This window comes from Callithrix jacchus, chromosome 10 (assembly GCF_049354715.1).
Source record: "Callithrix jacchus isolate 240 chromosome 10, calJac240_pri, whole genome shotgun sequence".
NCBI lineage: Eukaryota > Metazoa > Chordata > Mammalia > Primates > Cebidae > Callithrix > Callithrix jacchus.
The window spans coordinates 19,308,639-19,449,961 of NC_133511.1; the positions used below are offsets into that span (position 1 = coordinate 19,308,639).

At 52.7% G+C, this 141,323-nt stretch overlaps 1 protein-coding gene, 2 long non-coding RNA genes and 1 other non-coding gene across 6 annotated transcripts; 3 read left to right on the forward strand and 1 right to left on the reverse strand.

The window, feature by feature from the left end:
- The first annotated feature begins 2,019 nt into the window (after positions 1 to 2,019).
- Positions 2,020 to 2,125, forward strand: LOC118145926 (U6 spliceosomal RNA). Its single transcript, XR_004731410.1, has one exon. It is a non-coding gene; the product is annotated as a U6 spliceosomal RNA (small nuclear RNA).
- Positions 2,126 to 6,702: 4,577 nt separating this feature from the next.
- NECTIN1 (nectin cell adhesion molecule 1) lies at positions 6,703 to 73,693 on the reverse strand. Of its 3 annotated transcripts, none has more exons than XM_035264870.3 (6): positions 73,011 to 73,693; positions 24,041 to 24,391; positions 23,195 to 23,497; positions 22,743 to 22,860; positions 20,803 to 20,954; positions 6,703 to 10,964 (listed from the first exon to the last, which is right to left on the reverse strand). In XM_035264870.3, the coding sequence occupies exons 1-6, from the start codon at positions 73,087 to 73,089 to the stop codon at positions 10,417 to 10,419; spliced, it is 1,551 nt and encodes a 516-aa protein (XP_035120761.1). In that variant the 5' UTR covers positions 73,090 to 73,693; the 3' UTR covers positions 6,703 to 10,416. The 3 variants fall into 3 exon arrangements, with proteins under 3 accessions (XP_035120761.1, XP_078195312.1, XP_078195313.1); XM_078339186.1 differs by lacking the exon at positions 73,011 to 73,693 and adding an exon at positions 72,283 to 72,950; XM_078339187.1 differs by lacking the exon at positions 6,703 to 10,964 and adding an exon at positions 16,351 to 20,344 and having other exon boundaries at positions 73,011 to 73,463.
- On the forward strand, positions 46,532 to 50,102 carry LOC128929086 (uncharacterized). The gene is made up of 4 exons (XR_008475004.2): positions 46,532 to 46,638; positions 48,806 to 48,980; positions 49,253 to 49,302; positions 49,582 to 50,102. It is a non-coding gene; the product is annotated as an uncharacterized LOC128929086 (long non-coding RNA).
- LOC128929087 (uncharacterized) lies at positions 54,434 to 69,191 on the forward strand. The gene is made up of 3 exons (XR_008475005.2): positions 54,434 to 54,546; positions 62,830 to 62,973; positions 63,712 to 69,191. It is a non-coding gene; the product is annotated as an uncharacterized LOC128929087 (long non-coding RNA).
- Positions 73,694 to 141,323: the final 67,630 nt, after the last annotated feature.

Consider the following 141,323-nt stretch of genomic DNA (forward strand, 5'->3'; position numbering starts at 1 on the left):
GGATTAACCAAGGTCAGTTTGACTCTAAAGACCTCTTTCCTTGCACCAGGTTTTCCATAAATGTCTGCTGTGGACTAAACTGATGGAATCAGTCTCCAAAAGGAATGGCAGGGGCTGAAATGCTGACCCTCATCACCAAGATAAAACATTGCAGAGGTGCATGAAAATTACATTTGGGGGTAAATAGGCAGCACAAGTGCAGGGTGAAGAAGACCTGCTTAGAGGTAGCACACGTGAAAATAACTCAAAGGTTTACTTGCCCATCCAAATCATCCATCCATCCAACCATCCATCCATCCATCCATCCATCCATCCATCCCCCTTCCTACCCCCAAGAAGTTTAACCACCAGGATTGAGCCCCTGTGTGTCCCATGCCAACCTTCTGAGGTCAGATGGGTTGGCTGTGCCCACTGTGGACACACAGACAATGCCTCACCTCTCCATTCTGAGGGCCAGCAGTATTTAATCCCTGGCCCTCAGAATGAGAGGAAGATGGCAGAGTGTGTGTGTGTGTGTGTGTGTGTGTGTGTGTGTGTGTGTTCCCTTAGGAACACCTGGAATAACAGGGACTTTTTAAAAAATAGACTTAAATTTGTTTATTTTTAAAACATTTATGTATGTATGTATGTATGTATGTATGTATTGAGATGGAGTCTCACTCTGTCACCCAGGCTGGAGTGCAATGACATGACCTCGGCTCACTGCAACCTCCACCTTCCGGGTTCAAGTGATTCTCCTGCCTCAGTCTCTTGAGTAGCTGGGACTACAGGTGGCCACCACTGTGCCTGGCTAATTTTTTATATTTTTAGTAGAGACGGGGTTTCACTATGTTGGCCAGGCTGGTCTCGCATTCCTGACCTCAGGTGATTTACCAGCCTCAGCCTCCCAAAGTGCTGGTATTACAGGCGTGAGCCACCACACCTGGCTAACAGACTTTGTTTAAAGAGCAGTTTTAGGCTCACAACAAGATTGAGTGGAAGGTACAGACAGTCTATGGGAAATTGACTCCCTACCTCTACGTAGGTACGACCTCTCCCACTATAAAAAATCCCATACCAAAAATAAAGGAAAAAAATCCTACACCACAGGGGTCCATTTGTGGTAGTTGGTGAACCCACACTGACACACTGTGACCGGTCCATAGGTAACTGGGGTTGTTTGATGTTGGTGCGAGGGCTTGCTTCAAGCTGGCCGTTGTGATCATGCTTTCCCACAGCTGCTGATCAATGGAGTCAAGACTTGAACCCAGGTTTGCCTGACTATGCAGCACAGGCTCCTAACTGCTGTGTTGCCAAGTGGCCTGATGACGATAGCATAGGGTTAAATATCTGAAAAAGTGGTTTGGTGAGGAGTAGCCATCTTCCAATATTTGAAGGACTCTCCCAGGAAGGCCAGATGGAGTTATTCTGTGTAGCTTCCCAGGGAAGTGCCTAGATCAGTGGGTGAAGCGTAGGGGAGGGAATTTTTGTCTGCATAGAAGGGTAGCCCTGTGACACCAGGGCTTACCTTGAGAGGTAACAAATTGGCCAGCACCAGAGGCTGGGCACATTTGGAGGAAACCCCTCTACCCTGGGGAAGGTTGGGCTGCACCACCTGAAAGTCTCTTAATGTTATTTATTTATTTTAAGACATAAGATCTCACTTTGTCACCCATCCTGGGGTGCAATGGTACAATTAGAACTCACTACAGCCTCCAACTCCTGGGCTCAAGTGATCCTCCCACCTCAGCCTTCCAAGTAGCTCAGACTACAGATGTGTCCCACACCTGGCTAATTTTTAAATTTTTTGTAGTGGAAGTCTTGCTATGTCGCTCAGGCTAGTTTCAAACTCCCAGCCTCAAGTAGTCCTCCCCTCTCAGGTTTCCAAAGTTTGGGATTACAGGCAGGAGCCACCACACCCAGCTGAAAGGTCTCTTTTGACTCTCACTTCGATCAGTTCAATTTGGTTCAGCCTCTACTGAGCACCCACTCTGTGCTAGCTCTGGGCTGGAGGCCGGGGATGAGTAAGACATGATCCTGGTGCTTACTTCGGCAGCACATGTACTAAAATTGGAAAGATACAGAGATGAATAGCATGGTCCTGTGCAAAGATGACATGCAAATTTGTGAGGCATCACATTAAAAAAGAAAAAGACAAGATCCCAGCCCTCAAGGAGCTGCCAGCCTAGGTTGGAAGGCAGCTTGTGCGGTTGTGTTACTTGCTGTCCCTCTTTGCCTTGGATGCCATGGGGGCTCTCAGGGATGAGGGTCCCAGGAGTGTTGTAAAAATGAAAAGGAGCTGGCTACCGAGGGGAGGGTGGGCGTAAGCAGGAGGTCAGGTTGGGGGACCCTGGCCAGCTGGTCTCTGGGTCAGTCACCCCTAAGGAGGTTTTTACTCACTGTGGAATGGAAGAGGCCTTTGCTAGGGACCTTAGGGTCCATCCTCAGGCAGAGAGTGGAGGGCTCAAAGAGCACAGGCCCTGCCACCCTCCCCTTCCACCTCTCTCAGAGAGTCCTCTCTCATCTGCCTAACAGGGATACAGGGGAACTGTCACCTTCCTTCATGAAGCACATTCACTTCTCCTAGGTTAACAGCATCATGGAGCAAGAAGCTCCATTCAGAGAGGGCCTATGGGACTTCCTGCCTGGGCTCTTTCATAATCCCTCTTCCCCTTTCGGCAGGTGCCCAGGGTCCAAGGGTCCATAGGTGGTCTAAACCCCAAAAACCTGTTTCATGAGGATTATGGGTGTGGCTCCATTCTGCCCCCTACTTGCCTCAGGTGGTGACCTCCATTGCAGTCACTTTCATCCAGGATCCCAAGTCCCACAGGTGATGATGATGATGAACATGAAGATGATGGATGACAGCTAATGATGACAGCAATGAATAGCATTAATTGGCACTCAGACCCTATGTGTGTTAACTCATGAAATCACCCAACTTCCCACCCCTTCAGTTTCATTTTCCTATCTCAAGACCCACCTCTTCCTCACAACTGACACCTGAGGTGGCCTCTGCCTCCATGCTGGCTGTCCATTTGAATCTCCTGGGTAGCATATTAAAAATATGTCTGTTACCAGGCACAGTGGTTCACGCCTGTAATCCCGGCAGTTGGGAGGATTGCTTGCGGCCAGGAGTTCAAGATCAGCCTGAGTAACATAGGGAGACCCCTGTCTCTACAAAATAATGATAATAAACAATAAAACTAGTCGGGAGTGGTGGCAGGTGTCTGTAGCCTACTTGGGAGTCTGAGGCAAGAGGAATGCTTGAGCCCAGGAGGTCGAGGCTGCAGTGAGCTGTGACTATGCCACTGCAGGTGACAAAGCAAGAACTCATCTCAAAAAAAAAAAAAAAAAAAAAAAAGCCCATCCAGGCCCCAACCCCCAGTCCTCAGAGGCTCTGACCCTATTGATATGGGATGTGACCTGATTTTTAAAAATCCCCAGATGATTCTGGGGTGTAGCCTGGGTTAAGCTCTCTGCGCTCAATGGGGCCTGTGATGTATGTTGATGATGCCCTGTGGATGGGTCTCAAGCCAAGCAGCCAGGCTCGTGCCTTTCTCTGTGGAGCTCAGGATGAGCTTGGATACAAAATTGCCAGCTTAAATGAGGCCCCAGCTCCTGGAGTGTGTGTGTGCTGTGGGAAGCATGGTTAGTAGAGGGGAGGCTGGGGTGAGGACATTGCCTGCAGTGCCTCATCTGGGAGTTGTTCTGGGGATGAGGAGTGGAACCACAGTCCCCATAGAGAAGGACTTGGCCTGGCTCTGCCATCAAGCCTGTAAACCAGAAGAGAAAATAGGGTCTGGGGTCCAAGAAGCCAGCACCTGGGTAGAGCCTAAGCGCTGCACTCCAGAGCGTCTCAAGGATGTGCGGGTAGAGCCTCCAGCTGTGGGCGCTGGTATAGAGGTGGCTCCAGAAGCAGGTCTAGCTGGCATTCCCCTCAAGCGTTCAGAGGACTTTCCTCCTCCAACTTTCCTACCCTTAAAAATGTCCTTCCCATTGGACATTGAAGAACACTGGACATGGAAGGACATTCTTCAATTCAGACCATGTCAGATAACACCTTTTCCAGGAAGTCTTCCCTGATGCGCCCCATCTGACTCTGACAACTCCACTTAACACCAAATGTGGCTCCTGCAAACTCAGTTTGTATCCCCCTGGGGTTCTTGTTGCTTTGTGAGGGAACAGAGCTTGCACCAGATCTAGCCTCCTCCCAGGAGTCAGGCTGGTGCCACCCTTTCCCTGGGTTCCTCCCCTCCTGCTGCTCTTAGGATGTGGCCGTGCCCTTAAGCATGTTGGCACATGCTTTCGATGGTCTGGTTGGGCCAAATCTTAGTTTCCTCTCTAGATTTTAGCTCTCCATGTGCAGAATGAGTGTGTTGGAGTAGGATGATCTCTTTTAGAACAACTAACGTAAGATGGCAAATTCTCAAGGCTACCTGAAATACTCTTAACACATCTATCTGGAGAACTCCTACACATCCTTCAAGGCCCAGGTGAAATGTCACTTCAGACCCGCCCAAACAAAATGACCCACTCCCATCCCAGCACTTTCCACACAGCTCTGTAACAGCCTGTGGCCAGTACAGCACTGGCCATTTTGGAATCAGGCATACCCAGGGTTCTGAATTCTTCGTCCGGGATTCTGGGTATGGCTGTCACTGCATTGCAGTCCCAGAGCAGCCAAAATGTGTTGTAAATGAATACACGAATTCCTCAATTTATCAAGTTTATCTCCTTAACCATCTGCAACCACGAGTGGGTAGAACAGGGGAACAGAGAAAGGCCTCCATGGTCTCCAGAGAGGAGCTTCGTTCTGGGCCCACCAGCCAAGATAGGGATATGGTAGGCACATCCGGGGGGACCTTAGACACTCAGACAGCTGCTGCTTCCAGGCCTTTGGCCCTCTGCTCTGCTGAGGGTGGCCCTGGAGGGATGGAGTCAAGGGTGGAAGTTTGGGCAGAAGGAGCCACACACAGCCTAGCAGAAAGTTTTTCCAAGGCCCAACTGGACTGGAAGACTAAGAGTGTGCCCCTGGACTCCCAGCATCCTTGGGCTGGGATGTCTGCTAGGGGACAGCCTGGCACTGAGCCTGGGGAAGCGACTGGGTCTGACTTCTCCAGCCCAAAGCTCCATCCAGAGGGCTTGTGCCTGAGACTAATTGGCTTGCCCTCCCGCTGTTGGAGAAAGTCTTGGCTAATTTGCCAGAACGCTCTAGTTAAATGCCAATTAGGACGTTCTGTCCACTGCTCTCTTCCAATATATTAATAATGTAATTAAGCATTTATTGCCTGCACAAATTAAAACTTAAACGGACAGCCTGGAAAACCGAGGAAGTGACCGCTTAAACAACCAATTTGCATCTCATTCGAATTCCAACATCTAAACACAGCCCCTTCTAGGATGCTGGGTTTGGCCTTCCAGAGGGGGCTCAGCCAGCTGCCAACAGCTGCTGCTTCTCCTGCTGCATGCCAACTTCTGCCCATCCAGCCCCAATCCTGGGTGTGGATGATGTGGCCTTGTCCCCAACGGGCAGGAGGGCTTTCTGCGAAGCACCCATCTTGGCTCTATCCTTCCTACCCCCTCCCTTTCCCAGGGGTCATTGGTGTGGATTTCAGTGAAAGGAGATGCTACCAAGTATGGGAGGTGGAGGGAGGGATGGCTGGGATGGGGCAGTCCCTGAAGCCCCTGCCACTCCCACCCCAGGATCGATTTGTCCTGCATTCCAGCCCAGGAGATGGGAAGCAGATGGTGCTGGTGGGAGAGCGGGGAGGTAACCAAGGAACAAGAAGACGTTCTTTCCAAACAACCAGCCCCCTGGAGAGAATGGGGGTGCGGGAGGGGTGGGTCTCAGGGAAAGCCTGCAGGGGATGGGGATGGGCAGTATCTTCGAAACAGATGAAAGGATAAAGCTCTCAGTTCTTCTCCATCCCCAGGGACCTGTCTAACGCAGCAGGTGTGATACTGCTGGTTTTCTTCTCCAAACAGCCGGAGGAGGGGATTTGGGAGGAAGGAACAGGACAGCAGGAGTGGGCAACAGGGGAACTGGAGTCTGGGGCAGGAGGTGCCCGTATCCCCAGGAGGGCTCCAGCTGGTACAGGGCTCACCTTCTCTGCTGTGTGCACCCCCAGCCCTCTCTATTCTTTTTCTTTTTTGAGACCGAGTCTAGTTCTGTAGCCCAGGCTGGAGTGCAGTGGTGCAATCTCGGCTCACTGGAACCTCTGCCTCCCAGGTTCTAGTTCAAACAATTCTCCTGTCTCAGCCTCCTGAGTAGCTGAGATTACAGGCACATGCCACCAAACCCAGCTAATTTTTGTATTTTTAGTAGAGACAGGGTTTCATCATGTTGGCCAGGCTGATCTTGAACTCCTGACCTCGTAATCCGCCAGCCTTGGCCTCCCAAAGTGCTGGGATTACAGGCATGAGCCACCACACCAGGTCAGGCCTTACTTTCTTAAAGGCCTCTCTCCTGTGTCTTCGGACGCCCAGCCCTCCCTCTGTGATGCTGCCGCCAAAGTCCATGGTCTTCTCACTTGCCTGGAAGACGTTTCCGGGGCAGCCTGTGAGCATTTTCCCGCAGGGCCCCTGCTTCTCCCGAACCCTGGGGCCTGGGCACGGGGTGGGGGCCCTTCCCCTCACCGTCTCTCTGCACCATCCCCTCCAGCTTCACCCCTTTCCTGCCCCCACTGCCGTGGAGTAGGGCAGTGATGGGACACAAACCAGTTTGTTTTAAACACTTTATTTATAAAAAAGTACATTTTTTTTCCTCAGTACATTTTCAACCCATCATTTTTTTTTAATACAAGTAAAAGGGGGTGATGCAAACACCCCCGGGTCAGAACCAGGAGGATCTGCTGGGCAGTCCCCAGACCAAAGGCGGAAAGGGCGACAAGACGCCGAAGCAAGGTGGCGCATCACGCTCGGAGGGGAGGGTGGCAGCTTCTCCTGGATTCTTTTCATTTATACAAAAAAGGAAAACCAATTTTTTCGATCAAGAATCCCAATCCTCACAGCAGGGGTCAGAAGAGCAGCAGCACCAAGTAGGACGGGGCTCCTCCTGGCCTCACGCATGAGCTGGGCAGAGTCGGCAGCGGCGGCAGAGGCCTGGGCGCCCTCACCACCTGGGCCGCAGCAGAGGGGCCTACCTCCTGGCATCCTCGGCACTGGGCAGTGTGTGAAGCCTCCCTGTGGATGTGGGGACCTGGGGGGCACCTACCTGCCCCTCCCCAGGAGAGGTTTCTGTTGGCAGTCAGGCTTTGGTGGTCTCTATCTGGACCCCCGAGGCCTGGGAGCGCTCCCATCCTTCCAGGAGAGGGGACACCTGTGTCTGCTTGGCTCAGCAGAGCTGCCCACACTCACCTAACACAATTCCCAATTTCTCTGCTCTGAGGATGGCAGAAAAGTTATTGCACCAGTGACTTGGGCACATGGGGGTTGGCTGGCAGAAGCGGCAGGGGCCCTACGAGGCTCTCTTACGGCCTGAGCACTGGGCAGTCGTTTTTCCTTAAGGGCTCTCAGTAGGATCAGAGCATTCCCTCTGCAACATCTGTGCTGAGTGGCTCGCTGGCTGTGCACAGATGTGTGTATATGTGTACACATGCCTGCTCGTGGGTGTGTTGGAGGTATGGTGTATCCACTGAGGGCACATGTGCTGGGCCTGAGGTGGCTGCACTTGCAGGCCTGTGTTCACCTACTCTATGCTGCTGCTTTTCAGACCCTTCTGATAAAGGGACTTGGATGATTCTGTTACGCAATAGAACAATATCAAAATCTGTAAGGAAACAGGGGCATATAGGTGGGGGGTAGCAAGGACAGGGAGGGCAACAAGAGGCAGGATGACCACTGGGGAGGCCTTGGCACAATTAATACCAAGTTGATTTCATTTCCAGCAAAGCAGAAGCTCGGCTCATGCTGGGGGCACAAAGGAGAAGCAAAATGTCCTCATCTCTCTGCTGGGCCAGATCTCCCTTTTGCCAGCTGGCTGTGTCTGTGGGCCCAGCAGCAGTGCCCACCTTCCCACAAACTTGGGGCACAGAAAACTTCACATCCCTAGGCCCAAGTGCTGACCCCTGCCTCATGCCCACCCTCAGCCCAGGCTGGCAGCTGCTCGGTGGGTATGCTGAGGCTGGGCCCCTGGCAAGGCAGGAACCTCTACATGGCCCATGCTACATGGACCCCAAAATTTGTGCTTTGCTTGTGGGGAGGGTGTGGAGGTGTCTTAAAGGGGAACTCAGTGCTTTGGCTGGGCTTGGGGCCTTCAAAGTCCATCACAGAATGGGGACTGGGGGTGGCAGTGCAGGATAAAGGAGATGCAGGAGGAAACGGGGACAGGGAATGCCTCTATCAGGCAGGGCCCCGGGATTGCCTCCTGCCTGGGGAAAAGGGGACCAAGCAGAGGGGCCAGAGTGGTGTAAGGTGGGATGGGGCAGTGATGTAACGTGGAAAAGGTCCCCTGCCCTGGGGGACACTAATACTGCTGGGAGAAGCAGCCCAGCTTCTCCACCTCCCTCTGCCCTGTGGCTGGAAAGACCCCATCATTTCCTCCCCTAACTCCACTCCATCCAATACCCCAAATGTGTGGAGCGGAGAGCCGCACCAGGGCTGGCATGGCTTCAGACTTCTGCTACGTGGCTACTGGGCGGCCTGGGCTGGGGCCGGGGCAGTGAGGGCCAGACAACGATGGCCCATCTGTTGGGCCGAGGGTTGCTGGGGCAGAGATGAAGCTGGCTGGGGGTTCAATAGCAGCACCAGGGAGGGGAGGGGTGGGGTGGGGGGCTCCCTTAGGAAGCTTATGGCAGGGTGGGCCAGTGCCCGTGGGGCACAGAGTGGTCTGCCTCCCTCCTCCCCAACACTTGCCATCCTGCAGAGCCCCTGACATCCTGGGCTGAGTCAACTAGAATCCTGGTGGGCAGGCATGAAAGGCCGAGAAGCCCACCTCGCCATCCCAGGGTCTCTCCCAGGGGCATGCCCATCTAGAGTGCCGAGGGATCTGGGAGCAGATGAACTGAGGCACTTTGAGCTGAAGGACTGAGAGAGGGCTGGGAGGGTCTTCCTCCATTACATACACGGGAAGACCCAGTTGGGGGTGGCTGATAGAAACTCAATGTCCCATTCAAGGAGGGAATCTGCACTCAAAGGGAGGGCTTCTCCCAGGCCCTCCCCTCATCCCCGAATAGCTGGGATAAGGGTGGCTGAGCAGGAGGTGGCCTAGTGGCCCCACCCCCCTCACTTTCTGTGAGGCCAGAGGCTTTGATGGTGCCCTTTGTGTGTGAGGTGTCATCTGGACTCTTCGGTCCCTCAGACTGTGTTTGTGGAGATTCTGCCATGAGGGCTTCCTTCTCCACTGCCCTCCACGTGGACGCTTCTTCACCTCTAACCCCCACTGGTGGTGGCCCCTGGGATCCCAGCTCTGACTAGCTGAGACAGCCAAGTGTTGCTAGACAACGGAGACATTGCAGAAACCTCCATGCTGTCAGAAGCAGGTTGGGGCAGGCCTGAGATCCTAGGGTGGAGGCAACTGAGGCTCAGTCTCAGCTGTCTCTGGAAGCTTCTATAGGCTGCCCCCATTCTCAGCTTAAAGGGGGAATGACGTGGAAATAGATGGGTAGGCCTTGGGCAGTGTCTGGATGGGGCAGGACATGGGGCCCCGGGGAGAGCAGGCAGAAAGGAGCAGTGTGTGCATGTGTCAGCAGAGGCAGAGAGCAGGTGTGGGCTGGAGCCCACCTGGAGCCCCTTATGGAGGGGGCACATTGTGGGTAAAGAGGGGACGAATCAGAGCTAGGCCAACTCCACTCTGTGGGCCAATGAGGAAAAAAAATGTAAAACCACCCTTAGCAGGAAAACACTGCCCAAGGCCCTGCTTAACCAGCAAGAGTCCCTGGGAACTGGGGAGAATTCGCCCCTCCCCCTACTTCTTGGGTGCACCGGTAGAACCGATGAGGTCCAAACTCCCAGCTGCATCAGCTTTCGCTGGCAGGTGTTGGGTTCCCTCTCCCCGGGAGGAGGAGCAGCATCTGGGGGTGTGGGGGGCTTTTCCTCTCAGAGCCCCTTAAGCCCTCCACCCTCAGTGAAGAAACACAAATTCCAGTGTTGGGGGGCGGGGAGGCTGGCTCCCCAAACCCTGGAGGGATGCCCAGGTACACAAGACAAGAACAGGGCTCCCTACACAGAGGGCAGGCGGGTGGGGCCGGTAAAGGGAAGATACGGTCACACTAAAGCCACAGTGGAACACAACACCATGGGGAAGGGCTGAGGAGGAAATCAAACACAAAGCCAGTCCCGGCTGCCTGGGCTCCCCTGGCCCCCCGGAGTTCGGGGCTGGCTGTGGGCAGCTGGGCAGCTCTGTTCAGCTCCTGGAGTGGGAGGTGGGGGGTGGGCAGGGGGCGTGCGGGAGGGGCCGGGGAGGAGCGGGCACAGACAAAGGCTCCGGAAGGGGGGCTACACGTACCACTCCTTCTTGGAAATGAAAGACCCGTCGTTCTGAGAAACCATGTTCTCAGCCAAGTCCAGCTGCTCAGGGTCATACTGGTAGCCCAGAGTCCGGTCTCCGTAGCCGTCCTGACGGGCCTCGGCCTCATCCACGGTGAAGTAGGGCCGCTTGGCGTCCTCATCATATTTGGGGTGGGGGCCGCCCACCTTACGCTCTCCCCCTCCACCGCCCTCCTCCTCCTCCTCCTCCTCATAGCTGCTTCCACCCAGCGGGCCGGCCTTCTTCTCGTCGTCTGAGTCGTCCGGGTACTGCAGGTTCTGTGCCATCGGTGGGTGGTGCTGGGGGATGCCTGCCTTGCTGTAGCCGTTGCCGTACACGTGCTTCTTGGTGCTGTAGTCACCCTTGAAGGTGTGCCGGCGCCGACGCAGGGCAACCACGATCCCGCCGACCACAATCAGCACCAGCAGGACGCTGCCCACCACGCCCCCAATGATGGCCGTGGGCACCGCCCCGGCGCGCCGCCCATGTTCGGGAGGAGACGGGGTGTAGGGGAATTCTGGGTGAGGAAAAGAGATGGAAGGGACAGCGTCAGAGTGTGCTCCTGGGGTGTTGAGGGGGTGGGAGGGAGGCAAGGAAGCAGGGAAAGGAGAGGCCAGGAAGGACAGGATGTCTGCATCCCTGGTTTCAGCAGCGCCAGTTTGAGGCCCGTCAGCACCCCACCCCTCCCGGAGCCCAATCATGCCACAGCATCGGTAGCTGGAGTGACAGACAGGCAGGAGGAGAGGCAGAAGGCAGTACCCACAGCACCAGGGCCGTCCATCCCCACCGTCCTCGGTGCGGTGTTGACCCAGCTCAGCCCCCCTTCATGGTGCAGTGAGATGCGTGTGCCAGCACCAGCTTCAGCACATTGTCCACTTGATGCCATTCCCTGTCGGAACCCTGAGGAGGTATGCCATTCATTCTCATCGGATATCGGAGGTTAAATAACTTGCCTGAGGCCACCTGGCAATGATGCAACGTTGCTTCTCCTGCACATAGAATGTGTGCAAATGTCACCGATCCCCCCTGCCAGACACCTGGTAGTCACTGTGCCTGACACCATCGCCGTGGCTTCCAAGATCCAGAACCAGGAACCACCTAGGTGTTGTGCCCCTGATTTTGTCTGCCTGCAGGGCACAGGGAAGACAGGTTCCCAGGCACTGGCCTGGAGATGCCCCTTGAGTGCCAATCAGCTGCCAAAGTGCCAGAAACCAGGGCTGTGGTTCTTGGCTGTGGTCTGGCCCTTCAGGGCAAGGTGGGGGCCTGGTGGTGCTGCCAGCCTGGGTAACAAGCGTAAGACACCAGCATGGCAGGGCACAGGCATAGGGCAGGGACGGTAGAAATAGGGGTGAAAGTGTGTGCCCGCATGTGTGTGTGGCAATGTTGAGTACATACAAGTGAGCGCGTGCACAGGCACACACTTGCCATCACAGTGAGCCTGACAGTCAGGGAGCACATGCCAGGAGGGCCCACGGGCCTGTGCCGACGTGATGAAGGTGAGTCTGCAAATCTACGCTTCATGGACATAGCCACAACGGGGAGGCAGGAAAGGTGAAAAGAAGAGAAAGGAGGCATGTGGGACAGGAGAGAAGGCTGGGTGGGCGGCTTTCTGTGCCCGCGGAGCCGGGCCGCAGTACTTTTCTCTGGCCAACGCTGCCCCTTCCCTTTCCTTACAGGGCCTGGGAAGGTGGCTGAAGCCGGGGCCACGCTACAGGCCAAAGAAGCCCTAAGGTGAGGCAAAGGGAGACGGTTCCTGGCACCACCACAGGGTGGCACCGGAGACCACAGCTGACCTTGGTCAGAGGCCTGGGCTGCGGGTCTAGGGCAAGCCCAGAAGGCTGACCTCAGCTGCTCAGGCCCTCCTCTCTCCAGGCCCACGTAAAAGGCCAGGAAAGGGCCGGTTTGCGCATATGCTGCTGCCAGCTCACTCTCTGATTCAGTATCTCTCACTCCATGGGAATCATGCTCCTCCCCTGAGCCCGTTCCCTCCTCCCGGGGTGTGTGTGGGGTGCTGTCCCACTCGGCAGGGGCAGGCTGCAGCAGGGTGGAGATTCTAGGAAGAGGAAAGGCCTTCCAGGAGTTCAGGCTGGAAGGGCTGACGAAAACACGGGGCCCAAAGAAGGGGAGGCCACTCACTCTCTCGAGGTCATGAGGCTGAGCTGGGACGGCCCAGAGGCTCCTGCACTCAGGAGCACTGGCGGAGGAGCACTACCATGGAGGACCCTGCTCCCCACCTGCCACCACCGTCTTTGGTGCAGGTCAGCTGGCAGCTGCCCAGTACATATTCATGGGATCTTTGTCCTGACTGCCTGTCTCCGCGGCAGCCTCCCTGGAACCTCAAGCGTCTCCCGGCTCACCAGGTCTTATCTGTTTACTGCCCTCAAAAGCGCCCCACAACTGCTCCCCAAGAGGTGGGAGCAGCCTCCACCAGGGGCACCCCAGAGGCAGCTGGGAGGAACCTAGCCTCCTCTGTACTCAGCCTGCCTGCTGCTCCTTGGTTCTCACCCGGTTCTCACCCAGATCTGAATGAGTTCTCCTGTCTCCACCTGCCTTCCTCTCTTCATCCAACCCTCCAATCAGCAAACATACTGAGCCTCTATCCTGCTAGTAATGGGATACGAGAAACTGACAGCCTCGCTGGGGAAGCAAAGGACACTCAGAGACAGCATGTGAAGATGTCAAGGGAACTGGCAGGCAAGTGCAGGGTGCAGGGGAATGAGATGGTGTGTCTTGGCATTAGAGAAGGCTTCTTGGAGGAGGCAGGACTTGGAGAGGCCAGGAGGATAAGGAAGCATCCTGACAGAGTGGGCTGCTGTTTTTCTGAAACATGTCCCTTGCCTTCCAATACAAGATTCCGTGGTCCCCAGCTTCCTTCTCTGAGTGCTGTCTCTGGCTGTGCTGCTCCTCTCTGCTCCAGCTGTCTCCCTGGATGCTCTGTCTTGGGACCCTCAGCCATGACCCTCTGCTTTCTTTCCTAGTGACAGACTGGTCTCCGTTTCAGGAGTCACCCTTATTCTGCTGACTCTCCAAATTATTTAGGGTACATAGCTCTCGCCCAACTCTGGGACTGTATCTCCACAGCATCTCCCAAACTGTGGCCCATGGAACCTCAAACCATTGGCTCAGAGGGTCAGCAAAAATACAGGGGTGGAAATATTGGCTTAGACAAGCATCAGAGCCCGTCACCTTCTCATGCACACTGTGAACTATTAGAGGGACACGCCAATGCCATGTTTCCCAACATACTGGAGAATGAACCCTGAACCTCCTGCTCCCAAGACAGTCTCATATAACCAGTATTTAGGCAGACACAGTAGAAAAACTGACCTCTAACACATCCTCATCTGGAATTCCCACCATCACTTCAAAACCCATCTGTGCCAACGTGGTTTGCCATCTTCCTTCCAAACCCTCTTCATCTGACAAAACCCCCTGCCTCCACTGCCACCACCATGCAACTGATACCAAGTTTTACTGCTGTGGTCCATTCCTAAATCTCCCACTTTCATTTGGCCTCTGCCTGCCTTGAGTCACCCCACCCACAGTCACCAGGTTAATCTACTGTGTAGACATGACCACTCCCTTTCTGAAAGACCAGCAATGGCTCCCTAACTGCCAGTTGGGCTGTGCAGTCTGGCTTCAAAGCTTTCATCATGTAACCTTATCCTGGGTTTGGTCAACTCACTTTCCCTGCCATTCGTGTCGTCCAAGTTGGTCCTTACTGCAAGCCTTCACTCATGCAGTTCGCCCCACCAGGAATGCCTGTCCTCATGCTCCCTCCCCGCCTGTTGCAATTCTCCAGGCCCTTCTTCAGGAGACCTCTCTTCTCCAGTTTACCCTGGGCTTTTTCTCGTTCGAGTTTCTATGTACTAATGGTCTGCACCTCTTATATTGGTTGCAACAATTGCTAAGGTCATTCCATTAATCACATACCGAGGTAGCATAGTAAAGCCCGTATAAATTGCAAATAAATGCAAATTAGAATTTCCCATGGCTGGCTGTGGCCCTTCTGCCAGTTTTCAAACGGCTGAAGTTCTCTTCTACAGGAATGAGGACAGGGGCTGAGGAAGTGGCAGCCTCACGATCACCTGGGATTGTCTTGTTTCAGGGTGCTGCAGTGGTCTAGGTTCACTATGGTTACTTTGTGCTTTCCTCAACAGCAGGGACAATACAAAATAAAGTTCTCCTATATTTTCCTCAACTACGTTGCATTTTCTGGACCTCTCAAGCCACATCATTGCAGTATGGTAGAGGGTATGGTCTTATCTGTTTCACGAGAATGACTGGTGTCCCAAACTAGTTTGTAAGTTATAATTCAAAATGCAGGCTGGGCGCGGTGGCTCATGCCTGTAATCCCAGCACTTTGGGAGGCCGAGGCAGGCAGATCACCTAAGGTCAGGAGTTCTAGACCAGCCTGACCAAAATGGTGAAACCTTGACTCTACTAAAAATACAAAAATTAACCAGGTGTGGTAGTGGGCGCCTATAATCCTAGCAACTTGGCAGGTTGAGGCAGGGGAATTGCTTGAACTTGGGAGGCAGAGGTTGCAGCGAGCCAAGTTTGTGCCTTTGCACTTCAGCCTGGGCAACAGAGTAAGGCTCTGTCTTAAAAAAAAAAAAAAAAAAAAGCACATTGAACCTGACCTCTTTTTACCATCTCCATCACTACCACCCTGATCCAAAATACCCTCATCTCTCACCTGGATTATTGATTGCAGTAGCTACCTAACTGCTTTCCTGATTCTACCCTTTCCCTCTGTGGACTGTTTTCCACACAGCAGCCAGACAAATCCTGTTAAAGTGTAAGTCACATCTGCTCCGAGCCCTCCAATGACTCTCCCTAGAGGCTTAACACGCTCTGTGTGCCCCACACCCCACCCTACCTCTGAAGTCATCTGCTCCAGCTTTCCTGCAGGCTGGTCCCGCTCCTGGGACACACTGCACGTACTGCTCTGCTCCCTGGAAGCTGCTTCCCAGGGTCCCCAGGTTCACTCCTTCACCTCCTTTGGGACCCAGCTCAAACAGTCCCTTCTCATTAAGACCTCTCCCAACTACCGTATTTAAAACTGCACCTTACAAGCCCACTCTACCTCTGTCGTCCCTGGCAGTTGGGATCCCCTTAACGCTACTCTTGTTTTTTCCCTCCTCAATTTCACCTTCAAAATTACTAGTATACTTTTTTTTTTTTTTTTTTTTTTTTGAGACAGAGTCTCCCTCTGTTACCCAGGCTGGAGTGCAGTGGTGTGATCTCGGCTCACTGCAACCTCCGCCTCCCGGGTTCAAGCGATTCTCCTTCCTCAGCCTCCTGAGTAGCTGGGACTACAGGCTTGTGCCACCATGCCTAGCTAATTTTTTGATTTTTAGTAGAGATAGGACTTCACCATGTTGGCCAGGCTAGTCTTGAACTCCTGACCTCGTGATCTGCCTGCTTGGCCTCCCAAAGTGCTGGGATTACAGGTATGAGCCACTGCGCCCAGCCTACATATTTTTAAAAAATGTATTTTATTTATTATTTTTCCTCCTATGCTAAAACATAAGCTCCACAAGGATAGAGACTTTGTCTGTTTAGCTCATGGATTTATACCAAGCACCTAGATTGCCTGTCACGTGGGCAGCGTTCAAGAGATATTTGTTGAAAGACAGAATGAATTCTATAATGGCAAGATTATGTCTTAGAGATGAGCCTTGCTCTAGGCAGAGCAAGTATGCAGGAGAGACTCAAATAAACCTGCACGGGGCCCACTGGGACCTTGTTTCTCTGGAGTGGGTGACAGGAGGAGTGGTGTGGTGGCTTGGGACCAGATTATACTAGGTTTCTTTCTCCTCCGGGCCTTCTGTTTAATTTTTTTCCCTAAGTCCCCCCGCCCCCCACCCACCACCACCCTTTCTTTTGAGACAGAGTCTTGTGCCATCACCTGGGCTGGAGTGCATTGGTGTGATATCAGTTCACTGCAACCTCTGCCTCCCAGACTCAAGCAATTCTTCTGCCTCAACCTCCTGAGTAGCTGGGGCTACAGGCACACCCTGCCACATCTGTCTAATATTTTATAGAGATGGGGTTTCGCAATGTTGGCCAAGCTGGTCTCAAATTCCTGATCTCAAGTCATCTGTCCACCTCGGCCTCCCAAAGTGCTGGGATTATAGGTGTGAGCCACCACACCTGGCCAACTTTTTTCCCTAAGTCCTAAGGAAGTTTACTGTTTCCTGGGGATCTTTTGGGATCAAATAGAACCCTGGTTATTTTGGCTACTTTAGGGCTGGGCCTGTGTAGCAGCAGCAGAATGGCTGGGATGACCTCCCAGCATCAAAGACTTCCGAGTGAGGGACAGAAGAAAGGAGAAGCATGGGGACCTAACTCATTTGCAAGCAGAAGGGGCTGTCCAGAGTGGAGTGGAGCACCCTCCCTCACCCTCCATTCCCTCCAGCTGTTACACTCAGCCAGTAGCTCCTGTCTCTGTGCCAGCAGCAAAGCTGCAAGGGCCGCAGCTGGGAGGAGAGAGAAGAGCCAGGCCGAGGGGTCATTTGTGTTTGCTGGCGGGGGCCCAGCCACCTCCCTCACATCCTCTTGCAAAGGGAGCAGCCTGGCCCCATTCCTGAAGTTGTCACCTCTCTTCTGGGGTCTCAGGCTGGCCAGGACAGTGGGGAAGAGGGGGCTCTGCATGCCTTTGGGGTCCTGGTTCTCTGAGTGAGGTGGGTGGGCTGGTGTTGGGGGCTTTGGATAGATCTGAGGTGGAGAGAAGTGTTAGGGCTGTAGTCTAGATCTAGGATCTGGAGGTTTGGGGTCAAAGAGAATGTTTAGGCTTGTCTCCAAAACCAATGCCTGGCGCTTCCTCAGGCAGGAAATGCTCTGGCATCAGACTAGGCCTAGAAGCTGTAAGAACTACACCTCCCAGCATGCAGTGTAGCCAGCCACAGGGAGAGTGGGGAGGCCTGGGGTCCACCTCTGGGAAGCCCTTCTGTCCATCTGCAGCTGCAGCAGCTGTGCATCATGTCAGACCATCAGGCAGGGCTGTAGCAAACTGGGGGAGAACCAAATCCTCCCAGAGGCACAGATGCAGCTGCTTTCTCAGACCTCCCGACAGACTGCCATTCGCCGGCTCAGAGAATGGCACACTGCCACGACACAGCCACGGGCTCCCACATGCACACTCAGCATACAGATGTAGCTTGCTCACACTGGTTCACATGTACATGCCCAGAGACACATGTCTATTCCATGGCTGGGCATGCACACTTGCAGGCTCACACCTGCCTCCCTTCCAGGTCACTGGGTTTCAAGGCCCACAAGTCTGGATCTGAAGAACTCCAGGTCTGACAAGCAGACTGTGACACTCACCCACAAGGGATGAGCCTGGGGTTCACTGGGAAGGTGAGTTGGGACAGATGCCCTGCACCCTGGGATGGGAGTGGGGATGGACATCCTACACCCTGGCAGCCTCCCTGCCCTGGTCTTGCGAGTGGTGAGAGGCTGGGTCCCAGCTAGAGAGGCTTGGCCTCTCTCCTCCCGACACTCTCAGGGATAGAGGCTGCCTCATTTGGTTTTTTCAGTCTGGTTGAGGCCGCATCCCGTGCCCCTCCCCACCTTGGCATTATGCCAGAGGGAGGAGGGAGGGAGCTTCGTTTTGTGACCACTGGGCCCACCCCATGAAACTGCTCCTTAGTGTAAGGGCCTCTGAAAGGGCTTCTCCGGTGGGCGCACATGCAGATTCTGCCAGGTTCATCTCCTCGGTGCCCCTATTGCCACAGCCACAGTCTGGGCCTGTTGTTTCCCACTAGGGACTTGCTCATGGTGGCAGCTCCTAACAGGTGTCCCGGTGCCATCCATGCAGCCCCCCTGAATGCTCAGTCTAACCCACACACCTCGCCACAGCGCATTCTGGCTGAGAGCCCTCAGAGACTCCCTGTGAGTCTCTAAACTCCCAACAGAGAGAACACCTCGCTCCTTCCTCCCTGCCCACTCCGCTCCAGCCATTTTCCTTCCCATGCTTCCCCTGCCTGGGCACCCCGCCCTCCAGCCCCGCCTACTCACTCATCTCCCAGCAACCACCCGGTGTTCCCTCCTCGGGAATCCAGGGCCCCAGGAAGCCTGTGCCAAAGTGAGTCTGCGCAGGTGTGCAGTGGCCTGGCACACACGTGTTCTGCACACGCGTGTCTCTCCAGCACACCCTCTGCTGCCCAACTTCTGCCCTGCCCCAGTTGCTCCTCATTTCCCTTTCCAGATGCGCCTAGGGCAAAGTTATTACCCGAACGAATGGCCAGAATGAAAAATTAAATTTCCACTTATTCCTCTCGCTCATGCATTCCCTCTGGGCCAGTGGGGCTTGGAGCAAGGGCATGACTGTGCCCTGCAGAGTGGGCTCCCCAGAGAATGTGGCAGGCACTGGCCGACGTGGGATGGAGAGTGGTGAGGTCAGTTGCTGCTTGGAAATTTCCTGACAGCAGAAGAACAAACAGCTCTGAGAGGGCTCAGGTCACCTCCCTGAGTCCTCTAGAGGAGCTGAGAGACCCTTCCAAGGGAGGTCAGCCACTCAGCTCCTGGACCTATCGATGAATGATTCAGTGAGTGTCACACATCCCTGGCTCCTGCCTAACAGGCTGTCAGCAGGAGCCATGTTGTGTCCCTCTTCCAGCTGGGACCCTGGGCGGCCTGGCCCTCCAGCACCACTCACATGGTGGTAGTCCACCATCAGGGAAGGTACTGTCACACAGGGAGTACTACCTGATTGTAAGAAGCCTGAGACAAGTGTGATTATCTTCATGTTAGAGGTTAGGAGGCTGAGGCTCAACCAGGTGAAGAAGCTGCTCGAGGCCACACAGCCAGGAAGAGTCAGTGTGTGAACACTCAGGCCAGGTCTGCGCTGTCCCCCATGTGACAGTGCCTCCCTGAGGAGTGGACATGCTCCCTATGACCACTCCACATGGAACACAGGATCTGCCCTTCCCACCTCCCCTTGACTCCCCCAGAATCTCAGGGCTGGAGCCTGGGCACCCTTGAGGTTCTTTTTGAGCTCTACTCATACTTTTCCTGCTGGGGAGAAGTGGGGGATGCTGGCCCCTTCCGCCTGCCAACCTGTGGAAACCCCCAGCCCTCAGCGGAGGGCTGGGATGCCTCAGCCTTCCCCAGGCTCCAACCCTGATACTCCTCCTCCTATGACCAGTCTCAGGGCCAAGGGCAGGGATTGCAGACAACAGCAAGTGGCTCTACCCTCCTGGCCCCAGATGAGAGAGGTGACAGAACGGCCCTGAGGACAGGGAGGCACAGACCCTGGACAGGTTTTCCTGGCTCTTTCTGCAGCTGTGCCCTAAATGTACTCACAGATGAGGTCTCTGCTCCCGAGACACTGGCTCAGAGCTCATGAATCCTCATGGCTCGCCTAAGCTTTGTGGCTGGAGCCCAGGAACTGCCAGCCAGTCTTCTGTGTCCCTGAGGTCACCTCCTATACACGTTACTTCCTATACCTCAGTCACAGTGTGACACCACTTCCTCTTCTAGGACACTCTTTCTGTCACTTTGTCGCTCTGCAGCTAGCTCAGGTCCACTGTAAAAGACACTCCCCCCAGGTGAAGTTGTGATGACAGTTTACCTCGGTGTTGACTTGTGTTGACGCTTCCATTACCAATAATGATAATGATGGAGGTCAGGGTGATCACCACAGAGCACTGGCCATTTATTGACACGCTTGTCTGTGCTAGGTACTTGACCTACATCATGTAGAATTCTGACGACAGCCCTTCAAGGCACATCATACTGTCCCCGTTTTACAGATGAGGGCCAGAATCACAGCTGTCTGACATCACCCCGTGTTCCTTTCAGGTGAAGTCTCTCCTCAGAACCTCTTAGCCCTGGTTCTCCCTTTGCCCGGATAGGTAAGTTGACAGAAAGCACCACGGCTTTGGGCTACATCTTTGCTTTCTCTCCAGTCTCCTTGCTTGAGGTAAGCCTGACTTTCCGGCCCATGAAGATATCCTCAACCACAGGTGCAGGGCTTGGAGATGAGCTCCACCTGCAAACCTATCCCCACCAAGCCAGCATCCCGTGGTGTGCTCTGCTGGCAGATCCACGGGCAGGCTCTATTGGCCCGTATAATAGCATCTCTGTCAACAGCACTTCCGTCTTCCCTCCCAGAGCCTCCCTTCTGCCCCTCTCTGACTGGGAGTCACCCTGACTGTCTCATTTACAACCTTAAATGAAAGAAAGAGAAAAGCAAAGCAAAACCAATGGCCAGAGCTCAAGAGAGAACCAGAGAAGCAGGAAAAGGAGATACACTTCTTGTAGTGGCACCAGCCAAAGGTGAGGGATGTAGGTGGCAAAGGAACCCGTGGGTGGGGGAGGCCAGGGAGGATGCAGCTTCCTACCTGTGATATTGACCTCCACCTGGCCTGAGCGTGTGCCGATGGAGTTGGTGGCCTCACAGATGTAGGTCCCCCCCAGGCTATAGTTGATGGGTCCCTTGAAGAAGAGGGTTCTGTTCTGGGCCTCCACACCCTTGGGGAGAGAGCCATTCAGCCTGTGGAAATTGGGAGACATGGTGTAGGGTTATGACTCTCCAGCCTCAAGAAGCTGTTCCTGTGTCACCCACTTGTCTCCAGGCCCCCCAGACCTTCTGCTGAGCTTGTGCGGTTGTGTCTGTCTTGGAAGGAAGAAAATAATCTTTTGCACTTGGCAGTTTTATATTATTCAGCTTTTCATATTTGATCATAATATGGGAATATAGGCAGGCTAGGTAGGTACTGGTCCCACTTAACAGATGAAACCTGAGGTTCAAGGCCTGGGAAACACAGCTGGCAGGCAGCAGCATGGGAACTCCAGCCACATCTGGACTCCTGGTGTAGTGCTCTTTCTACTTCTTACTCACGTCTCCTGGTTGTTGGTCCTTTGTCTCCTGGGCAGCTGGTTAATAACACAGATGCTTGGGTTCTAACTCCAGATCTCCTGGAGCAGAGCCACTGGGGCAAAGGCCTGGGAATCTGTATTTAACAAGCCACTCAGGTAACAAGATAGGAAATATGTTCCATTCCACTACTTTGTGTTTTTGCTAGGAATGTCGCAGGACATTTTCATGTGGGAAGTGATTTGCAAATGTGCCAAGGACAGGACAGGGGATCTTCCTTTCTCCTGATCTCCGAGGCTACAAAGCTATTCTGTTGAACCGAGCAGCTCCTGAGTCCACAGAGCTGAACCTGGCCAGCAGGCTCTGCCCACTCACACCTTCGGAAGCACTTTTTTTTTTTTTTTTTTGACACAGAGTCTTGCTCTGTTGCCCAGCCTGGAGTGCAATGGTGTGATCTCAGCTCACTGCAACCACTGCCTCCCGGGTTCAAGTGATTCTCCTGCCTCAGCCTCCCGAATAGCTGGGATCATAGGCATGCGTCACCACACTTGGCTAATTTTTGTATTTTTAGTAGAGACGGGGTTTCACCAAGTTGGCCAGGCTGATCTTGAACTCCAAAACCTTCCGATTTACCCACCTGGGCCTCCCAAAGTGCTGGGATTACAGGCATGAGCCACTGCGTCTGGCTTCAGAAGCACTTTTTATTCCAGGAAGTGGAGGATCATAGGTAGGGCATACCAGTGCCCTCTGGTTGCCCCGAAAAAGGGGACAGACTTTTTCTGGGCAGCTGTCTCCTGGCCACACATATCAACCTTCTTCTTGGTTCCCCACATCCCTGGCTTTCTGTGTGTTCCATCCAGCTCTTCTCTGGGAAGAGCCTTGGCCTGGGCTATCAGAGCCGGCTGGAGGGGAGACAGGACCCTTCTAGGGGCAGGCGAAGACCATGAGGCCAAGAATGGGATGATGGGCTGCAGGGCGCATGCTCCATGAGCACAGGTGTTCTGGGCTGGCTGCTGTCTCCTCCCCAGGAATCCGGGGGTGCCAGAGAGAAGGAATAGGAACAAAAAAAGAGCTGAGATACTCCAGAACACCAGCTTCCCTGCGGATACCTCAATAAAAATAAATACTGGGGGGTTGGGGTGGGAGTGACTCAGGCTGAATCACCAAAGGAAAATGACAAAACTCTTTATTAGGAAGAGGGAGGGAAGCAGATCATAAGGGAAACCCCCACGGGTAGAAGGGCTTGTCTCACTGACCCTGACACTGTCAGACACGGATATATATGTATATGGTACATATATATGTATGTGTGAGGGGGGGTTCTCTCCTGGCCCCGCTTCTCACTGAGCCCACACCCTAATTTCTTCCCTGCCTAAGGTTCCTGGAGGTGGGGTGGGTGCCCCCCATCACCTGTGGTCCAGCCAGGTGTCTTCCAGGGTGAAGGGCCAGCCCTGCAGCACTTACGTGGTCCAGTGGTACTCAGTGGCCGGGGGGTTAGCGTCAGCTTTGCATGTGAGCTTCACGTCCATCCGCTGCAGGTACCAGTTGCCATCGAACCCCTCAATGGTTACCTCAGGCTCATCTGTGGGACAAGGGATGTTGGAAGAGGGTGAGGCCAGGAGAACGGGACTGAGGGTGAGGGGGCTTCAGTCAGGAAGGGATGGAAGGAGCAGGGCCATGGAAACAGCCAGAAGAGAGGGAAGTGTGGGAGGGAGTGTGGTGATCACAGAGACCCGGAGTGGAAACAGGAGTGAGATGGGAAGGAGGAGAGAAAATGAGCAAAGGGAGGAGATGGGGGACAGCAGAGGGGAGAAAAAAGCACCTGCAGAAAGAGAAAGGGAGGAGGAAGGAGAGGAGGAGGGAGGAAGGATAGTGGCACCCACCCCAGGAGGCCCCTGGCACCCAGCCCTGCTCACACTGCACATTGAGAGTGAGGCTTTCCTTGAAGCGGTCCATGTGGTAGTTGACGATGCAGGCCAAGGACTGCTGGTGGGCTTCCCTGCTCGGCACCAGGCGGTAGCGGCTGATGACCGTCACCGTGCCATTGGGGTTCCGGATCTCCTGGTACTCCGCCTCGCCCTTTAGCCGAGTTTCCCAGGATACCACACTGGGAGGCTTCCCATTGGCTGAGGTGCAGGTAGCAACCAGGACCTTGTCATCCTGCCCCTTCTTGGCTCGAAGCACTGCCTGAGTACCTTCTATCCAGTTGGTGGGTTTGGCTGCGGGGAAGCAGAGACAGCGATGAGACTACCTCCATTGACTTGTCCAAGATGCACCAGCCAAAAGGGTGTGGCACCCATCAGGCCTTGTCTTCAGGTCCCCTTGGCCATCCCTGCCTCACTGCTGTGCTTCACCAAAGCCTGTCCCAGAACCTTTTGCAGGATGTTCTTCATGTCTAATGTACGTCCTCCCTGTCCTACTAGTCATATCCCCCTCATCGAGCTGAGGTCTCCTGGAGTTCCAGCATGTTTCAGGCAAGCAGCACAGGTGGCTCCTTTCCTTACCGTGACAGTTTGATGCTGCTGCCTGCACGGTGCCTCGTGGTGGGCTCCGACCTGAAGAGTGACCTTCCCCACTGTCTAGAGCTAAGCTCCTGCCCTAATCCCTAGTGAACTGTGGGGTGGCCTTAATAGAAGGGACTGGAAGCCCCATGCCTGGCACAATGGGAGCATGTCCACCCAAAGAGGATGTCTGCAGTCACTGAGGTGCGCTGAGGATCACAGGTGCCTGGATGAACAGGGTGGGGGCCAAGGGCAGCTTACCCATCACTGTGAGATTGAGCTGGCTTTCCCGATTGCCCGTAGGGAAGGTGGCAAACTCGCAGATGTAGACACCCTCATCCTCCAGCTCCAGGCGCGAGAGGCGGATGGTGCCATCAGTGAAGGAGGGTCTCAGGAATTCCACGCGCTCTCGGTAGGGAGCCAGCACAGACACGCCCATGGATGGGTTGTAGATGGCCACGTTCTGCTTGGAGCCATTGGTGGCCTTCTGCCATGTGACCTGGGTGATCTTTACGCTGGGCAGCGGGTTGGCAAAGCTGCAGTGTAGAACCACGTCTGTGCCGATGAAGCCATACATGGAGTCGTTCACCTGGACCACCTGGGAGTGGGCGCCTGGCCAGGAGGACGGCAGGAAGTGCTCATGTCAGGCTCAGCCTCCCCCCGCCCACCCAGTTCCCTGTGCTCTGGTCTCCTCTTTTATAGCAGTCACTATTATTTTTATTCTAATTGTAAAAATATTAATTACTTGTTATAAAAACACTTAGGCAACAGTGAAAAATCATGAGAAGAAAATGACAACATCCTATGATCCTGCCGCTCAGGGTAATCTTGAAGGATCTGTCTCCTTTTACTTGATATCTGTGTATATCAAGTCAGAGTCACGCTGTACATATTATCCCATAAGCTGCTTTTCCACTTAGTGATAGATTATAAACATCGCTCTGTGTTAGTAAACATACAACCCTCATTTTTGGTTGCTTTTCAAGCAGAGCCCCAGCCTAGGAGCCATGTACAGGCTGCTTTGCCTTCCTGGGCCTTGGTTCCCTCCTCTGATAAAAGGGGCATAGAATCCAGTCCTCTACTTCACGAGGTTACTGGGGGAACCAAATGGCTTGATGGATGAGAAGGTACATCAGAGGCAGGCGGCTCTGGGTGAGCTTGAAGGCCCGCGGTAGCTGACATCATGGCTACCCCTGGTGTCTTCTCCCTCGCAGCTGAGTCTCCATCCTGGGGTGCACTGGCTGGGCCCTTCTTACTCAGCTAGGCAGAGAGAAGTCAGCACTGCATAGGGCTAGGCCTCTGCTGGCTCTCCATGGCCTTCACAGTCAAGTCTAAATGCCTTCACTTGGCAAGACCTCCTTGCACCTGCCTTTTGTCCACATCTCTCCATCAGCCACACTTTCATACCGTACCAGACTGGGCCCATCCTTGGAACATGCCATATTTCCAGTTTCCTTCCCTCTTCCTCCCATTTATTCAGCCACAATTTGTTGAGTGATGTATTCCAGGATCTACTGTGAGCAACTGGGTCATATCAAGGATTAATTCAGTCCTGGCCTCCACGGAGCACAGAGCCTATCCACCCAACACTCCTAGACTCTTACCCTGGCAGCCACCTCCACCTAGATGGCCCTTCCCCTTCTCCACCTGTGGACAGCCCCCTGAGGCCACCTCTAGCTCGGCTCTTTCCTGCCTTGGAAGGTGGTGGTTTACACATCTGACTTCTCCCCCAGACTGTGAACCTTCCTGAGGGCAGGGTCTGTCCTTTCCATCTCCACATCCCCAGCGCCCAGCATAGTATCTGGCACAAAGTAGATGCTAGTAAATATCTGTTACTAGAGAAATTGCAATGGAAGTCAAGAGAGCAGACGTTTGCAAGAAGGAGGGAGTGACTGGAGGTACCGAATAAGTGAAGAAAGAAATTCCCTCCAGTCTCCGCACGGGTTGTGTTATCCCCTTTAGAATGCCCTTTGTTTGAGCTTCCTTACCCCTGAACTTGGCTCAGCTCCCTCAACGTAAGGCATCTGTCCCCACCACTAGGCTGTAGCCTCCAGCTCTCTCTTGAGTCCGGCCAGCTCCCCACAAGCCGTGTCCCTGCTGTCATTTGTACTTCATGTCCTCGCATCCTTATTTCACTCACTTTACTGAGCATCATCAGTAGCATAAATAACGTCCAGCCCTGTACTGACTCAAGGCAGGGAAGGGCCTAAATGACTCCCCAAGGGAGTCTGGGATCCCAGAGTGGGAATTTGGGGCTGATGCTCACTCACCTTCTTGGCCTGACAGGAACATTTTAGCAGCACAGGCTCCTCTGAGGGACCCAAAACCCATGGTCAGGGCAGTAAGTTGCTCCCCTTTCTTCCCTTTGAGAGGCCACAGGCCAGGTCTCTAGGTCACTACAGTATCCCTGATGCTCAGCATATAGCAGTCACTCAAGAAACGCTTGCTGGATAAGTCTATCTTTGGCTTCACCAAGCCAGGCCCTGCCGTGTTCTGAAAGTTTCTCTGGGGTTTCCCCTTCTCTGCGCCAATTCATATCCACACAGCCCTTCAAGGTCCATCAGGCCGATCCCTACACTTGTCCCTCCAGCCGTCCCATTTGCCGACCTGTCGGGGGCTTCAGAGCTGATGCTCCTTGGACGGAGGTCCCAGGACTGGGAATATGATGGGAGAAGCATCCAGCCACCCAGCCGGGAGTTTGGAGGGCTGGACTCTAGCCTGCCTCTGCCGGGACCATGGCCAGTCACTTCCCCTTTCTGAGCCCGATTTTCCTCCTCTGTAAGGCAGCAGCCTGGCCTCCCCAGTCCCAGTGGTCCTCCTGGCCCTAACTGTCTGATGGCAGTCCAGTGCAGCTGGGGCCCTGCTCCAGAACAGTTCCACGGTGAGGTCAGTAGGCCAGACGGCCTAGCACTCCTGCTGATGGGCTAGGTGGCAAGCAGCTAAGCCCTAGGCCCTCTCCAGCAGGATAAATGGGTGCTCCCCAGCCCTCCCCCAGCCTGCTGGAGGCTGCCCAGTGGCTGAGATAATGTGGGCATAATTGGGAAACTTGCGCCACACAAAGCCAGGAACAGGAAAAGCCAGTTGGGAGGGCTTGGGCCCCAGGTGAGAGTGCAGGGAAGAGGTGTGGGCTCCAGAAGCCATTTTGGGATTGGTGCCAGACTTGATGGACCTGCAAGGGGACATGGCCCTCTGAGCCCCTGCAATCCTGTCTCCTCTCATTCCTCTGAAGGTGTGGAGGCAAGCAGGACCAAGTCCCCAGGGCACAGGCTGACATTCATTGGCTGAGTCTTCAGTGGTGACCTCACCTTCAGAGCTGCGTCAATGCCAGGAGGGAAGACAGCTGATAGTGGCCAGGCATGTGATGGGGAAGGTGCTGCAAGGTGCCCAGGCACCCCAGAGGACCCCTCACATCCTCTATCCCTCACCAGGCAGGGGCTGCCCTCCTCAAACCCATGTCTATGTTGGGGTGGAGGTTACTCTTTTCTGTCCACTGTGGCACTCCCAGAAGCAACCACATGGTGGGGAAGTGAAGAATGTTCCTAGTCTCTCTCTCACTGGGCACCAAGTGGGTGCCACGAGCCCTGGCCCTTTTTGCCCTGGTGATGGGCAGGGTGGGGCAGGGCAGGGAGGATCTCTAAGGAGCAGGTACAGACTCCCTTTAGCATTTGCCTCTTTGCCACAGCTGACTGTTAGCAGGGCCAGGGGAGGTGACCCGGGGGGTGAGCATAAGGGAGCTCTTGGGGTAAGGGGCTTGGGCTCATTGAGGGTGGGGATTGGATCCCAGAGTTCCACAGTTGGGAGGTGCTGGAAGATTGGAAAGACCTAAAAACTCACTTCCCCACTCCACACTTAGGAACTGGGAACCCAAGCCTCTTGTTAGTGGCTGCCTGCCTTGGTCCAAGGACTCAGGATTGGGGAGAATGACCCTCGTTCTCTGGATTGGGAAGTTTTCAGAGGGGAGCAGAGTTCAGGTGACTCTAACAGGCGGGGTTAGAACAGAGGAGCAGGGATCACCACTGGAGAGAGAGAAAGAGCTGGATGGGGGCAAGAATCCAGGAACAGGTGAGCCAGGAAAAGGGACCAGGATTGATTAAAGGCAGCCTGCTCCAGGGACAGGCAGCAGGGCTTAAAGACTGCACAGCCCCTCTCCTTGCCTGTCCAAGCTTCTCCAAACACGGCAGCCGTGGCAACCTGACAACTAAGCTGGCGTCTCCCACCTTCTGAAGGGCTGTTCCATCCCCACCCTTTCAGGCAGCACACTGGGGCTACTAAGAGCCAGGCAGGAGGGGTCTGGATTCCAACTCTGCCATTGATGAGCTGTGCAACCTTGGACAGGTGACTTAACCTCTCCGCAGCTCAGGGTGCACATCTCCAAAATGGGGATTATAAGAGTGAATACCCACCCTATAAAACTGCCATAAGGATTAAGAGAGTCCATGGGAAACAGAAAGCAGCACTTAGGACAAATGAAAGGTTCAACAGATGTTAGCTTCCAACATCATCACCACCAACATCTTTCATCTACGAAGCAATAGGCCTCCCGCCTTGGAACTTCATTCAGCAAACATTTGCTGAGCACCTACTCCATACTGGACACTGTCGGGAGTGCTACTAGGCACCCCTCCTCCAGGACACCCTTGTGACTGTCAGCCCTTCCTATTAAGCTGACAGCTCCATTCAACCCCCAATAACATATAGCATTGGCCTGTACCCCTTTATTTTCTGCTTCCTGGCATATGCATCTAGCCTGTCTACTGTCTCCCAACTGACTGTAAGCCCCTGCAGGAGATGGAAGGAGCCGGCCTGGGCTTGGGTTGAGTTGACCATGTTATGCCTGACCCTGGCGGGGTCCAGGGCTTGGGGAGTTAGTTCCCTGCTGACTTTCTCTGATTCTCTAAGCAGTCAGGGCTGGTCCACAGAACACATCCTCTCTCCTTCCTTGCAGGTTCCCTTTACATGAGAAGCAGAGACTGGCCCAGATGTGGGACCTGGGACCACTAAACTAGTAGCATATTGGAGCTTAATGGATCATGCAATTCATCATTTACAACGACTGGAGGGATTACATCATGTGCCAGGGACACAGAACAGCAGAACCCAACCCAGTGCTTTCCCACCCTGCCACAAAAGCAAACTCTGGCTCAATCTAACTCCCTGAGGCCTCTTTCTGGGTGGTGCCCCTCCTAGAATACAACCTCAGTGCCTCCACTGCCCCTTGTGAGAAATGGCACAAACACCAGCTACAACACTGCATCTGCAGGTCACCTGACTTGGGTGTCAGGTGATGAGTCAGAAACAGGGGCTTTGGGGAGCCCAGGTTTGTCTGTGTGGGTGGGGGTACCTGCAGGAGGCTGTTATGTGCACAGCAATAAGAGCCAGAGAGATGGGGAGTGAAGGGCAGAGGTATCCATAGAACTCGTGCCCTCAGCAGAGGGGCTCTTGCACCCCATGATATCGAAAGAATGAGTGTTTTTTTTCCTGACCTCAAGCACTGCCTATATTCTCCCTGACCATGCTATGAGCCCCAGGATCTGGGAACCACATCCCTGGGGCTTGTGCTCAAGTGCCTCAGTTTCCCCACTAGAGCTCAAGTTGGGCAGTTCAGGCTGCCTGGCTTCCCAGAAGTGCTGAGCCAGCATGGCGGGCCTGAGGCCCGCCCCCTGGGACGTCACAGACCTGCAAACGCCTGAGCTCAGCAACAAAACACAAAGGCTCCTCAGTTGTGGCGGACAAACCTGCTCCCCGAGGCCTGCCTGCTGTGGAGCTCATCTGCAGGCCAGTGCCACAGGTTCCCACGCGGTGGGGTGTGGCACACTCTGCTCCCTACATACCCACTTCCAGCAGTTTCTCTTCCTGCCCTTTTAAACCCAGACCCCTCTCTTCCTAGCCAAGCGGGCTGAAAGTGGGCTCCAGGGTAGGTGAAAGTGGGTACCTAGGTGAGGCAAGGGGGATTCAGGGCTTCCTGGCATGAACCACATTTTCCTCTGTCCTGGCTGTGCCAGCCCACCCCAGCCCCCCTTTCCTGAAAGCCTGCTTGGCGGCCTTCAAGTGACAGAGCAGAGGTGACCGAAGTGGCCTGGAGTAAAGTGGCAGCACATTACAGAGAGAGAGTGGGGCCATGCGCATGTGTGTGAGGCTGGTGCTGGGCTCCCCCATAGGGCCTCTGTGAAATCGATATCCTTCAGGATGCATTTCTAGGGCTTTCCAGGGATGCTCCCCCCCCCCACCCCCTGGAACTGGCAGAAGGGGACAGGATGTCCGGTGAGAAACTGGCTAAGTGGTAAGTGGGACTGACTCACCACTGGGAGGGGCAGGGCCTCCAGCTGAAACCCTGCTGGGTCAGCACAGTGACCTAAAGGGTATAGGCCCCCTCCTCCCAGTGCAGCCACTTCCCTGAATGTCGACTCCCAGGGCTGGCTGGCTCCATACTTTCTGAAGCCAAGGCCAGCTCCACCTGGAAGGGAAGCCGGTACGGAGGAGCGTGGGATCAGGACACCCCCCTGCCACCTATCTGGGGCCCCCTCCTTTCACAAGTTTTGCCAATCAGTGTCACCTAGACCCTAATCATTCTGTCGGCAAAATTCACAAGGGCAGGGCTCTCACTGAGCTTTTCCTGGCTCGTTTCCTCATTAGTCCAGGAGCTTCATGGGTGCCCAGGCTGCCCCCTCCTGCCTCCGGACCCCCCTCTACACTCAGGACGGGGAGGGCTCAGCAAGGAAGTAGAAGCAGACTCAGCAGACCCAGTTCTTGTCCTTGTGCCCCAGCCAACTCTCCCTGGGGCTGGGCATGGTCTGGACTTGAGTCCAGCCTGGCCCTGCCCTGCTGTTAGCCCGGCATCTCTGTGACCCCTGCCTCCTGTAGTGCAGAGATTTTGGCTGGTGGGAGGTAGGTCCTGGGAGCTTCCTTCTAAGGCTAGTGCATGCTGGGACGGCTCCAAGGTGTCCTGGAGCCTTGAAGCCCCCCCACACACTGGCCTCGCCAGCAGTGCTGATAACATCCCATGAGCCCACAGTCAGGGGCTAATTGCTACCATCCAAGTCGGGTGTCTCCACCCCTTCTTTGGGGTCACAGAAACTGCCGATGTTTTCCTTTTGCCTGATGACCCCCCAGCTCCCATGGAGCTGTTTAATGATGGGCTGTGGGGCTGGTGCCTGGCGCCTTGGGCGGGTGAGCACGATGCGTGGGAGAGGAAGGGGTGCTGCAGCCTGGGAAAAGCCCCGAGAAGGAGCCAGTGCAGGAGCCCAGGATCTTCCAGACAGGCCAGGCTGGCCCTGCCCTGCACTCCCAGCAGTGCAGAAGCCCCAGGGTGGTGGCAGTGATGGGGGTGCTCTGGCAAGTCCTGCCCCCCTTCAGCAGGACAGGCTCGGGGACAGAGATGAGTCAGGGAGCTGGATTTTGCTTTTTCCCACCAGGTGGCTGAGGACACCTGAACTCTGTCCTGCAAGCCTGTTTCAAGCCTGTTTCATGCTGGCTTCGCCATCCCCATGGCCCATAATGGGACCAGTCCTGAGCCAGCCTGCAGCCTCTGACTCCACTCTGGCACCCCAGGAACACAGAGCCTCTCTCTCGGCCCTGCCTGCCTCTAGCCTTTAAGGTGTCACTTCTTGGTCCACTCTCCTGTACCTGCCACCTTTGCTCTGCTCACCTGGCTGTTGGGAGAGGCGGGCTCTGGTCCCCACTACGTGGTCACTGTTTTTCTGTATGGCCTTGGGTAGGGTGGGTTCCTCTGCTGTAAAATGGGAGCACTGGCTCTGGTGACCCTGGGGAACTGCACTTTGGACATGACCTGTCCAGCTCTCTCTGACCCAACTCTGCCTTTGCCTTGAATCAACTTCTAGGCACCTGTCTACCAAGTGGCTGCTCTGCCTCTGTATGCTGCCCAACTCTTCCAGGAAGACCTCCCAGGTTAAATGGAATCCCAGGAAAATCCAGGCCACCGAGTGGCAAAGCTGGAGCATACAGGGGTTCTCCTACAGCCGAGTGATCACCAAGGCTCACTGATGCTCCCTCCTGAACAGCTTTGAATTCTTCTTGGTTCTCCAGCCCCTCTGGCCCCAATTCAAACCTCCTAAGGCCCCTCCCACTAGCGCACACGTCACTCCACCTCACCTCCAGCAGAGTCTCCCTTTATTATTTTCTCAATACTCCCAGGCTGAGACTTTGCACTAGACCTTTCCTTTGACCTTAGCACCTGCCATCTCATGCCTCCCTCCATTTTCCCAAGCCCTGCCCCTGGTCCAGGCCAACAGCACCGCTCACCTAGTCTACTACTGCTTCAGGCTAGGTCCAGCCTCCAGCCTCTAGCTCCGCCCTCTAACTCCTTCACTCAGCTGCCAGAGGGAGCTCTGTAAAATGCAAATCACTTACTACTTCAGATCCTCCCATGGCTTCCTGCAGAGCTCAGGATGAAGTTTTTCTGGGCTCTAGACCCTATCTTGGGCATCCCCAACCTCCAGCTACCTCCTCTCCCAACTTTCTCTCTCTTCCGTGCCACACTGAACAATCCTGTCAGTTCAGGTTGCCACCTCTGTTAAAATCGCACCACTCCCCCCGTTACCTGTGCAAGTCCCTCTCGTTCCTTCCTGAATCACCTTAGACTTGACTTTCAAGGGGGAGGCTTCCCAGAGCCCTCCTCTTCCCACCATCAGGGTTGGGTGTTCCTGCACCCCCAGGGACCCAGTATCTGGGTGCGTGCGCCCCGTCACTGCATTTCTCCTACTGAGGGAAAAGGCCAGGACTTCAAGTAATGCAGTGCCTGGCATACGGGAAACACAGGGGGCCCAAGTGGCAGGTGGAAGAGGCTGTGAGCAGCTGGGGCCTAAGCCAGGGTTAGCCATTTCTCAGGTCTGACTGCAGCTTCCTGGACACTGCACATTATCCAAGAGGCAGAAATGGAAAGTGAGGCCTCACACCTGCATGGAGGGAAAGCCGGAAGCCACGTCCCAACAGGGGGAAGGTTGGCCAGATCCCTTGCCCACCTCCAACCCCATATCTTCTGCTTGCTTCCCCGAGACATTGCTCAATTCCTTTCCTCTCTCCTCTGCCCCAGTTCCCAGCACCTAGCCCCTCTTCCATCCTCACACCAGACCATAACGTGACAAATATTTTTCTCACCCAAGCAAACTGCATCCCTGAAGCCCTGGTCTGGAGATCTTAGCCTTGTTTGTGTCTGTACTCCCCAGTTCATCGCCCCTCCCACCACTGCTGGGGCTTCTGCCATCCCAACCTTTCATGGCCTGGCTAAGGCCAAGATTCAGGCAGGTCCCATTGTCTGCCTCCGATGCCAACCCTCTCCACCCCAGCTGTAGCAAACGACACTGTCTCATAGCAGACACGGCAGCCTGGATTTCCCTCAGCAAGTGTGCATTTTTAATGACACATTTTGGGGAGTGTAGGCAGCAGCCTCTTTGGAAGGCTAGTGTGGGGGTGGGAGAAGCGGGGGGCTGCCGAGAAAGCAGAGGAGAATTCCCCAGGCTTCCCCGGAGAATCTTTTAAAAGCTCAGTATTGACATCTGCATTGTCTCAGCCCTGCAGGCTTCGTGCTGATGTTCAACACCTGTTTGGAAGCAGAGGGCTCTGAATCTGCCTCATCCCAGGAGGGGCCTGTGGGGCCACCCCAGCACCCAACCCTCCTGATGCCCTGTCCTGCTATGGGCAGCTGCCTGCTCGGATGGATGTGGGGTGAGTGGAAGGCAGTGGGGGAGGTATACAATACCTTTCTGTAGGGAACGCTCATTCTGATAGGGATGGGGTGAGAGCTCTTAATGACTGTGTAGAAGATCTGACCGAGGAGAGATTAAAAGGAACATGGGGGGTGTAGAAAGTCATCTATGATGCTGACTTTGAATTCAGATAGACCTGGGTTTGTGTCTGCTGCTTTTTTAGCTGGTTGACTTCGAGAAAGGTCCGTTAATCTCTCCATGCCTCAGTTTCCCCATGTAAAAAATGGGGCCAATAATAGTACTATCTCCTAGGGCTGATTTGAGGATCCAATGAGATAGTTCAGTTATGCTCTTGGCATAGTGCTCGGCCCACAGCTACAACTACACAAGCAGTGGTATTATTCACTAGGAGAAAGAACCTACCTAGAAATAAGGTGCGCTGGTTTCCTGATTCCCAACCCAGCTCTAAGCCCACCCTGTGATCCTGATGAGGCTACTCCCCCAGGGCATGAATGGCCTCTGCACTAGTGACATTTTGGAGGGGGACTTGTCCTTTGTGTTGCAGAAGTTTAGCAAGATCCTTGGCCATACCCAAGAGCACCACCTCCACTTGTAATGACAAAATCACCCTAGACATGGCTGCACCTCCCATGGCAGGTAAAATCACACCCAATTAAGACCATTGGACTAGAGGAAGGGAGTGAAGCTCAGGCAGGGATGGTGGAGCTCACGATGGACGAGCAGGGCAGGCCGTGGTAAGCTGGTGCAGAGAGGAGTGGGGAACATAGTTGGGGGACACTCTGGCCGGGAATTGTCCTTACTTGTCCAGGGACAGAGGGTCAAGAGGTGGCTGGGAACAGGGGTGTCCATCTTCCTATCTGGAGTTCTGGGGCTCTGTAGGAGGAGGGGCGGCGAGTTGTGTTTAGGGGAGACAGGTAGAGAGTACAGGGCTCTCCGGGGAGCTGGCGGTCAGAATATGGGTTATGGAGTGGCATCTGTGTCCTCAGAGGATGCAAGAGGGTGGTAAGGCAGTGAGAGGAGGGACACAGGGGTCATGCAGTGGGGTGTTGTGAGCACCTTTAGGCAGGAAGGAGAGGGAGGCTGCCAAGGTAGGGGCTGGGCTGGGTTCCTAAGAGCTGAAACAAGGTCAGGCAGCGTCTTCCTTCGGCTGGTAAACTGCTATCATTTTGGAAGGATTTTCACCTCATTTGGTTCCTGCTTAAGTGAAATCCACAACATGTGTTCTGTGCATTAGTGGAGTGTTTGTGCTTAATTAGTGGCAAATTCTTTCATATTAAAGTCATTAAGTTTTGCCGTTTGCTCTCCTTACCCTGGGCTTGGTTCTCCTGGCTTTTCTTTGAACACAGGAGGGCCTGATTGCAGAGACTGGCAGGTTCCCGCCTCGCAGCCTCAGGAGCACCACACGCATGTGCCCGCACACCTTCCCTGTGGCATTCGGACCCTACAGCACCAGCCCTTGAGCCCGTCCCACCCAGGGCTGGCATCTGGCACTCCCAGCACCTCCATCCATGCCCCAGGCACCTCCTGCTCCTAGGCAAGGCTTTGGAGGCAGAATTCTGTCTGCCCAGAGGCAATCTGCCAGGGGAGGGAGCTGCAAAGTGAGGGACTATTGGTTCAGGCTTTAGGGCATGGGTGGGGTCTTGCTGCTGGAGGGGCAATGAGGAGAAGGCAACCTGACTGCTCCGGAGGTCGGACATGCACATTCCAACCAGGCAGCAAGACTAGGAGCTCAGCGCCCACTGCCGGAGCAGCAGGTGAGGGCTGCTAGAGCGACAGTGGGATGGAGAGCTCTCGACCCCATCCCCTCAAAAGGCCTTGGTCTCACCAATCCCACGGCAGTGACCCCTGAGATGATACTTTGTAGCCACAGCACAGTGGTAAGCTTGAACTCTTGGACAGGGAGTGGGGATCAGTGACCAGGGTCCCAGAGCAATCTCTTCCCTCCACCTGCTTCCGAAGCAGCTTGAGAAGAAGGAGGTATCTGCACAGGCACCAAACCTGCTATTTCATTTCTGGGTAGAACCCACTGGTCTGGACCCAATGAGTGATACTGTGCTCAAATGGCACATAAGGTCTGGCTTAGACATACCATTCCCAGGGAGGCTGGGCCTTCTGGTGAACCCTTCCCTGTACAGATGATACGAGAACTGCAGCAGGCCTTGGCACAAGGTGCTCTGGGCATATTCTGTACCTGGATTTAGGCAGTGCCAGGAAAGGGAGCTGTGATGCTGGAGGAGAGGGTGGGAGCTACTCTCCTCGCAGCCCCTCCTTGGGGCTCACCCTGCAGTGTCTCAGGTGGCACGACCTGGACTGAGACCCTAGCAAACCAGTCTCTCTTTCCATATATCCTGGCTCAGGGCTGAATCCATCCCCCCAGAAAAACCCGTTCCTTGCTTCCTTGCCACCCTATGAGCTCTGCTCCTGGATCAGGGACCTCAGAGTTGGGGGCAGTAGTCTTTATCAGATGTATTTCAGTGACCAGGGTCTGGGGCCAGACAAGAAAAGGAGGTGGGAAATGGAAGGGGCAAAGTCTTAAAGTAGAGTTTTCTCTTGACTTCTTCAGCCAGTGTGGCCCCAGGAGCCCCTACCAAAGGTCTCCAGCCAGGGTGCTGGAGGTGGGCCAGGAGGGTGGTCCCCCAGGCACCAGCAGATCAGGGCCTCAGGACTGCTGGGGTAAAAGGAGGCAAAACCCTTGGCCTGGTGTTCCCTTGGCTGATGAGAGAACCCAAACCCCACAGAGGGGAGACCAGCCTGTGCCCAGATGTTCAGGCTTATGTCTGGGTACATCTGGGTTGGGTCTGGGGTGGGGAGAGTTCTACATCACAGGATGCAACAGAGATGGAGGAACTGGGGGACAGGGCCATGGACTCTCTGAATGGCCCTTCCATCACTGCAGAAGCCACTCACTTCACGGCACCCACTTCAACCTGCTTTTGGGTTCAGCTACCACCCCAACCCTGATTCTTTCCCTGGCCAAGGTTCCAGTGAAAATGAGCAGTTCTCTTCCACACATAAGCAATGGCCTTTTGTTCAACCAGTGCTGGGCCTCCCAAACTCATCCACACTCTCCGAGGACACCAGCGTGAGCTGAAACACTCCAACTCAATGTATCTGCCCCAGTGTTAACCACCAAAAGCATTCTCCCCAACCACCCACGAAACCCCAAGAGTAGCCCCCGCCCAGGTATCAACATCAGCGCCAACCTAGACCACAACACAAACCCAGGTCCTGACCCCAGTGCTAGTGTTAACCTCTTCCCGGTTTAACCACAGAACAAAGCAAGCTCCAAGCATGGCCCTCAGTGCAGCAGCAGCCCTGAGCTCAGCTCCTCTGGGGCTCCAGGTCTAAACCTAGCCCCAGCTCGGGGTCACCCTGGAGGGCAAGCAGCCACGGCTCACAGTTTTCTTTCCATCTGAGAGTCCCCCATCTTGAGGTGGGCAGGGAAAGTGGGGTCTTCAAAAGGTCATGACTTAGGGTTTTGGGGAGAGGCTGGCTGAGCTGGAGGCGTGGGTGGTCTGTCTGCCATGGGGCACGGTGTGCCTACTCTCTGCCTTGCTCTCGCTTGGTCACAACAGGGCAGGTCCCTGGGCTGTCCCTTTCCCCAGTGCCCAGAAGGCTGAAAGGGGCGGTGGGAGGGCAGATGCTTCCCTGTTTGTCCTGGTGCTAATGTCAGCTTTGGCAATTTACCAGCAGTAGGGCCTATGAACAAGTCTCATCACTTGCCCGAAACCCAGCCTTTTCACCTGTGAATGGGCTGAAGCACACCTACCTCATTTGGTTGGAGGGAGGGCTCCTGTATAAAATGACCTCCCAGTCCCAGGAGTCTCCTGGGAGCCCTCCTGCCTGGCCTGCCCTGCTCCCAGCTATCATCCTCTCTTCCTCCCTCTTTCTCGGCAGCACTTAAATCATCACTTGGCAAAATGCTGAGGGGAGCACATCCCTCCGCTGCTGCGGCTTGTCTTCTTCCTGCCCCACCAGGCAGGGGCATGTCGGGTGAGGGGCCTGAGAGGCAGAAGGTGGAACTCCTGAGCCTGGCCACATGTCCCCAGCCCTACCTGCTCCCTTCCAGCATCCGGAGTGGTGTCAGAGTTTCGAGAGTGGGGTCTTCCCCATCCTTCCCCTCCCCAACCATCCCTCTGCCCAACACAAATCTCTCAGGAGTCTTGCCCAGCCCTGCTTCCAGCTCAGACTTGTCGGGGTTTCAGGAGTCACCGGGTAGCGCTGGCGTGCCAGGGCCTGCCCTGCATCCTGCCTCACGGAGGAGCCAGCACGTAGGCTTGGGGCTCGCACCCAGCTGCAGAGGCAGCCCAGCCTCAGTGGCCACCTGCTTCCCTTCCCTTCCCTCCTTCCATTCCTGTGCCCTCTTGGCCCTGACAGAGGGGCCCCTGAAATCCCAGGAGTGGCTCGTGGCAGTGGTGTGCGTGTGTGTGGTAGGGGGAATGAACCCCATGATGGCCACATCTGGGAAGAGTGTTGCCAGCTTCCTTTGGCCACCTCAAGGTTGGGCCCATCCCCTTAGCAGCAGCAGAAGACGGGGCTCAAGTGTTCCCCTCCTTCCCTCCCTGGGAGAGAAAGTACAAAAGGGTCAGGTTTCCTGCCAGGCCCCTCCCAAGGGATGGCAAGAACGGTTAACACATGTACACTGCTGAGCTGTGTCAGGCCCGGGGCTGGATGTCCACATACATTAATTCATTTAATCCTTATAACACTCCAGGAGCGAGGTACCATTTTTGCCCCCATCTTAGAGATGGGAAAACTCAAGGAGGTCAAGTCATCTGCCCATGGTCACACAGACTGAGGCTGATTCTGATCAGGGCAGTCTGTCTCCAGAGGTGATGCTCTTCACCACACTCAACAGCCTTCCTGGGTAAGGAGTGCCTGCACCCTCCGAACCAGACCTGTCTGCTGGCAGTGGGGCCTGAGGCTGACAATGGGACTTCTAAGAGCTGGCTGCAGAGAGGGCAGGCACCATCCCCCAGCCTCCACCTCTCCACCTTCACTCTCAGGGAGGCTGAGCTGACTCCTCCGCTTCCCCCAGGACTACAGGGGCCAGCAACCCCTGGCCGCCCAGCACAAGGATATGACTGAGGACTCCAGACATGAAAAGCCCCCATTCTTCCCCTGTTCCCCTTCTCTCCTCGTCGCAGAGTGCAGAGACTTGACTTCTAGTCCCTGCCACTCTCAGGGTCTCCCTATCTGCCCGTCAGCTCCTCTACCTGTGAAACTTGGAGGTGGCACCTGTGCCCATTGCCTCCTGGGGCTGTGGGGTGAAAAAGGAATGCTGAGCACTTCTGAAAACTAGAGGGCAAATGACAGCTGCGGGTATCAAGCACCTGTAATGTCATCATTTACATGTAAAATCTCATTTAATCTTCAAAACCACCCCAGGTGGGGGTCCCCTCAGCCTCGGGCCAAGAGAGTGACTGCCAAGCTCTGTCCTTTCCCAAGGCCCAGGAGTGGAAGGTGCTGTTTTTCTTTTCCTTGATTTTTTCACTCAGCCCCACCTATTCTGGGCCGTGACCACCCTGAAGCCCAGGAAGTGGCAGCAGGTGCTCAAGAAGGGTCAGCAGAGGCTCTCACACCCCTCCCTGAGTTGGGGTGCTGGAGTCCTGGGAGGCCCAGCTCAGCCCCAAGCAGGGGGTTCTACACACCTGGTGAAGCCAGGCTGCCCCAGCAGAGGCTGCTGGGATAGCACACCAAATTAGCTTAATGAGTGGGGCCCAGCTTTAACAGGGGCCCTTCGTGTTGCAGCGGTGACTCCTGCTTTCATTTTTAACGCTGGGTAAGGATGGATATTCTTTTTCTCTCTCCCCTGTGCATTTTCACCCTGGCTAATGACTCCGCACTCAGAAAGGCCCCTACCACTGCTAATTAGATTTAATTACTGGGGTAATTAATGATTTGATTAGGAAACTAAAATATGGTGGATGAATTCTGTGTATAAATAGGAAAGTCAAAGGGACAGGGAACTCGGGCTGAGACCAGTCTGGGGGTAGAGGAAAGAGTAGGCTGAGCATGGGTCAGCTCTCGGCTCCCCATTCACCTTCATGGAGGGGCAGAGAAGAGCAACTCTTCCAAGGCTGCCAAGAAGTTGGTGGGAATCGGGGGGAGCGGGAGTTGGCAGGTGAGACCTGGAGAAGAGGGGTGGCAAGGAGTGACTGGAGCCTGGGTGGCTTGGCTCCATGGCTCGGCTCGCTCAGTAGTGTGGTCATGGGGCAGGAGCACCTGGGCAAGAGATATCAACCAAACACAAGCCCACAGAAATGTACTGTGCTTGCTTCTCTCCTTGTGGTTACAAAGACCCTGCCTCTGGGTCAAGAGCTCAAGCCAGGAGGTAGCCAGGTGTCATGAGAAAGAACATACGGCAGTAGGCAGGCAGTTGGGAGGCCTGGGTCCCCTGGAAGGTCACTACTTCCCACTGCAGAAATTCCTGACCTCCTGTCTATTTCCTGCTTGGCTCATACCCCACCTGCCTTGGCCTGAGGTGATGTGGGCTGGGGAGGTTGGGGTGGGCAATACCTTTGCTCTTTGAACTTGGTGGTGACACACCAGTTTTGTACTCTGGGGAGGAGAATGCTGGAGGCAGAAATAGGGGAGAGAAGTGGGTAGGGATGCTGGTTTCATCCACGGTCCACTCCAGGGCAGGCCCACATCTATACCTCTGTGCTGAGGGCCTGACCCAGGTGTCCCGCTGCCCCCTGGGCATCTTGCCCTGCATGTCACTAAACTCCTCTCCAGCTGCTCCCTCAGCCCTGCCCCTCCCAGGGCCCAACCATATTTGCATCAGTATAGCCCCTTGACTCTGCTAAAGGTCTAGAATACAGACCTTCAGCTCCCTGCAGCTCCACAGGAAGGTGAGGCTCCTACTCTCTCCTATCTGGAATCACAGTACTGAAAATACCACACCTTTACTGGGCACTGCTGTCGAATGGGCATTACATTAGGTAATCTGTCTCCCTAGTATGCTGAGAAACTGAGGCTCAGGCTCATGAAGTGATCTGTCCAAGCCACACTGCTAATAAGTGGATTTAAATACAAATCAGGTCCTGTTACACAAGTCCTCAGTCAATCTCCACTGCCTTAGGGCAAATCTAAACTACTTATCAGGCCTTCACAATCTGTCCCTGCCCATAGTCCCATCTCCCTCTCCCACCCCTTCCAAGTCCCCACCCTCCCCACCAGTCCCAGCTGCCAGTGGAAAACTCCTACCCACCCTTCAACACTCAGGTCCCACACTGCCACCAGTTCTGTCCTCAGGTTCCCTGGCTCCTTGCTCAAACAGCTCTCCCTGGCACACAGTGTTGGCTGTGCCATGAAGATAGACACTCATCCCTGACCTCCCAGCACACAGCCTGACACCCGGCACATCCAGGTTTGTTTGATGAACTTCGAGCCAGAGTCGAATCCCAGAGAACATATCAGGGATGTGGGTGCCTGGTGGCTTCTCATGTCACTACAATCTTTTAATCAAGACTTCTTAGGAAGCCGAGTAATCAAAGAAGGACCAGAATCCCTGGCGAGGGTCACGCTTATTTACCAAAACGAGATTCTCTGTAAGAGAAAGGCTGATGGGCCAAATATGTAGGGGCTACATTCAATTCATGCCCCCGGTGGGAAGTGGGAGCTGCCCCCTTTGCTTCCCAGGTTGACTTGCAAGTGCTGATGCCACCACTCTCCTCCAGCCCCCTTTACCAGGAAGGTGCTGGATTCTGGAATAATCAAGAGGAAGGTGCTACTCATTGTATAGATGCCGAAATCGAGACCCAGAAGAGTGAGGTGTCTTACATGAGGTTATATAATTAACTAATTGAAAAGCCAAAAAGGACCCAAATCTCTTGACCTTTCTACATTCTTGGTGTGAAAGGGTTGAGGAAGAGGCAACAAGGCAGAGACAGCCTTACACCCTGGCAGGTAAAGGTGTCCAGGGCAGTCGATATATATATTTCATTTTAAAAAGTTTTGGTAGAGTTGGGGTCTTGCCTAGGTTGGTCTTGAACTGGCCTCAAGTGATTACCACCTGCCACAGCTTCCCAAAGTGTTAGGATTACAGGCATGAGCCACTGCACCCAGCCCAAAGGTAAGAGTCTGTCTTTGGAGGGTGGCTTGGTGCCCCACGCTGCCTGGAGTAAGGTGAAGATGACAGCACCCCACCCCCCAGCTAGACTACAGCATCACAGAGCTGATGGGCCTCTTGTCAGTGCAGTCAGGAGGTGCTCGGGAGTTCAACCCTGCCTGCCCCCCTGGGGTGGGGTTGGAGGAGGGAGGGAAGCTGAAGAAGCAGGTCAAAGCACATCCTCCCCACCTGCCCCACCCCCACTGAGAGCGGGCAGAGACGGAGCCTGTAGGACCAGAACCAGAAGCCCTGTCCCGGCATGTCCCAGAGGCACAGCTTGAGTGGGAAGTGAGGGAGGTGAGTCAGGGCTGGGCGGTGGGGGCGAGAGAGAAGGGGCAGGAGGTCTGTCCCATTTCTGAGGACACAGGGATGAGGGCTGGCAGGAACCAGGAAAGGGTGGGTTCCCTAGAGTGGCAATTGCCCAGGGTTGACTCTGTGGGTCTTTGGCCCAAGGCCCCGCCTCTTCTGGGTTACAGGCTCAGGCGGGCCCCAGGAAGCAGGACTGCTGGCAGCATAGGGGCAGATAGGGGCGAGGCTGGAAGGCATCTTGCCACATTGTCTAGGGAGGAACCAGTGCTGAGGCCTGAGAATAGTGAGATAGCCGCGCCATGTCACCCGCACAATATGCTAAGATCAACAGGAGGCCTGGCAGGGGAGGCGGGAGGGCCGCCTGTCTCTCCAGCCCCCTGCCCGCCTCCCATCAGACCTGCCCACTCTGGGTGCTGCCCATTGCAGCAGGCAGAGGCCGGCCCTGGGAGTGGCAGCGAGTGTGCAGCTCAGGGAAAGGCCCTCTCACCCACAATAGATGAGGGGGGCGGGGAGGTCGTGGTGAGGATTAGGGCGAGGAGACGCTTTGAACCCCAGAAAGACTGGTCGGAACTGGTTCTTGACTCACAGCCGAGAAAGGGGGTAGGGAATGGCAAGGGCTTGCGCTTTATTATTTTTTCTTTTATGAGATGTGAACTCAAGCAATTAAAAAATACGCATTTGATTTTTACACATTTGGCCCTGCTGTGTCTCTTCATCTTTGCTCCAGCCCTGGTCCCATCAGCATGGTTGCCATTTCACAGCAACTTTTCATCTTCAAAGTGATTAGACAGATTATGTGCCCAAGTTTTTATAAGGCTCAGCCCCCCTTCTTCGTAGACTCCCTCAACCCTGAAAATAAATCCTGGTGGACAGTATCCGTGCTTCCTGCCTCCCAGATTCTGGCAGCAAGTTATTTTATCTCCACCACTATTGGCTGAACACCTTCTACCTACCAGGCACTCTGAAGTGCTTCTCTTTTAGGATCTCATATCTTCACTTCCATCTTCTGGAAGTGATAGTCCCATTATACAGAAGAGAAAACTGAGGCCTGGTGGTTGAGAAATTTGCCACTTTGCATAGCTAAAGAGTGGTGGATCCAGAACCTGAACCTGAGTCTTCTGGTTGTGGTGCTCTGTGCTCCCTTTCAGACTGACAGTACCTTTTGCTTTTCCGCCTCCTCCATTAGAACCCTCTCTTCAGACCAGATTCCAGCTTTCTAGGCAGGCAGTGCCTAGTCACTGTGTGTGTGTGTGTTACAAGTTCTCAACAAATTTGCTGAAGAGTTATTTCCCCAGGGTGGCTGCAGAGGCTGAAGCCCTTGATAACCTGCCCAGCCTGAGTCTTCTCCCAGCTCCTTACAGGGAAGGGGATAAGAAAGAGCAAAAACTGGGGTTTTAGAGTGGCAGAGCTCTCAGTGTGGATCCAATTATTGCCCAGACAGGTAGCTGGGGACCACACCTTCCCAGGTCCAGGTCCTGCCCTGCCTGACATGCTGCCCCAGGCACCAGTTGGCAAAGGCTCCCAAGTGGACTTGGACAAGAAAGTTCTTGGAAATGTAATTCCCATGCCTGACCCTTGTGGCAAGGTGACAGCAAATGGAGGTCATATCCCGCCAGAGTTGGGGGCCTGAGCCTTTCCCAACTGAAAGGTACTGTCATACACTACCCCCTGACGCTGGCAAGATTTTACTCCAAAAAACTCCACCCGGGTGATTAAATAATCTCTTCCCCTTCTTTCAAGGTCTTCATCATATGAGATTCTACCATTTATCCCTGGGAAACTGCTAAAATGTTCTCTACCCTTCAGTAGGGGAGAAATTCTTCCTGATATCCACCCTCAATTCCTCTTACTACAAGGGAAGCACACTCTCAGGTGGTATGCTTGGGCCCGTGGGATCAGGTACCAGGGCTGGGGATCAGGTAGTTATTCTCCATGAGGAGAGCAGTGGGGAGTAGAGAGGGAGCCTGCATGGTGGACAGACCTGGGAATGGGCTCTTGCAGTCATTGGCAAGTTGCCTTAACCCCGTGAGCCTCAGTTTCCTCATCTGTAATATGGACTTCATATTTTACCACAAAATGGCTATAAGGATTCAGTGAAATAATGTATGAACAGGGTTAGCCAACTGCCTGACACAGAATAATTGCTCTGGAGGTGGCGGACTGATATATGGGTACCCTGGGATCATGAACTGGGCTGCCAGCTAAGACCGACCATCAGGGCCAGAGCAGACCCTTTCTAACATCCCAAAGTGGGTTCCAGGCCCTCCCCAAAGGCCACGGCTGTTCTCATTTGTATGGATTCTCTAAGTTGTCCTGTGCCAGCCTGCAGAAAAACGGGCAGCCTCAAAGGTCCACAACAGGTGTCAGACAGCTCAGTTGTTTCCCTGCAAATCAGCATCCTCACTCTGGCCTGTGGTGCCTGCTCTGGTCCTGGAGTCCTGTGGTTTTCAGGTGGGGACCCAGGAGAGCTCTGCAAAGAGCTGGGATCATCCTCTCTGCAGAGGATAAGGGGAAGTGTCGTGGGTCTCTGCCAGCTGGCCCCCTGGTAGGTGCCAGCACAGGCCTGTGCTCATACTGTGGCATGCAGTGAGCCCCAAGGAGGCAGGAAAACAAGGACCAGTGCTGGGGCTTTGACCTGAGCTGAGGGGACTTTTCTTCGTCTCCTTCCTGAGTTCCTGCCGTCTAAGAGTTCTGACTGTCCTCAAGGGAACTCTGGTACTCTTTCCCATGGCTGGCCAGCGGAAGCCAACTAGCCCAGCTCCTCCCTCTCCCTGCGTCCTTCTCACCAGGCCGGCCACACCCAGCTATGTTGATGCCCAGCCCCGAGTCCTGGAGAACAGAGGTCCCCGTCCCAGTGGCCTGCCCCACCCCTGCACTCTGGCACCTCTGGCGGGCAGGTGTGGCTGGGCCTCCGGGCCTGACAGGAGTCATAGGATGGCTGGAGGGCCCCATTCCATCTCTGCCTGCTCCCTCGTCACCCACAAACATGCAAAGGAGAGCAGCCGGAGCCTGGGGTAAGGCCTTTTGGAAGACACTCAGGTGGATGCCCTGGAGTGCTCACGAAGTCCTCAGCACAGCCTTCCAAGGCAGGTGTTAGGAGACAGCTGAAGACACCGAAGCTGAGCGGCATTTGGGACTGCCAAAGTCACGGTTAGTGGCAGAGCCAGGATTCAAACCCAGGTCTTCTGACTCCAAGTACTGTGTGTGCCCCACCAGCTCACCGTTCCTCTCCAAGGCCACAGAGTACGGGCTGCTTTCCAGGCCCAGCTCTGTCGAAAAATCACAACCTCTCTGGGTCTCTATTCCCCCTCTTAAAGTGGGAACCACCACCACCCCAGCCCTTGAGGTTTGTGGGGACCATCAGATAAAACAAACTCTAAAGCGTGAACTGTTACCGGAGAAGAGGGACTGTAGCTACAACCGTGTTCAGGATTCGAGGTCCTGGAACAGGACCACATGTCCCCTGCTGGGGTGAGGGCCCGCCTGAGGGTTTTGCCAGGAGATCTGGGGGAGAATCTGTGCCCTTGTTGTCACTGAGACAGGGAGGGGGTGTGATGGGACCTAGCCCTGGACACTGACATTTGGTCTGACACCACTGGCATACACCCCACCTTCCCTGGGAGGCTGCCCGTTCTTGGCTCTAAGAGTCCCTAATGGGACAAATGCATTTAGTTACAATGCCATTTGCCAAGTACGGACACCTAGTTCATGAAAGGGGCCTGGGTTGGGAGTCAGAAGACCCAGGTACTAATCCTGATGCTGCCAAAAGCCAGTGAACTACGTGGCTTTCTCTTTCCAGACCTCAGTTTCCTCATTTAAAACACAGGAAGCCTGCTCGAATAATCCTTCCTTCAGGCTCCATTTGGCTTGGCCAGTCTGGGGGTCTCTGCTCTGCAGCCACCCTCCAAGAGGCTGCAGGTGTGGAAGGCAACAAGCTGTCAGGCCTGGGGGTGGGAGGATGGGTGGGAATGTTGACTCCCACGTTCCCAGGGTCCTGGGGGCTGTAGCTCAGAGGAAACGAAACCTCTAGGACGTGATCACAGTGTGGCGGGATATGAAACAGACTGGATTTTGCAACCCTTCAAAGTGTATGCAAGGTGTGGCTCTGTCAAGGGCTTCTTGTACCTGTTGAGAGGCGCTTCTCAGAGCTGGTGACTCTCTGAAACCAGGGCTGGGGCCCCTTTCTGGGATGGGGGTATATGAGAAAAGGCACCAACTTTGTGAAGCAAATCCAGGCTCTTGCCCAAGTCAATGGGCAAGGGTGGCTCCTGGGCTGGGACCTTGAACTTACACCCAGGAAGTGAGGCGTCTGTTAGTTAGTGAGACTACCAGCCGTGAGTCAGGTCTCTGCAGTGGGGCAGGTGTGGGGGTGCAGGTATATGCTCAGGAGGGGAGGCTGGGGAGCAGGGCGCTTGCTCAGTTAAGCGCTGATCCTGCCTCTGCCAGCCATTTGCTGCGTGGCCTTGTAAGGTATGTATGTAACTGCTTTGTGCCTCAGCTGTGTCATCTGTGAAATGGGAACACCAATTATTGCTTCTTATAACTCTTGGGATTATTGCTAGGGTCAAACCAAAGTGACATCATGAGTATGAAGGAACTCTGAGAACCTTCCAGAGCTTTAGTGAAGTTCTGTCTCAAAATAATTAAGAGCTGACTTTTCCTCTGAGCAGTGCCTGTTGCTGGCCATCCTCCTACCAACTCTGAATGAGGTGGGCACTGACTCTGCTTCTCTGAAGTGGCCCAAGCACAGAGAGGTAAAATGCCAGGGGTGTTTGGGGCTCAGAACCCCAGGCAAGTGGATAAGATCCACTGTGGGGGCCCTGTCAGCTTGCAGTCCCTAGAATGGGACCACAGGCCCCCCTTTGAGTGACACCTCCTCTGTCCTTCTCTGCTCTGGGGTTGGTATTGAGGGGAGAGGCCGGGGCTGGGATTTCAAAGCCCAAACCTGGCCTCTCCCAGACTCTTCTCTTCCTCCTGGCTCTGGGGGGGAATCTGGAGAGAAGACAAACCTAGGGGAGATGTTAATTAGATCTGACAAATTAATAAAGAAAGCCTAATTTATTCTCCAGATCTCATTTCCTTCCCGGTGCTTTATTTTCCTGCCCAACAAGCTGCTGCTAGGGAAATGGAGGGGAAAGGTGGTGGTGGGGGGTCAATCTGAAGACAGGGGCAGCCCAAATCCACCTGCCTCCTCCTCACTGGCTCCCGCCCCATCCCTACCCCTCCACTGCTCCAGGAAGCCAGCCCCAGACATTAAGCTGTCAAACCACTCCCAATTATCTCCCTCTATGCCTGCCGGCTCCAGGGGCGACAGTTGTAGCAAGCTGGCGTTGACTCATTCTGTCACTGGCCTGCCCTGCTCTGGGAAAATGCAATTTAATGAAGTCCGATGGCAGGGCTGGGGCAGACAGGGTCCCAGGAAGAGGGTGGCACCAGCCTGGGGACAGCTGACAGTGTCCTCTTCCTGTGGGACAGTGTTTTTGATCTGTATGATGCGATCTCATCTCCAGACCCTGGAGGGGTCATCCTGGACCTTCCCCTACCTCACTCACCTCTCCAGCAGCTCTGAGCAACCAAGCCATTAACCTTTCCCACCAGGGCCTCTACCTCCCTCGGCTGCCTGTTTTAATAGCGTATGGTCATGACAGCTGGGAAATTCGTCCTGCGGTTTCATCTCAATCCCTTCTGCTGAAGAGCAAGTCCATTTCCCCAGGCCTTTTGATATAGAGCCTGGGAGTGGGTCAGCCACCGCCAGATGCCATCAAGGCCAGTCCAGGGCTGTGGCCGAGGCCATCTGTGTACTGTCAGGCCAGCTCTGCTGCTGGAAAGAAGAGGATCATTCCTTCTGCTTCTGGTTGGGCCTGGCCTGGCCCTGCCACTTGCCCCCATCGAGTCCAACCTCACCAGGGGCATCTGCTGAAGATCCCCATTCTCTCTAGTTATATAGCAGAGAAGCCTCTGACTCCAGGTTCCTGGGTTCAAATCCTAGCTCTGCCACTTGCAAGCTCTGTGACTTTAAACTTTCTGTACCTGTTTCCTCATCTATAAAACCAGAGAGAGAATAATCACTCCCTCAAAGGCTGTAGGGAAGATTAAATAAACAAATCTCTGAGAGCTGGCCCTGGCACGGGAGTGCTCAGAAGATGGTAGCTTTTGACGCTGTGGTCCCCACACCTTTGGCTGACCCAGGGCCTTCTCAGGGGTTCTTCCCTTGTTTTCTCTTTCTCCATTGCCCATTCATTCTTCATGCCTTGGGTAGCATCCCTTGCCGTGGGAGGCATCCCTGTCCCCCAGAATGGGCTAAATCTTCCTTGCTCTATGCTCCCACCAGGCTCAGGCCTTTGCCACACTCAAAAAGCATATTCAGTGTCTGGCCCCCCACCAGCCTGTGAGGTCCATGAGGACATACATGGCACCTGCTTTGCTCAGAGCTGATGCCCAGCACCTGCCAGGGCCTGCACATAGGAGGTGATCAACAATTAAGAGGTGACTGCACACGGCATGACCAGGAGGCCAAGGCACCTCAAAGCTTCCCCAGCTCCAGTGGAAAGGGTCTGGGATCCACGTGGGTTTGAGAAATGCTCCTGGCAGAGGACCTGACCATGAGCGTCTCCTGCCTGGCCCCACTCTGTGTCCCACGTGCCAGAGGTCCAGGAGTCAGGAAGGGCCATCATGCTGGCACCAAAGGGACAGATAAATATCTTTCAGCAAGGGACAGTCAGACATCTCTAGAGCTCACAGGCTGACTGGCCCTCAGAAGTCACACCACCACCCTCTCTTGTATACTTCTTGGTGTTTGCCTTGGACTTGACCAAGTGGTAGGAGAATAGTAGCTAGTTCCACACAGATCCCTTGTGCACCTAGGATGGGCTGGGAGACTCCTAGAGCTCCCCAGGAGTAACTAGCCCAACTTACTTGCAGGACAGATAAGGAAATCAAGGCCAGAGACTGCCTGACATGACCCAACCTGCAAGTGGCTGAGGCAGGACTCCTCACACCGAGGCTGATGCTTTTTCGTGAAAGCACACCTGGCCCACATTAGCGAACAGCTTCCTGTCTGCCTCACACCCTGGATTTCCATCACCCTGGATTATCGGTAAAGTCCCCCACCACCCGCACTCTACGTGAGATCCCAAAAGGATCGATCACGGAAAATGCAAGGTAGCTTATTGCTAACGTAATGAGATGTGCAGCTCAACCCGTTCAGCCTGTCAACTCCACTGCCTCCACGGTGCCAGGTATACTGGGACCCTGGGCAGTGAGGAGACAGCTCTGGCTAAGATCTGGTTTGAATCCTGGCCCTGTCACTTACATGTGGTAGTGTTTTCAAGCAAATTAGTCATTAACCTCTGAACTTTCTTTTCTCAGATGTAAACCAGGGTGATAGCTCTGACCTCAGAGAGTGCTAGGAAGACAAGGTGAGAGGACTGTGTAGATGCCATAAAACTCTGCAGGATGATAAGGCTCTGTGGGAGGGCAGCCCATATCACAGGCTGGGGTGGGACCATGAGGGATGAAGTATGTGCTGGCCAGGCAGGGCTCGAGATGAGGCCTTCATGAGCAGGAATTTCAGGGAGACTGCACATGATTGCATGCAGGAACAGAGGGTCCAGGCACAGGAGGCAGAGGCAGTGGTCCACTGGGGTATTCATTTATTAAAATATTCCTGCTGTCACTCAGTACCTATTATGTCCCAGGCATACAGCATTGGACAAAGAAGAAAACATTCTGTCTTCATGGAATTTATGTTTTAGCAATGGCAACCAGACAATAAAGAAGATAAAGTGTGTGTAGGACTAATTAATTTTAGATCAAAGATGGCCAGAGAAGACCTCACTGAGAAAGGAGACCTTTCAGTGAAGAACAAAAAAGGGTGAGCAAGCCAACCATGTGGCCACCTGGGAGAACATTTCAGGCAGAGGCAGCAGACAGCAGGTGCAAAGGCCCTGTGGCAGGAGAGCGTCTGATAAGAGTGGCTGGTGTAGCCAGACAGGAGAGATTGATGCAGGGCCCAGGACTCTCCCCTGAGCTGGACCACGTTGGAGGTAGTGAGCAGAGGAATGAGATCTGTGACCTGGCTTTGTTTTAACAAGATCACTGACAACTGCTGAGAATAAACAGGAGGGAGTGCAGGCAGGGAGACTGGTGGAGGTGACTGCAATCATCTGGGGCATCTCAGCAGCCTCTGCAGAGCTGGGGAGGGAGTGACAAGGCCAGAGGCGGGGCAGGGGCTGCATCCAGGTCTTCAGAGCCCTCCTCTCCCACCCCTTCAGGTGAGACAGCTGGCAGCCCGCTCCCTCTCCCTGCAGACAAGCTGTCTTCCCATCCTGGGCCTGAGAGCGAGGTGGGGAGAGGCAGGGGTGAAGAGGGAGCCCTGCACAAAACAATGGCCTTGAGCCAAGACAAGTGAGATGCTTGTTCCCTTTATTTATGATGGTTAGTGGGAGAAATAAAGCCCTCAGCTGCAGCCTCCCCTCGGCCGCCAGCCAGGCCCTCGCTCCTCTCTCCTTCCACCTTCCCCTTCCGTCCCCACCTCTTCTCCGGGCACAGGCTTTCCACTGACACACAGAGATCAAATAACTTTTCACTCAAAGGGAAAGATATGATCTCCTCTTACTATTCAGCACCAACACCCGCGGACCGACAGCCCAAGATTAAAGGCAATTAGACAGGTTTGTTTTTGTAGGGGCAGAAGGTCTGTTTGGCACCCTCCTTGGGAACTGGATCCCACAGCAGGGAGAGCCAGTGGCCTCTGTAACTCCCAGTGGAGAAGGCTTTGGGCCCACCCCAACTCATCCTCCAGCAGCAGGAAGGACCCATTTTCCTTTGCTCTGAGAACTCCTGGGTGCCAGGAAGAGGGAGGGACCCCCTTGCCAGGGGCCACTGTATTTTCTCTCTGCACACATCTACCCTTGGAGTGAGGGTGGAAGCTAAATTTGTGTTTCCCCCCAGAAAATATAGTATTGATTGCTTTCGAGTCAATTTCAAATAACAGCATGATATTGCCCCTACCAGGGCTTCTAATCCCTTGGAAATGTCATCAAAGACAACGGCATAAAAAAGGGCAGGGGCCTTGGTGATTCCTTCAAACCAGAGACCCTGGGCCTCTGGCACTTTGTTCTGACAACACATAGGAGAATCAATGCCAGCACAGCCCTTTCAGAGCATTTGTATACACTATCTTATTCAATCCTCATGAACGCCCTCTAGGTTTATATCGTTATCCCACTTTTGCCCTCAGTGGGTCAGCATTCATGGAGGAAACTGAGGACCAGAGCGTTGGTGTAGGGTATCCAAGGGCACAAAGCCAGTATGTGGTAAGGAACCTAAATCTTTCCCATCCCTCAATTCTCCCCCTGGGGCTGGGTGAGGAAGGAGAGGGGTTAGAATCCATCACTTGCCTCCCGGTAGTTTCCATCTGGCAAGGGAAGTAGGCCCACTGCTACCCCTGCTGGCTGGGTGGACAGGGAAAGGTCATTCATCCTTAAGAGACCCTTGAAGGACAGGGAGCTTTTTATCAGACACGGGTGTAAGGGCCGCCACCCTGGCCTTGTCCTAAACCTCTCTGGGTGACTGGGCTGCTGCTCACTCCACCAGCCCAGCCTCACTGCTGCCCTCTCTCCTCATCCCACGCTGGGCTCCGCTCCCGGGTCCTTCAGGCACTGGCTCCCGCTTGCCTTGGGGCCTTTGCATGGGTGAGCGGTTCTGTCTGTTGGGATCAACCTCCCCTGTACCCAGTACTCGCCTTTTCTGGCTAAAGGTCACCCCCACCTTCTCTTTTATGGCTGTTCCCCATTCTCCTCCCACCCCTGCCAAACCTTCCACCCCATCTCTCATGCTAGTGACCACCACAACATTCCACAAGGCTGTCTAACAGGGGGAACGACCCCGCCCCACCGTCTCCCCTCTCCAACTGCCCATGTGGCAGTTTGCAGGCCCAGTCATACCCCTCCCTGTCCCGGCTATGCCAAGTTGTGGAACCCTCTCCTTCCTCCAGGTTCTTCTATAGGGTTGTCTCTCTTGGATTAAATCTACTGGCTCTGGTTCTTCCCCTTGCTTTTATTTTTTTTTAATTGATATATCATAGTTGTATATATTTTGGGGATACATGAGATCCCAGCCCCGATTTGATAATTACACACCATAGGCAGGTATCAAAATATCAAATCAGGGCTGGGATCTCCATCACCTCCACACTTTTTCCCCGGCTTTACTCCACGAAGCATTACCACACCTATACTATGTGCCAAGCATGGTGCTGGCATCTTTTGAGTGAAGGTGATAGTGGTAGTGGCAAGAGGTAGGAATGTGGAGGAACAGGACAGATTAAGACATCTTCTTTTCCTTTAAAAGCTCTGTCTAGCAGGGACCCCAGACATGAAAACAAATAATGACTGAGTGATAAATGCAGTTTTTTGTTTGTTTCTTAAAAATACGATCCCGGCTGGGTGCAGTGGCTCACGCCTTGAATCCCAGCGCTTTGGGAGGCCGAGGTGGGTGGATTACGAGGTCAAGGGATTGAGACCATCCTGGACAACATGGTGAAACCTCGTCTCTACTAAAAATACAAAAATTAGCCAGGCATGGTAGCATGCGCCTGTAGTCCCAGCTACTCAGGAGGCTGAGGCAGGAGAATTGCTTGAACCTGGGAGGTGGAGGTTGCAGTGAGCCGAGATCGTGCCACTGCACTCTGGCCAGGCGACAGAGTGAGACTCCGTCTCAAACAAAACAAAACAAAACAAAAAAACAACGAACTCAAAGCAATGGGAGCTCAGAAGGAGGAGTGATTATGTCTGAAGGTGATGGAAGCACCACAGAAGATGTGAGATTCTTTTAGCTGGATCCTACAGGATAAGCAGCAGTCAGAGAGAGAGAGAGAGAGAGAGAGAGAGAGAGAGAGAGAGAGAGAGAGAGAGAAGGGAACAGAAGGGGAAGAGGAAAGAGTGTCTTTAAAAGCTTCGATGTGGCTCAAGCACTGGATATCTGGGGCAGAGGAGAGGGGAATACAGGGTGAATGGAAAGCAAGGTAGGAGCCAATTGTAAAAGGGCTTTGTATTAGATAAGAGTCTGAACTTCACCTTGTAGGCAACTGGGAACCACTGACGCCTTTTAAGCAAAGTGGTGACATGGTCACATCTGTGCTTTGGAAAGAGGCACATGGAATGCTAAGTAGAAGATGTCAGTTACAAAAGGCCACATACTGTATGATTCCATTTATATGAAATGTCCAGGATAGGCAGATCCATAGACACAGAAAGTAGATGAGTGGTTGCCAGGGGCGGGGGAGGGAAAATGGGGAGTGACTGCTAATGAGTCCCGAGGTTCTTTTCGAGGTGATGAAAATGCTGTGGATTAGGCAGTGGTGATGGCTGCACAACTCTGTGAATATACTAAAGCCATTGAATCGTACCCGTTAGGAGGGCGAATTTTGTGGTTTCCGAATTATATCTCAGTCAAGAAGAAAGAAGAAAAGAGGCATATGAAGGATGGATGACGGGGGCTAGGCTGGAGACAGGCAGGCTACCAGAAGACCTCTGCAAGCCTGCAGCACCCCCAAGTCTGGGGGCCCCCAGCTCAGTGCAGCTGCTAAGAGTACCAGCCTTCTGAAGTCCAAAACTCAGCTTCCCTCCTCCCCTGCCCAGGACTGATTCTGCTGGGGAAGGGGGCACCAGAGAGATCCTGAGATAGTCCATCCCCCACGCCTGCCCACATAGCCAACTTATCGCACATATCCTGCACGAGATGCCTGGGACCAGATTGACAGACGGTCACCTGACAAGCCACACCACCTATTTCTGAAGACAGGCGGGTCCCTTGGTAATAGAACAGGCACGAAGAAGCTTTGCCATAGATGGGGAAATTAGGGCAGAAAATAACACCGTGAAACAGAACTGTCTGTTCAGAAAGAAGAGACCCGCCTCGCGCATCCCAGTGTGCCAAGGACGGTCTCAGCCCCGAGAATCTGGGATTGCCAGCTCCACAGAGGCCCAGGGCGCCTCTGTCTGCCATGCACTTGTCTGGGCCACTCTGCCACCTGGGGCTGGAGGGAGCCTGCAGGGTCAGGGGCGCAGAAGAAGCCCAGATTACCCTCTAAAGAGTCTTTTCTGTGGGGCCCTGAGCATCTGTAACCAGGCTGTGAGGAAGCACTGATTTCCAGGGGGCTGGTGGCAGGGAGGTTGGGGAGAAGGGCAGGGCCAGCTCCGTAGTCTGCAAGGGAAGAAGGCACTCTTGAATGGAAGCAGGGAGGGAGGGGAGCCCCGTGTGGGAAGCCTGAAAGGAGCATGGGAAACACTGGGGCTGGGGACTGGGAGGGGAGATTGATGCTTGGGGACTCCCCAACTCTCAGGCAGGGAACAGCTTTATTTTCACTCTGGGTTTATGGAGAGAGGGCAGGGTGAGGCGGGGCGGGTTTGAGGGGGAGGACCTAGCTGGTTTTCCCAGCATCCCCCAGGCCACTTCTCTCACCACAAACCTCAGTCTCAAGCCACTTGGTTGTCATGGAAACAGGCCGGAATAGAACAGATGGTCTCCACTAGCCAAATTCCAATTAAACAGGGCAGAGATGGATAGGGAAGGGAGTGTGATGTGACGAGGCCACAGAGAGCTCAGCCCCCAGGATGGATGGGAAACCCTGGGTCACCGTTCTTGGAGGGGGACCTCAGGTGGGTAGACAAAGCTGCCTTGGGGAGGTTACCACCCAGTCACTCCTTCAATCCTCAAAGGTGGGGGTGTGGCGCTGAGGGAATGTCAGCTTGGGGAGGGGCAGCCACAGCTTTCCATTTACAGAAGCACTGAAACAGAGCCACATGCATGCACACACGTACACCCAAGCACACATGTGCAGCTGAACACTGCGGTATGCACCCGGGTGACATGCTCGGGAACACGCCGGAGTGATGCAGGAAGGCCAAGCAAGAGTCATTGCACAGAGACGTACTTCTAACATAGTACAAAGAAAATGCTTTGGAAAACCGAGTAAGCAATTTATTCTCATTTATTTAATAAACATGTATTAAGAATCTATCAAGTGCCTGCAAGTAGGGCTATAAACACACCACACCACACCACACACACACACACACACACACACACACACACACACACACACACTGCATGCCTGTGTATGCATGCAAAGGTCATCAAGGACACAGGCCAAATTCACTCACATGATCACTGCTACGGTAGAACTGTTCACAGAATGCCAGGATGATACAGGGAAGAAATGATGAATGTGGGGAGGAGAACTAGAGAAACAACAGGTATCCCGCAGGAGGTAAGATTTCACTGGGCTTTGAAGGATGAGTAGGAGTTTGCCAGCTGGTGAAGTAGGGTCCTTCAAGTAGAGGAGAGAGGAACAGCCAAGGCATGGTGGGACTAAATGGTCAGAGTTTACGGAGAGGATAAGCCCGGTGTGAGAGGAGTTTAAAGGGTAGAGCTATTCATGGGAGAGACGACCCCACACAAGCCGTGGTGTGGAGAGCATAATTTCTGACTCAAACACAAACACCCCACACAAAGAACCATGCCATCATACAGCACCCACCTGTCAAATCACACAGCCACACACAACTTCACACACACATAACCGCAGAGCTTCCTGATGCTTATAAATGTTGAGCAAATGGAAAAAAGATGGTTTTGTTTACTGCAAACAAAATGAGATGGGAGGGGAGGTGTCAAGTAAAAGGGAAGCATCAGAAGTTTTCCTATCTTGGCATGGGGGTTAAACAGGGTTGCCAAAAAAAAAACACAAAGAAAGGGGCATAGGAGGCCAGGCGTGGTGGCTCATGCCTGTAATCCCAGCACTTTGGGAGGCTGAGGCGAGTGGATCACCTGAGGTCAGGAGTTCAAGACCATCCTGACCAACATGGTGAAACCCTGCCTCTACTAAAAATACAAAAATTAGCCAGGTGTGGTGGCAGGCACCAGTAATCCCAGCTACTCGGGAGCCTGAGGCCAAAGAATCATTTGAACCCAAGAGCGGAGTTTGCAATGAGCCAAGATTGCACCAGGGCACTCCAGCCTGGTGGCAGAGTGAGACTCTATCTCAAAAAAAAAAAAAAAAAAAAGAAAAAGAAAAAGAAAGAAAGGGGCACAGGAGAAGGAAACCTCATAGCTCATCGGGGTTATGAAGCCAGCCAGCTCCCATCGTTTACTGTACATTTACAGGGCACCTACTCTGTGCAAGCCACCGAGCTAGGGCCTGCAGAGATTTTAAGGCTGGGTCCTGTTCTTCAAAAGAGCTCAGGGGCAGAGTGGGGAGAGACTTAAAGTAAATACTAAACAACACAGAAGGGGAAGGGGGTGGCATCTGGGAACCCCAGATTTCATAGGTGGGCGTGTTAAGGCTCAGCCATCATCAGGAGCCAAGGCCATGGGGAATGCACTGGAGAAGCTGGGAGCCGTTTATGTTGACTGGAACCTAAAATAGGTCCGTGTAAAGTTGTGGGGGCGCAGAGCAGTCAGTGGAAAAGCAGTTTTGGAAAAGGAGGCTGGCTGCAGTGAATGCCTAGACCAGTAGTTTCTCAGCTGGGGTACTCTTGCCCCCCAGGGAACATCCAGCAATGTTCGAGGACACTTTTTGTTGTCACACTGCACAGGAGTGGCAGGATAGGGGTGATGGTACTAGGATGGGAGGGGGTCCTGCAGAAATGGAATAAGAACTCACAGCAAATCAGAGGCAGTGGTGAAGGAGGGAGCCACGACTCCGGTGCACAGCAGAACCGGGATTTCAGCAGAGAAATGGGAAGAGCCTGGGATGGGCTGTACCTTGGGAAGAAGAGGGCAAGGGTGGCTGTGGACCAGCTGGGCTTGGACTGCACACAGGTCAGGCTGAAGCCCAAGAGAACACACTGGGGGGTTGTTCTTTTCAAGTCCCAGACCACAGGCTGAGGGGTCGCTGGTTTTCTTCTAGGTGTGCTTGTGTCTGGGTCTCCCTTGGCTGTCCTGGTCACATTCCAGCCCACTCCTCAGAGTTTGGCAAGGGGAGGTAATGTCCGCCTCCAGGTTTCAGAATCAAGGTCAAGGCCCCAGAGAAGCCTCCCCTCCCCCAGGTTAGGCCTCCCATGTCTCCATGAAAGCTCCGGGGATAGTTGAATCACCTAATTCTCTGGGGGCTTTGTGTAAAGCATCACTTGGCAGGCAGGGGCCTCACCTGTTTTGAGGACAGTTCACTGATCACGACTGTACTCTCAGCCCAGCATGTGCAAGGTTTAGGATGGGAGAGGGACCCCTTGTTCTTTTGCTTCAACCCTTCAAAAAGAGGAGAGCTTCAAAACCTTCAAAAGAGGGGAAGGTGGCAACTCCTTTTCCCTTTCCTCTTTCCTCCCTCCCGCTCCCTGACCACCACAAGGCTTACAAAAGCAGATCTCTGCCCTTGGTGCAATCCTGCAAAAGGGACAGAAACCCAGAAACCTGCCTGACCTCTAACCAAAGTATCCTAGAGTTAGAGATGAAAAATGCCTAGTGTCCCCTTTTCTCCTCACCCTAAACTGCCAGTCCTGGAGTCACCTGGTCTTCACTCATGTGCGTCAGCCTCTAACCTCAGTTTCAGTTGCTTAAAGTATTTTTTTCTTTGACATATAGTGGCTGGCACATAGTAGATGTCCAAGGAACATCTGTTGACTGACTGACTGACCTCACCTAAAGCATTTGGGCAGTGTTACCCACAGGGTGCCCCAGGACATCTTCTGGCTGGCAGAAAGGGCCCTCGGCCAAGTGGGTCAATGGGTGGGGTGTGTGACATCGTCAAGGAAGGCACCTGGAGATGCTCTCTGGGTGGCCGAGGGGGCCTGCCCTTCCAGCCGGGAATATCTAGGGGCATCGAACAGCCTGCGGGGGAGGGCGGTGAAAGCAGGTCACTAATCTCTCTTGGAGATTAAACACCATGCTGGCTCTGAAGACCAGAAACCAGCTGGGGGAGGGGGCAGAGGCCTAGGGAGGGCTGTGGAGGGATAGAGGGCAAATCTTGCCTGGGAGGTGACAGCCCAGGGCAGGGGTGGGGGTGGGGGCTTCTTTTCGGAGGCCTGGGCAGAGCCTAGAAAGATCTCCAGGATTGTGGGGTGGGGGAAAAGCTGAAATTAGGGAAAAAAACCATCCATGATTTATTAACCAAAGTCACATATTATTAACCCGCTAGACTCCCTGACTTGAGGGCCCAATTCCTGACCTCCCAGCTTCCTGAGTGTTGAGTTCCCCAATGTGCCTGCCTCCCTTCTTCCCCCTCCCCCTCCACCCCTCCTTCCCTCTCACCTCCACCCCACCCCTTCCCCCCCCACCCCTGACCTCCACCCCCCTTCCCCCCACCCCCACTGTTTCCGCCTGGCCTGGCCCTCATCTCCTCTTATCTCCAAATGCCCTGGTGGCTACTGCTACTGGAACCTCAATCCCTACTCCCAGTCTTGGGGGTGTCAGGAAAGAATGAGACCACAGTGACTGAAACTTATTTGAGGCAAGTGAAGCTTGGCCTGGGTGACCTGCGGGGCAGTCATGTCCTCTGGCCTACCCAGTCTCACTTCCAACCTCCCCACCCCCCCACCCTCTGGAGGGCAGCTCCCATCTCTCCTGGGTTAGCCTCAGAGTTTGGCAAGGGGAGGTAATGTCCAGGGCCGCAGTCCTGCGCCCGGTGTTGCTTGCCAGTGAGACATCTGATGCCAGGGGGGTGCCAAGGAGCAGCAAGCCTGGGGATTTGGAAAGAAACTCCAAACAGAGTCTCCTGGGCTTTGGCGCCAAGGGAGGCTGCAGACCCTGAGTGGCCCCCCTTTGCATTCAGGATGGAGGCTTCTGAGTTGCTCTCAGGATACATGGAAGCTCAGATTCTCCTTCAGCCATTGCTGCAAGAACCCAGGCTCAGCCAGTCCCACCAAAGGAGCAAAGAGGCAGGAGTGGCAGCCTCTGGGTGGGTCCCTTTTGAGGGGTAGCCAGGGCCTGCCGGGGCGTTGTGTTAATGCCTGGATGGCATTCATGAGCCACCTATGGGGTAGTGGCCCCTGGACTTCCAACTGCAGAATGTGCCTCTGTATCCTAATGCCAAAAGTGGGGCACCCCACCCTGCCACATGGTCCTGGGTCCTGCTCACCCTCCTGGGTCCAGGACATGCCACAGAGCCACTGCACCATGGCATGAAGCACCAACAAGCGACTCGGGAGGCTGCCAGATCACACCACCTGCAGGATCCCAGGGATGCATCTCCCTCTGCTAGTCACCACACCCATCTCAAAGCAGCCCCACATCCATCTCTCACGACGGCGCAGGCAGGTAGGGGGCACAGACCAGCCCACCCCAGGGTGAATCAATGCAGGCAGAGGGGACTGCTCCACAGTCCCGAGTCCCCTGCCCTGTCCTGCCCTGCCCACAGTCCTTCTGCACCCCAGCCCTCTGCAATATGCTTCCTCTCCTTGTCCCTTCTCTCCCCATGGCCAACTTAATTCCTTAATTCCCACTGGAGATAAGCTGATCTTTCACTGAAATTTATCATTAATCCAAAGGAAAACAGGGGTGGGAAGGGGTGGGAGTTGGGAAAGGGTGAGATGGAGATGGGGAAGCCTGGAGGGCCCACCCACACTGCCTCCTCCTAGATCTGGGACAGCTGTGGCAGCTGGGAATCCTAGGCTGAAATCCCTGGGCAGAGCAGCCCACATCTGGAGCTGTTGCTGGGGATCTGAGGGGAGCACCTGAGATGGTGAGGCGTGTGAGACTTGGGAGAGGCTGTCTGTAAATGCCTGCAGGATCACATGTGCTCCACGTGATTCCAACACTAATGGGAGGGAGCTGCAGGGGGAAGGCGGAACTACATGGTCAGGGCTGTCCCGGCTTCCATGGAGGGTGGAAAGTACCCTGTCAATGGAGGACGACCAACAGGCCGGAATGTGGTTAGGAGGTTTTAGGAAGTTAATGGGGTGCTACAGCGTTTGATTTCCCCTCCAATGCTGAGACTAGGATTCTCTGACATCCTCTCCACCTTCCCCTGAAGGGCAGGGTGTTACCTTCAGCTGTGGGCCCAGCTGGGAGGCTCTTTCCAGACCTGGGTCTGGGAGATGAACAAGTGGGCTCAGGTTTTTTATTTTTTGAGACAGAGTTTCACTCTTGTTGCCCAGGATAGGGTGCAAGACGTGATCTCAGCTCAGTGCAACCTCTGCTTCCTGGGTTCAAGTAAGTGATTCTCCTGCCTCAGCCTCCCGAGTAGCTGGGATTACAGGTGCCTACCACCATGCCTGGCTAATTTTTGTAGTTTTAGTAGAGACAGGGTTTCATGTTGGCCAGGCTGGTCTCGAACTCCTGACCTAGGTGATCTGTCTGCCTCAGCCTCCCAGAGTGCTGGGATTATAGGTGTGAGCCACTGCGCCTGGCGGGCTCAGGTGTTTAACACACCTTTGCAGAATGAAGGAGAATGCAGGCCCCTGCCTAGTGTCACTGTCCCTTCATGTCCAAGCAGGATGGCTTAAGGAGAGTGAGGGGCTTATGCTGGTCTGACGCACAAGGCCCCAGCTCCATCTCTGCACCACCCACCCAGGCCTCAATCTGACAAGCATTCCTGCCTGGAAAAGCTGGCACCCTCAGGGGTCACCTGCTGGGTGTGAGGTCAGAGGTCAGAGCATGGATGCCATGGAGTGCTGGACTAGCCACTATGTTTGCTGCTGTCAACAGCTCCCACCTCTGTGCCTGGCACATGTCGTGTGAATGCCGGGATGAACCCACAGCACATCCATGGCAGTGGGGTTCCCACAGGGAACTGGCACTGTGCACTTGGGACAGCCAGAATTCTGCACCTTGAGTGTAACCCTTGCTTCCCTTTAAGAAGGGAGCACAGGAGGCCCTTGCCCGGGTGACCATCTGGGGCTGGGGAGGATCTCTAGTAGTAGCCCAGGGGTCTAAGCCTCAGACATACCCTGCTCGCATTGACCATCCTGGAGAAGTCACAGGAGCCCAGCAGAGGGGATCCCCACAGTGTTCTGGGGCACACAGAGCCAGGAGGGCTCCTGGGCCTGGCTTCCCCAGCCCCAGGGAACAGACCCTCCTTCTCTAGACTTGGAGTCTCTCCAAATGGTAGCTCACAACAGCCCAGTGGTGAAGACTTGTTCTGGATCAAACAAATTATTGCTTGTGCTAAGCACACCACATGCGTTATTTACCCCTTCCAGCCTCTTATCATCTCATCCCATTGTGCTGCTAAGGCAACTTGTTTAGAGAAGACACAGATATACCCACTGACACAGGTAAGTCATAACAGGCTGAGATCATTTGACTCCAAAATAACCACTGGGTTCAGTCAATTTCGTGGGGGAAAATAGACAAACCAGTTGTTTGTGACCCTGTAGACAAAACAATGATCTAAGACTGACCTTCGCCAGTTCTCTAACTGGTGGCTGGGGGGCAGTGTAGACCCTGCCCGGACAGTCATCACTTTTGATTAGGTCCCCCTCCTTCTCCACCCACCCTTAGTATCCAGGCTGTGCCCCCAGCCCCAGGGTGGAGTGAGAGCCCCCCACCTCTGTGTGGGAGAAGATGGCGATCAGAGTCTAATCAGGAGCAGGCGCATGCACACACGCACACATGCACACACACAGAGCACGTGACCTCATACACGCACACACACTATAAACCTCCTCATACACACACAGAGGACATAAAAACACTTGTAAAGAAACACATAAACCAGCACAGATTATCATTACAGCGCAAACTGTGTACACAAGTGCTGAGAGGATAGCAGTAATGGAGTGACGGGAGATGAGAGAGGGTAACGGGGGATAGTTCCTGGGAAGGGTTTTTGTGAGCAGAGCTCGGGGAGGAGGCCAGGGAGACCCTGCAGCAGCACTGAGAGGTAGGCACCAAGGACTGGCGCTGTCTCCCTCTCCATCATTACCACCCCTTCAGGACTGGCCACGAGGCCCATCATCTGACCCCTTGGAGGGTGGGGAATGGTGCTGTGGCTGGGGCAGAGGCGCCCAGGAGCAGTGGGCTGTCGCACACATTCCCCCAAAGGCCCATCCATCACGCCAGTGATCATCAGAGTGCTCTGCCGGCCCAGGACACTGATGATTCTTCAGGCACCATAAAGACAGGGAATAAATCTGGGAAGTTGCTGGGTAGGAGGGTGTCTCAATAGCAGGGCTGGCCACCCTGCCCGGGAAGGGAGAGGCAGCCCTTCCATCATTCTGAGAGATGCAGCAATCTAGGCCAATGAGATCAGGACAGTTCGAGGGGCAGGGGATGTGGGCAATCACGATAAAATAATCCAGTGCAGTGCGGCTGCTCTGCTCCGATCTTATTTACACTCAGGGAGATGCCTGTCCCGGCCTCCACTCCAATTTATGCCTAGGAGTTACGGCAGAAAGCCTCTGCCACTGATTCAAAACCCTCAAAAGTGGCCTGGCCCCAGTGGGCAGAGGAGGGGGCATAAACGTGGCTAAGCTTGGGAGTCCGGCAGGCACCTGCAGGCCGTGGGGCAGGGGGACTCTGGGCAATGCTGGTCCCCTTGTGCTGGCTGGGCAGTGCTCAAGATTGGATGGGAGAGGGAGGTCCTATGCCCTCCATTCTCCTGTTGCTTTCAAGCACTTCCTAGGTGCAGGGCAGATCCAGCCCCAGGAGCTGATCACATAGCTCTGGCTTGTGTCTGGGCCACAGAGGCCTCGTGGTAATTCAAGCTAACGGAGCATGGATAATCTAGAACAGCGGAGGGTCTAGGAGGAATTTTGCTTTGGTGTCGACACAGATCAGATGACTGTTTTGCAGCCGAATTACCTTCCTAATTAAGCAAGGGAGTCTTTGAGGCCTGAGCCTGCATGGTAACCTGCAGGGTCAGGGTGTGCTGGGAGGAGCATCAGCCCTGGGTGACTCTCAAGAGGACAATCTGCATGTGGACTGTCTGGACTCAACTCCTAGTCCTCAGCCACAACACTGGGGAAGGGCTTTGATTGTTCTGCCCCGGTGATCTTCTTCCCTAGAATAGTTCTCTGCCCTCGTCTGTGAAGCTGAGGACGCCTGGACCCAGGATCAATGTCTCTCTGCCCAGCTTGCTGTCCTGATCCTGCCTGGGGCAGAGGAAGCACCAGCCCTTTTATCCCAGGAGATCAAAGCAGCCTGTGCAGGTGAACACCCTAAATCCTTTCCCCATCCACACTCCCTGGTAGGGGCCCCTCCCTTGCCATCTTTTGGGATCTCTGGGTGAGGGCAAGAGAGCCTGAAACCTTCCAAAAATTTAGGACAGGCTCTGGCATAGGATCAGCTTGCTGAGCCCTGGATCCACCCAGGATTGGGGCCAGCTTGGGAACACCTGCTGGGAGAGTTCCAGGCAGATTCTCCCAGAGAAGCTACTACATCTGCCTCTGGTCTCACTGTGAGATGTGGTGGTGCTGGTGGGGCCAGGGGGGCCCAAATGGTATCAGTGATGTGCAAAAACTCAGGAGATGAAACAGTGATTACATCAAGTCATTCCACTGTGGCACAGCCACATGAATACTCCTGATACAACAGTGTCTGTGGCAGGCTATACCAGTAATACAGGCTGAATATCCCTTATCCCTAATGTTTGAGACCCAAAGTGTTTCAGATTTCAAATTTGTTCAGATTTTGTAATATTTGTATACACAAAATGTTTTCTTGGGGATGGGACCCAAGTCTAAACATGAAATTCATTTCTATTTCATGTACACCTTATACACACAGCCCGAAGGTAATTTCATACAGTGGCTTTAATAATTTTGTTCACGAAATAATGTTTTGACTGCCTTTGGACTGCGACCCTTCAGGAGGATAAGAGTGGAATTTTCCACTTGTGGCGTCATGTCGGCACTCAAAAAGTTTTGTATTTGATATTTTTGGATTAGGGATGTTCAGCCTGTACCAGGACTGTCTGAAGATTCAGAACTCATAACTCCCCAAATGTGTCAGGTATGTACAACTACAGCCCAGGTTACCACTGCGCCATCGAAGGCACAGGAACGTGAATAAGAAGGCGCTACGTGGAAGTGGGAAGAGATTCTGGAAGCAAGGTCTTGTGAGGACTCCAGGCTCAGGAAACTGTCTTCCTCCGTCACCTGTCTGCCACCCCCCAGGAAAAGAGGCAGCTTAGCCACGTGGTATAATCAGGGACATGGGGCCTGACTTCTGGGACCTGAATCCTGACTCTGCCACTTACTAGCTGTGTGACCCTAGGTAAGCTCTATCTGGGCCTCATTTCTCCATATAAAACTGGGGAGAACAGAAGTACCTTCCATATGAGTTGCTATGAAGATTAAATAAGTGATTACTTGTAAGATGTTTACTACAGTGCCTGGTACCCAGGAACTCTCAATACAAATGTGCTATTACTAGCCTTGTCAACTGTTCAAACAGGCAACCGTCCATCCACCCAGCACGGACTACTGGTCCCCTACGCCAGGCCCTGGAGAAACCAAGCCCTATCAGTAATGGAGCTCTCAGTCTTGTGACAAAGATAAATCCCAGACCCAAATGACTGCATAGCAGGACGGAGAGTAATTGGTGGCAGGGGGTGGCATGGATGAAGTGCTGGGGGGCTTTAAGATGAGAGAGGTTATCCTTAGCTTGGGGGGCAGTTCATGAAAGCTTCATGGTAGAAGTGGCTTTTGACCTCCGTATTTAGATTTTGTATTTATGGGAAATTAGGGAGAATGTGGGGAACAGCATGTGCAAAGGCACTGAGGTGGGAAAGCACTGGGCATGAAAACATGATGTGCAGGGGAGGGCAGTGGGGGACCAGTCAGGGAGGGGCGGTGCCCCCTCAGGTGTGCTTTAGGCAGATTCAAGCAAGGGACAGTGTGGGCAGACTGGAACAGTAGTCTGAGGACGTGCCACCAACCTCCCCAACAGTGGAACCTCCCCAACAGTGGGATGTGACATGGTGACAGAGTTGGCTAAGAAGAGGCACTTCCTCCACTGCCTTTGTCCTAGCAGCTGACAGCATTTGTCCATGAGACACCAGGACTGAGGAAGAGGGTGCCTGGGACACACAGAATGGTCACAGCAGCTGCCTCCTCAGTCCTGCCTGGGGCATATTCTCCAGACCAGCTGCCGGCAGGCCCTCACAGGGGCATTCCAGAGTCCACGCAGTCCTTCGGTCCTCCTTCTTCCACAGCAGGTGGACTCATGTCTGCCCCAGCAGATTGGCACTCCCATCTCTACTGATTCATTTGGCAGGTACCTACGAAACTGTGGGCTGACCCGGGTGACCCCCCATGGGAGCACCCCGAGTGAGCCTGTGTGTGCTAAAAGCCAGTTATTGGGCATGACACTCATTTTCCTCCACAAGCCTGAGGCACCAAGAAGGGACACACTTGCCTTGGCTCTTGTCTTGTTTTTCGTGGCCATGTCCTTCAAGCCATGGTGGGTGGTGTTCTGGTGACCAGCAGGCATGTGGGGTTGTAGGGGAGGAATGAAAAGCAGAGGGGAAGACACAAGCAGAGAGGAGGCTGCTGGTCAGCAGGCACCAGCATCTGCTAAGAAAGAAATCCTCCTATTTTCGGTGGAAAGAACAACAAGATGGAATCCAAGGCCCCAGCACAGTAACTGAGGACAAGGTACTCAAACTGGGGAGCAGTGGGACTAGGAAGCCCCTGCCAAGGCTACCTGCTGGCTCTCTCTAGTGGCTGCCTCTTTCAGCCGTGGGTGAAACTCCATCAATAGGTGAGGGGAAACGCTTCCTCTCTGGGGTCCCCAACTCCCTGCACTCACTTTTCAGACAGAAAGACAGGCTGAGATTCAGGCCAAGGCTGCTGCCAGGACCCCAGAGTCCATCTCTGTCGCCAGGACATATCTCTCAGAGCACAACCAGACATACAGGCTGTGGGAGGCTGTGCTGTCCCCTGTCCCCAAGGGTCCTCCTCCAAGGAATGATGATTTGCTGAGCTTCCAGCCAGCTCCTCCTAGAGAAGGCCGGCTCCTCAGAAAACCCTGGAGGGAGCTGTGTCCTTCTCCTCTTCAGGCAGGGGGCAGAACTGACCATCCAAGTGGGAGGGCAGGACATGAGTTTCCAGCTTTGGGAAGCAAGCATTCCAGGACTTTGTGGGGAGGGACTCCATTTAAACCCATAGCTTGAACTCAGACTCCCAATGGGACATTCTGGTGCCCATGGCCACTGGCCTGTTTTGCTGCCTGGGCCACACCCGCAGCTGTGTCCCAACTCCCGCAGCTGTGTCCCAGTGGGGCCACCAGCCAGCGGAACTAATGTCCTCTAATGAGATCCGGGCCAGAATGGCCAGGCGGGTTTTATTGTCTATGGCTTGGTAATGAGACTCCTCATAAACTGAGAATGAAATTGGGGTCTGTGCAGACCAGAGCGGGTGGGGGATAGTCCAGGAAAGCGCCAGTCCCCATGCCTCTCTGCTGCTCTGTCTGTCTAGTCCACATCTGCTCTGTGGCCCAGGTCAGACCCACGCCCTGACACTGTGCCTGCCTGTGCCCTGCAGCTCCATGCTCATGCCTCAGGGGCCCTGCCCATATCTCAGCCCAAATACCCAGAGAGAAAGATGCTCCAGGACACTGCTTCCCTGGCCCCGGGGAATGTCCCGTTGTTAGGCATCTCCTATTCTACACCAACCTGGGCTCTGCGGTCAGCTCCGGCTGGCCAACCTCCAACCTGTATCAACTGATTCCTCACATCCCCAGGGAGCTGCCAGGCTCTGCCCTGCTGTGGGGGGAGTGTGAGCTGGTGGTAGCTGATGAAGCGGAGAGGACTGTCCCAAAGACACTCTCTAATGTTCTATCAGCCTGGTTCATCCTCTTCTGTCTGTCCATCCCCGATCTTTTCATCCTGGTTTACTGGATTTGCAGTCAGAAGACCTAGTGTCTAATTTGGCCGCAACAGCACAAGATGGTCAGTAAGTTACTACACCTAGGCCTCACTTTCCTCATCTCTAAAATGGAGCTAATATAACACTAATGCCATTCACATGGGGCTCCTGAGAGGCTCAGCTGAACCTGTAGCTACAGAGTGCCACAGACAGTATTACAATTTGCAAAAGGATTCAGTCTACAAAGGGAGGCCGAAAGGACCTTCTGCTAGTGAGAAAGAGGTAACCCCAGCAGGGATTCTCTACCCATCTGGCTGGTACCATCTCACCGGGTGAGTGGAGTCCTGGAGGGAGGCTGTTGTTGCCCACCTTCCCCTCAAATGTGGAAGTGAAGGAAGGCAGGGGCCAAGTCCCAGGCCCTGTCTATGGCAGCAGGGAGCCTCCAGATGGGCAGTTGGTGCCTCATCTGGGCCACAGCCAGAGAGTGAGGGAGAGCCCTCAGCGAACAAGCGGCAGAACAAAGGCCACCCAACACCTGCTGCCTAGGTAGCCCTCAACCATGTCCACTGGACCTGCGCAGGTACCCACAGGCAGCCAGGCCCCCCGAGTGGCAGCAGGGACTCACTTCCCAAGTAGCACCTGACTGAGGACAGGGGAAGTCAGGTCAACAGTGCTTGAGCAGCTGAGTGGCTCTTTCTCAAGGGAGCACGAGTAGCAGACTCAGCAGGGCCAGGACCTTTGAAAGGGAAGGCATGGGGGACAGACATTCACTTCGCCACATGTACTCACATGCCTGGCAATGTGCTAAGCACTTTTCATACATCATTCTCAATCTCATCTTCACAAACCTCTTTGGGAATCTGTATTAACAAAAGCCTATTTCAAAGATGGGAAAACTGGCCGGGCGCGGTGGCTCATGCCTGTAATTCCAGCACTTTGGGAGGCCGAGGTAGGTGGATCATGAGGTCAGGAGTTTGAGACCAGCCTGGCCAACATGGTGAAACCCTGTCTCTACTAAAAATACAAAAATTAGCTGGGCATGGTGGCATGCACCTGTAATTCCAGCTACTTGGGAAGCTAAGGCAGGAGAATCACTTGAACCTGGGAGGTGGAGGCTGCACTGAGCTGAAATTGTGCCACTGCACTCCAGCCTGGGTGACAGAGCGAGACTCCGTTTCAAAAAAAATGGGAAAACTGAGGCCTATGAAGTGACTTAACCAAGGTCACTCAGCTAGTAATTGGTAGTAATTGGCAGAGCTGGGATTCCAACCCAGTCCAGGGGGCCCCACTTTGTGATCTCATTATGCTGTGCTGCCAGGATGGGGTGATCACCAGGTTGTAGAGAGAGAACTGAGCTGTCTGTTGCTCTCCCTCCACCAGGGCTTGGGACCACTGCTGCTCTGCTCTCTCCTGGGAGGCTGTGAAAGGGAGACTTCCCACGAGTCCCTTAAGAATACATACCTATTGCCTCCCCCGCCCCACCCAGGCTAAACCTGAGATTATCTGTTGCCTTGAAGATTCTCCAATCTGCTGTCGGAAAGTCTTTTTTTGTGTTCATCTCAGGTCTCTCCTGTTACACCGAGCTCATCTCTCCATGTGGAATGGGGTGGGGTTCCAGTATTATGTTCGATGTGTTTTCTCTTTCCTTTCCCCATTTCCTAGCCCCCAACAGCACGAGAGAATCCAGAGCTTAAAGGGTTAACTGGACTAAAGGGTGTTATCTCCAGCTCAGGGCATTCCCTCTGCAAGGTGATCCCTGCTCAGATCTTCAGTTACCTCCTGCCCCAGCCAGCACATCTGCTGCTGGCTCTGCAGACCTGGTCTCTACGGACAGGGGTGGGCATCACGGGGAAACATTTTCCAGTTGAGCCTGGGCACAGGGTGCTGAGCTCCTGGGACCGCCCTCTTCCCCACTCCTTGTCCTTCATTCCTACTTCTTTTTCCAATAAGGGGGTTCCTGCTTTCTGCTGCATGAATCCAGGATGCTTCCAGGCATGTGTACTTTGCCCACCTGGGTACCCACAGCTCTGCAGGGCCCTCATGGAGGACCAAAGCTCACACTCACACCCTTTTTAAATGCCCAGAGTATGCCACCTACCCTCCCTACACACACCATGATTCTTTTTCTTACATACTCAAGGAGTATTTAGGAAGCAAAGATGCCAAATTAGTAGCTGAGAAACTGCCTCCCTTGGCCCCTCCCAGCCATCCATGGGGCAGGCCAGGCCCCAGGTAATGCCAGGTTCCAGTGCTGCCCTGCCTGCCAGGGAGACAACAGAAGGCTGACAAGAAAGGAACATCTCTCCTGGTGTGGTCAAGTTCTTCAGCATCTCCCTGTGAGGAGGCAGAGACCCAGTCTAAAGCCAAGGGGAGCACGGAAAGAGGAAGCGGCATTGAGGCTTCACACACACCAAAGGACCCGGCAGTGTGTCCTAGAAGGGCTGACCAAGGGCAAATCCTGGGTGTCCTCCCAAAGTCACCCTCACTGACACTCTGACATATAAAATAGGCATTCTCAAGGCTGGACCACTCACAAAGTCTTAGTCAGAAAGCTCTCAGTAGCCAGTTACGTGTGAATATACATTTGATGTTATGTATTTATGGCCCCAGTCCCAGAGTGACCCACAGACACAAGTACATACACTTCTTACTCCTAGTCCCCACAGATATACACATGCACAGTGAATGGCAGATCACCAACACAAACACACAAAGCCCTGCATACGTGTGTGCACACAACCACTCTCTACTAAAGGTGAGACCACATGCAGACTTTCAGAATGTCATAGCCTAAGTTCCACATCTGGCTCATGACTATTCTAGTCTGGCACACTGGCTAATGTTTAAAGTTTTTTTTTTTAATCAGCAAAACAGGTGAATATGCTAACACCTCTCTGTCTGTCCCTCCCCCAGGTAGGAGGCATTCAATTTACCAGGTTAACCAGGAAAAGATACAATCAGGAAAACTGAAGATACATTCACACCTCCCTTGGGTGTTTTCTGTTTGTGCTGAACAATGAACATTAGTCAGCTGCTAAACAATGGCAGTATCATAGACACAGCAACTGGGACTGACCCTCTGTCCCCCCAGCCTGGCCCATTTGCTCAGTCATCAGCACTAGGGTTCTGGTCTGCTCAATCATCCTGGCAACATACAACAGAGTCTGGGGGTCAAGCAGTAGCCAAGGTGGATTCATTGTGCAAAGCTGAGTGGCTGAGAAGGGAACTGATAACACTCTTAATCTCAGCCAGCCTCAGGCAACAAGGGCTATCAGTCCTATGCTCAGAAGTTCCGGTTCAAGAGACGCCTTCCAGGCCACTCAGCCAGGGCAGCTGGGCCCAAGATCTGCAGTATCTCCTCTTTTCCTCCAGCCTTGACTATGGAGGCGTAGAATCCAATTCCAAGGCGCTCCACAGTGCCCCCTTATAAACGGGCAACGAGATTCCCATTGACACATACTGCAAACCCCAGGCCAGCGGTATTGGTTTTGCCATAATGCCTTGCCCAGAAAGCTGAAGCACACCACTGTCTGTGAGGAATAGAGGAAGGAAAATAATCCAATAGCCCCAACATTTGGAATTTCGAAGACCACATGACAGCAAGCTCTGCACAAGCTGCAGAGAGGCTGCAGAGGAGTGTGCTGTGACCCGACAGAACTTCTGAGGAGGGTGTGCATGACACCTGGGGTGTGTATTCTCTTTCCAGACAAAAGGTGTGGGGAAGCCAATTAGGGAGGGTGTGGTGTAGGTGGGAAATCAGCTCAGTGCACCTGCTTCTCAGGCAAATTCTCTGCCTCTTTCTCGGGCTCCCCACCTGCCCCACTGACCCTCTCCTCTAAGTTAACAGGAAGAAACCATGGATTGTCATCTCAGGAAACAAAGGCCTGTGGGACTTCACCACGCAGCTTAGTAAAGTCTGTGTTGTTGAAAACATACCTCTGTGTTTACACTTCAATAGCCAGATTGGGAGTGTTTTGAAGTTGGGGGCAATCACACACACTTGGGGCCTCTCCCTCTTTCTCTCCTCAAACCCCCAGACCCAGGTTCCCTGTCACAGCCCAGGAAAACCCTTAAAAGAGCATCAGACTGGCAAGTCCCTAGAGAGACACTATAGCGGGCAATGGGGAGGAAGCCGGCAGGTGATGTAAAGTAGGGCGTGAGCTTGCAACTTCTGGGCCAACCAGCCTCCATCCAAGTGTCAGACTGGGCACAACCATATCCTCCTGCCTCTCTGGACCATGGACTCTAGAGCAAGCAAGCAGAAAAGGTACCAGGAGCCCAGGTACTGGGCAGAGGAGCTGGGCGGTCCAGGAACTTTGGTGCATGGATGCTAGCCATCCATCAATTACATCGAGGGAAGAGCACTTATTAAGTACCTCTCTCAGCCTGGTTCCTTTCTTTGTATCCCACCCTTTCATGTGGGTTTTTGGCAGGGGTTGTGTTCACCTTGAGCCAGGTGAGTTCACCTCCCTACTCCCACTTCCTGATCGGTTGGAGCACAGCAGGCCTCTAGCCCCCAAGGAAGGAATTAACCCAGAAGGGATCACAAAGCTGGGACAAGAGAATTATAAAAGGAGGGGAGAATGGGTGGGTTCCTTCCCCTTCTCCCAACCCTTCCCACCACCCTTTGTCCATCCCAGGATTACATTAACCCCTAGTGTACTGGACCAACCAGAGCTCTGGTTAGCTCTTCTTTCTCTGGATTCGGGATGTGGACATACGTAATTGAAGGGTTCCTGAAGCTCAAATCCCTGTGGCCAGGCAAGTTCTAGAGCCCGAAATTCTGTATCTCTTGCTGGCTTCCCAGGCAGTCCAGTGTGAGAAGATCTCTCACTCTCACCAAGACCACCTTCTGGGGGCAGGGAGAACAGTGACACCTGTGAGCCCTGGATTTTCCCCACCCCCCACATCCAGCAGGGCAGTACCCCAGGCTTCAGGGGTGGAGGCACCCCACTGCTGGCTTTCACAAACTGCTTCCCAGACATCCGCCACTTAGCAAGATTGGCGGGGCCCTAGTGGCGAGCTGGCGGCAGCAGAAGAGGCATAAAAGGGAATGAGGCCAGGCTTCTGCCTTCCAGGAGTACACCCAAGCCCCGGAACTGGGCAGCCAGACTGCTCCCTCGATAACAAACTGCCTTGCCATTCTGCGGCATTGCACACTGCAGGAGCTCGGGATCTAATATTCCTGCCACAGGAGGAGATGGTCTCTGCACACTGACCCCCTATTCTGCCACCCCAAGGTGAGGGCCACATGCTCCAGTCAAGATCCCACCCCCCTTCCCCCCAAAAATCCCATCTTGTTAGAGCTTCAGGTCATCTCTGGTTTCTACCCAGAGAGCTGGAGGAACTTCCAACACCCCTTGACCCGCGCTTGCTGTCCAACAATACGGGAGCTTCCCCAGGGACACAAAGGGTTAAATCCAGGCGAGGGGACTCGGTCGGATTTGCCTCCTAAACGCATTTTCCAGTTCATTCCCCAGCACAATATGCCTGGGCCAGTCCCAGCCTCCACCCCCACCCCACCCATCAGAACGGGCCACCAAGGGCCACCCCGGGGTCGGGCGCGAGGTTAACCCCTCGGCTGCCAGCAGCCTGCACCTCGAGAAAGGACATGCGGGGCACCCTCGGGAAAGTGGGTCATGCAGCTACCTGGTTGGCTCGAAGCCCGTGGCATCTCCTCCAGGGAGAGCCCTAGAGCTGGGAGTAGAGTTCCGAGGGGGAGCCCAGTCCCGCGCCAGGCCAGGACGTTGCGATCCTCGGCTGCCCCGGCCTCACCCTCCAGGGCTGGAATCGCAGGTGAGCAAGGAGCCGCCTCTGCCGCAGCAGCAGGCTCTCCGCGCCCGCTGTGGGGCGGTGTGGGGCGGGAGGGGGCCAGAGCGTCCTGAGCCGACTGGCAAAGAGGCTGGCGAAAGAAACGAACCCCCCCCCCGCCCCGCCATCCTCCAAACCCGCAGCCCACCAGCTCCGAGACTGACGCCCTCCCCCTGGGGCTGTTGTCTCCCGCCCCGAGACGGTGATTACGGTGATTATTTTGCATTTATGTAACAGGCAGTGTTTCCAAACTGCTTCCCGAGCAGAGAGCTGGTTATTAAATAAATAGAACGCTATTACATATTATTATTTTTGTGAAGAACTGAGCGGAGAAAGTGCTTTCATGCTACATAGAGACGTGCATCCGACTGCTTCCCTGCAGGGCAGGCTGTTCGGCTTCTCAACCTCTTTCCCCGCTGTGCCACCTCCCACCCCCTTTACCAAAGCCGTGACCCAACTTTTCTGGCTCCTTTCACTCCCCACAATCCAGTCGTGCCCGCCATCCAGCTCCCAGCCTCGGGGAGGCAGTGGATGGGGGTGGGGACAGCAGAGGTGAGTGCGCTTACCTGGGAGGAAGAATGCGGTCAAGCCGAGAGCTAGTCCCCACCAGCGTCCAGCGGCGCCCGCAAGCCCCATACGAGCCATCGGGGTCCGGGGGTCCCGCGAGGGCAGCGCTCCTCGCGCTGCAGAAACCAGCCCGGAAGACGAGGGCGGATCGCTGGCGGCCGGCGGGCGCTCGGAGGATCCAGGTCAGCCGCAGCCGTCGGTCGGGGCGGGGTGGGCTGGGTGGGATCCGCGCGGCCGCAGTCCGGGCCCCGGGCCGCCGCCGGCTCAGAGGCTCGGCAGATGCCCGCCGCAAGTTGCACGAGTCATGCCCCTTTGCCTCCTCCGCTCTCCTCCCGGCGCCGGTCCCCGCCCTCTTCTTCCACGCAGAGCCGGGCTGGGGAGAGGGACCCACCCCCGGCGCGCCCGGCTGCCCGGCTGCGCGGCGCGGGCTCCTGGCTCCGGCGCGCTCACACCCTCCCGCTCGGCTCCAACTTGCAGGCGTCCATGGCCGGCCGTCCTCCGAGGGTGGCGGGACGCGCCCGGGCGGCGCGGGAGGCTCGGGGCCCAGACGGCCGGCGCGAAGCTCGGCGGCCCGCGGCCCGGGTGGCTCTGGCTGCGCGGCCGGGCGCGAGGAGAGCGGGTCGGGGGCGCCGCGCGTCCCAGCCGCCGCCGCTCTGCCGGTGCCGGCGATCCGCAACAATGTGGAGCCGCGCTCGCTGCTCTCGCTCTTTCTCTCACTCGCGGAGCTCCAGCCTCTCACCCGCTCGCCCGTGATGTCAGCCCGAGGGGAGGGGTTAGCTTTAACCCCCTCCTGGCCTAGACGCGCGCCCGCCCGGGCCCGGCCGCAGCCCGAGCGCACGCGCCTTCCAGCTCGAAGCAGAGGTGGATGGCGTGTGCGGGCCGCGGGGTCCGGCTCAGGACCCTCGCTCGGGAGCTGCCCCTCGGCCGCCTTCCAGCTGGGGAGCGGGCTGGAGCGCGGGCTGCCCTTTTCTCCGCTGACAAAGGCAGGCAGTGACCCCTAGCGGCCGGCGGCGCCGAGGCGCGGAGGGTGGGGGTGGAGTTAGGACCCGGCCGGGGGCTGCGGTGGAGGAGCCGGTGGGATGGAGAATCCCGGCTCGCAGCTTTCGAGCTGGCGGGGCTTCTGCAAGCCCTCTGCTCCCACCCTGGCCCCATTTCACAGACGAAGAAACGAAGGCCCAAAGAAGAGTTCCTCCCGGGGCGGAACATGGCAGAGCTCGGAACGGAACCCAGGCTCCGGAGATCCCTCTCCTCTGCACCGCTTGGACGCTCCACTGAGAGGCAGCGGGGCGCGGGGCGACCGGGAGCTGCCAGAGAAGTCGGTGGTGGGCAGGAGGGCGTCAGACGGGCCCACTGAGGTGTCTGGTAGAGTTTCTTTTCTAATCCCTGCTCCTTTCAGGGCTTCCTTTTCCAAAAATTGAAGCACCCCGCGCCCCGCCCTTGCCCAAACGGAGCCTGAAACCGAGCTCTCCTCCAGTTGCCAGAACCTTAGTTTTGAGATATTTGTGGGGTTCCCGCGAAAGCGGATCGTCCAGTCAGTGTCACTGGCAGGGCAGGGATTCTCCGCCCCATCCCGTTCACCACCCACCACATCCGGGTGTGGTAGGATTCCTGCCAAGGCGACTGCGCCCTCTGGGCCTGCCCTGTTCCCCTTCCTCTGGTCCTCCTATCCCCAACCCCCGCCCTGGAGGAGAAAGACAGACGGAGTTTCCCACCAAGGAGAGCTGAATTCTCCCCAGCCCCTGGCCTGACACTGCTCCCTCTGTCCTTTGCCCAGTCCTCTTAGGCCGGCCAGAGCAGAGAAGTGGCTGTTTCTGATAACATGTAAATTCTGGTTCCTGACAGTAGGAGGGGCAGATGGAGGAGGGGCAAAGACAGTGCCACATTCCCACTGTTTGGGATCCAGCCCCGGAGTCTCTCGGTTTCTCACTGAGGTAGTCAAATCTGGCACTCTCATGAACACTCACCCACTCACTGTACGGTCTTTCACATTTAGCACATGTAACCTGGGCTTTCTTTGTATCAAAACACAGTGCCTGGCTTGGGGGTTCATTGCCCTAAAGGAACCCAATCTAGTTGAGGGGGAGGAGGAAGACAGATGTAGAAACAATATTTCATCCCATATGAAATATTGTAAACAAATATTTCATATGGGATAGTGGGGGTTTGAGGGTCACAGAAAAAGTGCCCAGTTTAGCCCCGGGTGGCGTTGGTGTAAAGGCTTCAGGGAAGGGAACACAGGGTCCCGGTGAGTCATCTGTCAGACAAAAGTGCTGGAGGGCAGAGACATTCAAGAGACTGGATTTAAGGTAGGGGGTCAGCACCTGGAAAGGAATGAGGGTAAGCAATAGTCAGGTGAGTAGGGGGCCTGCAAAGGATTGGCTGGACGTAGCCTGCGCCTAAGACTTGAGGAAGGAAGAGGCCTGCAGATTCATGAATCGTGGCCAGTAGCCGCTAGAAGCCCTGGAGTCTCTGGTCCTTACAATACCCTCTGACAGCATAGCCAGTCCGCACTGAGGTGGGGAGTAGAAGGTAATGGTCCAGCCCAGTTTTAAACTGGGAACACCCTATCAAATTTAGTTTGTGGTAGCTGGGAATCTCCCATCTGGCTGCCGAGTGCTTTAAGGGCCAGGGCTAAATTGAATTCACTGTGATGGCCTTCAGCTTGGTCCCTGGCACATTGTAGGAGCTGAAGGGATGGGTTTGAAGGGGCAATCCCAGATGTACCAATGTCTTCTTGTTCCCTGCTCTTACCCTCCCATCCCCTCCATCTTTATTTATCTTATTTTTTTGAGACAAGAGTCTTGCTTTGTCATCCAGGCTGGAGTACAGTGTTGCAATCTTAGCTCACTGCAACCTCCGTCTCCCAGGTTCAAGCGTTTCTCCTGTCTCAGCCTCCTGAGTAGCTAGAATTACAGGTGTGTGCCATCACGCCCAGGGAATTTATGTATTTTTAGTAGAGACAGGGTCTCACCATGTTGGCTAGGCTGGTCTTGAACTCCTGACCTCAGGTGATCCACCCTCCTCAGCCTCCCAAAGTGCTGGGATTACAGGCGTGAGCCGCTGCAGCTGGCTGCACCCTCTCCATCTTTAGGTCAGGCTTCTTTGATCTTTTGATCTTAAATGACCTTCCAAAGAAAATGCGGCCAGCGAGGAGGATGTGGCTGCCTGGGGATTGGTTGGGTGGATAAGATGGAAACAAGTAAGCGATATAGTATGGTTGTTCACTCATCATCTTTAAACAAGCAGGGAAGGTTGCTGGGGGAGGTGACATTTAACTGAGACCCTGAAGGACAGATCTGATTTGGACCAAAGGAGGCAGAAGAGAGAATCTTAGGTGGAAGGAACAGCTTGTGCAAGAACATGGAGATGCATAGAGGTGGGAGGGGTGCCGCCCGTGTCAGGACAGTAGGCAGTCTGGTTCGTTTTGCATTTTAGCGATGTATAAGAGAAAGGGATGGGTAGGTGCAAACAGAATGCAGAAGGTTCAGAAGGTTTCCTTTAGTGGCAGGAAGAAACACAGGACCAAGCAGCAGGAGAGCAGGCTTTGGTTCTTAAGCTATAAGCCCAGGACTCACTCTTGCTGCTGTCCTCTTCCTAAACCACCATATTCCAATTCTGCTGATTCTGCCTGATGTATATATATTTTAAGTCTAGTGACATTGCTCCATTTCTCCTGTCATTACTCTAGTCCATGCACTCGTGGTTTCTACCTGGTCCTTACAATACCCTCTGACAGTATAGCCAGTCCGCACTGAGGTGGGGAGTAAAAGGTAATGGTCCAGCCCATGGAAACTCTGGAGAGCTAATGTGCCTGGATTGGAATTCTTAATCTCCAGCTCTGACACTCAATAGCTGTGTGTCCTTGGGCAAGCAACTTAACTTCTCTGTGCTCAGGTTCCTTCTCTGTAAAACAGGGAGAAATAAGAGCACCTCTTGAAGGTGTGAGGATTAAATGAACCAAACATGTTAAGTGCATGGAACAATGCCTGGCGTACGGGAAAACTGTTTGAAGTATTAGTCATCATTCTTATTGCCACCTGTCTCCCCATGTCCAGTTTTGCTCCTTTCTGAAAATGGTTTATGTGCATTTTACAAGCTTTATTTTGAAATAATTTTGGATTTGCAATAGAGTTGCAAAAAATGGGAGAGTTTCCACATGCCCTTCATTCAGCTTCCCTGAGTGTTACCATCTTATAGAACCATGGTACACTTATCAAAACCCAAGAAATTAGCATTAGTATAATACTATTAACTGAACTACAGAATTTATTCAGATTTTCCCAGGTTTTTTCCTACTAATGTCTATTTTTTGTTCCGCAGTTTAATCCAGGATACAACGTTACATTTAGCAGTGGATTATCTTCAAATGCAGATGGTCAGGTCACCACACCCAGGAAGCATGTCTTGGCCTGCCAGACTCTGAGACCAGTGTGCGGTCCTCAGCAAGGCTTAAGGGGTCCATGCCTGCTTCTGCAGCCTCATCTTACCCTACTCTCAAGTAGGAGCCACCGGGATTTCCAATCATCAAGCTCACCTCCTCTCCCTTCACTCAAGCTATTCCATCTGTACCAACACTCTTCCCTTCTTTTTGGCCAGCTGCTCATCCTTTAGGGCTCAGTTTACATGTATTACTTCCTCACGGTGGCCCACTCAGCCCTTCAGACTGGATGAGTCTCCTGCTATAGGCTTTGCATACTGGTGAACACTTTAGTGACGGTTTATAGTGCCTGATTCACTCCCCATTAGACTGTCAGCTCCTCCAGGACAGGGATCATGTTGCTTTTGATCTCTACTATATCTCTACTACGAAGAACATGCCTGGTACCTGATCGACTTTTAATGAAAATGTGCCAATTAACTCACATCCTGTGCCACTTTCTACCAATCACTTTCCCTCTCTGGACCTCAGTTTTCTCACCTGCAGACTGAGAAATTTAATTTGTTCACTGATTTTCCAATTGTGTTTTGGAAACCCTAGAATTTCCTGGGCTCAAGAGGAGCTACATTTAAAGAGCATATGTTTTCATGTGCTTCAAAATTGGGCTTCTGGGAAAGATCTCTCTTAATGGATTTTGAAGATTCTGCTGCTTAAAAAGGTTTGAAAACCTGACAGATTATTATACATTAGGAATTACATATAGTGGCATGATTTTGCAACTCCATTATTTTTATTTCTTTCTTTATTTTTGCAGGCAGTGGTGAGCCATCGAAGGTTTCTGAACAGAGAAGCACTTATTGGGAGCTGTCAGAGCTGTGCTTCAGGAGATGAATCTGGCAACAATGTGGGTAGGATGGACAGATGATGATTGGTCAGTTGAGGAGGAGGGGAGCCGGGAGAGAGGGTTGTCATGGAAGCCAAGTGAGAAGAGAATTTAATAGAGGAGGAGGAGGAGGTTGCTAACAGTGTCTGATGCTGCAGAAAGCAGGTGGAGATCAGAAGGGGTCTTTGGAAGCGGTGGCAAAACCACCAGTGACCTTTGAGAGTGATGTTGGTGACCAGGCAGGGGCTGAACCCAGATCAAAGTGGGAGGAGGAGCAGCTGAAAGGTGAAAAAGCAGAGGCAAAAGGTGTCCTCTCTGCTTTTGAGAAGTTTGATGGTTGACGGAACGAGCAAGGTGGATGAGAAGCTCTGAGAGGGTTAGCAAGACAGACCAAGAGGCTTATTTTCTCCTTTTTCATCAGAAATCAAAAGCTACCGAGCATCTTGTAGTCAGAAGGAAAAAAGTTAGTGGACAGCGAGGGAGTGGAGACGGAAGTAGAAGTGAAATAGGGTGTAATTTATGGAGCAAGCCCTGTGGGGGGCGGGCACTGAGAGTGGGAAGGGTTCAGCCTTGGAAAGGAGAAGACCCATTTTTCTCTAAGCCTGGAGGGAAGGCGAAGAGAGTAGTGAAGGTGAAGTTTATGATGTCACTGCACTACAGTGAGAGCTGATGTTATCTGCACAGAGAGGCTGGAAGGTTGCTTCAGATTTCACAGTTGAGGAGGCCAACAGGAATGTAAGGGGGGTGTGACTACCAAGCTTCCAAAATCTACAGGGAGAAAGAAGCAAACATCATCTGTGTGTCTTCATAGGGAAAAGTCAGGACCAGTGGGTATATTTTTGGGGAAGTAGATTTCAGTTTAGACTAGGCAAGGCTGTTCAGGGATCTTAGTTGACCGACAATGGAAATGACCTCCCAGTCACTTTTCAGACTCAGGCTGCAGGTCCATTCATCAGGCATGCTGTGCATGGGCTTCTTGCCCTGGCATGGAGTGTGGATGCGATGAGTTCCGTGCTCCCTCCTGGCTCCGAGATTTGATGACTGCAAGAATGACAGCCCACTTGAAGAATGGGCAGTTGGGCTCACCTTTCTCACCGACCTCAGGACTGGAGGCATGAGGGGGACAACTAGAAAAGAGATCAGCCCTGGGGAAGATGCTATCCCTAGGAAACTCTCCTCTGAGCCCTCTCTTGGCTTCTACAGGCTCTTTCAGAGAGACAGCTGTTGAGCTTGGAAAAGGCCCAAAGTCAATACAATAATGACTTCCCCTCCCAGCTATATCCCAGGCCCCTCTGTGTCATTCAGAAATTGGCTAATAAAGTTCACTTTGATATGAGAGGAGCCCTATTAAGAATTCTCCAAGATTCCCCAATCCCCTGAAATCCGTCAATAGGAGAAGATATGTTGGAGTGGTATGCTGGATGGGGGTCACCCCTTCTGTGTCCCTAGTCCTCACCCTGGGGTCAGTTGAAGCTGAGAGCAAGGGGAGAATAAAGAAAGAGGAATCTGTGAAGAAAGTCTGGCTAAAGTATCAGTCAACCCCAAAAAGGACCCACCTGGCACGGCTACCCCTTTGCCATAACTTGACAGGCCAACCTCACCCCAGGCAGTGCTCCCAGGTTAGGTGGGAAGCCACAGCACCTAATTACTATGATCATCACACTGGTGGCTGTGGTGATTATGATGGTGCTTCTATCCCACAGTGCTTAGCAGTATTTAATTACTGTTATTCCAATGGAGATCACTGCAGAGCCTTGGCTGCCATTGCTCTTGGGATGGAGCAACTATACACAGCTGCACCCACTCCTCAGTCCAATGATCCACTGTGTTGAAGTGCTGCCAAGATAGTTAACAGACACCAGCCTCCTCCTGTGGGCCATGGTGTCCCAGGGATCTGCATGGCATTTGGGGCTGGAGCTCTGAGCAGTGATAGAAAGGCCCCAGTGCCATCTTGAACCATCCAACTCTCCAGAAAGAAGGGAAATTGATCTATGCCCTATGTCTGGTCAGAAGTTCCTCAATATACTCCTGTGAATCACTATATCCCAAATCCTGAAGAATTCTCAATGTGAGTAGAGGTGGCATTCCTGATTAGGGATGGGAACACTTAAAACTCAACAGTGGTACTGAGAAGAGGATTTCATTGAGGATCCACATAGACCAGAGAGCTTAGGTCATGAAGATGGGAAGGGACGGAGTGGAGCTTCCGTGTGGAGCATACCTTATGTAGAAAGACAAAAGGAAAAGGGGCTTTGAGAAAGGAAGATATTCAACCTCCCACCCATACTCTTTCCTTTCATGATGCCCTTATATTCAGGGGTGGGTACTATGGTCATGATAATTATCAGGATGGACTACTTGTCTAGAGGAACCAGATTTTTCTTGCAAGTTACATGGAAACCAAGGAATAGAGTGTATTATTAGGGAAGAACAGAGTTCCTGGATCAGCCCAATCCCAGCAGAACAAGCTCTGGTGGACACCTGTCTGGGAGTGGAGAGATGAGGTAGGGGCTGTAGAGCTGTGGGTCTTACCCCTTTGGGCCTCAGACCTTTTCAGGATCTGATGAGCACTATGTCTTTCCCCAAAAACTGCACATACGCACAAGGACAGTGTCTGCATGGCAGCCTGATGAAGCCCAGCTGGGGCCTTGAGTTAGAATCCCTGCTGAAGAAGGAGTGCTTTGGGAGTGAGGCAGCCCTGAGCCCAGACTCCCTGTGATCTGGGCTAATGAGGGATGCTAGGGACATGGAGAGTCCTGAGCAAGGAAAATCCAAGCCAGACTTCTATAATGTGAAGTGAAAACAGGTATTATCCATAGACTGCACTACAATTCTGTAAAAATAGGCACTTATGAAGAGAAAAATGTAAAGGCAACATGGCGAAATGAAAATAATTTGTGGGTGAATAGTTTTTATTTTATTTAAAATTTACTTTAATATCATTATGAAGCTACTTTAATAATAGATTTTTTTCTATATTGTGTAAAGTGCTTTTCCTGTAGAAATGAGCTTTTGAATTATATTTGATTTAGGTTCATATTAATGCCCTGTGCTTCCTGAGTACATCTTTCCAGAAAGAGGTGATCCGGGAGCCTGCGAAGTGACCTGCAGGTGACATCCAAAGGGTGGACAATGCCTATGCCGGTAACTGAATTCTGAGGAACCTGAGACCATGTACTGCTCAGGAGGCAGCTGATGCTGTGTTCTGGAGTTGGGTTTGGGTCCTGGACCTGCCATTCACTAACCGTGAGACTTGGAGTTTACCTGGGCTGAGGAGGGGGTGGTTCCCAGGACATGGGAATTTCAGTGCTGAAACTGGGAAGGTCCTGAGCAAAGTGGGACAAGTTGGTCACCCTATTAATGGGCTATTAATACCTCTCTGAGCCTCAGTCTTCTTACTTGTAAGATGGCATTGGTGACTCCTGGGATCTTTGTAAAAGCATTTTGTATGCCATCTTCACCTGTTGGGGATGATGATTATCATTGGTGGGGTGGGATGGAGGAGGGGGAGTGGGGAAATGGGTGTTTCTCCCCAGTCTTGAGGTGTTAGAGACCAAGAGCCTGTCTGGATGGATACTATGATTTGTATATGGAGAGCTTAAGACAAGTAGTCTCTCACAACTGGCTTTCCACAATAATTCATTCAAGAAATATGTATAAAGCACCTACAATCAGGTCTGTGCTGGGCATCTGGATGTTCTGCGAACAGCTGCAACATGCTGTCTTCCTTCCTGGTACCGAAGTCTAACGGGGAGGCAAGGGTCCATCAGGAAGTGGACGGCAGGGAAAGCTAGGGGCTTTTACGGAGTTTGGACTTCATCCTAACAATCCTGAGGGTGTCAGGGAGCCACGTGTGGTAGGGTTGTAGCAGAGCAAGTGTATTTTATACCTGGCCACTCAGCAGCCCCAACCTGTATTGTGCTCAGATGGCATTCCCAGGCCAGGCACTGGTTTGTCCTGTTAGGCCCAGGTCCTTTGGGCTCTCTGTCTCGCTCTAAGGCTCTGAGTCTAGCCCATCTGTGGAGCACTTCTGCAGCTCCAAACCTGGTATAGTCAATCTGGACATTCCCCTGGCAGGGGTCTGCTGCCTGGCACAGGCTATAATTCCAGAGAGCAGGGTGGCATCCCCTCCCAAGCATGCTGCTGTCACCACAGTGTGTCTGCGTGGGTTTGATGGCTGTGTGGGGTTGGTGCTCAGGGCATGCTGGGGGCTTATGCAGCCCAGGCAGCTGATAACTAACAAACAATTACACTAATCGGCCCAGGAACAGGGAGGCAGGTGTGCAGCCCTATTCATATGAATGCACACACATGACTTGCACACACATTCAGATTCACTGACATTTATGCCCATCCTTTCATTGAAACTCAGGCGAGTACATGGAGAGACTCCCTGCTACCTGGATGAGATGCATAGGCATTGCATTACTTTACATCCCATTACCTTCATCAGAGTCATGTCCCTCCCCCATTGACACATAGATGTCACAAATGCTCTATACACAGCCTCACACAGATGCCTGCACATCTATACTGGCCCAGACCCCTTCTCATGTTTTTACAAACATGTTACAAGAATTAAAAAGGAGCATCCATATCAAGTGTCTAGTACAATGCCTGGCACATAGAACTATTATATTCTATCTTAATATGGTATTATCATACTAAGATACTTTAATATGTGCACACGTACTGATACACTCATAGACACACACACATTGCCCCATACACTCTTTTAAACCCAGGTGCACACACAAGAGCTCCACCCTTCCGCCAACTGGCACATACACTCCCATGTGCGTGAATGAGCTCACTCTCAAGGATGTGCAGGTTGCCATAATGTGCTTTCCCATTTGCACTTACACACAATTGCCACCACAATAATAATAACAGCAAAACCAGGGTGGATGATTGCTTCATATTTTTCAAAGGGCTTTCAGGCCTGTAATCTCATTTGATCCTCACAGCAGCCCTATGAGATGGGTGGGTGGAGCAGGCATCATTACCCCAGGTTTATAGTTGAAGCAACAGAAGCCAGAGGCGTGAATTTGCCATCTGGGAGGCGCCTGAAACTCAGATCTGACTTCTCTGGTAGTGAGCTTCCTGTGGGTATCCGACAATGTCCAGCTCTCACTACAGAAAGCAGCAGCCAGGGCAGGGGCCTGCTAGATTCTTGATTCCTGGTCAAAACATTTTCCTGAGTCAACCCCAGCTGAGAAGTGGGAATTGGAGGCTGATAAAGGGAAACCGCCATCATTAGAAATCCCATAAAGTCTCATTTACAACTCCCTGTCAGATGAAAGGAGCAATTGACTGCGTTGGAGGGAAAAGCAAATACTGATTTCCTTTAGGACAGCCCAGCCTCAGACAGCTGGTCCTGGAAGGTCATGAGGGTGGGGGGATCCTGTCCCATCTGGGCTGTCCCCAGCTCTGTGCACTTTCTCTCCCCTTTGTCTAGGCCTGCCTGTGGGTCCTTAAGCTCTAATTAGAGGAGAAGGGAGGAGAAAGGGACAAAGAAGGCTCTCCCCTTCCCTTGGATCCCCCTCTGCTCCTATACACAAGAGAACAGTGGGAGCCTCCCTCTTCTCTTCTGCTTGAGCCTTCGAGACAGGTTCAGAACCTTGTCTCCCACCTGGCTGGGCCAGAAGTGAGGAACAGGTTGCCAGCCCTCCTCCACCTGACCTGCCAAGTCCATATAGGCTGCGGCCTTAGATCCAACAACTTAGAAAGGTAATGAGGGCAGCTTCCTTCAAAGGGCCGTGTTCAGTGGAGAAGTGCCCTGATGATGAATGGAGAGTTGGAATGATGGTCCCTTAATCTGCTTCTGATGCTGCTGCTGCTTCACTCTGGTTTCATCATTATTGTGTGCATTAGTCTCTCCATCTGCAGAATGGGAATAGTAACACCAAACTTACAGTGTCACTGTGAGGTGTGTAAAGCACACAGCACAGTGCCTGGCATGGGACCCATGGTGTCAGGCCCTGTCCCCTGCCCAGGCAGCTTCTGGAGGAATGCCTCCACTGCCAGGGCTGGAGGGGTGGTGTGGCAAGAGTTGCCTACCCAGCCTCCTGGGTGTGCCAGCTCTGGCTGGGAGAGAGGGGCAGGGAAGGGACATCTGTTTGACACTCTTATCAGCATCCATTACCTGGTGTGTATTTTCCCAGGAGCTGATTACATTACAGCATGTGTTGATAAACATTTGGAGTCAGAGTACAGAGGAAACTGAGCAGAATGTTAAGCGCATGGTGCTTTGGTCAGGAGATGCTGAGAAAAAGCTGGCTGTGATAAGCTGGGAGTGGTGACCAGGGCCCTGATCTGGAGGCTTCTTCACCTGCCCAACCCCTTTCTCTTTCTCATCTCCGTCCACCTGACTGCTCTGGCCCTAGAAGGGCATCTGGATATGGTCCCAAAGCCAGCTTGTTATAGCGGAAGAGGTATGGGACTTGGGCCTGACAGAGTTATGGTGTCCAGTCCCAGCTCTGCCATAAACTGGCTCTTAGCACTCTGTGCCAGTCTCTTACCTCCCCGGGCCTCAGTCTCCTCCTCTGTAAAGTGGGCTTAACATCCACTCCACAGAGTGGACCAAAGGTTAAAGGCGAAACCATGCCCCACGCCCCATATATAGAATTAAGCACTTGGTCTCAGGGCTCTTTTCCTGTGGTCCCCAGTTTACCCCCGAAAAATGGTCACTCTTGCCTAGACTGTGCCTCAGATGTTTGACAACTGCTCTTATTTCTATTTTGAACTAGGAGGAAGTGGGTTTATGTTCTTCATAAGGCAAACACCCCTACTTCCAACCCTAGTTAGGGCTGGAGCAGGCAACCCAGGACGAGGGCTGACTCTTCCTCCCTTTTTCTACACCTGTGCACGTGCATGACAGCTGTAGCTAGATAATTATTTGTGTAGTTATCTGCCTGATGTCTTTCTACCCCACTAGTCCATAAACTCCCTGAGGACAGGTCACAGTTGAGTGTCTGCAGTCCAGCCCAGAGCCTGGCACTGGTGGGAATGGATGACTCTCCCCATCTGATTGGTCTGGAGCAGAATAGTCAAGATAACCTGTCTTAGGGCTCTGTGCTGTCAAATTCCACGGTTGTTTCTGAACTCAGAGCCCTGGATATACCTCTCGCTTGGTCTTTGGCATAGATGATCTTGGATTCACTTTTCCTGTGGGGTATCTCTCTAGTCTCTTTGAGGTTGTGGGCATTTAAGGATGTGCACCTGTCCCTCTGTCTGACTGTCCAATTTAGTGGGCATGGACAAATACACGAATGAATGAAACTGTGGGAATGCTGCTCCCACCTCCTCTCTGCCTCAGAGAGTGGGCACCTGCCTCCCCAGCCCACCTCCAGGTGCCCTGGGTACCTGGGACCCTGCGGGTGGCCTGGAGTTGGGATGGGCACAATGCCACCTAGTGGTTGCGGGCTTAGGGGAGCGCGTCCCGGTCCTTCCCTGTGTGGGACCCAAGACCCACCCCCACCATAGCGCAGAGTCCCGTAGGCTCCAGCCACTGCCTCTATTGGCCTTATTCTCTAGGTTCACAGAGAGTGGAGACCCTCGGGGAGCGAACTCTTAACGGGGTACGGAAACCCTGACCGACGGACATCAGTTTGGCTTGGGTGTGCTGGGTACCCAGGAGGCAGCCTCCCACCCATCCCCCGCACACGTCGTTCCAGTCCCTCCACCACAAAGGGGCCACTGATTGGGATGATCGGCTAGGGGGTGGTAAGGAAGTTGGAGGGACACTCGAGCATGCACACACACATACACGGAGGCACACATGCACATACAGAGGCACACACACAGGTACACACAAGCACACACGCTCGCACACATACGCGTACACACAGGCACACAGAGGCACGAGCACACATACAGAGGCGCGCACACACACACAGGCACACACGCACACACAGATGTGCACGCGCACACATAGGCACATACACAGGCAGGCACATGCTCACACAAAGAAGCACACACACAGACATGCACAGGCACCCGCAGGCATACACAGAGGCACACAGGCACACGCTCACATACAGAAGCACACACACACACAGAGGCACGCGCACACTCAGAGGCACACGCACGCACACAGAGGCACACACACGCACGCACACAGAAGCACACACACGCACACACGCAGGCACACCTCGTCTCCTGCCACACCTGTCACTCCTCACGGCCACGGGGCCGCAGGACCTGGGGAAGGGTGGGCAGGGGTGCGAGGCAGCGTGGAGCTGAGCGAGCGTGCCTGGGACGGAAGGGGGGCATCCCCGCCTCCCGGACGTCGTCTCTTTGCCCCTCTCACTCTAGTCTCCTCCCCACTCCCTGCCTAATTTTTGCCAGTGGATCACCCGCCTTTGGATGAATCCGCAGCAAATGGCTCATTCGGCACGGGCCCGCTGCCCCATTCCCACAGTGTGTGTGCGGTCTCCTCTCCCCAGCAAAGATCTTCGGTGGCACTTACGGGCCCAAAAATACCAGGCGAAGCCAATATTATTAGGAAGGAAGAACTGCTGTGGCGGCTGCTGCAAAGACAAATAAGATGCAGTCAAGCATCGCGGACTGAAGGAGGGTCTGAGAGTGCGGCCGCGCGGGCTTATCAGCGCGGAATGGCTAATGGGGGCGCGGCTCCCAGCGGAAGAAGGGCTGGAGACTGCGCGCGGTGCGGGGCGGAGAGGAGAAGGCCAGGGCCGCAGAGTAATCCTTTAGGCAGCAAGGATTCCGAATCTCTCTTCTTATCCTGCCCCTAAAAGGAAGCTGCCAGGACCTGAAGGTGGAGCTGGATTTGAGCCTTTGCTGGAGGTGGGGGTGCCCAGCCTTTCTACAAACGCCCGCTTGATTCCCTCCGTGATGGGCAAAGGCCTTCCCTCCCACAACACCAGAATTCTGGGCACCCTGATTTTTGGAGGCCAGGACTTTCCCAGGTTTCCTGTCAGTCCACCCACATCAGAAGTAGAAGGAACACCCTCTAGCCCATTCCTGGCTCCTGTCCGCAGCCCTGCCTCCTAACCCCAGCCCTGCCTCATAGCTGGGCTGTGATGGGTGGGGCGTGGCTGGCAGTTGGTACCCGTTAAAAGAGAGCCGGGAGTGATATCTACTTGGTTTCTCCCTCAAAGCTCCCGCTGGCCACCTGGATGCCTACGTGCACACAGGAATTGGCTGGGGGCCAGGGAGAGCGTGGGTGGGGGTGCTGGCTTGCTTGTTTTATAACACTTCTTTTTGCTCCTCAATGCCAGGGCAGAGTGTGCCTTGTACGTGTGTCCTCATTTTCGGGCAGTGCTGTGCCCATGCAGGTGCCTGGATATGTGGGTTTACTCACACATTCCCAGGCTCTCAGGGTTGGATGTGACTTTGGAAGAGGCCTTCCCACCTCCTCCCTCACCTGTTGTGCACATCCATGCCAAATGCTTGTCTGGATTGTACTCGATCACTCCCGGTGACTGGAAGCTCACTTCTTACCCAGGCAGCCCACCTCTGCTGACTGTTGGAATACTGAGCTGGAAACTGTGCCAGCAACCTGGACAATTCCCCACCCCCCACCCCATCTGCATGAAAATGGGACCAGGACAAGATATGAAAAACACAGCACCTGAGATAGTTACAGCTCATGCTTACAGAAAACCTTCTTAGCCACGCAGTGTACTGAGTGCTGCACATATATTCACTCTCATCATCTTCATGAAACTCTATGAGGTCATGTTTGTTGTTATCCCCACTATGTTGAAAACAAAATTGAAGCACAGAGAAGTTAAGGCACTTGCCTGAAGTCTCACAGAGAGAAAGTGGCAATGCCTGATTTAAAATCAGGAAGCCTGGCTCTGCCTGAGGTTAATCACCACATTATGTTGCAGGCACTGCCCAGAGAGAAAGAGATAGAGACAGAGAGAATGACAGAGAGAGAGCAAGCAAGTGAGAATGCGCAGGCACATGTGTGTATCTTCACAACCATTTCTGAGAGGCAGAGCTCAGTGGTGTTAAAGGCGACTGGGAAGACTGGATATGAAATTAAGACATCAGGAATTGCCTTTCTTATTCCTCCCTCCCCCGTTTTCCTTCCCCTCCCATCCCTTTTCTTCTTTATCACCATTGCCCTCACCTTCATCTGAATTAAAAGTCATCTTCTCAGCACTAGTCTGATCAGGGGTTCCTTGGAGGCTGGAACCTCCCTCTTCGAGCTTCCAGGCCGAGACAGATATACTGGCCCAGACAAACATAGGAGCTGTCCTCACAATGAAGTAGCATGAGATTAATGTGGTTGGTAGATGGGAAATAAATAGGGACGATCTGTATTTACGTTCCACACCAGCCAAGGGTTAGGTGGTACACGGTTCAGAAAGTTTTATGTTCAATTTTATGTCTAGACAGAGCTGGAGATGAGGTTATCACTTCTCTTCTAATTAGTGCAAGAAGGCTTCCCCAGGCGCTGCTTTCACGAGTTCTGCTGTCTTGGCTTTGCCATTTGTTCCCAAGAGTGAGACATAGGTGGTGTGGGGAGAGGGAATGAGCACTGGATTGGGAGTCATGATACCTTCAGCCTTGACTGTGCCACCAGCTTGCCATGTTACTGTGGATAAATTAGCCCACTCTCCTGGGTCTCCATGGCTGGGCTGTCTATCAGGGCCCTTCAGTGGGTGCACTCCCCGAATCTGTCAAATGGAGCTACTGTGTGCAGGTGGGTAGGTTTAAAACTGTGCAAGGACACCTGGCCAAGAGGGAGTTGGGGGCTGAAATCCAGCCTATGCTCTTCTCATCAGGCCTGCATTCACTTGGAGAGAGGCACTTTTTCTAATTTGCACAAAGTTGTCACAGGGACTAGCAGTGGCCCTGTGATTAGAGTTGGAGTTGAGGGGAGATGGGAAGGGGAGTTTCTTTAGCAGAAAGTGGGATGGTGAGTTTGGGATGGAGGATAAGGGCTATGGAGGGAGGATCAGGGAGAGGTGCTGTGGTCCATGAACATGGGGGTGCGGCAGAGAGCAGTGGGAAGGCGTCAAGGGAAGCTGGTGGGGAGAAGGGCGGGTCCATGCTGACAGTGGGCCCTTTGGGTGCATTCAGGGGACCCCTAGGAGCGGTGGTTCTTCAGCTCCTCAGCCTTGCTCACTCCTGTGATGTGAGCAGTGGTCTCTTTGGACTGGTTCTTTCTGCCAAGTTCTGCTCTTGGGGGAAACAGCAAGGGGTTGGGTTTTCTCCAGGAACCTTTGCTGGAGAGGCTGCAGACTCTGTAGTGGGTGTTCCCTTACTACTGTGGGCCTACTTGAGAGGCATGGACCCTGTCTTCAGGGAACTTGCCAACGAAGGGAACTTTTGTGCATGGGTCTGACGCCAGTGGCCCTTGTCTTCTGGGCAGGGTCTGTGGGTATTGCAGACGTCTGGTTTCTGTGTTGGGCTCAGTCTGGTCTGAGGTGAAGGCTCTTACCCTGGGACTGAGGACTATGAGGTGTCACCAATTTGGGCCTTGCTGTCCCTTAAGAAGTAGAAGATCTGTTGGGGACAGATTTCAGAGGCCCCCCAGTAGTCATGGAGGAAGTGGGGGTCACTGAGGAGGAAAACTCAGGACAAAGGGCTTCTGCAAGGATGAGGGGAGGTGGGCAGGCTGGGGGTTCTGTGGGAGCAAAGCCTCCCTTTCCCTTGATTGGGGGGTGACAGAATGAGGGGACTGTGGGAGTGGGCCTTGGGAGGGGCATGCTCTGTGAGGGGGACCCACAACCAATCAAGGACTGGGCTCTGGAGACCGTTTTGTCTGCCTGACCCCCGCTGCCAGCCCACCACTGTTCAGAAGCAGCCCTTCTCATTCTCTCGGATCATCCAAGGAATCCCACATTCCTTCTGTCTGACTCGAAGTCCTTCCTACTGTAGGTCTTACCCATCCCCCCACAGCCCAACGGGCACAAGGTTTAGATGGCAAACCAAGCCTGCCCCATCCACTATGTCTCCTTGGCAGTCCCAGGTGCGTGAGGATGGGATAGAGTGCAACTGAGCCCCAGGGCTGTCCTCTCTGTCCTGACAACCACAGGAATGTCATCATGCCTGTGCCAGGCACTCCCACCCCTTTCTTCCAGGGTGCCAACACTCCTGTTCTTTAGAAGAAAGGGACAGCAGTGGTCTGATCATCTGTCTGATGCCCACAGAGTGGCTATGCCAAGTGACCTGTTGTTTTGAGGATGTCCCTACCCCCGCTGGCTGTCTTTGCATTTGGTCTCCAGTGCCCAGTGAAGCAAGCTGTGGGCTCTGAGCAGCTCATACCAGACAGGAGCTGACCTGGAGGGAAGCAACAGCATGTCTTCTCCCGTGTGACAGCAGTACTATACTAATAATAACAGAGAGCTAGCATTTCTTGAGCTCTTACTGTGTGCCAGAGACACTAAGTGCCCTAAGTGCTCACGCATATGTATTCGTTTTCTGTGGCTACTATAACAAATTATCAGAAACTTTAAACTTATGGCATAAAGCAACACAGACGTATTATCGTGCAGTTCTGTGGTAGGTGAGGAGTTTGATACAAGTCTCACTGGGCTAAAAATCCAGATGTTGGAAGGGCTGTGTCCCTTTCAGGAGGCTCCAGGAGTGATTTCACTTCCTTGCCTTTTCTGTTTTCTGGAGGCCACCATATTCCTTGGTTTGTGGGCTGCCCCACTCCATTTTCAAAGCCAGCAAATGATGCATCTCTCTCTCAGATGCTGCTTATGTTATCACCTGTCTCTCTAACACAGCCAGGATGGGGTCTCTGTTTTAAGGACTCGTGATTAGTCTCAGATACTTAGAGCATCCAGGATCATCTCTTCATATCAAGGGCCATTCTCTAAATGCATCCACAAAGTCCCTTCACCACGTAGGGCAATGTATTCACAGGTCCCAGGGGTTGGGATGCTGACAGCTTTGAGGTCCGTTATTCTGCCTACCACAACATACTTGAACTTTTCCACACAAAAGATGGACATAGAGTGGGTAGTGTTATTACCCCTATTTTAAGGCTCGGAGAAGCTAAGTCATGTGCCCAAGTTTACTTTGACAGTAGTGAATTCAGGATTCAAACTGAGGCAGCCTGACTCTGCAGTCGTACCTCAGTCACTGTCACAAGGAGATGTCCAAGTTTCACGTGGCATATAGGTCAGTGAAGCAGTGGAGGAACATGTATTTATTGAGCACCTACTATGTGCCAGGCCCTAGGAGGGGCTCCCAGAGGCACATGACAGAGCACCAGTCTGAACCCAGGTTCCAAGTGCATCACCTCTCTTCCTTCTGTTGCTGTGTGAAAGGCTGCAGGACCCTCCTGCAAAGGTGAAACGGGAGGAAAGATAGAGTTCCAGTAGGGGCTTGCAGCCAGGGTTCTGGATTGTGCCCAGGTAGAGGAGGAGAGAGCTGGGTGCCCTATGCCTTGCAGGACACAGCTGGGCCAGGTCAGAGCCCGCAGGGGCTGACTCACCAGGCTGACTGTGCCTGCCTGTCCGTCACAATGGGGAATGGGACCTCCGTGAGCCTGAGACCTGCAAATCATAGAAATTAAGAGCAATTAGGGAGGGAACCAGCAGCCTCTGGCAGCACTTCGGGCCACAGAGGCAGCTCCGCAACTTTATGGGATGTTTCCTCCCATTTTGTGGTCCAGCTGGGAGGCAGAAATGAGCCAGCTCAGCACAAGGCCTCCTCAAGGTGCTTCAGTGCAACTTGAAGGTGGGACCTGCAGCCCCTCTACAACCTGCTGCCCGCCCTGCCTTCCCATCCTGGAGCCCTTTCCCAGCCTCGCCCTGAGGGTTCCTTTCTGTGTGTGCGCTCGCTCTGTCCTCTAAACTAGACCTCTGGAGAGCTGTGCCTGGGGACCTGCAGGAGGGAGAGAAACAGCCAGGGTCACCTTGACGGGCTGTAGCATGTGCTGCCTCTGATCCTGTGTTCTTTCTCTCTGTTCCACCTCACCTGGCCCAGCTGGAGGGTCTTTCTACTTCCCAGTCAGGGGCAGCTCTTGAACAAACCTTCCTCTCATTCCCCCTGTCCCCTAGAGAAGAGGTGGCTAAGCTCGTAGAAAGCATGCCAAAGCGGTGGAGACCCCCATGACTTTCGGGTGGCAGCACCAGCATGGTGCCATCATCTAAGAGATAAAAGCCAGAGAAATTCTCTAGCTTCCCAAGTACTTTGCTGCCTTTAACCCCTGCCCCTTGCCCCTGTCCTTCACCCCCTGCCCTTTCCTGAGCTGTGGTGAGGACAGAGAAGGACCTGTGCTCCTGGGAGAGGGGCTGGGTCTGAGAGGGGCAGAGGCATCTCGGCAAGGTATCTGGGACAAGGGAGAGTGGTGGTCTGTACTCTTCTCTGGGTGGAAGCTATGATATTGCAAGGGCATCCCTTGCCTGGCTCTGGGGCCTGTTTTTTTAGGATAGGCCACTGTGCCAGGTCAAGGTCACCTGGAGAGAGAGACACGAGTGGAGTGGAGGGGCTTCTCTGCTGCTCTCCACCACCCTCCCTGAGCCCTCTGAGCTGGCCATGAGCTGACCCCTTTCCTTCACCTCTTCCAGCACTGTGGGTGGGGCAGCCCTGGACTCTCAGCCATACCTGACTCTGCTGCAGACGGTGTTTCTCAATGTGGGCACCAGGGCTGGGTGAAGGGAAATGGGGCGGGACAAGTTTGCCCTCACAAACTTGGAATTTTGGAATTAAGGGAGTGCACGGAGACCAGGCATGGGTACACCAACTCATGAATTCCCTTCCTGACCTCTGTCTCCTCTCAGGTCTCCTGTGTCCCTGGAGGCACTGCTGATGGGGCAGGGGCTTCTTTGTCACCATAGGAGGACACTGAGGAGGTGAGTCTACTCATCTGGTCCCTGGCTCCTGTCATATTGGCCCCCAGCAGTACCTACTTCCTGCCTGCTTCCTTCTCTGCATCCCCCTCCACAGTTCTCTTCCTAGTCTTGGTCCCTTACATGTCCTGCTCTCTCTTCTGGCTAGAGCCCCCCTGCTGCAGGCACCTCCCACTAGCCTCCTTTCCCAGAAACCTTCCATCCAGGGTGTGATGAGCAAACATTAGAAGTAACGTCACCTGTGCTATCCTATTGGCATCTAACCTTAGCTCTTCCCTGGGATTCCTGCCAAGGAAGGAAGCATGTTTCAGCACAGTCCTGCCATCCTTAGTCCTGTTGGCCCTGTTGGCTATGCTTAAGGTGAGATAAGGACAGAGCCAGATTTCTTCCAAGGGGTGAGTAGAGGGAGAATCCAGTTTTCTGCAGACCTTTGGCTTTGCTAAGTGAGAATGCAAGTCTGGGGCCAGAGCCGAATTGCTTAGGACTCTTGAGGGGGGCATGACTCTATCCTGCAGAGTCCCCTCCTTCTCTAACCTGTGTTTCAGCCCACACCCCCAGGGCTCAGTGTCACCTCCAAACCAATAGGGAACCAATCTTCAAAAAACATTGCTGTGAATATCCTCTGGCTCTGGCTGAAGGCAAAAAATTGAGGACTGATGGTCACGAAGTGGGGGACCATTCTGTCTCAGCTCCATTGTTAATATAAGATCTGTCTTTAAGAGCCAAGTGTCTTCATTTACAGTGTGGGGGTGAAGTGGGGCTTGAGCCATGTGACTTCTAGGTCACCTCCTGCTTTAGGATTTCAAGAAGATGTTGCTACCTGGGAAGCCCCTGGAACTTCTTCTTCTTTTTTTTTTTTTTTTAACAGAAACTTACCCCCTTGGATCATAAATTAAAGAGACCAGAAAGGGAAGTACCTACTTTGTGGTTGGCACAATGCCAGGGGCTTTACATTTGTTGACTCATTAGCTCATTTGATCCTCACAAGAACTCTATTCTTCTTCATTGACAGAAGAAATGTGGGCTTGAGAAGACCTAAGCAAATTGCTCAAGGTCATGTGGTATAAGAGGCAGGGATGAACTCTGATATCAGGACTGTAGGACTGAAGGTCTGTACTGGATCCACTGCTTGGAGACAGAAACAGGTGAGGTAGGGGGTGGGGCTGGGGTTAGAGTGGTACTAACTGGGGTGCTATCCATTGGCCCCAAAGCAGAGAGCATTGTCCCAGGGCTGGGACCATCATATTCCAGGGACAAGGAGAAGGAAACTCCCTGGTGGAGGGGCAGGGTGCAAGTGTGAGAGGCAAAGGCAGGAGAGGATCTGGGTAGTGACTGGGGAACTGTTAGGAAAGATCCCAGGACAGGGACAGTGCGGAAGCCTGGCCCCAGAAGTATAGGAGCATGCTTCTGGGTATTTCCAGTCCTGTGGGCTGTTGACTGCAAGGGTTCCCGTGGTCTTCTTGCCCTCTGGATTACTGGGTCATGCAGCCATACTGCATACATGCACAGACATGCTCTGCCATTGTCACAGCCTGTCATCACTGTGGCAGCCCTTCACCTCCTGGTGCTCTCGTTGGCTCTTCTGTTCCCACCCCTACCCACATTCAGCCTCTGTGTGTGTGTGTGTGTGTGTGTGTGTGTGTGTGTGTCTTCCTCCTAAGGCTGCATAATTTTCTGCTGTCTGTTGGTCTCAACACATGCACACAGTCTGAAAATCACTCTGTTGTGTGTCACACACACACACACCCATGCAAACAAGAGCACACACAACCCTCAGCCTGTTCTCTGCTCCTTAGGTGCTTGTCTTCTGGTCTTTCACTCCAATCCACGCACAGCTCTGGGGCCCAGAGAACCCCACTAATCTTTAAAAGGTCTGGGCTACTTCACCTGTTTCTCTCCCCACTGCCTAGTGCCCTCTGCTTTCCTGCGAGCTCTGACTGTTGAGGGGGCTCTACTAGGCCTGCCACTGACCTTTCAGTCTGTGTAGCCTATTGGGTTCCCTTCCCAGCCTCCATGTAGGCTTTCCCAGCTGCGTACAGAGCTGGGCAGGCGCCCTCCTGGAAGTGGCAGCCACAGGAGCAGCTGGCCAGGGAATGGCTGCATGGGTGGGGACAGGCAGGGCTGGAAAGGGATTTGTTTGCCTTGGATTCTTTTCTCTGAGCATTTTTGTCCATTTGCCATGATCCACTGATTTCAGCTGATGTCATTCTGGTACTTGGGAGGGGCTTTGACATCGGTGTAGATCAGGGGCCAGAGCCTGGACCCAGGAGTCAGAAACCCTGGTTCTTGCTCCAGAGGAACCTCAGTTTCTTCTTCAGATATATCAGTTTGTAATTGATGGTCATTAGTTTAATTCTAAAATTTGGAGCATCTAGGAGACTTCTATTTTACTTAGAGTCTAGCTGCACCCTGATCATTCCAATTAAAATCTCCCTCTCTGTGACTTATTGTGTGTACAGACACCATGCGTGCAAACATGCAGACACACACATGCACATGCAAATGCAGCTTTAGCTACTCTGGGTTTTCCAGGAACTTCCCCAACTCAGCTGGGACCCAGCTGCCTTCTCAGAATGGGGGTTGGCTGCAGTGTGTGTGCTCATTTCACTCTGTTCTACGGCACATCTCTGGGCTGAAATGTGCCTACTGATGACAGTGACCTAGGGCAATGACCCACCTCTCCATCTGTCCTCACTTCCCTAAGATTCAAGAGCTGCTGAGCCTTGCTCTTGCTGTACCCCCTCCTTTGCCGTGAGAAAGAAAAGGGAAGTAGGAGCAGCCCAGGAGGGGTGTGGAGTGATCACAGGACCCTGGAATGTTAGCGCTGGAAGGGACCGCCCTGACTGCTAGTCTAGTCAGCAGGTTTCCAAATATTTCACTTCATGTGTGGAACCTCGGCTCTGACCACTCTTACCTGGACATGCAAACAAACAAAACGGATTAAAGCTAAAATGCTTGTGTTAAGGTGGGTGGGAACCCTGCGCAGCATCCTCACCCCCGCAATCACTTCTGCATGCCCCAAGCGAGCAAGCGTCCTGCAATCCTTTCTAACTCTGACAAATACAGCTTAAAACCCAGCCAGCCAGCCACTAGTTCCTGGTGTGGTCCCTGAGACCAGAAGAATCAGCGTCACCTGAAGACATCTTCAAAATGCAGATTCTTAGGTTCTGTGGAATCAATAATCTGGGGGTGGGCCCAATGACTCATGTTCAACAGGCTCTCTGGGTGACTCTGACACACACCCTAGTTTGAGAACCACTGGTCTAGTGCAACCCCCTTGCCTTACAGATGAGGAGTTGAAGCCCAGAGAGAGGCGTGCCTTACCCAAGGTCACAGAAAGTGCGTCACTGTCAGGTTGTGACTCTGGGCCAGACTGCCTATCTGTGGATGTCTGTGTGGTGAAGCCATGGATTTCTTCACTTGCTCTTCTCCTCGGCTGGTGCAAATACTCAGGGATCAGGGATCCAGAAGCTAGAAGGTAAGAGAGCCTGGGAAATGCGCAAAACAGGGCAGGGAACAGCAGGCAGTGGATCTGGGAGCCACAGCAGATGATCAGACACTCCATCAGGCTTTTACTCCCTCACTCATTAATAACATTTCTGGAGAACCCAGGTGCTGGGGAGAAAAATGACAAGAATTCTGGGTCCTGTCCTTGCCAAGCTTCAAGCCCAGCACTGCTTACCCCACTGGCCATGGGTATCTGCTCACTTCATCTGGGGCAAGGGGGAGACCTTTTCCCTCAGGGAGGCTGTGCCAAGTGCTGGCCAGTGATGGCCCCCAGGGCCTGGGCACATGGGGAGGGATGTAGACAAAAGCCAGGTTGAGGGCAGAGACCAGGGTATGGCTGGTCATCACTTGTGTGTTATATCTGGGAGGTCTTCTTGGAAGAGGCAGATTCCAGGAGAAGACACAACTTTGGGAAGCAGAGGTATGTTTGAGCACAGGTCAGCGTGAGGGAGGACGGGTGATCTTCATGTAGAGGAGCAGCCCCCAGAGGGGCCTGGGCAGAGAGCGAGGCTGGCATGGGACAGGGTGAGCAGGAGTGGAGGCACCCAGCTCACTGGTCCTGCTGCCAGTTCCACAGACGCCTAGGGACTTCTGCGAATTAGGGAGCATTTAACGTCTCCTGCTAATTAGCCGCTGCCTGCCACGGTTGAGGCAGGAGAGGGGAGAGGGGAGATTGGAGCCCGGCAGCTTTGAAAGCAATGCTGCTCCTTGACAAAGCCGGCCTGGGGAGGTTTCAAAGACAACTTCTGAGCAGCCCGCACGTTTCATGTTCATTAGATCCTCGCTTCCCAGGCTCCAAAGACAAACAGTGGGATTTAAGGGTTTTCTTCTCGTTTTGGAGACATTGTGTTCTGAGCTGAGCTTTCAGCTGGGGAGGAGGCAGAGCTGGCTGGGCTCCTAGCTCCACCACATCCACAGCCTAGACAGAGCCCAGCTCCATCTTCTCTGTACACTGGGAGCCTCCCCGGGGCCCCCAGAAGCTTTGCAGCAGCCCTTGCCCCCAGGCTAGGTGAGTGGGTGCCCCTGGCCAACAGGCGGTGGGCAGTGAGGGGCACAGTCCAGGCACTGCTGGCCTTAGGGTTGGTGAGGACAGAATCCAGAATTCTTGTTTGTCATCATGTTTCCAGCACCTGGGTGTTCAATAAATGTTGACCGAACAAATGAAGGAGTGAAAGGATGAATGAGTGGGCTGATCACTCGCTGGTGGCTCCAGATCTGTCTCCTGCTCCCTGCCCTGTCTGGTGTTGCTGGGAGCTACATTTCCCAGGCTCCCTTACCTTCTGGCTTATAGATTGGTTCAGCCAATCAGAGGAGGCACTGGAAGAAGGTGGATTGTGGGAGGAGGGGAAATGCCAGGATATTTCTTCCCTCTGTCTGTTTCAGGCCTGTCCCTGCAGTATCTGTGTCTCCTCTGGCTTCTGCTGATCAACCCTGTCCTACATTGCCCAGCTCCCTGTGTGGGGCCTGCAGTGGCTCCAGTTTCTGTCTGGTGGCCTCAGCATGTAGGCTTCTAGAGACATTGCCTCCTTCTAGCCCCAGGAAGGATACAACTTTCTGCTCTTGCGAAACAGGGTTGCTCTACCTCTTCTGTTACCTTTACAACCAAATCCCTCATTTAAATCCCTCTGCTTGAAAGGCCTAGGGTGGTTTTTATTTTCCCAGTGGAGTCAGTGGAATGAAGAGTGAACCTTGTTCCCTTCAGAAAGAAGGTGTATATGAGCAGCGAGGCCTGAGTGGGTTTGAGCTGCCTGGGCCTGCAAATCTTACAGATATGGCAGCCTCTCCCTGGACAGGACGCCCCATCCTGCTGCCAGGGCACATGCCTCTGCATGTGAGTGCTGCTCTAGCCCTGTGGACGTTGCCTGCCTATGCCAGTTGTGCTCATTTTCTCTGAGCTTGGCAGTACTGCGTGATGCAAAAATATAAGACGTGGCCCACCTCATGCCCATTAGGACAGCAACTAGCAAAAACCCCCAAAATGACAAGTGTTGGTGAGGATGTGGAGAACTTGGAAACCCTGTGCCCTATTGGTGGGAATGTGAAATGGTGCAGCTGCTGTGGAGAACAGTATGGCAGCTCCTCAAAAAATTAAACATAGAATTACCATGTGACCCAGCAATTTCACTTCTGGGCATATGCCCAGAAGAACTGAAAGCAGGGTCTTGAAGAGATATTTGTATGCCCATGTTCATAGCAGCATTATTCACAATAGCTAAAACACAGAAGCAACCCAGATGTCCATCAACAGATGAATGGATAAGCAAAATGTGGTCCCTCTCTGCAACAGAATAGTCAGCCTTAAAAAGGAAGAAAATTCTGACTCACTACAACATGAATGAACCTTAGGACAGTATACCAAGACAAATCAGCCAGTCACAAAAGGGCAAACACGGTATGATTCCACTTACATGAGGCACCTAGAGTAGTGAAAATCATGGAGACAGGAGGTAGGATGGCGGTTGCCAGGGGCTGGGAGGAGAGGGGATGGGGAATGATTGTTGAATGGGTACAGTTTTACAAGATGAAAAGTGTGATGGGGCTGGAGAGCGCTGATGGTTGCACATTACGTATTTAGTACACCTAATAATGGCTAAGATGGTAAATTTTCTGTTATGTGTATTTTTGTGTTATATATACCACAATTTTTTACAAGTGAAAAAAAGAGCATAAGACATGGCACAAAGGCACAGCAAGGGGCAAGGAGGAAAAGACCATCTACTGCCTGTCAGACCCTGTTCGGGCCTTTTCGTCTTTATCTCCACAAACGGCCACAATGACCCTGTTGGGCAAATCATCTGATCTTCATTTTATAGAGGCAGAGACTAAGACTCTAAGAGCTTAAACGCCCTCTTTCTTCTCTCACAGCCAAATAGTCACTCAGTTCTGCCCATTCCACATCATGTTTGTGCCTCTCCTTGCCTGCCTGCCATCCTTACTGCTCTGCCCGCTGAAAGCCCCTGAGTCACTTGCCACCCTCTGGACAGGTGTGCCTGCCCCCTAGCTCACCTTCTCTTGACCAACCCTCCACACTCATGCCAGAGCCATTTTGTAAAACAAACTGAATACATACTGATTGCTCAGCACCCTTCAGTAACCCCTATTGCTTAAGGAATAAGGTCCAATTGCCCTGGCATAGCCATCAAGGGCCCCTGGGATCTGGGCCCAGCCCCATCTCCAGGTGTGTCTCTTTGTTTCCCTCCACTTCACCTCCCCACCCCCATAATTCAGCCTCAGGAAGCCATGTGGAGTCTCTCCATGAACCCGCATGCTAGAGGTATGCATCCTAGCTTTGCGATGGGGCGTCCTGTCCAAGACGATGCTTGCACATCTGTAAGATTCCCAGGCTCAGGCAGATGAAACCCTCTCAGACCTGGTTGCTCATACAGTCTCCTTTCTTTCTCTATTGTTTTCTCTTGAGATGCAGTCTTACTCTGTCCCCCAGGCTAGAGTGCAGTGGTGCAATCATGGCTCACTGCAACTTTGACCTTCTAGGCTCAAGTGATCCTCCCATGTCAGCCTCCCAAGTAGCTGGGACTACAGGCACATGCCATTATGCCTGGATTCTTTTTTTAAAGTTTTTGTAGAGATGGGGTCTTGCTATGTTTCCCAGGTTGGTCTCAAACTCCTGGCCTTAAGCTATCCTCCCGCTTTAGCATCCCAAAGTGCTGAGATTAAAGGTGTGAGTGACTGTGCCCAGCTCAGTCTTTTTTCCATATATCCATTCATTCATTCCACAGAGTCACATCTCCTTGCCTTTGCAGGGGCTGGCTTCTCAGCCCTAAGGGCCCTTCATCCACATCTCCCTGGGAAGCTGCTGTCCTTTCTTCAAGACCTGGCTCAGCATCTTTCTCCCAGGATGCCTTGCACAGCTCCCTGGATGGAGGCTGTCTTCTCATTCCTGCTGCATTCATTACACCATGTTGCAACCATATTTTTATATGGACAACAAGTTGCCTGGACAGCAAGTTCCATGAGGGTAGGAGCTATGTTTTATTCAGTCATTCATTAAAAAATATTTACTGAGCACTAAGTTTATGCCAAGTACTGTGCCATACCCTGAGATACTTGGCTCATGTCATGGAATGTATGTTCTAGTGTGGAATTATCACACCAAAAATATATATACTCTAGGTTATGAAGGAAAGGTAAAAAGTGTGCCTCCCTGGTGTCTGTCACTGGTAGGAATGCAATGCATGCCACTTTTTGGCCTCTGCCCCATCCCTGGGCACCTGGACACCCTAAATGCCCAGCATAGTTATAGTGCTGCTCCCCCACAGCCCGTGAGCTTCCTGTGGGAGAGACTTTGTCTCTTTGACTTGTGTCCCCAGAGTGTGGCACACAGTAGGTGTATGATAAATGGAGGCTGAGATAAAGATGGAATCGCACCGTTGTGTGTGAGTCGGGATGGGTCTTGCTATCAGAAGGAGACCAGGCCGCTGGACAGCGGGATCAGGGCTTTGGACTGGACTGCCCTTCTTCTCTCTAAACACTCCCTCCCCACTGCTATGGAAAACAGGAAAACAGGAGTTCTTTCAACTCTGTTACTTTCTAGTTGTGTGATGACCCTGGGTGAGTCATGTAGCATCTCTGAGCCTCAGTTTCCTCATTTGTAAAATGGAGGTAATAGTAGTATTAGGTTGCTGCAAAAGTGATTGTGGGTTTTGCAATTAAAAGTGAGACAATGTCATAAATTTGCCGTGAGGAGGTTTAAGCTAATATACAGAAAGGATTAGTGCAACGCCTGGTACCTGCTCTGGAAATACGAACTATTGCTATTATTTTATTGCGGGTTCCCAATGAGCGCCTCACTGTCATGCATATGTATCTCCCCAGATTCCACACCCGACCCGGCTCCTTCTGGATGGGCACACCACTGGAGTCCCGTCTTTTCCTGTTGCTCAGAAGCTGTGGGTAACTGGGACTTAATTAAGCACACTTGGCTGGGGTGTGATTAGCAGCTGCCGTATGAGTCAGCAGAGAAGGCCAGGGCGGGAAGAGGGTTGAGGGGGCTGGAGAGAAAATGGAGCAGGAGGAAGGCTTCTGGTGCCTGGGCTTGTATTTCCAGGCTGCATAAACCCACTCTGTTCAACAATCGAAGGGAATAGGGTGAACAATCCCTCAGTCTCTCGAGTTCCTCTAATAGCTGTCACCAGACACCCCACGTTCACACTGAGAGCTGTAGCTTTGTCATTGTACAACTTGTTCATTCATTCCTCTGGCACATATTGCTTGCTTGCTATTGCTAGACATTGTCGGAGGTGCTGGGAACCGTGTAGTGGACAAATGGACACAGGTCACTGCCCTCATGTAACATACAGACTCGGGGAGGGCACAGATAAGTACACAGAGATCGCGACACCCTTTGATCCATGCCACCATGCGTTGGAAGGAGCATACGGAAAGCCCCAGAAAAGCCTGCCTTTCTTTCCTCTGGTGTCCTGTCTTGCATAGCCTCCCACTGTGCGTTTGAGGTGACGTGATTTGCTTACCCATCTCCCCCACCAGACTGCAGGGCAACGTGAGGGCAAGGAGCATGTGATGCTTCCCTCCAGGTCTTGGCACAGTACTTGGGGCATCATAGCAAGTGCTCCAAATATTGGTTGGCTGATTGAATGAAACCCAGCTCAGGAAGCAACCGGTTACATGATTTCCTAGAACAGAGATTGGCAAACTGTAGCCTGGGGGCAAAATTCCACCTGTAACCAGCTATTTTGTATAGCCCTTAAGTTTAGTTTCTACATTTTTAAAAGGTTGGATTGTTTTAAAAAAAATCAAAGAATAATATGCTGTAGAGACATATATGCAGCCTGCAAAGCCTAAAATATTTACTCTCTGGCCCTTTACAGAAAAAGTTTGCCTACCCTGCTCTAGAAGCCTGTCTGCACTTCGCTCAGTTTCCTCATCTATGAAACGCGAGGCCTGAGTTAGATGCCAGAAAGGGGCGAAGTGCTGGAAGTCTTCATCCCACAGTTCCCATCTTTGTCCTTGAGAGTGCTTGTTGCACTCATCCCCATATTGTGGGCATCTTCCTCAGCACCCCACGCACAGCAGGTGCTCAGATGCTGCATGGCAATATGGGGGTGTGGCCTCCCTCCTTCCCTAGATCTCCCAGGAGGGGCAGAATCGCAGGGCTCAGACACAGGCAGAATGGAGCCCATGCTGGTCTCTGGAAGCCTCACTGCGTCCCAGTCCAGATCCTCTCTATTTAGGCAGGTGAAACATCTGCAGGGCTCCGTGAGGAACCTCAGGGGCATAAGTGATGCATATGGGGTTATGGTGGCTCTAGAGGGGCTCAGAGTCTGCCTCTGTTGCCGCACAGCTGTGTGAGCGGAGGCAAGTTATTTAGCTGAGTCCCCCCATTTCCTCAACTGAAAGATGGGGATACTAATTCACCACCTACCTTCTAGGGTTGCAGTGAGAATTAAGGAAGGCAATTAAACAGGCAGGTGGCTTGTGATTCTACAGGGCATCCAAATGCTAGTAAGTATTGTTACTGTTATCACAGGAAATTGTGGGGACTCAGCTTTGTTACTTGGTTCCACTTGATACAATGGAACACATCAGGTTCTAGTAAGAAGGGCGGTTTTATTGTTGAAGGTCAAGGTGGATTCTAAAGCCCAGGGTGAGTGGGCTCGGGGGTGGGGTGTTTGTGGCCCTGGGGTACCCCCTGCCTAATCGCTACCTGCTCCTTCAGTTGTGAAGGCTGAGAAACACTAGGGGAAGAGACTCACCCAAAGTCTTGAGAACCTGCAGACCTCAAGGTAGGGAATGGGGCCAGACCTACACAGCAGTCTCAGCAAGGCCCCCCACCGCCTCTGCCTGCTGGGAGGGGAAGTTTGGTCCTGCTGCCGGCAGCGGTGGACCCCAGTAACCACTCCCTGCTGGCTCATACTGTCACAGGCTCCAGCTTCATCCCTCCACAACCAGGACTAATCTCTGTTTAGCATTTCCTTTTCTTTCTTTCTTTCTTTCTTTCTTTCTTTCTTTCTTTCTTTCTTTCTTTCTTTCTTTCTTTCTTTCTCTCTTTCTTTCTTTCTCTTTTTCTTTCTTTCTTTCTTTCTCTTTCTTCTTTCTTTCTTTCTCTTTCTCCTTCCTTCCTTCCTTCCTGCTTGCTTTCTCTCTCTTTCTTTCTCCTTCCTTCCTTCCTTCCTTCCTTCCTTCCTTCCTTCCTTCCTTCCTTCCTTCCTTCCTTCCTTCCTTCCTTCCTTCCTTCCTTTCTTTCTTTCTTTCTTTCTTTCTTTCTTTCTTTCTTTCTTTCTTTCTTTCTTTCTTTCTTTCTTTCTTTCTTTGACAGAGTCTTGCTCTGTCCCCCAAGCTGGAGTGCAGTGGCAGAATCTTGGCTCACTGCAACCTCTGCCTCCCAGGTTCAAGGGATCTTCCCGCCTCAGTCTCCTGAGTAGCTGGGATTACAGTCATGCACCACCGCGCCTGGAAGTTGTTTTGTTTTTAGTGGAGATGGGTTTCGCCATGTTGGCCAGACTGGTCTCAAACTCCTGACCTCATGATTCACCCACCTCGGCCTCCCAAAGTGCTAGGATTACAGGTGTTGGCCACCGCACCCAGCCAGCATTTCCTTTTCAATGAACTCTCCTGTATATCATCCCCTTTGTTTTCCACAAACACCCTATGTGGTAGGAATGTTGTTTTCTCTATTTTTATAGATGAAGATACTGAGGTTCAGGGAGGTTAGGTGATTTACCCTAAGGGAGTGTCCCAGCTGGGATGAGACCTGGGCTCCTTACTCCCAGGGCTTTTTCTATGGCACCAAATTGTCTTTCTTTACCTGCCTCGGTTGTTCCCACCCTGAAATCTGCCTTCTTGCCTCATCTGCACTCCTGACCTGCCCTTCCCTTTGCCCCAGCTGACTCACAGGCCTGAGAGAATCCCCTTCTCCTACCCACCTGTGCGGGTGTAAGTGCATGCCAGCTCCCGCAATGTAACCCCCTTGGACTACAGCAGGGCTTCAAGGCCATCCCTTGCCAGGCCATGACCTCCAGGGTCCTGGGGTAGAGGAGGCTGGGAAGGTGTGTGCCGAGGGCACCAAGGAGATGTCAGACTCAGTTACCGTGATGTGGACTACTCACGATGCCTCAGGGGCTGGGGTGTCACACTGCATTAAGTGGGCACTCAGGGCTTACTCCTTCCAGCTAAGAGATCCAGCCCCACTCTCCCTTACCCCTGCTTGAGACCACTCAGAAGCATTCCTGACCCCTGGGGGTACAGTCAGGGCCTCCTAGGTGCCCAACCTTTGGGAGGTGCCACTCCAAAGGGACTGAGTGTTCAATGTGGGGGGCGGGTACAGGAGCCTTTTCCCTCAACAGTTTCATCTGGACTCCCCAGGGGGCCAGGGTCCTATTTCATGGGTTGGTAGGGAAGAGTTCAAGGTGTGAGAACCCCTGTCCATGGGCTCAGCTCAAAGGTAGTGCCCAGCAGAAGCCTGGATGCAAGCATGGGCTGCAGTGGGGACAACCTCTGGTCTTGCTTCTGAAAGGAGACCCTCCTAGACTGTAGGGAGACCTGGCAGCCCGTTCCTACCTTGGCAGGCCCCGCTCCACCTTGCTCACCTCCGGTTTTGTCTCCGCAGCTCTTCCCATTTCCCTGTACACAGCATTAAGCAGAGATTGGAGGGATGGGCAGCAAAGGGAGAGCAGAAAGGACCCATGTTCATACCCCCGAGGGAAGGTTTTTTGGGGGCTCTGTGGGGTGCCCAGCATGCAGAGTGAAGTGTTGGGGCAGAGACCATGAGCCAGGCACAAGCTGAGCCCCAGAGCCTGGCACCCTCCCTTCCAGCTCTTTTGCTCCTGACCTCATGGTTGCCCACCAGGGCACAGGTCTTCTCAGTGCCCCCACCTCCCACCTTACACCCTGGCCCCCATTTCATCCACCAGGCTGCCAACACCCTAGAATGCTGTCCAGGTCTCCTCCTCGCTCCAGACCCTTCAGTAGGTCCCCATTGCTGACAGGATGGCGTCTGCACATTTGAGCACTCTTGGCCTATCTGGCATCATGTTCCAGCCTGTGTGTTCCTCTGCAGCTCGCCTCTTCCTGTTCCCCACACGGAGGGCTGTTCTCTGGCCGGGAACCTGTGCTGCTGATGTACCATGCTTCCTCGGTTCCTGAGACCTTGGCATGTACTGACCCCTCTGCTGGGATTGGCTGTACCCCTTAGCCACTGAGAGAGATTCCACACATTCTTTGCATCTCTGAGATCTACCTCCAAGAGAAGTCTCTCAGGCTTCTGCTCCACTGAGCTGGCCACACAGTTGGGCACCTCTTTGTTTTAACAATTAACTGCTTATGGTTTGGCTTTTTTTGTTGATGTTCCTCTCTGACCCTTGATAGTGAGCCACTGAGAGTGGAGGCCACGTCCCAACCACCCCGCCCCTCAGCAGTAGCACTGTGCTTGGCCTGTCCTGTGGATATTTAAATGTTTGGATAATACATTTTTTAATTAATTATTCTTTCTTTCTTTCTTTTTCTTTCTTTCTATCTTTCTTTCTTTCTTTCTTTCTTTCTTTCCTTCTTTCCTTTCTTTCTTTCTTTCTTTCTTTCTTTCTTTCTTTCTTTCTTTCTCTCTCTCTCTCTCTCTCTCTCTCTCTCTCTCTCTCTCTCTCTCTCTCTCTCTCTCTCTCTCTCTCTCTCTCTCTCTCTCTCTCTCTCTCTCTCTCTCTTTCTTTCTTTCTTTCTTTGTAGAAATAAGGTCTTGCTGTGTTTCCCAGGGAAGTCTTAAAACTCCTGGCCTCAAGCGATTCTCCTTCCTCAGCCACTGTGTGAGCCACCACACCTGGCTAGAAAATGTTTGAATTGACAAACTCATTAATGACTGAAGTCACTGGAGAGGTGCTTGAGCTCTTTCCATCCCCCTGCTCCTTCCCCAGTGTCCCTGACACCTCCCCACAGGATGTGGGAGATAGGTCTCACAGCCCACAATCCAGGCTGCCCTTAAAAGAGCTTGGAAACCAGATCCAGTGCTCAGAAAAAAAGAGTATCTCCAAAGTGCTACTAGTCCTGCTCTTAGTCCTGCCCCGTCTTTCTCTAATATCCCTGTGGACAGCATGCTATCCCAATTTCTGGCATTTAAGCTGAATGCAGCCTCAGAGCCAGCTCACTAAGCCCTAGTCTGAGGAGCTGCATTCTCTGTGACATCATCCTCCTCGGCTGGCTCCAAACTAGGTCAGGGCCTGCTGGCAGGAGCCAGCCAGCACTGACTGCCCAGCGGCCAGCCACGCAGTTGCAGCTTCTGGGTAGACAGAGTAGCAGGGCTGCTGAAGTTGACGGAGAGTAACTGGGGGTGGGGCAGGGCAGGAGAAGGTCTGACTCTGAGGCCAGAGCAGGTGGAAATGTCTTCCTTACCTCCCTCGCTCTCATGAGTTAATTATTAATAGCTCATCAGCCATTTGTCCTTTCACTTGCTTATTCCACAAACAGGTGTTGGATGCATGCCTTGTGTCAGGCAGTGTACTAGGTGCTGGGGTAGGAAGAAGAGATCTTTGTCCAGAGAGGGAGGCAGACATGGATCGTGTGGATCCGCCAGAGGGTTCTTCTGAGTATGTCCCAGATTCTCTGGGATGCCCGGGGAGGGAACAATGGAGAGAGTCTGTGGAGGTCAGAAGGTACACATGTCCTGAGGGCCAGCTGCAAACACATATGCAGGACTAGCCTTGAAGCCCCCTTTTCCCATCACACCTTACTCACCAGTGTGTGCTATAGACTATCTCAAAACCAGATTTCAGAGGCCTCCTCCCACCTCCACGGCTACCACTCTGGCCCCAGCCTCCTTCTCCTGCCTGGTGAGTGCAGTAGCCTCTCCACGGAGCTTCCTGCTTCTACTCTTCCACGTTTGCAATCTATTCTCCGTATGACAGAATGATCTGGTTTTAAATATGTATTTTATTTTTAGTAGGTAATACATACCCTTTATACAAAATGGAATGAGTTTTTTTTAAAAACTCCAAATAATCAGGAACAGATCATGTCACTCTTCTGTTTAGGATCCACCCTGTGGTTTCTCTACTTGGAATATAAACCAGATCTCCTGCCTGGTCAGCAAAACCCTGCTGGTCTGGGTCCATCTGCCTTTCTGACCCCACCTTGCACCACCTGCCTCTCCTTGGAAATGAACCTGTGTGTTCCTCAAACAGGACAGTCTCCTTCTCACCTCCTATGGCCTTGCATGTGCTATTCCCTTTGCCTGGAATGCTCTTCCCCAAACCCCACTTGGCTGTTACTTCTTGTCAGTCAGAGCTCAGCTTCATGTCACTGCCTCAGGGAGGCCTTCCCTGATGAATAATCTAAAATGGCCACTAGACATTCTCTATCCTATCACTGCATTTGTAAAAACAGCTTTATTTAGGTATAATTGACATAGAGTAAATGGACGTATAACACTCCATTGGAGACATTTTGACATATGCATACACCTGTGACCATCGCCATGATTAAGACGGTAAGCATAGCCATCACCCCCAAATGTTTCTTTATGCACCTTTGTAATCCCCTTCTCTCCACCCACTGCCAGCACAACCACTCATCTGCCTTCTGTCACTATAGATCAGTTTGCATTTAATAGAATTTCACATAAATGGAATTGTACAAGATGTACTCTTTATTTTGGAGAGTCTGTCTTTTTTCACTCAGCACAGTAGAGGTTTATCGGTTTATCCATGCTGCATGTATGGATGGTTTCTTCCTTTATGTCTCTGAGTAGTGCTTCATTATATGGACATACCACTATTTTGTTTATCCATTCGCTGGCTGATGGACATTTGGGTTGTTTCCAGATTTGGCTATTATATATAAAGCTGCATGAACATTTGTGTACAGGTTGGTTCTCTTTGGTAAATACCCAGGAGTGGAAGAGCTGTATTATACTTAGCTTTTTTTTTTTTTGAGACAGGGTCTCACTCTGTCTCCCAGGTGGAGTGCAGTGGTGCCATCTTGGCTCACTGGAACCTCTGCCTCCCTGGTTCAAGCAATTCTCCTTGGGACTACAGGCATCTGCCACCACATCTGGCTAATTTTTGTGTTTTAGGTAGAGACAGGGTTTCACCATGTGGGCCAGCCTGGTCTCGAACTCCTGACCTCAAGTGATCTGTCTGCCTTGGCCTCCCAAAGTGTTGGGATTGCAGGTGTGAGCCACTGCCCCCAGCCCATGCTTAACTTTTTAAGGAACATGACTGTACTGTTTTCCAAAGTGGTTGTACTATTTTACATTCTCTCCAGCATCCTTGTATGTATGAGAATTCCCATTCCTCCACATCCTTGACAAAAATTGGCATGGTCAGTCTTTTTATCTTTAGCTACTCTAATAGCTATGAGGTGATTGCTCACTGTGGTTTTAATTTGCATTTCCCTAATTACTAATAATGTTAAGGATCTTTTCATTTGCTTCTTTGCCATTTGTACAACTTCTTTAGTGAACTGTCTGTTTAAATATCTTGCCTGACTGTTTGAAATTGAGTTGTTTCATTTCTTACTATCGAGTTGCAGGACATAATTTTAATATTCTAGATACAAGTCCTTTATCAGATATGTGATTTGCAAATATTTTCTCCAGTCTCTGGTGTGTCTTTTCATTCTCTTAATAGTGTCTTTCAAAGAACTGAAGTTCTTAATTTTCTTGAAGTCTAATTTATCAATGTCTTCCTTTATAGATTGTGCTTTTGGTGTTATATCTGAAAAGTCTTTGCCTAACTCATGGTCATGAAGATTTTCTTCTAGAAGTTATAACGTTTTAGGCTTTTCACTTACCTACATGATTCATTTTGAGTTAACTTTAGTATTTTGCATTTATCGTACAAAGCAATTTTGCATTTTGAGTATATGGTATGCTGTACGGATAGTTCTTTTTTGCATATGATAGCCAATTATTCCAGCACCATTTGTTGAAAGATTGTCCTTTCTCTACTACATTGCTTTGTACCTTTGTAAAACAGCCATTGGCCAGACATGTATGGGTCTATTTCTGGTCTTTCTATTCTGTTCCATGAATCTGTCTGTCTGTCTTGATTCCAATACCACAATACTGTAGTTATTGTAGCTTTATAATAAGCCTAGAAGTCCGGCAGTATGAGTCCTCCAACTTTGTTGTTTTTCAAAGTTGTTTTGGTTCCTAGGTTTTTTTTTATTTCCATATGACTTTTAGAATCAGCCTGTCAATTTCAATTAAAAATCCTACTGGTATTTTTTGTTGGGATTGTATTGAATTTCTGGATCAATTTGGATAGCATTGATGTTCTCACAATATTGAGTCTTTTGACCCATTAACACAGTATATCTCTGTTTTTATTTAGGACTTTGTAAATTTCAGCAATGTTTTTTAATTTTCAGTGCACCTGTTTTGCACATCTTTGGTCAGATTTAGCCGTAAGCATTTCATGCTTTATGATGCTGTTGTAAAAGATATTTTTTTAAAGTTTCAATTTTCAAGTGATTGGTGATGAAATACAATTGCTATGTGCATTACTGAGCATATATCCTGAAACCTTGCTAAACTTGCTTATTAGTTTTTGTAGATTCTATTGGATTTTCTTTTCTTTCTTTCTTTTTTTCTGTAGCTCCACTCCCACCCACTATTGGATTTTCTACACAGATGATCCTGCCAGCTGTGAATAAAGACAATTTTACTTCTTTCTTTATAATTTACCTTTTATTTCTTTTTATTGCCTTATTGCACTGGCTAAAATCTCTAGTATGTTGTTAAATAGAAGTGGTGAGAGCAGATATCCTTGCCTTGTTCCTGATCTTAGGGGGAAAGCAGTCAGTCTTTCACCATTAGGTATGATGTTAACTGTATTTTAAAAAGGCATAGATGCATTTTATTGGTTTGGAGAAATTTCTTTCTATTCCTAATTTGCTCAGAGTTCTTTCTTTAGATCAGAAATGGATGTTGGATTTTCTCAAATGCTGTTTCTGAATCTATTGAGGTGATCATATGGTTTTTCTTTTGTAATCTATTAAAATGGCGAGTTATGTTATTGACTTTTTTTTAAGAGATGTGTCTTGCTGTATTGCCTAGGCTAGAATGCAGTAGTTATTTGCAGGCACAATCATAGTGCATTATAGCCCTAAACTCCTGCGCTCAAGTGATCCTCCTGTCTCAGCCTCCTGAGTGGCTGGGATTACAGGCATGTAACACCACACCCAGTTAAATGATTACTTTTGAATATTAAGTCAATTTTGTATTTCTGGGATATACCTCATTTGGTTATGATATGTAATCTTTTTATATATTGTTGGGTTGTATTTGATAAAATTTGGTTTAGAATTTTTGCATCTATGTGTATAAGGGATATCAGTCCATCATCTTCTTCTAATCTTTGTCTGATTTTGTTTCACAGTAATGCTGGTCTCATAAAATGATACCATTGTAAGTAGTCCCTCCTCTTTAATTTTCTGGAAGAATTGTATAGATTTGATATTATTTCTTCCTCAAATGTTTGTTAGATTTCACTAGTGAAACCATCTGGGTCTGGAGTTTTCTTCATGGGACGATTTTAAACGACAATTTCAATTTGTTTAGTAGATATAGGACAATTCAGCTTATTTTTTCTTCTTGAGTGAATTTTGGTAGTTTACCATCACACTATTTTAAATTATTTGCACAGCTCTTTGTATTATCTGACAAATTCTTGTTTTATTAATTATTTTTATGTGTTTCTCTCCTACAAGATTGAATTCCAGAAGGATAGATACTGTCAGGTTTCTCTTTGCATCTAGCACAGAGTATCAGCTCAATGTATAACTGTGGAGTGAATAGAAGCTATTTTAATCTCTCTGAGAATACAGAAACATGGATGTTCTTAGGTTATGCCTGTGAAAGCTGAGGCTTAGAGAGAGAGGTTAAGTAAATTGCCCAGTACCAGATAACCTATGAAGTGGGTCAAACCCATGATCTTGCTCCTACATGCTTTTCCCTCTTGCTAAGTATTCACTTGGTAGCAAAGTATGAGAGTAATGGTTACAGAGAAACTAGACAGAGCTCTCAGGCTTTAGTGTGCATGAGACTTACTTGGGGCATTTATTAAATGGGCCGGGGATCTGCATCTTTGATATGGTTCCCAGGAGAGTTTGATCTATATCATCAAGAGACCACACTTTGGGAAGCTCTGACCTGGCCTGTTCAAAATTCAAGGGAAGGGAAAGTGCTGCTCTGTCCAGGGAGGGTGGGGACATGGTATGGATAGGCCTAGGATCACTCTAGGTGGTGGCTATGAATTCAGGATCCCAGCCTGAGGCAGGGCATTTGCAGACGTGCAAACAAGCCCCAAGGGCACTATATGAGCCCCAGGAAGCCCTTTTTCAGGGTCATTGCCTTATGAACCACTTCCTTTCCCCTGTACCCCTGTTTCTCAAGTGGTCAGAGGTAAGGGCAGTGCAGTTTCTCTGCTTTTAATAAAAGGTAAACTGTAGGGGTTTTTCAAGCTGTCCTTGGTTAAGCTTCCAGAAACCTCACTGCCCCATCTAGTCCTATTCCTTATTTCTTATCTGGTTCCATGGTTAGGCAGGACCAGGATTGAGGGAAGGAAGGCAGGGAAACAGAGAAGTCCTGGGCTACTCACTAGGGAAAGGCATAATTAGCAGATGTCTCTCTCAGGGGCTTGGGGACAGCAGCCCCCTTGCCATATTCACGGGAGGAGGAGTAGGGACATGAAGAGACTACAGGCCCTGGGAACTGTGCCACAGGTTTCCTCACCTCCAAAAGTTCACCCTGCTCACCTTCAGCCTGTGTGAATCAGTGAAGGAGTTTGGCTCCATGTAGGGGGAAGGGCGGGGGCTGGGGGAGGTGCTTGGGTAAGGGGATAGGTCACATGCTCCACCTGCACAGCCTCCTGTGCTCCACCTGCAGGAGGTTTCTTTTCTAGAAGCCTAACCAAAGAGAGCTTCCCGGGGTCTCAGTACAGGACATTCCAAAGCCTCTGCTGGTTTTCTGCCTTCCTGCCCTCCAGTGTCACATTGGCTAAGATTTCTGCTGCGATAGGGCAGAAGTGGCAGGCAGAAGCAGGGAGGGCTGGTGTCCCAAAGGGCAGGCAGAGAGGGAGAGCAGGAAGAGGACACAGGAAGAAGGGCAGAGGGCAGGCCTCTGAACTGGATGCCAAGGTGCTCCGCTGTAGAAGGTGGGAGTGGGACACCCTCCTGGAGGCAGTTGACATAACGCCTGGCTTGGCTGTCAGTTGGCCTGGAAGCTAATAGAGTCATTTGCCTGCCATCACCACATTGGCTGGGAGAAGCGGAAGGGCACTTGTCCCCTGGGGTAGTCTCTGCCATCCTGAGTTGGCACTGGACTGGACAGATGTCATCGCCTTCATGTGGGAAAAGGCAGCCTGCCCTGGGTAGAGTAGCTGCTGTTTTTGTGGCCTAGTCTCAGCGATTAGGGTCAGAGGGAGGGGTCCTGGTCAGCTCCCAAACACCAGGGAAGGCAGAGCACTTGTATTTGGCCTCAGAGAGGGATCTGGGCAAAGTCCTATTGGAAGATGCTATCTGGGTGGTGTTTTATTTGGTTAGATATTTGTGTTTACTTTCTATGTCTAAGTAATGAATGACCGCAAACACAGCAGCTTAAAATGACATTCATTTCATCACCTCACAGCTTCTATGGGTCAGGAGTCCAAGCTCAGGTCAGCAGGGTTCTTGCTCAGGTTCTCCTAAAGGTACCAGCAGGTGTTGGCTGGTCTGTACTCCTCTCTGGAGCTTGGGGTCCTCTTCCAAGCTCGTGTGGTTGTTGGCAATATTCAGTTTCATGTGGTTGTAGGAATGAGGTCCCACTCTCTTGCTGGCTGTCATCCCATCTCTCTTGGCTTCTAGAAGCTTTCAGAATTTCCCGCCATGTGGCTCTCACAGGCTTTTTCACCTGGCAGCTCACTTCTTTAAAGCCACCGGGAGACTCTCTCTCCATTCAAGAAGGGCCACTTCATCTTTTAAGAGCTTTCACCTGTTTAAGCCAGGCCCACTCAGGATAATCTTCCATCTAAGTGATTCCAAATTAACTGGTCTGAGACCTTAATTACCTCACCCCGTGATATTCACGAGGCCCACCCCCACTGCAAAACAGGGGACTGTGGTAGAGCATCCACACACGGAGGTGTGAATCCTGAAGCCGTCTTAGAAGTCTGCCCATCACAATATTCAGCTTCATTTATTCATTTTGAGAGGGAAAATGGGAGAGAGAGAAGATAGAGAGTATAAGACAGAGACAGAAAGGAAGAGAGAGAGAGGAAAGAGAGAGTAAGAGAGAATGATTGGATGTTTAAAGATGAAAGGGAGTGGTAGGTACTTGCTCCTTGTTAGCAGAACAGAAGAGCTGAAGAGTCCACCTGCAGTTCTGTGCTGTTCTGCTCTCCCCTTCCTTGCTTATAATGAAAACAGTTGATAATTCAGAATTTTTATTATAAACTGTTGCATGGATAGGAGCCAAAAAGAGCATTTGCTGTATGTGCTCATTTCTTACGGGGAATTGGTGGGAACCAGCTCAACCAATGACTATTGCTGTTGGCCATCTGCTGGGACATGCAAATAGCTTATAGAACCAGAGAATCACAGACTCTTAGAACCAGAAAGGGCTCTGGGGATCTTGTAATCCAACCCAGTCATTGCACAGATGGTGGAACCAAGGCCCAGAGAAGAGATGTGAGTTGTGCAAGGTCACACAGCTAACGGGCAGCAAGTTTTACTGGGAACAAATCAATGCCTACTCATTCAGCAAGCAGGTCTTCGACGAGGATTAGGAGGGGGCATACGTGTCCTAGGCCAGCTCATGTACTTTCCACTACACCAGTTTGCCTCATTACACAGTCTCTGCTTCTCTAATGCGACTGGCTTCATAGAATTCTTAATGTGTAAAATATTAATCAGCAGTTGCCTTCCTTGTCCTCTTGGCCATGGGGAGTAGACAGAGGGGGCTGCAGCCTGAGCACAGATGGGGTGGCAGCAGGAGGAGGGGGCTATGCAGCCTGTGGAATGGCAATGCTTGTGTGTGTGTGTGTGTGTGTGTGTGTGTATGCGCATCCAACTGAGATTAAGCCCTGAAAGCAAGACTCAACCTTGCCTCCTCCCCCATGCAATCACATCCTGTCTGTGACTGTGTCACCTCCATCCCTCCAGCAGCCTTTATCAGTATCACAGATGCTGATTCACAAGATGCAGGTTGTAATGGAAGGTGATTAATGATGGCAGCTATAGTCCCTCTTATTTCCCCAGCCTCCCTGACCTTGTTCTTTCCCTCCTCTTTCCACTTCCCCTGTACCCACCATCCCTTAAGAAAAGAGCCAAACATTCAAGAGATGAGGGGATTGGGTGTTTCTGGAGTAGCTGCAATGAGCCAGGCACTGTGCCAGCCTCTTTCGTTTGCTCACAATGGACATAGAGAGATGCCATGGATGTGAGAAGGGCAGTGTTTTTCCCATGTCTCCATAGAGGGCAGTGCCAGGATGATTTCCAGCAGACAGGTTTGCTATCCTTTGGCACATGTTGTTCATGTTGGTTCTGATGTGCATGTTGTCAGCATGCCAGGCTTCAGGATTATACATGGACTTGCCCTCTGAAGCCTGGCATGCTGACAACATGCACATCAGAACCAACATGAACAACATGTACCAAAGGATGAGGCTGTCAGGAACCTTAGCACTTTACTAGCAGGGTGAGATGGAGACCCAGAGGAAACTTGACTTGCTCAAGGTCATGCAAAACTGGCTTCTGATTCCCATTCTAGAGGCCATTCTCATCCAGCTTCCATTTCTCCTGCTGCACTTTTACTTTGCTCTGGAAGCAGAGGCATGGTCACTGAGCATCTCAGAGCTGTGTGGGTGATAAGGGCACAAGTCTTCAGTGAAGAAGATTTAAGCCACAAGGACAGCCTCTTCCAATACCACCTCTGAGCAGCTTTGCCCAGTTTCCTCTCTAAGTGATGGGCCTTGTCGTCATGATGACTAGAATGGACTGCTAGCCTACTGACTGGGTCGGAGATGTGGCAGAGCCTCTGCACCTAGGTGACCTCTATACAATGGACTGTTTCCCCTGTCCCTTTCATTGTGTCCATGTGTGCCCATGTGTGTGGAGTGGGGTGGACTGCAGAGTGTGTGTGGATGATGTATTAGTATACATTCAGAACTCTAAGCCCAATTTCTGATTTGTAAGATGTGACAGTGGGGTCTTCCCTTCCTCTTATATTTTTGGAACGTCCAAGGAATCATGTAAATGGGTGACAGACTGTAACTCAGGAGGACCCAGGGGTGCTTTTTTCTGCCTCTGTTGGCTTCCTCTGGATAAGGCTGGGAAGCTGGGGAAGAGGGCTGAGCCCAGCTCCTGTCATTCTGCCATCTGTTGCTTGGTCCTTCAGTGAGTTTGACTGAGGGAGAAATTAAATCAGAGGAGATAGGTCTGGGAACCCAGGTCTGGGAGTGTGAGAATGTGGGCTAAGGTTCATGGGCTCTGTTTTCTTGAGGCATATTGGACTGGATAGCAGAGTCAAGCAGTTATTTCTCTCCTATGGGGAAACCAGTCATCTCAGTGAATTCAGCACCCTGGACAGAGCATAGGAAGGCTGGGAGGCTCTTCATGCCCTTTGGTGCCCCCACCAGGCTGCAGGCCTGGTGGTCATGGGTGCCAAGGCCTGGAGTTCCCAGCCGACCCAGATGTGGGCCTCCGGACTAAAGATTGGACTCTCAGACTTGACTGGCTAGGACTGCTCTGCAGGCAGGAGGGAGTATTGGGGGTTGGGCTGTTCCTTTGAGGAAGACTCACGGACGTGATGACAGGGCTGAAGTGGCTGGACCTGGGTCTGGGAAGGTCAGTGCACAGGCACAGAAGTCTTCTGCCTGTTTGACTATCCCACTGTGAGCTCCTTGAGGACAGGAACCCGGTAGATCTCACTGCTGTGCCCTGCACAACTAGCAGATGGTCTGGCCGAAGATAGGTGCTCTTCAATGACTAATCAGTGACTGAATGTTGAGGAGACAGGCCACATAGAGTGAAGTTTAAATGGAGCTGGATGGGAACAAAGCCAGACCCTTTGATGGGCCCCCATTGGAAGATATTTCTCCATTCCTTTTCTCCTGTCCTCACCAGAAACCTCCTTTCCCACCCAGGCCAGTCTCAGTGCACTTCGCTCCCCCATTCCATGAATGGCCCCCTTTTGACATTTGTCCACCGCTGCCCTTGCCTTCGATGTTTTCCCCAAGGCCATTGCCCCACCCTTTCCTCATACTGAGGTGAGCCATCTCTCCCCTAAAAGCCTGGGTGCTGGCTCTCTGACCCCTTAGCACTAATAGGGAATTGTCTTTGTTCCACATTGGGGATGCCATAGTTAAAATGGTTTTCTAAAAATTTAACGATATATTTTATTTAGCCCAATATATCCAAAATGTGTAATTTCAATGTGTGTTCAATATCAAAAACTTATTAGTGAGCCAGTTGGCATTGTTCTTCTCAGAATCCATGGTGTATTTGGTTTCACTTCACATTGCTCCAGGAGCCCCAGGTAGGGCAGATGGTGGTTTAAATAGTTTTTGGCTCTGAGAACTTGCCATCTGAGTGCACAGCACACAAAGGGTCACCCCTGGCCTCATTTCTGGGTTTCAATAGGTTAGAAAGCCCCAGGAGCCAGATTCTTGGGTTCCTGCTACGTCTTTGCTGTTCCTCACTCTGTAGCCATCCGTTGGGGCTGGTCCTCATTGCTTTCATCACCTGCTCCTGTGAAGGGGGTAGGGGATCATTTCTGTTCCCTCTCTGTAGCACCAGAACGCTCTAACCTGCTATCTCAGGATTCCCACAAATAGAAGGTGCTATATTTTCTTTTGCATAAAAGATTTTAGCCTATATGGCCCTACCTTCTACTTGCATCACCCTTCCCTCCTCCCATGCCACTCCCTCCACAAGTTGTCCTAGAATATCGAGAAGCTCTCATTCTAATTGGAGCTGTGCACCCACTGATGGATAGGTGCCCTGAGTGGTACTGGGCTCTCCATTGCTGGAGGTGACCAAGGTTAATAGACTCTTGTAGCTGGGCAGACACAAAGGGGAATCCTGCATGGGTGAGAAAGTGAGCAGGAGAACTGAAGGAAGTCACTTCCTACCTTGAGATTCCATGATTCCATCAAGTACTTAGCATGGAGGTAGCCAATGGGAGAGACTGGAGAGAGTCTCCCAGTCTCTAGCCTCCGAGTATATGCCGTTCAATTGGCATAAAGAAAATGCTTAAGAGATCCCCAGAAAAATTCGGGGCTTGTACAATTGCCCTAGGACACAAAGGAGAAACTTGGACAGTGGGGTAGGGGCATGGGAACCCTGGAAATAGCACAGAGTAGAGGTGAAAATGAGTCACACCCCTCTTTCCTCATACAGAGTTGAATCTGGCCTCCCCAAACACTTTCTGATGTCCCAGGCTGCTGCCTTGGGTCACCCAGAACAGAATCTGCATATTATGTCTGCCCCTCTGCCTCTCTGCCTTTTTCCTCTGTAGGGTGAAGACTCCCTGTTGCTTGCTAAGCTCTTCTTAGGAGGGTGGCAGCAGAGTGTGGGTTTGGGAGCATGTGTTCTGGAGACAGATCTCCCGGGTTTGAATCTTGACTGCACAACTTCCTAGCAGGATGACCTTGAGCAAGTTACTTCAGCTTGCTGGGCTCCAGTCTCTCATCCCCTCAAGGGAGCTCATAATGGTGGCTGCCTCACAAGGGTACAGTGAGTTAGCAGTTATGCTGGGGAATTGAAAGAGTGCTCAGGATACAGTGTCACATGTTTGTAAAATTAAATACAGGACATGACTTTAGTCCCTTCCCCCAAATGCTCTCATGGTTCTCCTGCGGAGGTGCCGGGGTGTCGGTGCCCCCTTCATGATGGGAGAGCCGAGACTGAGCACAGAACCTCAGGGGCACGAGACCTTGATCTCGCTCCTTCGGGCCAAGATTCTATCAGTGCAGCCCCACCCAAGATACCCACGTTTAGATGTTAGTGGCCTCGCCATGTTTTTATTGAGTCTCAGGCTGGTTTTCAACCAAACCCTGAGTCTATTTTTCACAAGCTGAGAGAAACGGGCTCTACCCCATCCTGTACCTGTGCAGCCAAACCTATTTTTTCCCCTGCTTTATTTTTGTTTTTTAACTCTTAGGTTCAGGGGTTACAATAGAAGTGAAGGGTTTTTTTAATAGGTAAATTTGTGTCACAGTTGTTTGTTGTACAAATTATTTTATCACCCGGGTGCTAAGCCTGGTACCCAATAGTTTTTTTTTTTTTTTGCTCCTCTCCCTCCTTGCATTTTCCACCCTCAAGGAGACCCCAGTTTGTGTTTTTCCCCTCTATGTGTCCATGAGTTCTTATCATTTAGCTCCCACTTATAAGTAAGAACATGCAGTATTTGGTTTTCTGTTCCCGTGTTACTGTACTAAGGATAATGGCCTCCAGCTCCATCCATGTCCCTGCAAAACACATTATCTCATTCTGTTTCATAGGGCAGCTGAACTTTGATTGTAAGACTAGAACTGTCCCTTTCCCACTCTCTGCTACTGTGGGACACATGAACTGCTGCCCCAGCTTGGTCGAGGTCTTTTTGGGGTCCAGGTCCTCTTTTTGGCCACATGGATGGGGTCTTTGTGCCCATCTGAGAGTACAAACAGTGGACTACTGTGCTATCCTGCTGTGCTCAGGTCCTAGACAGGGAGAGGCCTCTGGGATGGGGTGGTGCTGAGAGAACAGGTCTGGTTTTTGCAGGCCTTCTCCTTGGTACTCGTGGTCTGGAATCTTCCTTTGCCTTTACCAGAAAGTTTTACAACACTCACAGATCTTGTTCCATTGAGGGATAGCCCTTAGAATTGTTCTTGTCCCCTTGAGGTCTTTCTGGCAGGTGATCACATGGCCCACCTGCTTGCCACCTTCCCTCTTCCCAGCTGTGGGGCCTCGAGTCTGGGCTGATGCAAGTGTACCCTCTTCAGTCCCAACCAGCTCCTCTCTTGATCCTCCACAGCCAGCAGCTTTTGGGGGGCTTTGAGCCCTTGGCAGAGATCTCCCCAGATTCAGAGGGCCATGACCAAGCTCATCACTGCCCAAGAGGGCAGGCCAGGCATGGTTGGGGTAAAAAGCTCAACTCCTCTCCTGCTGCTTCCAGGAGGTGGACATTGCTGGATCTGCCAGGCTGAGCAGCAGGGAGCGTGCCCATTGTACACCTCCCTGCTCCTCCACCCCTCACTTAGCCCAGCTGCCTGCAGTACTAGGTGTGCAACTCAGCCCTCAGCAGACTCTGGGGCCTGGGGTTGTCAGACAGCAGATTCTCATCCCACCTTCAGAGGTGTTGAGGAAACATGAGATGCACCACCCACCCACACCACAGTGACATATGTGGCTCTTTCACATGCCAGCCTTGGGGTGCTCTAGTCTGGATACCCCGGGTGTGGGTACCAATATAGTGACACCCCTACCTTCCAGGTGGAAGGATGGTGGCTGCAGGGTAGCCAGAAGACAGGCAGGGTGAACTGGAGTTTTTCTTCTGCCACTGGCTCCAGGATCACAGCCTCAACTTGACCTTGGCAGGGAAGGCAATAGCGGGCTTCTCATGCTCAGCAGGGAGTCTTCCAGCTGCTGAACATCTGCAGGGCCTACCAGATACAGAGCACATTTGTGCAGGGCACGTCCTTAGGAAGACCCTGACTTGGCATGGTTGTGGCCCGAGGAATGAGGCCAGGGGATGAAAGGAATGAGGTGCCCAGCTGGTGCCCAGGACAGATTCATGCCTCAATCTGTCTTGCTGCAGGAGTAGAAAGGTTCTGGGACAGGCAGGGACATATGCTTCCCAAGATAGCACACCTCTGTCTGAGCATCATTCTGAGGCAGGTCGACACAGATTTATGCTGGTACACAAATTCAATAAACACCACCAGCCTCCTCCTTCCTACAGGCAGCCTGTCTGGGAGGCTGAGGGCTCCACTGGGGTGACTTGGGACCCCGAGACCTCCATGGAAAGGGCACTTGAAGGACCCAGGTTCCAAGGGTAGGATCAAGAAAGCTAATGTGGCTCCTGCCTTCTGATGTCCTGTGCGTGCTCTGAGCAGGCAGGCACAGGTCTGGCTGGGTCACCTGTGCCCCTCTCTGTCTGTTCGACTGTAGCTCCAGTGTTTATAAAATAAGGCTCAGCATTTACAGTTCTTTCCACTGTGGTCACTCCAGTGTCCTAAAGTGATCTCTACCCATTTTCTTGTCCTCTTTTCACCCCAGAGAGGCCTCTCAGCTCCTAAATGGGCAAGGTAATGATGACAGAACCATCTCATCCCATCCATCCTCTGGAGAATGTCCAGGGCCTCTTGCTCTGGAAGAGGGCAGCGAAGGCAGACCCCCTTGCAGGCCCAAGCTCTGCCCATCACTAGTCATTCTCTGTTGTGGGCTGGAGGGGAGGGGTGTGAGCAGGCCTTGGAAGTATCTGTCACGCTGCACTCAGCTTGCTGCTGGCGCAGAGAATCTGTCATGTCTGTGCTGCACTTCAGCCTTGTCATTTTACAGATAAAGTGATGGAGGCCAGAGAGGGAAAGTGACTTGCCTGAGGTCTCAGAGCTGTCACAGAGTGGCAGAAATGGCTCAAAATCCAAGCCTCCTGGGTCTCAGCATGGTAAGCTTGCTGCTGTCCTGGGCCACCGATGGTGCCTTCCTGCCCTGGTGGGGACATAGTTCTGGCAGGGGTTCGCAGGGAAGCTCTCTTCCCACCAGAGCAAGGAAGTGCGGGTCTCGCTCTATCCAGTCCCCTCAGTACTCCATCCTGACAGCGCTGGCGTGTTTTCCGACCCCCTGCCTCACCTGAGACATCTGAGCTCTGGAATTGATCCTCTCAGAGAGGTCTTTGGGGAAAGGGTGGGTGTGCATTGCAAGGAGTGGGAATTCTGGCACCGTAAAGGGCAGGGATGGAGGCAGTGCGAGGGCATCAGGACTGTGGAAGCCCAGCGTGCTCTACAGAGGCTGCTCCCCCAATTCCCCTCCAGACTCCAGGGCCAAGAGCTTCAGATGCCACAGCTGCTGCCCTGCCGGGTGCCCCTCGCCTGCCACCACTGATTGCAGTGTGTGCCGTTCCATTTTTAACAGTCCTGCCCGGCCCTGGCTGCCTGAGCCGATCCAGAGGCGGGCCCTGCTCTTGATTGCGGCACTAAAAATACCGGCGAGGGCTCTGATGAGAGCAGGGGCTTGGTCTCCCCTTTGCCTGCACATCAACTCTTGGCTGCCTTTCTGCAGAGTGGCATGGGGGGACCTTGGTGGTGGTGGGGGGGCAAGGAAGCTCCATTACTCCCATGACCTTTGCAAGCATGTAGGTAAAAAGCAGAATGGCTATCCCGATATTTGGAGGAATGGCATCTGGGGCCTTTCTGAATGTTGGGATTCCCGGGTGTTTTGTGCTGGGTAGACACCGTCTCATGGTGTTTTGAGACTCCAGGTGTGTGGTTTCCCAAGTCTGTGCTGGGAAGGGAAAGCTGGAGACTTTTCCAGGCTTCCAAGCTCTTTTCTCTTCGCTTCCCATTTCCAGTCAGTGGCCAAAACCTGGGGGTTCAACCTCCCCCATAATCTCTCCCACATACTGCCTCCTTTCCAGTCCCGCTGCCTCCGCCTGGCTCTGTCCTCTGCCTGAGCATTCCCCTAGCTGCTAGGAGTCCCTCCCATTGCCCATACCTGTGCATGTCACCTGCTGCTATCAGGATGAATTTCTAAAGCTCAGCTCCCACCAGCCACTGCTGCAGTCTAAAACCTAACTCCTTGGCCCAGCATGTAAGACCGTCTATGATCTGACCTTGACAGATTGCTCTAGTCTGATTTCTTTTCTTTTCTTTTTTTGAGACAGGATCTCGCTCTGTCACCCAGGCTGGAGTGGCATGATCTCAGTTCATTGCAACCTCTGCCTTCTGAGTTCAAGTGATGATTCTCCTGTCTCAGCCTCCCGAGCAACTGGGGTTACAGATGCCTGCCACAACAACTGGCTAATTTTTATATTTTTAGTAGAGACGAGGTTTCACCATGTTGACCAGGCTGGTCTCGAACTCCTGACCTCAGGTAATCTGTCTGCCTTCGCCCCCCAAAGTGCTGGGATTACAGGTGTGAGCCAGCCGGAAAAGGGATTTTCTGAGTCAAAGAACTAGAGCTACAATCCAGGCCTCCCAGGTCCTTGTCAAGTGGATCTCCCACTCCCACCTCTCATCTGCTGCCTCCTTCATTCCCACATCTAGAATGTCCTTCTCTCCCATTGAAATCCTGCCCATTCTTCAAGGGCTCATCAGTCCCATGAGCTACTAAAGCCCCTTTCTATGTATCCTTTGGTAAAGTCTCTCTACTTCCCATCTCCCCTGCTGAACCGTGAGCTCCCAAGGACAGGGACTGAGGTGGCTTCAAGTGTGCACCCAGTTCAGCGTCTCCATGTATGTTTCCAGGGCTCCATGCATGTTTCTGGAATGAATCAATGAATAATCCAAAAGTCTGTTCCACTGAACTTGCGTTGGATGGCGGGTGTGGTTCTGCCTGTAGGAATTCACCCTGCTTTAAGACCAGATGATGCAATCGCAGGCACTAAGAGCCGCAAATGCCTTCCGCTGGCTGTTAGCATCACTGCCTGGACACTGCAAACACCAGCCCATAGAGGGCTGCCCTTTCTGTTAATGTGTTGTCTTTCCTGCTCACCTCTGCCCTGGAGGGACGGGAAGGGTAATTATCTGCCGTGGCGTCAGAACTTTTATTTCTTGCTGCTGTTGGGCTTCAGCCACAGGGAGAGTAAGACAGAGCAGAGATGCCGGAAGAAAACATCAGCACAACAGCTAAGTGCCACATTTTGTTTCTTTGGCTTCCCTGGGTGTAAAGAGTGTGTGTATGAATGTAGCACTTTTAGCAGAAAGTCCTCCCTGGTGGTGTTGAGAAGAGGCCATGGTGCCCATGTCTCTTCTTCCTCCTTTGGGTCTTAGGCAGGGAGTGTCTGGCAGCCTGGAGAGAGCAGCCGAAGCCCTCTTAACCTTGCTGAAGGCCTGGGGGATTTATCAGAAGGATGCAGAAGTGCCTTATGGGACCCACAGCCAGAAAAACATCCAGGTCTCAGGGGAGCTGAGAGGCTTCCAAACCCAGTGAGCTGCCTTCCCTCCCTTTTTCCCCCTCCGAGGCCACACTGGGTCTCGTCCCTGCTGCTCCCTCTGCTCCATTTTCCTGCCGTGCTCTGCAGATCTGCTTTCTTTGCTTACTCATCAACATATGGCCCTAAAATAGCTGCCTGGGCCTCCCCCAGTCTGCCCTGGCTGCCTGACCTCAGCTTCAGGCCTAGCCACAGACTGACTCCCCATCCCTGAGCCCCTCAGTTCCAAGATCTTAAGACAGAGTATCTGATTGGATGTTGGTCACCAAGAGGCTGTCTCCTGCTGGGGCAGGTATTCATTGGTCAGATTGTCTGAAGGCAGCATGCAGGGGCAGGTGGCCCCGAGGCTGCATTCTCAGGATGGAGTTTGTTAGAAGAGAGGCTGGGCAGGCAGGCCTCCCCACTGCAACCCTGTTGTTGCTTAGGCCCACTAGGATCCAGAGAAAGACAGCATCTTAGTCTCTTTTGTGCTGCTTTAAGAGAATACCCATGACTGGATAGTATGTAATGAACAGAAATATATTTCTCACAGCTCTGGAGGCTGGGAAGTCCAGGATTGAGTAGCCGGCATCTGGCTAGGGCCTTCTTTCTGCATCAACTCGTGGCGGAAGGGCAAGAGAAGGAGCCAGTGCCAGAAGGCCCTTTTAGTAAGCCCTCCCCTGAGGGTGGAGCCCTATAGCCTAATGACCTGTTAAAGGCCCCAGCTATTAACACTGTTACACGGCAATTAAATCCCAACATGAGCTTTGGAGGGGACAACGGTTTAAACTACAGAAGTCAGTTTCCTTTTAAGACCCAAGAGTATTGGCAAGGGTACACCCGAACATGTTCCTGCATCTCATACCGGGGCAGACATGGAGCCCTCCTCCCCTGAGCTGCAGACAGGGTGGCCCCGGGACCAGGAGTGTGCTGTAGCCCAATTCCTCCCCGACTGCACGCTCAGGCTCGAGTGAAGGTAGGCTCCTGGGATACTTGACCCCTGACCCAGGGTAGCACAATTAGGGTGATGATGAAGGCAGGAGTCAGGGACGATAGCTGGGGTGAAGGGGCCTCGCAGGTGCTGTTAGGAGGGCCTCTAGCATGCTGGTCTTGACCTGCAGGCTGTCTCCTGGGTCTGTTTTGAGCACACCACCTGAGGGTGCTTAATCCTTTTGTGGTGATTTAAAATATGTCCGCAAATTCTTTGATGTTCCCTTTAAAAGATGGAGCCAGTTCTCCTCTCTTGAGTGTGGGCTGGACTTTGAGATTCAGTTTTCACAAATAGAATAATTCAGAAGTTATGGCATGTGACTTCTGAGACTAGGTCATAAAAGGTATTGTGGTTTTCTCCTGGCTCTGTGTGAAACAGCTGCCTGCCCGGTTATAAAGACATTCATGTAACCTCCTTATAAAACCTCCCCGTGGTAGGGAACTGAGGATCCTGTCCACCAGGACCCACCAGAAGTGGGTCTTCCAGCCCCAGTTCTGCCTTCAGATGCCTGCAGCTCTGGCCAACTTCCTGACTGTGGCCACATGAGAGGACTTGAGCCTGAACCATCCCACCAACATTCTCTCACAACCTGTGACTCACACAAACTGAGATGGTAAACATGTCTTTGTTTAAGCCAATATGTTTGGGGTAATTTGTTACACAGCAATTGATAATGAATGTATCCCAAACCTGTTTGTCTTCCTTGGGTATGTGGCAATTTCCAGGAAGGAGTTTAACTCACTTTCTGTTTTCTGCTATGGGAACACCAATGCCCATGGTGGCTGTGCCCACCCACCATTCACCTGTTTTATAATGACCTCCCCCATGGGAGGCTGGGAGGGATGCTGTGTTACCACCTCCCCCTCCAGTGGCTGTCACCCTCTTCCTCTCTGGCCCTGTGAAGCAGGGGAAATTCTCTATCCTAACCCTAATGCCAGCCACAGCCTCAGCCCTATCTTGTAGGCACGTATGTTATCTGAAGGCCTTCAGCCGTGTTCACCCCAAACCCTTTTCTATAGTTGAAAGAAAAGGGCCTCAGCTCTTAAAGCCTCTACAAAGTCTCAGAGGTTCCTTGGACTGCTGGGTTGCATGCTGAACCTGATGGATCCCAGCAGGCAGGGGTGTACATGGCAGAGTGGAAATCCAGTGGAAGAAAAATACAGATAGAAGTCAGAGGGCTGTAGTTATGCTGATCACGAGGTCCCGTAGAAATTGCACAAGTTCTTTTACCCTTTGGGCCTCTGTTATCTCATCTGTAAAATGGGACCGATAGTATTTGTCCTGCCTACTTACAAGATTGCTGTAGTATCAAATGAGAAAATAAATGTGAAAGTGTTTCATGAACTATAAAACCCTTGACAAATGTGAGGACCAAAAGCAAACGATTACAGAGCTGAAGGTCTATTCGTCATTTGGTCTCGCGTTTTGTGAATACTCGCTATGCACCAGGGCTCACATGCATTTCCTTATTTAATCCTGACAAGCTGTTGCTGACAAGATGCTATTATTTCCATCTTCCACTTTCGGATTAGGAAACCAGGGCTCAGTGAGGTGAACTGACTTGCTTGAAGCCCATGCACCCATGGCCACCTTTCCTAACCTGGGCCGTGACATTAATAACCACTCCTTGAAGAGTTCAGAGAAATGGCAAGGCCTATGAATAGCCCTGGGCCCTGGCCGGTGAGTTCCTCTCCGTGCCTCCTCCATCTGCCCGGCAGCTCTTCACCATCCTGAGCACTTCCTTGGAGGCAGGACCCAGCCGAACATGCTTTATCTTGGGTGTGTCCTGGGGAAACAGGAGCAAGGGGTCTGCACGACAAGACGACAAGCAGAAAACCGGCTCTGATTCTCTCAGGGACCATAAACCAAGCCCCATGGGGAGGAGACAAGGTTTAGAACTACAGGAGAAGGCCAGGCACAGTGGCTCATTCCTGTAATCCCAGCACTTTGGGAGGCTGAGGCGGGTGAATCACCTGAGGTCGAGACCAGCCTGGCCAACATGGTGAAACCCTGTCTCTGCTAAAAAATACAAAAAAATTAGCTAGTCATGGTGGCGCAATCTGTAATCCCAGTCACTTGGGAAGCTGAGGCAGCCGAGATCACACCGCTGCACTGCAGCCTGCGCGACAGAGCCAGACTACGTCTCAAAAAAAAAGAGATACAGGAGCGATCTGGTCAGTGAGACGTTAAAAGCTCGATTGGCAGCAGAAGTTCTGGGAGATGGTCCCAGAGAGAGGTCTGTATCCATTAGCACTTGTGGCTTTGCAAGGCCTGAGGACCATTTCCCTTTTAGGCTGAGAGCTTGCCTCTCTCCTCCAGGCTTTTTGTTTAGGGAGAAGGGAGTTGCTTTACCGAGTCAGGCCACACAGGAAGCAGTCCCAGGCCTCAGGTGGCCTCTTACAGATGAGCGAGTCCCACCCTAAATGGGCTCTGCCCTGTGTACAGTCTGCTCCTGTGTGCCCCACCTCCACCTCCACCTTAGTGACCTTGATTTCTGTGTGTATCAAAAAGGATTTCTGAGCATTTCCCCGAGACACGCTTTTCCCAGGTCCGAGGGGCCCTGCTTCTGGCCCCATCCTAGTGCTTTCGTGTGGGTTGGAAGAGTCCACGTCCCTGGGACCATCCTGCCCCTTTGTGTTTTGCTTTTGCCTCATCTTCTGGGTCAATGCCACCCTCTCTCTGGGCAGTTTCTTCTCAGCCTCAGAGCTGCACACAGCTGGGGTGGTGGTGGAGACAGCCATTGCTGGGGGGCTTGGGAATGAAAGGGCCTTTTAAACAATGACAAAGGCAGTGAAGGGGCAGGGAGGGGGTGGGCGACATTCATTCTCTCTGAGCCTGAGAAATGTTTCTGGTTTTTGCTTATAGCAATTCTCCCTGCCTCAGCCTCCTGAGTAGCTGGGATTACAGGTGCCCACCACCACACCTGGCTAATCTTTGTATTTTTTGTTAGAGACAGAATTTCACCATGTTGACCAGGCTGGTCTTGAACTCCTTGTGATCCACCTACCTTGGCCTTCCAAAGTGCTGAAATTACAGGCATGAGCCACCACGCCTGGTCCAGGCAAGTATTTTTCCTTGGCTCTGAGAGTACCTAATTGCCTCCGCCTACTCACTGGGGGCTGTCCCCCTCATAAAAGAAAGGTCAAGAAGCCTCTGAATTTCATTTTTCTTTCCTCTTGCCGTGTGTCTCTGAGAATAAGTCATTCTCTTTCCTCTCCTGCCTCGTCTCTGCTTCTCTCTGTCTCTCCAGACATTGGGTCTGGGGTGGGATCCCTGTCCCACCTGGCTGCCTGGGCCTCTCTGCAAGTTGTAGGCTTCCAGATTCCTCAGTAGGACATGAAAGCCCCATCCTAGACCTGTGAGCCTTGGGGCTCAGCCTCCCTTGTTTAATCTCCTAAAATTCTACATGGCAGCTGCTCTGTGTCTGGTATTGTGCTAGGTATTCGGAAGATGAGGGGTGTGATTCCTGTACTCACAGGGCCTACAGTTGGTGGAAAGGAGGACTAGTAAACAGTAAATCCTACAAGCCACTCTGTAATTAACACTGTGATGTGTGTTACAAGGGAAAAAGCTCAGGGAGCTTTGAGAAGGTGTGAGGAATATCTTGTATAGATTGGGTGGGGGATGCTTAGGAAGCCCTCAAAGAATGAATATTAAGACACCTGAAGAACAGAAGAGTGGGGGAAGCATTCCAGGGAGAGGAACCAGCATGGGCAGAGGTCCTGTGGTCAAAAACCTCGTCACTTAAAGGGAATAGCGAGAAAGATTGTGGCTGACATGCGGTAAGCTGGGGAAAGGGAGGGAAGATGGGGCTGAAAGGAGAGGAGGGGCCAGAGCATGCAGGGCCTTGAAGGTCAGGCCAGTGGAGTTCAGGGTTTATTCTAAGGGCCAGTCTGGCAGTTTCATTTCTTATAACATTAGACATGTACTCACCATATCCAGCTATTCTACTCCAAATTGTTTACCCAAAAGAAATAAAAATCTATGTAAAAAAAGACTTCTGCACAAAGTTCGTAGCAGCTTTATTCATAATGGGCTCCAAACTAGAAACAACTCAAACACCCATCAGCTGGTAAGAAACTGGCACACCCACACTGAAGAAGACTATAGACCAAGAGGGAAGGGCTCCCTTTCCACGCATGCGTCACTCATGCAGCAGCATGCCGGACGTCCAAAAATGTTATGCCGAGTGAAAGAAGCCAGACACAAGAGGATACCTGCTGCATGATTCCTTTTATATGGAATTCTAAAAAGGGCAAACCTAATTTATAGAAACAGAAATCAGTGGCTTCCTGGGGTGGGGGAAGGGGAAGAATATAGGGGAACTCTCTAAGGTGATGGAAATATTATGATGGGTTGGTGGTTACACAGGTGTACATATTTGTCAGAATTCATTATCTATACACTTAAAATGAATATACTTTACAAAGGCAACTTTTGAAAAAAGTACTCTTTTTTTGTTCTGAAATGAAGAGAGTTTCTATTACTCAAATAAAGAGACACATCATTTGAACACACACACACACAAAATAAGACAAAAATGAGTTGTGATTAGATACATCTGTGTTTTATTTTCCCTTTTCTTCCTTCCTTCTTTCCTTCTTTCTTTCATTTTTTCTTTTCTTTTTTCTTTTCCTTCCTTTCTTTCTTCCTTCCTTTCTTTCTTTCTTTCTTTCTTTCTTTCTTTCTTTCTTTCTTTCTTGCTTGCTTGCTTGCTTGCTTCTTTCTTTCTCCCTCTGGCCTCTGTATGGAGACAAAATTGGATGAGAACAGGTGTGAAAGTGGGAAATTATTGCACAACTTCAGGCAAGCAAGGATGTCAGTGTGGACTCTGGTGAAAGTGTGGATGGAGAAAGGGAGACAGGAGGAACTGCTGTGACATGGAGCTTCTTTCCCTCTTGTTTAGGGACTATCCTTGGCCGTCAGCTGGGCTCAGGGTTGGAGACTGGTCCCAGGTGAGAGCAGGGGCTGCCAGGGAAGGACTGCATCCTCCCAGGCGCACATCTGTGGGTAGACATGCTCCCAAGCCTCTGCCCTTGCACATCCCAAACCCAGGCAGCCAGGCTGTGGGGAGGCCTTGCCTTCCCTCCTGCTGCTGCACTTGCTGGCTCCCTAGGCCAGGGACGCCTCAGGCTTTTGCAGTCTGGAGGACTTGGGTTGGAATCTGACCCCTTCCCTTGTCAGTTGTGTGGCCTCAGTCAGTGGCAGTGCCTCGAGCCTCATTTTCCTCATCTGTAAAATGGCAATGACAGCCATGGTGCCTGCAGGGTGGCTATGTAGACTGGCAGAGCCAAAGGGCAGAGGTAATTAATATCTTTCTGCATGTCACAAATGCTTGATAATTTGTATTTTGCATTCGCTCTCACTTTCATGTACACTCCAAAATTAGCAGAAGCTGCAGCAGGAAAGATCACTTGCTCAGAGCACCCCTTTCCTGTCCTGGGGTCCCCACATCTGCTCTAGCCGCACCTCCCTCTGGCTGAACTCTCCTGGGTCTGCCCAGAAGCCCAACTCACCTTGCTCAAGTGGCCATCCTTCATCCTGCGCTTGTGCAGACGGGCAGAGCTGGAGGCGCAGAGCACAGCCCACCCACGGAGGGCCTGGCTCCCTTGTCAGCTCATCCGGTAGGATTGCACCTGGTCCCTAGGAGCCAGGCCCATTCCCAGCCCTCCTGGGAGGCTGAGGTAATTGGCTCAATTAATCAGCTCAATTAGCACCTTCTGGGTGAGCGAGCAGCTCAAAGCCTGCCCAGCCTCAGTCAAGGGTGCCAGCCTGCCATCAGCTGCTGTGTATCAGGCCCAGTGCTGGGCATGACAGTAGGGGCAGAGGGCTCCTTGCCCCTCCCTAAGCCCCACCAGCCACTGGGGTGGGGGTCAACCTACCAAAAAGAGAGCACCTTGGGCCTCTGTCCTTGGAGAGGGCTCTCTACCATTGCCTGTCCTTGTCCCTGCCAGTCCCTGCCAGCCCATTTGTCCAGCTTGGGTCCAGCAGCCTCCCATACTGAGTCCCCAGTCTCTGCTGGCAGGGATAGAGGTCAGCTGTGGTGGGAAAGGTAAAAAGCTCATCCCTGATTCCTGTTCCCTGCCCCCTGCCAGATGGATTTACAGAACTTTTTCTACAGCCTTTATCTTATTGGGTCCATCCACAATTCTTTGAGGAAGGTGTTGTTGAGATCATCATTAAGTGAGGTTCTGGAAGGGGGAATGACCCATCTAAGGTCACACAACCAATCTAGCCGTGACAGGAGAAACAATGGCCTCAGTTCTGTGCCCTCTGCCTCTACTGGGGAGGGCTTCCTTTGGAGAACTCCCTACCCCTCACACAGACACTATCAGGGATCCCCAAGATCCCCTGCTCCCCACATCTCAAACCCATCACTGCCAGCCATGTTTCTGCCACAGGCCCAGCCCTCCTGTGCCTGGACTTCACACCTTCCCATCTCCCCACACCCCCTGCTGCCCTAGAAACAGAAGCCACAATGTCTGGAATTCCAGCATAGGACAAGAAGCTACCTGAGCTCTTGGGGGGTGGGGTGCAGGGAGTGGGTGCTGAGCGACTGTGAAGTGGCCACGGTAGCCTGGAGGCCCCGAAACTGCAGTGGGGAGCTTGATTCTGGCTCTGCTGGGCATCTGGGAGCCTGCACGGAGAGTGAGGCCACCTCCCATGAGGCCCCCAGAAGCAGGAGTTCTCCACGATACCAAGCACAGGGGCAGTGGCAGAGGGGACCTGGGTGTTTGATGCTTCCTTGGAGAGGCCTCGAGGTGGGAAAGGAGGAGGGGAGGGCAGGGGGCTTGGGAGAGAGGAAGAGGCGGGGATAATGCTCCAGCTTTCACTCTTCGAGCTCCATTCCGTAGCACGTAGAACAATAGAACAAACACATTGAAAGATAGAACAGGGTTTTGACTAAAATCTTTCAGTGGCTTTAAACAGGTGGCCCCCCAAAAGGCATATTTATATCCTAATCAAGGAACCTGTGAGTGAAGCAGCCTTATTTGTAGAAGGGATCTTTGAGGGTGGATGAAGTTAAGGATCGGGAGAGGAAATCAGCCTGGGTTACCCAGGAGGACCCTAAATCCAGTGACAAGTGTCCTTATGAGGGACACTGAGGACAGGCAGGAGGGCTGCGTGAAGGTGGAGGCAGAGCTTTTGGTTCTGCAGTCTGCAAGCCCAGCAACGCCTGAGCCCCCCCAACAGGAACAGAAGGGGAAGGAGTCTCCCCTAGAGCTTTGGGAAGGGGTGCAGGCCTGCTGACACCCTGATTTTGGACTTCTGACCCCCAGAACTGTGGAAAAATACATTTCTGTTGTTGTAAGGCACCCCACTGGTGGTCATTTGTTATGGCTAAGAAACAGATGCAATCATCTTGGTTTAACAAAATAAGAGTTTCAATTCCATAAAAAAAGTTTAAAAGTCACCTATTTGGCTCAAACTAAGAGTCAGAGGGGTGACTGGGTCACACAGGGCAGCAGTGGCAGAGGCAGGACCAGAACCCGCCTCACACCAGGCTCCCTGGAGGTAAGGGGGGTGGGTCACAGCCATGCCTGAGTTCTGATGCCCTCAGCAGCCCCTCAACGTGTGCGCTGGGGGCTTGGATTGTTTCCCTCTGCGGGGGGGGGGGGCATGGAGTTATTTTCTAGGGTTGCCCTGAAGAGTTTGGGTGGCCTGTTTGGGGTTCATGACCCAACTTCGGCTGTAGCAGGGCCCTGCCCCACAACGTGGGTGCCTCAGATGCCTCTCTGGGGGCCCCATCCTTTCTGAGGCCGATGGGGATGGGGCCAGGGAGATGAAGACGCAGAGCCTTTTTGAAGCTGACAACACGTGCCTGGCCTCTGAGGCCCTGCTGTGCTCTCAAGGTTTGCGGCCCCCCCTGAAATTCTCATGGTGAAATCCTAAGTTTCCATGTGAGGCACCAGGAGGCCGTTCCTTGGGAGGTGATCAGATCATGAGGGTGGATACCATGGATGGAATTAATGCCTTTGTAAAGGGATCCTCCCTCTTCTCTGCCCTGTGAGAATGCAGTGAAAAGATGGCTATGAACCAAGGAATGCGCCCTTGCCAGACACTGAATCTGCTGCCGCCTGCGCCTCAGACTTTCCAGCCTGCAGGACTGTGAGAAGTCCGTTTCTGAAGTTTAAAAGCCACTTAGTTTGTGGTATTTTTGTCCTAGTAGCCTAAATAGACTTGGACAGAGCTTTTCTGTTTCTGGGTATCTTCTCAGGGCACCTGCCTCAGGGTTTGTGTTCTCTGAGTCCCCTGCCCCCTCCCGGCATAAGCACCTTACCCATCCTGTAGCCCCTGAGACTCACGGGACATCTGCTGCCTGGGCTTCCCTGCTTCCTTCAGCCCCTGGTGATGGCTCCTGTGAGGGGTGAGCTGGGGGCCCAGTTATGATGTGCTGGGTGGTTCTGGGGGAGGGAGGAGGAGGAGCCCCCCTGCTGTCCCTCTTGGGTGGAGGTGCCTATGTGCTGTTGCTGCACATCCCCATTCACTCTGCGTCTCCCAGGGGCATCTTTCCTAAACAGGCGGTCTTCTGGTTTGGGAAAAGCCAGCGTTCTCCAAGCAGTGAGTGAGGCAGTGGCTGTGTGCCCTGAGCTGGGGTCAGGCGGGCAGCCAGCTCTGGGTAGTGGACAGAGCCCTGGACCAGGAGCTGGGGGTTCTGGTCTCAGCCCACTGGGTGACCTGGGACAAGACATTGTTCATCTCTGGATTCAGTTTCCTCCTCTGTCAAATGGGACGGGCATGGGACCAGATGGCTTCTGGTTTCTGAGGTCCCTCTTGGCCCTGTGTTCCATGGCTTAGGCCAGGAAGAATGGAAAGTACTCCTGGGCCAGCCCACTTCTCACTCTCCCCGTCCCCACAGCCCGGAGCCTGGCCACTTTCCTGGGACCCACACTGGGCCTGGCTTGGGGAAGTTAAGCAAAAGCACCGGCCCAGTGCTAATTGAGCTGACTCAGAGTGAAGACTGCATCCTGTCCTCTCTTAGGGGGTGTTGTCCCTGCAGCCCTGGATCCCCACACATGCGACTCTCCCTACCCAGAGACTACAGCAATAACGATAGTAATAACCATGGAAGGTGCGTCTGCATGTGCCAGTTTCTTCGCAATCTCTAATTCCTATAATGATGCTCCGAGGAGATCGCGGCATCTCCATTTCACAGATAAGGAAACACTCGCAGACATTTGACATCTCACATCATGGCACACAGCAAATAGGGTGGGGCCGGGAGGAGGTGGGGGCATACTTGGAATACCCCAGCCCAGGGAACCTGCCTAGGCCTCTGCTCAGCACCGTGCATAGAGCACTGCCCACCGACCTCACTGGGTGGGCTGAAGATGGACACAGAGAGGAGGAGCCAGAGGCTCTGCCTGGGGTGAGGTGGCACAAAGGGCAGAGGAAGCACACCTTTGCTGAACGTGGCAGTCGGTGGGCCTCCGAGGCTTTCAAATCTAATGACTCATGACTGGCTGCAGTGGTGACCCCTTAGCAAGGCCTCCTCTCCCCTCTGAGTGCAGCACAGACCCAGAGTCTGGAACCCCTGTCTCTGATTCCAGTTTCCCCATCCAAGAGGCCCAGATGGCCTCTCAGCCTCCTCTCCTGAATCACTAACATTAGTCTTGGAGGTCTAGGCACACAGCTGGGGAGACGAGGTGGGCTGTCCCCTGTGCTGGCCTTGTTCCGACTCTCCCCACTCCTTGGCCATGTCTCTTTCATCCAGAAGAGGGACCCTGAACCCCAGACTGCTGAGAGACTATGATCCCCAGATGCTGGCTGCCTGGGCAGAGTGGAGCCAGGAGCAGGCAGCCCCTGCGGAACAAGAGCTAACATGGGCGGGGGTGATGACAAGGGCCCTGGGGATGAGATCCCTTGGGGTGCCCACAGAAATGGTCCCCATGTGTCCCTGCTCTCCCAGGTGCATTCTGCATCCTCAAACCGCTGCTTCTTCCCAGACCTCAGAGATCTACCCTGGCATCAGGACGAGGAAGCACAGTGGTGAGGATTGCTTACTTTCTTTTTCTCCTTTTTCTTGGGGGCTGGTTGGGTGAGTTATTTCTCATCTTCTCATGTCCCCAGGGCTCATGTGCCCGGGGCCTGTGGGATGTTGACAGCTCCTTCGGTTGCCGCCACAGCTAGGCTGAGCTCATGGCAGCACTGGGAGGGCCTGCAGGAAGACTCATTTCCTGACTGACTGACAAACAGGGGCGATACCATCTCTCTCATCCCTTCCCCGGGGAGCCTGCTTACAGAGGAGTTCAGCCTGAGCCGTCTCTCCCGTCAAACACACCTCTCTGTCCCTTGGAGATAAACTCATCATGCTCGAAGGCAGGCAGGGAGGCCTGGGAGGGCTGTCGGGGCTGGCATGTAGGGGGCACTGCGGCTCACGCACGTGCCTGCCTCTTGGCCCTGCTCTGGGTCTTTGGCGGCTGGCAGGGTGGAGGTCTTGCCAGGAGAGCTTCTCTCCTCTCCTCTGTCCTTCATGAAGGGTGTGGGAGGATGGCTGATGAGGGGGCTCCTCGCCCATAATGGAGGAGTGGAGGGGGCAGGTAGGAAGAGGATGGGGTGAGCTGTCACCCCAGGAAGGGAGACAGATGCAGAGAGCAGCTCTGGGTCCATGGGGCATGCCCCTCTGGTCCTCTTTGGATCCCTAGCTGAGGGTCCAGGGCTGACCCTGGGAAACTGGACTGAGAAGTAACATTTCTGGGGCTCCACTTGCCTCAACTGAAACATGAACTTAAAATGTAGGACAGCAGCTTTGAGCTTTTGGGAGTCATGGATCCTCTGGAGTCAGATAAAGGAACAGACCCGTTCCCATCCAGAGGCTCATGGTGCATGTGCGGACATGGGCGTGTGTGCACATAGGCACTTTGGCCTCCTCCCTGTGGGTATTCACAGACCCCTGAAGGCCCGCCGTAGTCTCCAGCTCAGCACTCCTAGACTCCACGCCTTCCAGTGTCACCCCACATGTGTGCGCTGTGTGTGCAGCAAGGCTGCCCAGGAGCCTGGGAGGCCTGGACTGGCTGGGAGTTTTAGGTTGGCCTGGCCCAGCCTTGCTTTTGCTGTGGACATCTGTGTGTGCACAGGCTGGGGTTGGCATGACTCTGTGGGGCACTGACACTTGCCATCAGGGCTGTCCCCTCTTTCTAGCCACAAATCCTTCCAGCCCCCTCACACTCATTCCTGGTGGCCACACTAAATGTCCCACAGGCAACAGGTGTGCATTTGGGAGGTTGAGGCAGCCGGGGGTCTGTTGGAGCTGTGCAGGAGCTAGAGCAAGCTAGCTCAGGGGCTGTGACCATCCTGGGTGTGTCCCCAGCCCCAGCAAGACGGAGCTTGCCTGGGCTCCTCCCGTCCTACCCTGAATTAGATGACATTGCCAGAGAGACTGGACACTTTGAAAATGCTCCCGGCTTTCTGAGCTGAAATCTGTCCTCATCTACATCATCTCTCTAATCTTTTATGAAGGGACAGTAATGGAAACACTGTTAGAGAACACCCGCCGGGTACCATGTTTTTGTTATTCTCACAGTGACACTACAAGGGAAGCCGACCCGGAGCCCAGACACAGGGGCAGGGAGGGGCTTGCCTGACACCATTCGGGGCAAGAGTCAGACCAGGTCCATCTGATCACAACACCACTGTCTTTAGAGGTGCACTGTCCCAGGAGCTTCTGTGGGGACACCAGGGAACAACTGAGGCCACACTCGGTCACCTCACAAGCCAGTGCCTTCACATGGATGCTGACAGGACAGCAGAATGATGGCATCAGACTGAAGCTGGAACCTGAGGACAGAGGCCCAGCACTGTGTGTGCGTGCAGTTGGGGGAGGGCATGCACACATGCACACACACACACTCAAGTGCATATATGCATCTATTCTTGTGTTTGCATATCTGTGTACTGTGTGTGTGCAAAACTCACTTGAAGACTAAAGAAAATGTTAATACATGATTCTACAACCATATACGGTGCTGCAGCTGTGCCCCCTGAAGAGGAGGGAGAGAGGGCTGCCTAGACAACTCTGGGGAGGCTTCTGGGAGGAGGCAGTGCTTAGGCAGGGCGCCAGGAATTGGTTAAGGATCAGGGCTGCAGCGAAGAGTCTTTCTGTGCATGACAGAAAGCGCATCCAGCACTGCCCAGCTCAGGGCCCTTTTGGCTTTCATTTCAAGCTTGAGCTTTTTGTTTGGCTAATCCAGATCCTCTGCTTCCCAGGCCTTGTGTGTGTGCACATGTGGGCAGGAGCTGGGATGAGGACAGGCATGCTTCCAGGTTGGATGGAGGTCCCTTCCTTGGGGTGCTGCAGTGGTTGAGGCTCCCTGCCTGGTCCTGTCCAGACCCTCCTGTCCTCTGGCAGCCAGAGAGTCTGCACATCCCTCTCTAGGGCAGGACGGGTGGGGCAGGAGGGATGCACTAAGCTCCAGGAGTGCGGGCTGCTGCCCTGACGCCTGCGCCACTCACTGCCTGGGCACCTTTGACCAGCTTCCTGCTGTGAGGACCCTGCTCCCGACTGTGTGTAAGTATGAACGTGAGTGAGAGAGAGAAAGAGAGAAATGGAAACAACTTGAGAGCACCTTGGTTTGGGGACCCTGATGTGAGAAGTGGCTGACATGGAGGCTGGATGGTGCCACTCTGCCCTTTCCAGTCCTATCTCTGGTCTAGACTGAGTGAGGACTATGTGTGGACCCCTCACTTGGTTGTACCTGTAGAGGCAGTCTGGACCCAAGAAGGTAGCTCATGCAACCCCAGCCACCAAGCAGGAGGGTCCTTTAACCAGCCTCCTGTGTCCCTGCTCCTACTCCCCTCCGACTGATGCTCCATAACCTCTGCGTGTATGCACAAGCAAACTTAGAGGTCAGGAGGTCTCCCATGGAGCTGAACTAAATCCCGCATGCCACAGTCCATGAAGGCTTTTCCCTTGGAGCACCAAAGCCCCAGGACTAGGAGTAAGAGTTCAGGTCTCCTGTCTCCCCCACCTCCTGTGGCTGCGCTGGAGGCTGGGCTGGGCCAGCTTCCCAGCTCAGTGGGTGGCTGAGAGTTACTCAGCCTCATCTCTGTGAGCAAACAGTGGCTCAGCAGGGAGGGCAGAGGGGGGCAGGCCCACCCCAACTTGTGTTGCCAAATTTGTTTGTGTTTATTTTGGTTCCTCTGCATGACATGGAAACAAATGTGCTAGGTCCCCTTGCTCTGTTGCCTCCTCAGTGGGTGGTGACAAGAGGGGCTCAAGCCTGCCCCCTTCTTCCTGGAGAGATTCCCTCTCTTCTGCCCTGTTCCTAGTTCCCTAAGGAAAGATTGGGGCTGGCCAGGCATGGTGGCCCACGCCTGTAATCCCAGCACTTTGGGAGGCCGTGGATCACCTGAGGTCAGGAATTTGAGACCAGCCTAGTCAACATGGTGAAACCTCGTCTCTACAAAATTACAAAAATTAGTCAGATGTGGTGGCGTACACCTGTAATCTCAACTACTTGGGAGGCTGAGGTGGGAGAATCAATCGCTTGAATCCAGGAGGTGGAGGCCGTGGATCACCTGAGGTCAGGAATTTGAGACCAGCCTAGTCAACATGGTGAAACCTCGTCTCTACAAAATTACAAAAATTAGTCAGATGTGGTGGCATACACCTGTAATCTCAACTACTTGGGAGGCTGAGGTGGGAGAATCAATCGCTTGAATCCAGGAGGTGGAGGCCATGGATCACCTGAGGTCAGGAATTTGAGACCAGCCTAGTCAACATGGTGAAACTTCGTCTCTACAAAATCACAAAAATTAGTTGGATGTGGTGGCGTACACCTGTTATCTCAACTACTTGGGAGGCTGAGGTGGGAGAATCAATCGCTTGAATCCAGGAGGTGGAGGTTGCAGTGAGCTAAGATTGTGCCACTGCACTCCAGCCTGGGCAACAGAGTGAGACTCCATGTCAAAAAAAGAAAGTTAGGGGCTGCAGTGCAGGGATGGTGAGAAACCACGCAGATGGGGCAGAGAAGGGGTGGAGAAGGTGTGCTGGCACCAGGAGTCAGGAGGCCTGGGTTTTTTGCTAGCTCCCTATGAGTTTGAATAACAGGGGCTGCCATTTAATAAGCACCTACTAAGTACTTCACATTCATTCGCTGAGACAGACTTACTACTACAAATACCTACTTTCAAGCTTGGTCATGGGGGTACAGCAGTAGCAAAACAAGGCAAAAAATCCTTACCCTCGTGAAGTGTGTCTTCTGTTGACCCTATGACACAGATAGGGATTCTTTCCTCATTTAACAGATAAGGAAACTGAGGCTCAGAAAGAATACATGCCTTGCTGGAAATCACTCACCATGGTCCTCTCTGGGTCTGGTACCCTCGTCAGCCTCAGTCAGTTTCCTCCCCCTGTAAAAATGGGGAGTCAGATGAGAAGAGCTCCAGGCTCTCTTTCACCTCTGATTGTCTATGCAGAGGGGCTGAAATTTGTAGGGAGTGTTTTCTAGGGGTACAGTTGTGTGCCAGTGCTTGAAGAAAGTGGAGGAAATGGCTTGGCACTGGTTTGGAGTGGACATTGAGTCTGGGACCCTGCTTAGTGGCTTGTGCTTTTGGGGGCCAGGCCTTACGGCTCTGAGAAAGTCTCTCATCCTTGAATCAACAACAAAATTCTCCCAGAGAAGAGGCTCTACCTCAGTTCTGGCCTCCTCCATTCTGGGCTGTGCACCACATCACCACTTAGCTGTGACGTGACTTGGAGGCTGTGGGAACATGAGGAGAGAGGTGTGGCTTTTCCACCTGAGGGACAAGAAGGCTGGGACAATGAGTGGGGTGAGAGTGTGCGGTGGCAGGGAGCCTGCAAAGGGAAGGCTCAGTGCTGCCCTGTTCTGGTGGCCCCGAGGTAAGCACAGAGCAGATGGTCTGAGCTCCACAGTTTCAAGGTCAGACTCCAGCAAGGGCTCCCTGGCAAGATTGCTCCTCATGCTGAGCTGGATGGAGCTGTTTCTGGAAGGTCTTTAACCCTGGCTAAGCCCTGAGCACCTGTGGCTGTGAAAGTGCAGCTCAGCTGGGGGCAGAGGGCTGGAATCAGTGACCCTTGGTCCTTTCTGACCTCAGGTCCCAGGATTTTGCCTCAAAATACCATTCCCACTTATCAGGAAGGACCAGTCTTGGGCAGCTACTCCCGTGGTGATGGGTTTCGATGACCTCTGACTCCTTCCTGTGCAGAGAGGGACAGAGAGTCATTTCACACATTCCTCTGCCTCTGCTCCACTGCCCTCCAAGACAGCCTAGAACTTGCCCCGCTAGAACACAGCTCCTCTCCTACTGGCTCTTCCATTGGGCAGTTCTTCCTCGGGTTTGCCCTGCAGACACACCGACCAGTTGGGAGTTCCCTGGTGAACCCCACCCTCCCCACCCTTGGGGGCCTCGGGAAATGTATTGCTTGTGGCAGCGTGTCAGTGGGTTTGGAGTGGCGCGGCCGGGCAGGCCTGACAGCAGAAATTGGAAGCTGGCTGATGTTTGACAGGTATATTATTCCCGCTGCCCTCGATTTATTTACCAAACAGCATGCAGAGCCCCAGAAAGCTCCCGGAAAGAAGGAGGGAGTGGAAGTGGAGGGGGCGCTGCAAGGGAGGTCAGGTGGCATCCGTGCTCCAACACTGGCACTGTGTAGGGAAGAGGATCAGGGAGCCAGGTGGGTGTGGGAGGCTGGGGCCTCCAGAAGAACTCACTCCAAGTTCCTCTGTCTGGCTTAGAGCTGCCTGTGGGACTTGCCCTCCAGGTCCCAAAAAGAGGGGCTTCCCAAGCATCTTGAGTCCAGGGTCAGGGACTTGACCCAAGCATCTTGAGTACAGGTCTTTGTCAAAGTCAAGTGAGGGGCTGTGCCTCAGAGGCGGGTTAAGACAGAACCCTGTCATGCCTGGTGTACAGGGAAAGAGAGGGAGGTGCTAAGGAGGGTGCGGACCCTTCAGCAGGTGCCTGGCAAGAGCAGAGCCGATGTGCGCGCCGTACAGGTGCAGGTGCCTGTGGGCACAGCCAAGGGGTGAGCGACATCTGAGCTTGAGCCCATGCTCTCAATGCCAGGTAGGGCACATAGCACAGAGCTGTGTGGACCTCAAGAGAACACTTCTTTCCAGTTGGCACAAAGGTGCTGTGTGGGCCGGTGACCAGCCATGAGGATAAGCAGATTATTCGAAGCCACACATACAGGCATTCTGGTCCATCTTGGTTCATACAATCCAGGGGACCCCAGAAAGGGCTCCTGGCTGCTCTGAGCTTTCCTTTCCTTGAAGTAAATGAAAATAATCAAAATGCCACTTCTCGGGACTATTGAGAGGAATAAATAAGATAATCTGCATTAAGAGTGCTTTGTAAGCAGTAAAACATATAGCTTTAAAGGGCATGTAAATGAGTATTGAGAAAAGGCAGAGCGAGCATTCCCGAGCACATTCAGTGCTAGATGGTGTGAGTCACTGGCTGTGGGGCTGGGAATGTCTGAGTGTGCTTGGCAGGTCAGGTGGGGTGCATGTCAGAATGTGGGTGTGGGACTGTGCCTGCCCAGATGTGGATTTGCTCATCAGAAGAGTCCTGGGCTGCTGTGGGTGGATCTGACTGTGTGCAACTGGTATCTGAGTGTGACCACACGCTGGTGTGCACATGTGTGCCAGTGAGGGTGTGAGGATGGGCTCCTGACTTTGCAATGGGCATGGTGAGATTGTGATGGGACATTAGGCAGGCACAGGCTGTGGATGCAAGTGAGTTAGGGTGTTGGGGTCAGT

Coding starts and splice junctions, on each gene's coding strand:
- NECTIN1 (XM_078339186.1), bottom strand. CDS start 72,670: ATGCAAAATAATCACCGTAATCACCGTCTCGGGGCGGGAGACAACAGC. Junction 24,392..72,282: donor ACGGGCTTCGAGCCAACCAG/GTAGCTGCATGA, acceptor CCTCCTGGCCAG/GCGCCCACTCCCAGGTGGTC. Junction 23,498..24,040: donor GCTCAATCTCACAGTGATGG/GTAAGCTGCCCT, acceptor GCTTCCCCGCAG/CCAAACCCACCAACTGGATA.